General features: G+C 38.7%; 16 protein-coding genes across 32 annotated transcripts in view; 9 read left to right on the forward strand and 7 right to left on the reverse strand.

The window, feature by feature from the left end:
• Positions 1-7,663: 7,663 nt before the first annotated feature.
• Positions 7,664-10,542, reverse strand: Urm1 (Ubiquitin-related modifier 1). Its single transcript, XM_066736426.1, has 5 exons — positions 10,366-10,542; positions 10,211-10,275; positions 10,071-10,152; positions 9,393-9,441; positions 7,664-8,033 (listed from the first exon to the last, which is right to left on the reverse strand). The coding sequence occupies exons 1-5, from the start codon at positions 10,407-10,409 to the stop codon at positions 7,965-7,967; spliced, it is 309 nt and encodes a 102-aa protein (XP_066592523.1). The 5' UTR covers positions 10,410-10,542; the 3' UTR covers positions 7,664-7,964.
• A 53-nt stretch (positions 10,543-10,595) lies between these two features.
• LOC136779092 (repetitive organellar protein-like) lies at positions 10,596-15,707 on the forward strand. Its single transcript, XM_066736425.1, has 6 exons — positions 10,596-10,735; positions 11,464-11,844; positions 11,989-12,444; positions 12,536-15,042; positions 15,127-15,338; positions 15,404-15,707. Exons 1-6 carry the CDS (start codon positions 10,732-10,734, stop codon positions 15,534-15,536), a joined length of 3,693 nt encoding a protein of 1,230 aa, XP_066592522.1. The 5' UTR covers positions 10,596-10,731; the 3' UTR covers positions 15,537-15,707.
• A 168-nt stretch (positions 15,708-15,875) lies between these two features.
• Positions 15,876-23,025, reverse strand: LOC136779157 (myosin-11-like). The gene is made up of 21 exons (XM_066736557.1): positions 23,020-23,025; positions 22,457-22,870; positions 22,304-22,374; positions 21,696-21,794; positions 21,544-21,620; positions 21,321-21,469; positions 20,670-20,858; positions 20,459-20,595; positions 20,206-20,382; positions 19,531-19,856; positions 19,415-19,450; positions 19,135-19,340; positions 18,816-19,049; positions 17,916-17,963; positions 17,602-17,833; positions 17,389-17,537; positions 17,224-17,325; positions 16,919-17,128; positions 16,432-16,614; positions 16,197-16,346; positions 15,876-16,127 (listed from the first exon to the last, which is right to left on the reverse strand). The coding sequence occupies exons 1-21, from the start codon at positions 23,023-23,025 to the stop codon at positions 15,930-15,932; spliced, it is 3,393 nt and encodes a 1,130-aa protein (XP_066592654.1). The 3' UTR covers positions 15,876-15,929.
• Positions 23,026-24,709: 1,684 nt separating this feature from the next.
• Positions 24,710-26,868, forward strand: LOC136779094 (E3 ubiquitin-protein ligase rfwd3.S-like). 2 transcript variants are annotated; one of them, XM_066736427.1, is made up of 3 exons: positions 24,710-24,941; positions 25,021-25,200; positions 25,291-26,868. In XM_066736427.1, the coding sequence occupies exons 1-3, from the start codon at positions 24,923-24,925 to the stop codon at positions 26,757-26,759; spliced, it is 1,668 nt and encodes a 555-aa protein (XP_066592524.1). In that variant the 5' UTR covers positions 24,710-24,922; the 3' UTR covers positions 26,760-26,868. The 2 variants fall into 2 exon arrangements, with proteins under 2 accessions (XP_066592524.1, XP_066592526.1); XM_066736429.1 differs by having other exon boundaries at positions 25,294-26,868.
• Positions 26,869-27,010: 142 nt separating this feature from the next.
• Positions 27,011-31,190, reverse strand: Ubc4 (ubiquitin conjugating enzyme 4). The gene is made up of 5 exons (XM_066736443.1): positions 31,052-31,190; positions 29,785-29,937; positions 29,530-29,612; positions 29,279-29,442; positions 27,011-29,195 (listed from the first exon to the last, which is right to left on the reverse strand). Exons 1-5 carry the CDS (start codon positions 31,112-31,114, stop codon positions 29,059-29,061), a joined length of 600 nt encoding a protein of 199 aa, XP_066592540.1. The 5' UTR covers positions 31,115-31,190; the 3' UTR covers positions 27,011-29,058.
• Positions 30,380-37,948, forward strand: Prps (phosphoribosyl pyrophosphate synthetase). Of its 6 annotated transcripts, none has more exons than XM_066736436.1 (8): positions 30,380-30,451; positions 32,389-32,596; positions 33,159-33,342; positions 34,106-34,180; positions 35,255-35,278; positions 36,713-36,936; positions 37,016-37,349; positions 37,429-37,948. In XM_066736436.1, the coding sequence occupies exons 1-8, from the start codon at positions 30,409-30,411 to the stop codon at positions 37,519-37,521; spliced, it is 1,185 nt and encodes a 394-aa protein (XP_066592533.1). In that variant the 5' UTR covers positions 30,380-30,408; the 3' UTR covers positions 37,522-37,948. The 6 variants fall into 6 exon arrangements, with proteins under 6 accessions (XP_066592533.1, XP_066592529.1, XP_066592530.1 ...); XM_066736432.1 differs by lacking the exon at positions 30,380-30,451 and adding an exon at positions 31,410-31,564; XM_066736437.1 differs by lacking the exon at positions 30,380-30,451 and adding an exon at positions 31,684-31,841.
• A 387-nt stretch (positions 37,949-38,335) lies between these two features.
• LOC136779097 (metallophosphoesterase MPPED2) lies at positions 38,336-41,415 on the reverse strand. 4 transcript variants are annotated; one of them, XM_066736440.1, is made up of 6 exons: positions 41,097-41,415; positions 40,601-40,781; positions 40,315-40,459; positions 39,973-40,249; positions 39,659-39,885; positions 38,336-39,579 (listed from the first exon to the last, which is right to left on the reverse strand). In XM_066736440.1, exons 2-6 carry the CDS (start codon positions 40,721-40,723, stop codon positions 39,452-39,454), a joined length of 900 nt encoding a protein of 299 aa, XP_066592537.1. In that variant the 5' UTR covers positions 40,724-40,781; positions 41,097-41,415; the 3' UTR covers positions 38,336-39,451. The 4 variants fall into 4 exon arrangements, with proteins under 4 accessions (XP_066592537.1, XP_066592536.1, XP_066592538.1 ...); XM_066736439.1 differs by having other exon boundaries at positions 41,181-41,414; XM_066736441.1 differs by having other exon boundaries at positions 41,261-41,403.
• Positions 41,416-41,664: 249 nt separating this feature from the next.
• On the forward strand, positions 41,665-44,412 carry Mcad (Medium-chain acyl-CoA dehydrogenase). 2 transcript variants are annotated; one of them, XM_066736431.1, is made up of 10 exons: positions 41,680-41,847; positions 42,015-42,093; positions 42,378-42,545; positions 42,624-42,724; positions 42,815-42,895; positions 42,963-43,093; positions 43,185-43,293; positions 43,375-43,515; positions 43,619-43,894; positions 43,965-44,412. In XM_066736431.1, the coding sequence occupies exons 1-10, from the start codon at positions 41,833-41,835 to the stop codon at positions 44,115-44,117; spliced, it is 1,254 nt and encodes a 417-aa protein (XP_066592528.1). In that variant the 5' UTR covers positions 41,680-41,832; the 3' UTR covers positions 44,118-44,412. The 2 variants fall into 2 exon arrangements, with proteins under 2 accessions (XP_066592527.1, XP_066592528.1); XM_066736430.1 differs by having other exon boundaries at positions 41,665-41,847; positions 42,378-42,724.
• Positions 44,413-44,651: 239 nt separating this feature from the next.
• Positions 44,652-52,762, forward strand: LOC136779231 (uncharacterized). The gene is made up of 2 exons (XM_066736706.1): positions 44,652-46,635; positions 52,647-52,762. The coding sequence occupies exons 1-2, from the start codon at positions 46,296-46,298 to the stop codon at positions 52,712-52,714; spliced, it is 408 nt and encodes a 135-aa protein (XP_066592803.1). The 5' UTR covers positions 44,652-46,295; the 3' UTR covers positions 52,715-52,762.
• Positions 52,763-91,163: 38,401 nt separating this feature from the next.
• On the forward strand, positions 91,164-111,032 carry ftz-f1 (ftz transcription factor 1). Its single transcript, XM_066736703.1, has 5 exons — positions 91,164-94,141; positions 107,420-108,153; positions 109,161-109,419; positions 109,514-109,614; positions 109,736-111,032. Exons 1-5 carry the CDS (start codon positions 92,980-92,982, stop codon positions 109,880-109,882), a joined length of 2,403 nt encoding a protein of 800 aa, XP_066592800.1. The 5' UTR covers positions 91,164-92,979; the 3' UTR covers positions 109,883-111,032.
• A 1,979-nt stretch (positions 111,033-113,011) lies between these two features.
• ppl (pumpless) lies at positions 113,012-115,228 on the reverse strand. Of its 2 annotated transcripts, XR_010823531.1 has the most exons (4): positions 114,369-115,228; positions 114,040-114,183; positions 113,407-113,931; positions 113,012-113,292 (listed from the first exon to the last, which is right to left on the reverse strand). XR_010823531.1 is itself a non-coding variant. In XM_066736705.1 (3 exons), the coding sequence occupies exons 1-3, from the start codon at positions 114,511-114,513 to the stop codon at positions 113,702-113,704; spliced, it is 519 nt and encodes a 172-aa protein (XP_066592802.1). In that variant the 5' UTR covers positions 114,514-115,228; the 3' UTR covers positions 113,351-113,701. The 2 variants fall into 2 exon arrangements, 1 of the variants encoding a protein (XP_066592802.1); XM_066736705.1 differs by lacking the exon at positions 113,012-113,292 and having other exon boundaries at positions 113,351-113,931.
• A 137-nt stretch (positions 115,229-115,365) lies between these two features.
• Positions 115,366-118,612, reverse strand: csul (protein arginine N-methyltransferase 5). The gene is made up of 11 exons (XM_066736704.1): positions 118,468-118,612; positions 117,976-118,210; positions 117,684-117,907; positions 117,426-117,605; positions 117,153-117,362; positions 116,861-117,069; positions 116,647-116,769; positions 116,398-116,573; positions 116,037-116,240; positions 115,782-115,963; positions 115,366-115,711 (listed from the first exon to the last, which is right to left on the reverse strand). Exons 2-11 carry the CDS (start codon positions 118,181-118,183, stop codon positions 115,559-115,561), a joined length of 1,869 nt encoding a protein of 622 aa, XP_066592801.1. The 5' UTR covers positions 118,184-118,210; positions 118,468-118,612; the 3' UTR covers positions 115,366-115,558.
• Positions 118,613-120,702: 2,090 nt separating this feature from the next.
• Positions 120,703-125,123, forward strand: LOC136778984 (uncharacterized). Of its 3 annotated transcripts, XM_066736241.1 has the most exons (7): positions 120,703-120,891; positions 120,965-121,277; positions 122,130-122,421; positions 122,496-122,702; positions 122,790-123,159; positions 123,250-123,447; positions 124,286-125,123. In XM_066736241.1, exons 3-7 carry the CDS (start codon positions 122,330-122,332, stop codon positions 124,292-124,294), a joined length of 876 nt encoding a protein of 291 aa, XP_066592338.1. In that variant the 5' UTR covers positions 120,703-120,891; positions 120,965-121,277; positions 122,130-122,329; the 3' UTR covers positions 124,295-125,123. The 3 variants fall into 3 exon arrangements, with proteins under 3 accessions (XP_066592338.1, XP_066592336.1, XP_066592337.1); XM_066736239.1 differs by having other exon boundaries at positions 123,250-125,123; XM_066736240.1 differs by having other exon boundaries at positions 120,703-121,277; positions 123,250-125,123.
• Positions 125,124-126,820: 1,697 nt separating this feature from the next.
• Positions 126,821-133,003, forward strand: Pep (Protein on ecdysone puffs). Of its 2 annotated transcripts, none has more exons than XM_066736707.1 (10): positions 126,821-126,934; positions 127,262-127,581; positions 127,677-127,820; positions 128,713-128,942; positions 129,496-129,790; positions 130,132-130,290; positions 130,595-130,835; positions 130,914-131,108; positions 131,191-131,375; positions 131,477-133,003. In XM_066736707.1, exons 2-10 carry the CDS (start codon positions 127,267-127,269, stop codon positions 132,116-132,118), a joined length of 2,406 nt encoding a protein of 801 aa, XP_066592804.1. In that variant the 5' UTR covers positions 126,821-126,934; positions 127,262-127,266; the 3' UTR covers positions 132,119-133,003. The 2 variants fall into 2 exon arrangements, with proteins under 2 accessions (XP_066592804.1, XP_066592805.1); XM_066736708.1 differs by having other exon boundaries at positions 127,262-127,566.
• A 138-nt stretch (positions 133,004-133,141) lies between these two features.
• Positions 133,142-134,953, reverse strand: LOC136779236 (selenoprotein F). Its single transcript, XM_066736714.1, has 4 exons — positions 133,911-134,953; positions 133,712-133,827; positions 133,504-133,625; positions 133,142-133,431 (listed from the first exon to the last, which is right to left on the reverse strand). Exons 1-4 carry the CDS (start codon positions 133,956-133,958, stop codon positions 133,250-133,252), a joined length of 468 nt encoding a protein of 155 aa, XP_066592811.1. The 5' UTR covers positions 133,959-134,953; the 3' UTR covers positions 133,142-133,249.
• Positions 134,954-135,980: 1,027 nt separating this feature from the next.
• The window catches only part of LOC136779235 (xylosyl- and glucuronyltransferase LARGE1-like), a 6,226-nt gene continuing 3,202 nt past the window's right edge, over positions 135,981-139,004 (forward strand). Inside the window, exons 1-6 of one of the 3 annotated variants that reach the window (XM_066736712.1) lie at positions 135,981-136,366; positions 136,446-136,508; positions 137,002-137,054; positions 137,172-137,329; positions 137,395-137,578; positions 137,648-138,192. In XM_066736712.1, the coding sequence (XP_066592809.1) occupies positions 137,192-137,329; positions 137,395-137,578; positions 137,648-138,192 (867 nt within the window). In that variant the 5' untranslated portion in view covers positions 135,981-136,366; positions 136,446-136,508; positions 137,002-137,054; positions 137,172-137,191. Of the gene's footprint in view, positions 136,367-136,445; positions 136,895-137,001; positions 137,330-137,394; positions 137,579-137,647; positions 138,193-139,004 lie in introns of all 3 variants that reach the window. The other 2 variants (XM_066736711.1, XM_066736710.1) reach the window with 2 other exon arrangements.

Below are 139,004 nucleotides of genomic sequence, written 5' to 3' on the forward strand. Positions count from 1 at the left end.
CCCTCGCGCTGGCAAGAAAATTTCAACAATTTCGTATCTATTAGAGCCCATTAGAATGAAATTTGTTACGCACATATAAAGCGTACCAGTGGAATATACATCTTTGGGCTATAAATTATAATATGTAAATTGCAATGTAACAGCGAAGGAGGCTGACCCTCCAGAGGGGTAGATAGTTGCTGTGGCAATTACAGAGGCTTACTGTACATACAAATTGCTGAGATCTGACTTTCTACCCCCTCGGTATCTCTCTATCTCGTATTCCGTGCTATTTGGGCGAGTTCGATGGAGGGCAAGGGAGAGAGAGACACTGGTAGGAGACCAGACACCAGAGGGGAATTAGCAAATTTTTCTTTCTCTTCATTTTTCCCGTGTAATCGGTGGTCCCCATAACGCAAGGTATGTCCTTGGCAAGCGTCTAGTCCCATTCTCGATTTGGTACAGGAGCTGCCAACGCCATTTCGCTCTGGAACATCGCGTCAGCCATTCGAAACTACCATTTCTTACGCAATCTCTCTCTCTCTCTCTCTCTCTCTCCCTACGAGCGAGAGCCGTTTATTTATCTCGGTTACAACCTCGAAATACACCCTTTTACCTCGACCTTTTACGATTCCTCCGCCGCTTCGTCCGCACGAAATCGACTGTCGCTCCCGCGCACCCCGACAATAAGATTCTTCCCTGAAACCCCTGCGAAGTACTTTTTCCAACTCTCCCTTATACCCCGTCGCCCTATGCGCCTGTGTACATTCTGCGCGCACCCATTCCACTCCTCTCTTCTCCACCACCGAGCAATGATCGAAATTTAAATTTCCTTTTTCTATCCAGTTCACCTCGCAGCCCTTTGACAAACTTCAAATTTACCATTTGCCATTGAACGGAAAGCAATAATGTTTTCCACAGTGACGAATCAGCCACGACGCCAGATAGTAAATGCATTCGTATAAACTGGACGAGTGACATTCTTCGGAATTAATTTACGATAATTGGATTATAATTATAGAATGCGATTGAGCGATTTGCTTTGCTCGATATATCGATCAGCGCTGTCAAAGTGTAGAATTCAACGGTCCTTTTCGACGAGTTTATTCAGCCACGTGTATACTCGAGAGTGGGTGACGCTTCGAATAAAATCAAGGTACTTTGTTGTCAAGCTCCTGAAAAATAAACTATTTATATAAAATGTTAGATTTTCCCATATATATATATATATATATAAGCGATTGGTTAAACAAGTAGGAAGTTTACGAGTGAAAAGATGAGTAATGCGATTGCAGAGTATAATCGGGTTTCCAGTATATATATATATATATATAGTAGGGGGGGGGTATACAGGAAGGGTCCGAATTCGGCTAACTAGGATAGACATAGACACCTAGTTGAAATTCGGGTCAGCAGCACTGAGTTGTCGTGACCTCGACTAGAGGAGAGAAAATGGGGGGAGGGGGTATGCGGAGGCGGACAAATTATCTGGATTCCTCGTCCCCCCGACGGACATCCCGCGGGAGTCTTCCTTGAAGAAGCCGCCGCGCGTCCTAATAGCTGCCTACAGGGACGAGACGAGACTCTCGATGGAGTGGACGAAATCTCGTGCATTGTTCGGCTTTCACCCCATTCCTCTTCTTCGAGAATCGTTCCCCTCGTGTCCCAGCGCGGCTACTCGCACGCAGGCAGAACTTCCAATTTGCCGAAGTTGTGCATTGGACGCGAGGACAAACCGAGGGATGTCGAGGGAGGAATTTTTTGCCCCGCGTTATTCCGGCCCCTAACAACGTCACACGTCTGTCCCTTTAGCCCTGTCGTCACAGGTGAACCGGCGTGTGTCTACTGGGACGCACGATCCCCCCCTACTTCTCGGGGTAGTCGGCATTACCCGGGGCGATTCCTTCATTGATCGAATTAGGCCTTCAATCACGTACTCACCACCGAATAACAAGGTGCTTTATTCCGTGTCTAGAATTTCTATCTGTCCTCGCTCTCTTAACGAAATACTCTCGCGATTCTTCTTCTTGCTGCATGAATAACCAGTTTTTCGCTGGATTTCTTCAGCCAACCGTATCTCGACACTTTTGGCGGAGAAACGAGAAAATTGTTGACCTAGTGCACCGTGAATGGAAGAATAAAGGAGAAATTAGAGAACGCACGCGTGTGCTGGAGAAATGGCATTTCTCGTTTATAGTTGGAATTAGTGTGGTTTTACGTGCAACGCGTCGGAGATCCCTGTTTACGACTCGGTGACTCACGCGTACATGCCTTCCAATGATTTTGCGCGATAATTCTAAACGCACGCGTGACTCTGCATAATCCAGTGTAGCATTCGTTATTCTATATATATATATATATATATATATATATAATTTCTCTTAAACTTTTGGCGTCTCAGACTTTCCCATGTATATATAGCGCAAGTTATAAACTTTTGTACTTTTTATTTACGGAAAATTCAGATGATAAACCGTGGAAAAGCGAGGAGAAGAAAAGTGCGCAATTCTGGCTGATGAAGCCCAGAATCGCAAACTGATATCATTTTCGTCTCACTGCTGCTCGACTGAACAATCAAAACGATTTTCTGGACTTTTCGCTCGAGCGGATCACAAAAGGATTTGAAGAGATAAAAAAAACAGAGAGAGAAGGAAGAAATGGAGAGCAACAATGTCGAAATTTTGGTCGGAGTCTTCGTCAAGCTGACATGAGAGTACAATGTTGGTAGGGGTGATTTAAGGCTGGGGAGAATCTACAAGAAGTAGCCCTGCCTCTTTTTCCTTAAATCCCTTGGCCTTCCCCTTCTGGCCGTCCTGGTTCGAGCATTTGAGGAAGATGTAACGCGAAACCGTCTACTCGCTACGGCTCATAAAACCGCACGTTTTATGCTGATGGTACTCTACTCGAAGACATTGTCACGGAGACTGCAGAGAAGAAGGATAAAAAAAGAAAAAAGAGGGAAAGGAGTGGGAGGTGGGGGAGGGGTGGAAACCGGGGAATATACTATAATGTATAGTATACTAAGTGTACTGTACATAGTATATAGTATATGATCCGTGGAAGGCTGGAGGCGTCCAGTGGAAAAAGGACAAAGAGATCGGACTGGAATAGACGAGGCGCTCGCTCGCGTCCCTCTCGGGATGATTTTGGCATCGGAGCCAAATGCAGACGGCAGGTGTTATCCGTCCTGAGATTATTCCTTCTCAGGAACGAATCTCGCGCTGGTCCTACGTGCCATTGGATAACGCCGCCGCGCCGTTTGCCAGCCGGCGAGCTTGCAATTTTAAAGTGGCTAACCCCCAACTACACCAGCTTCTCCCCCCCCCCCTCTCTCTCTCTCTCTCTCTCTCTCTCGGATTTTCTTGCCTACGCCGTACCTAAATCGAAGCCTATACCTGCTCGTGCCTCCTACACAGTGTAATCCCCCCCTCCCTCCACCCGCTCTTTCTCTCCACTTCTATAATCGAGAACAGTTTATCCCGCCAATAATATAGGTTCGCTGCGTCGGCTAGAAAAATCTCAGCGACGAATAGCCATAAATTTGTGTAAGCCTGAAAAATATATAGAAGCCGAAAGAGTGCCATAAAAGAGTGGGAAGAGGAGCAGTGGGATGGGTAAACAGCTTCATTGTACAAGGTATTTAAGGTGTAACGGTTGAACGTGCTACGTCACTGCAGTTAGGTAAAATTTAACCGTTAAAGCCGAGCTTGTTTGTTCAACGAGATAAAGTGGGAACGTATTATACTATAGTATACTATACAGCATATACATAGGCGTAGAACGTATGCTTGTAATGCGAGCAGAAGGTGGAGGAGCACGAATGGAGCTGAAAGAAATTAAGAGGATTAGCGCTTTAGCGGACCAAATGTAATTATACGAGCAAACGCTAATGTAAGTAATTACAGCGCATGTGTGGAGGAGAAGGAAGGATAAATTGCGATAGGAACTGAGAGTATACGTATGGAATAGATATATATGGATAAGAACTAAATTTTCGAATCTTCCGCCCGTCTACACTATATATATATGCGATATAAAAACATTACTTGGAACTTGGTGGTATAATATCTAGAGGACAGGGGGTGTGGAAAAGGGGGGGGGAGGAAGCGGGTGGGATGAATATGAAGAAAAGAGGGCAAGCCGTTTAAAGTTCGGGACACGTTAGTGCGCAAAACTGTTCGTTATAATAGCGAAAGTTCTCGCGGCTTGGCCCGGCCGGCTCCGTTTCAGCCTTTATTATTTTATATTTCGTGCCTCGTGGCAAACCCCGGCTGTTAGAGATAACAGAAATTATAACCACCTTTCGAAATGAAACAAGCGTTAGCGGAGACGCCAAAGTTTCGTTCATCTCCGAGGAAAACCGATCCGGAGACCTCTGCATCCTGCGTCCACCCCCCCCCCCCTCTTTCTTCGCTACCATTCTTGCAACCTTTAACCCTTCTAATTTCCTCCCAAACTTCTCGAGCTTTCGCGATAAATCCTCGCTCCCCCCCCCCCCCCCCTCCTCCCGCAACGATCACTGTTTTTACCGATCCTGCGCCGATGCCAATAAATCCATTCCCGGTACTTTTCATAGATCCTCGCGATTGATCCAAACAGCGCATCGATTCTGTCGCGCAGCGTTCATTGTTTCTTCGACGTTATCGGAGCGGAGCTCCTACTGATAACGCAGACTTCGTTAAAGTTCCGCCGATGCTCCACGGGATTGCATTTGCTGCTCGTGAAACTTCGCAATGCCGAATTTCGTCCAAGTCCTAACGAATCCCGACAAAATCGATGCGGGACCCACTATATAGCGGTTTATACGTGACTGAAATACGTCAACGGACAACAACAAAACGAAAAATTCAACTCGATTGGAAAATTCCCGATGAAAACCGTCCCATATCATTTGGATAATCGCGCGAATGCGTTAATTGCAAGGGACTTGGTCTGCAGATTTGTTCATTCGATTATATGCTTTCGGGAGGATTATATTTTTTGAAATTTCTGTGTGGAGAAGTGAATAGGAGGGGGGGGGGGGGGGGGGAGAACGGAAGCAATTGGAAAAATTCATCGGTTAGGAAGAAGCATATATATATATATATATATATATATATATAAAGTAAGATAGGAGCAACTAGGACACGCTTCGCTATAGCACGTTTTCCTCTTCCGGATGGTTTACTGCAGGCAAATATATATATATATATATGTATATACGGAGCACACATTCTCAGCTATCCGACAAACCCACGCAATTTGTACGTGTACACGCACATACGTTTCTCTATATATAATATACTGGAGGTATATGTAATCACGCCTGATACGATTAATCACTGGACCATCCTGACCTACCAGGCCATTAGCGATTGGGACATACTCCGGCTCTCATTCGCAGGATTGCTCTTCATGACCAAAGAAGGGACTGGTATACGTGTATATGTATATATGCATATGTATATATAGTGCATAATTATATCAATGCCAATAGGGACCTCTGTCTCCACACGCTCTTCTCCCTCTCACGCGTCACCTCGTGCGTACGCAGCCATCTCCCTCACCTGGTCACGTGTTCGTTACTTACATAGCATATATACAGTGACAGGATTAAGCTAGTCGTGTCACACTAGGTATATATCGTAATAGTCTGACATTCTTTAAAAAGAAAATAAACAAAATCCTGCTATGTAGTTTGATAAATAATGCTGAAATACCAAATATTAGTTTAAACAGAATGTAAATCAAATTCTTTCAATTTTATATTTCCATTGCATGTCATTTTATTACCTGGAGTTGTAATGTTTTCTTGTTAAATTTTCTACAGGAGATTTTGATTTTGTATTCAATTTTATTTTCTCACGGAGTCATTTCAACTGTTAAAATGACTATTCCAAGAATCAAATCTAATGAAAAATAAAGACTTCTATAGAAAAATTCAAAAATACGTGTAACAAATTATATAGTGTTTGCTTCGAGTATATCATTGGATATTGTAGAATTAATTATTCAATTATAAAAAAGAATTTTATTTGCAATCAATTTTTAAGACATATCTAACTAGTACAGTGGATATCCAGCGCAACAACTACCTTAAATAGCTATACAGGAGTAGTACGCTGCCAGTTTTAGTCTTCAAATTCGTTAAAATAGTTTGCATACAAAAGCTTGCAGTGAATTTCGCTTAATCAGATTGTATCTCCCTTTTTCGTTCGATCGATTGATTTAATTTAATTAATTGTCCCTGCTACGTTATCGATCGAATGTTGTTTAGGTAGAGCTAGGACAGAGATTTTGTGCAAAAAACCATTTGGAGGGGGAGGGGGAAGGGGGGTAGAGCATCAAGCCACGAACAAGCGAAACGCATTTCTCTGTACGGTCAACAGAAAAACTCTCAGCGGCTATAGTTGACACGGCAAAGGTAATTGGTTCAAGATGATACAAGTTTAATAAAGTTTACGATATCTCGAGTGACTTATTAAGAACTCATCACGAGGCTGCAAGAGGGAGTAGGGGGGAGGGGGATGGTGGTGATGGGGACGTACTCTCCTGATGTAACCGAACCGATACCAAGCAAGAACTTGGCCCGTAATTAATTACGAATCGGCGATCCATTAGCGAGAGGAAAGTTTGCGAAAGTTCTTTAAAAAGATTTGAGGCCGGTGACTGGCCCAGGGCGTTATGCGGACATCGAGGGATCGAACAATCGCAAACGAGTTTCAGCACATCAAACGACCACGAATCTTATTGGACCAAGAATGACGAAGAGTATATATATATATATATATAATAAAAGATAAGCTAGCCAATCAAGATGTAAAATAAGATAGAGCTGCATTGTCCTCTATCCTAACTTGGTTCCCTTCAGCTTGAGGCGTACACGCACACACACACACATATAGCAATAGGTATAACTGGAATAATTAACGGGACAAGTTTCGAGCAATAAAGTGCAGCAAGGTTTTTTCTCCCTTGGAATAAACGTGTAGGCAGCTGTGTCTGGTGCAGTTGCACTGGATGGCTGGTGTGGTGGGAAAGTACGAAACTCTCTGGTGATGTTAATTGTAACGTAATGTATGCAAAGCTGCGCACGAACCTGAGGAGTACAGTCGTAAGAAGTAAGTAAGTAAGGTGAGGCAAGGCGAGGCAAGGTAAAGTAAGGTAAGAGAAGCAGCCGTGCAAGAGGAACGAGTAGGAAAATGGTGTGGCAGCAGGGCAGGAGGTATGGTATGGGTACGAGGTATACGTATATAACTGGTTGGTATGAGGGAAATAGCCAGGCAGGCAGCGAGCGAGCGAGCGACTACTCGACTAGTAGCATAGCATGCAATGTGCAAGGTGGCATGGTGGCAAGCTGAGCGAGTCGAGCCGAGCAAGATGCGGGCCAATAATATGGCAAAGGGGATGCTTGGAAACTCGCCAAAATGTCACCCGTTATATTATAGCCATTACGCGAAGCTTATATCAGTTATATCAAGCGTACGTCCTGCGAATGAACATTTTATTCTCTCATAGAGGCCACCAAATACTATAAACGCTGTACGTAACACGCGAACCTATACACATCCAGTCGATGCCTCTTTCTTCAACTAATGATGCCAGGCGAGAAAATAAAAGCTCCATCGATCAAAGAAATCGGGACTTTGGGCAAGGCCTCGGATAAATCACAAACAATACAAGCATTGCGCACATCGCCCAAAAGATTTTATCTCAAAATAGAAAGCTTTATTATTTTCTTTATAGTATACCCTACAAAAGCAATATATCTTTCTTTATAATCGAGCTAACCTAACGTTTCCAAGTACAAATTCAATTGTGTGTATTCCTTCCATCTCTGCACAAATATTACGCATCGAGATCAATTTGCGCAAGGGTCAATGTACACGGAATCGCTGTTTCAGCCTTGAGATCGAGGATTCGCTTTTGTGGACATGTTGCATTTTAAGCAGGTGCTCCGTTGCAAGCGCGTCATCCCTGCTGCAGTCCGACCAATGCTCGTTCCTTTAGCCACCGTGCAAAGTAGAAATGAAGAGTATCGTGTCTCCGGCTTGCAACGCGTACTCACCTTCACCCTGCAACCAAATATGTTTATAGCATTAATTTCTTTATTCCACTAATGGCGAATCTTTTCGCATAATTAATTTTGTACTATATATATATATATGGAATTTATAAGAAAGGTTTCTCCATAATTCACCGATAATGTAATTGGGTTGAACGGTATCCCGAGCACAAGGGAAAATTTGTCGAATCATGGTTGAGGGCAAACGAGATAGACACAGAAATGTAGAGCCGGTCCAGTATAATACGTTACACTCCCCCTTTTAATTTACGAGCTGGCAATGAAACGAAAGAACTAAAAGCGTTGAACGAAGGAAGGATGAGTGGTGGAAGAAGATAGCAGCACGTACATCACGTGGCGTGTGGAGAGAGCAGTAGGAACAATAAAAAAAAGGGTGTAGAGAGAGGGGAGAAGAGGAAGACGAAAGATGTGGGAGTTGAAACATGCGAGAAAAGCTTGGCGAAACGTTGATATTATCATAATAATGGGTGAAGCCATCATCTTTTCCCTGTCTGCTTTCTCCGTCTGTTCTCCTCCACTCCCCCCCCCCCCCTCCTGCACCGCTCTTCCGTCACTATTTCTCCTCTCGCGTCGCTTGTTCGGTTTCTTTCCTCAGGAGGGTGCTGCTGGCTGACTTGGAAAGCACGTCCTAATAGCGCACAGCGTCTCGTACATTTACAAATTTAAAATGATAATTTTCCCGTGGGTGTGGCAAACCAAGGTCATTTGCGTCCTTTCACCATGTCCCAAGTTATTCCTTGATATTTTTCATACACAGAGCTGCTCAGTAGCAACTATAAGCACTAACTGATTATAAACCCTTTAAAACTAGTAATTTAGCCATTTCCTCGCGGCAGCTTTACTCACTGCGCATAACAGTATAAACTCTTTTATTGTTATACTTTAACTGGCAAACTATGTTTATCCTCGTTCGTCCGTCCTTTCAACTTTTTCGTGTCATTGCATAAATTAACTGCTTTGCGATAACGCTCCTCTATCAATGGAGGCCTCGTTTATATCTGCGAGATCATTTAGTTATCTCATTTGTTTTTTCTTTTTAGGTTACACGCAAAGCGGGCTATTAATATGTCCAATTTTATTACGAAAAAATTTGTAACTGTTTTTTGTATATACGTTGTTGTTTTTACGTTTCTCCATTAGGCGCGGTAGTAACTAAAACGGGTGCAGACGTTGCGTTTCTAAATCTAACATTTTTTTCTATTTTTGTTTATACCGTTATCGAGTTACACATTAAAACGTTTATGTTTTTACGTAACATCAAAGTAGATGTTGTGTTTTATATTTTTATATTCACCGTTAGAATCGATTTATGAGGAAAGTTGAATTAAAACAAATTATATATGCTTACCATTAATTCCCAATCAGCTTCGTTTACTAATACTAATATACCAGGCCGTCTGTAATATAAAATATTATTTTATAAATGTCATTATATTGGATAAATAAAGGAATGAATTAATATTTTATTTTAATTTTGAAGAGCAATGATCAATTTTTTTAAGAAAAAAATAGTGATCAGAAAAGCGTTTTTAAATTCGATCACGTTGCGACATCTATTATTGACTAGCGGAACTATTCTTAGCACTATTTTGTTTCGGCGACACGAGCTGGCGCCATCTGCGCTGTCGCCCATCGGCACCTATACCACGGTTGCAGATCCCGCCTCTGTCACGACTCGACTCAACTCAAGCCGTATTGGTGTTTGTAGTTTTTACATCAGTTTGCTATTCTAATACCGTACTATAGCATAGTTCATATAACCACTTATACTGGTAAGTAGTGGTAAGGTGCAAAAGCAAGTTTATTAAAATTGTGAAATATTGGAATAATGGAATTAGTTGAATGTCTGTGCATTCATATACTTTATTTAGCAAATTGACGGTCTGCTCAATCTCTATGCATTAAATTCGCACGGTTGCATTTATTTTGTCGATAATACTGATTTTCACATATGCATACATTAATCTACCCTACAAAAGAAAATAAATAGAGACAACGATTAAAAAGGTAAATAAATCAAACTTACACGGTGTCGTTTTGCAAAAAGAGTTCTGGCCGTTCGGTCAACAAATTATCTCTAAGCCAAAACAGTAGTTGTTTTACAGTCCCTATGAAACCAAAGATTTTTATTTATCCTTTTTTAGAGTCTTGTACACTGTAACTTACATTTACTACCATTCAATGTCACTTCGTGCCGTTTCTTCTTACCAAACAATAATTCAGCACCACCTCTAAAATTGTTAAAAATTTGTACCAATCATTGGTTTATTGTTTAAAACAAAAAAAAAACAAAGTTAGGTTATCTTAAAGCTAATGTTTACCCGAATTCAATTATTATGGGCAAGACAGGGCTATCAGTAGACATGATTCAAATTGAAGTAAATTATTTTGCACTTATTTTATTTAAAATAGATAAAATATTAAGACTTTTTTTAATAATAATTTTTCTTATACAAATTATAAAATGAGTCCAAAGCGCCGAATCGAACGAATAGGACTATTCCACCGTATTCCACGTTCCTTGTTCCATAACATAGGCGCGTTACGGAGAGAAATAAAGAATATGTGCATTCAATACCCTTCAATCTGAGAATAATAACAGTGTGATAGAAATCAATATTTTTTAACAAATAACGAAAACGTTTTGCTTCCTTGTTCTTAATAATCCATCTTCAAAAAGTATTCTAATGCGTAAGTCTGTGTACTCAAGATCTTTTTTACTGAAACGACCGGTATCTTAGCATTTTCACTAATAATGCTCGCGTTATTAAAAATACTATAAAGCGAAGGTACACGGAGAAGCATAATTATCTTTCTATTCAAAATCAGATTTCTCTTAGACAGTAAAAAGTAATTTAATTTTCGTATCACAGGTACGCGTATATGCATATCACTAAAAAGAAAGGAGATACAATTTTGGCCAATATAATTAAGATTTTATAAATTATTAACAATAAAAGAATCCCAATTCTAATTCGATACATAAATTAAAGGATGAAGTTGATCGTATAATGATTTCAATTGAACTTCCAAACGGTTCGATACGCTCCTGCGTGCGCGGGTCATTAGTCTCACACAGCATTTCTGTACTATAGCTAGTGATGAAAGAGAGAACGATTGTTATTCTGACTAATCAGAAATTGCTGTCAAAATCAATTTAATAGTAAACAAATTTATAAAAAATCCGAATGACGTCCTGCATCAAAACGATATAAACAGTTTATTTTTGAGATTGTTATTGTATGTGGAATGTAATTAATTTACCATAATGGCGGATGGCGTATTATTCACATTACCACGCGTTCCTTGAACTCATTCCGGTACTTTCTTTAACGCCACGTTTATTTACTTGTGATACTTAAAGTGCTTCTTACTAAAACTAAAGACAAAGTACTATATGTCAGATTTTCGAATTTAAGACATGTCGGAGACAACGGAAAGTGCATCAGGTGAAACAAGAGCAGAAGACAGTTCAATACAGCATGATGAACAGCATCAGCTTGAGTTTAGAGAAAAGAGCAATTTTTCACAGCCAGAGTCAAGTATGTTGGAAGATGAGGAAATGCCTACTTACATAAGTGTATCAAGTATCTCTAAGCAAGAAGATGTGGATGCTGAAGAGACACGTACTGAAAAGGAGCCACCTGATTCACCGGAGGATCAAAGTACTCGCAGCCCATATCGCAGTGATGATCAAGGAGGAGGTGGAAGTGTGTATGTAGTTTCTTCTTCAGGGGAGGAAGAAAATGAACAGCAGCTTGATATGGTTGATGAAGAAGAAGAGTACGAAGAGAGCGAAGGTAACAATTGCTTGTTAAAAGATAACAATAGTTTGCAAAATTCATCTGGTAGTATTTATGCTGTACAGTTTTATAGTTTGTCAAGTTTAATTTGAAAATTCTGTATATTTAGTATAGATTATACAAATTGTGAAAATGTTGCAGGAATGTCAGATGAAGAAGAAGAGGATGATGAAGATGAAGAAAGCCCAATAAATATGCACCATAATAATGATGAAGATGCAGAAACAGATGTAGATTTTGAACCAGATCGATATGAAAGAGCTTCCGACGATTTTATTCTCAGATATAGCAGAAAGCTTAAATGTAATAAAAAAGAAAAGAGTCTTTCCATGGAAGATTTAACAAGCTATAGAAATCGTAATGCTTTGCAAGATCGTGCAAAGAGGCTTAGTCTTGATGCAACACAGCAAGGATTTGGTATTTATCAGCGTAGGGCTGCGGCATTTGCAAGGCCGTCGATATCTTCACAGTATAAAAATGTTAAAAGTAAAGTTAAGCAATATATTAAAGATATAAAAGAACAAAATCGTCGTTCTAGGGAAAGATATTTAGAAGTGGAAGAATATGAAATAAAGAGAAATCATGCTATCAATAAAGGTAATAATTTTTTTTTGCAAACTTTTAATAGCTCAAATATTTAAAACAATAATTTAATTAAGCTTAGAGAAAACATTCTTTTCTTTTGCAGATTCGATGAGTGATGAAGAAGTTCTGCATGATAATAAAAATATAAGACAATTTCCAGAAACATTGCATAAAATTTCTGACTATGAAAGTATTGAAGTTGAAGTCAACCATAAGAAACCTAATGCAATTCTAAATGGTAAATCCATAGGAGCTACCAAAACAAGGCCTGATTGGCAGAAAAATCATAAGGAGACTCCGATGGAAGTCGAGAATGAACCGATACCAGAAAAATTGAAAGTATTATTTATTGAGGAACAAAAACACAGAAACGGTGATATGGCGATTAAAGATACAAATCTATATGAAGAACAATATAATCTGCCAAATAACAAAAAATCTGAAAATGAGCAGGAAGCTTGTTATGAAATTTTATCCAATGAACATGGAAAAGCACGAAATATTGTTAATGCTCGCACTTTGACATATGAACAGTATATGAAAGGCAATACTAACTCTAGTCATAATCTAGACTCGAAAGACATGCATATGGAACAAGCTAATAGCCCAGAAAAATGTGATGATGTAGATATTATTAATATCCAAGAAGTACATAGTATTAATATAAATAACCCTATGAATATGGAAAGTGTAAAATCTATTCAAGTTTTAAATAATGGTATGGTACATGATACAAAGTATGCAAACAGTGCTTTTGAGCATGAAGAAATGAATAAAGTTCAAGAAGAAATCAATGAGGTCCATTTTCTTAGAATGCAACTGACTGAAATGGCTAATCGATATGGTATTTTACAAGAAACTTATCAAAAAACGTTAGGTGAAAAAATAAAAATGAAGCAAGAGATAGATGATTTAAAGAAGACAGTGAATAAATATGAGAAAGAGAGGACGCGTGAGGTAAAAGTAGCAGCCACTCAAACCGATCCTATCGCGGAGACTGATAACATTCCTAAATCAAATGTAAAAGAGCATTGTAATAATAAAGTTTCAATTGGCAGTTTAGATAGCGCAAGTTCTAATGGGCATTGGACGGAAAGTGCGTGCAGCGTAGCAATATCAGTTAAATCACCTGACATAACGCAAATATCGACCTCGGATAGTAGTTTTGTTGGTTCAAATAGTACTAATACAAACACGGCTCCACCGTTTTCTCGCACATTTGTAACGTCATCTCGTATTCTACAAACTCTATCAAATATGACTCAAGGAAAGGCGAAATTTAATAACCTCATGCCTCCTCCTATATCCAGCAGGATGCTCAATAAGAAGCAAAAAGAACAGCAGAATTCAGATTCCATCCAACAGCCATCTAGCTCTAAAAAACGAAAAGCAACGGAAATGCTCAAAGCATCTCCAGGGATTTCGCAACCTTCAAAAATACTTAATACTTCTGGAGATATGAGAAGAAGATTGAATAATTCTGAGATTAATGATTCATTTACAACGATAGCTAATTTAATTGATCCAAGTTTAAGAGCTCGAATTTTAACCGATAGTATAACTTCCATGAATAATACAGACTCTTTAAAAGTTCAAACGGATAAAACAGAAGATGATGATAATGATAATATAAAATGTTACGTATATCAAGAGGATGAAAATAATAAAAATCGTAGTTTCCTTATTCAGGCTGAAGAGTATAAAAATTGCAATGAGGTCGTTGATAAAAATCGAATTCGAGAATGTGGTCCATATTTATTAGGGAACATTGAAGTTAGTATGTCCGAAGTAAACGGAATTATCAATATTTGGGGTACTGAAGTAAATAAAGAACCTGTAGCTGACGACGGACTCGAAGCTTCTTGTATTGAAGAAAAAGCTGAAGACCCTCATTGCGATCCGAGAAACGTTCGATATAAAAGCAGCCCGATGGTATGTTCGACTCATAAAAAGCAGAGAATGTTCTCGAAGGCCGATGAATTGAGAGCTCATGATTGTCCAAGTATTTCCGTATTGAGCGAAATAAGACCGCATCCATCCAGATGCGAAAGTTTAGAAAAAAACTCAACGGACAAAACTTTCAACCACAGCATTTTTGGTAAACTAATCGAAAATGGCAGACAAGATAACAGTGCCTCAATTTGCAAAGATAACGCAAGCTCTTGCTGTTACACGCACCAGATTGAATTTACGAATTCAGGTTTGTGTGGTACGAGTCAGCAATGTAACAAGCACGGCTGTCCTTCATCCTACTCTAGAGAAAAGTTGAATCCAAAACGAAAGTTTTCGCTGAGAAATAAATTAATGTCCTTAAAAAACACACATAAAAGCAACGTATGCCACGGTGAAGATATAAGTGAAAATGTTCCTAGAACCCATGCATGTCGTTGTATTCCAAACGAGATAGATGAAGATGACCAACCCGGTTCCACGTATTGTTTACTTAGAAATAATTCATCGCACAGCTGTAAATCATCTCCTTCCCATTCAAATCCACATAACTCAAGCAAACATTTATTAACTAATGATTGTGAATGTAGCTGCAATTCGCCTAATAGAAATGAAGATGACCCTCTCATCTCTTTGCAACATCTCCATGAGTCACCTGAAGTAAGATCACATTTGTGTGACATAACTCTCTTACTATGTATGGACAAAAATGTATATAAATTTTTCCCCTTTCCTTATTTATAGATTAGGCAACGAAGATTAAGCGGGAGAAAAATCAGAGGCCTATTAATGGATTTACTGAGAGGATGCGGTGAATGTCATAACTCTAGTATAGCGAGTGATCATGAAAATGGCTGTTGCAGTTCGTTAACTAGAAAAATTGATCATATGAAAGAAAAAGAAGCGTTCCATAGTTCCATGCATCAACATAGTAATTCCGCAGAATCCAATGACAGGTATAAGATTCTTTTACTTGATCGTATTATCTTCAGAGGTAGTTAGATGATCTCTTTATATTTAGGTGCTGTCATGCCTATGCGAAACGCATCGAATCTCAGTTGGAAGATTTTCGAAGAGAAATGGAACGAGTCCTGACTCGTTCCGATGCAATACTTGATATGCTCCAAATGTTAAATACAGCTGACATGAACTGAACATCATAATACAGTGCTACGTTAAACATTAATTTCATGCTTTTCATTATACATAAATAATTTTCACGGTTTTTTTTAAAATCATGTTTTCCATTATTACTACAATTTATTATTTTCTTCCTCTTATACATATATACATAAAGAATTTTATGGAATAAAATACGTGTATGGATACAAAATTAAGCAGGATGGTATCTTTTTACATAGTGTAAAATGTAAAAGAACGAAAAAGTATAATAGAAGTTCACAAAACATTTACTATTTTTTTTCGTTCTATTTTAATTATTTTTCTATATTTTCTAATATTTTTTCAGCTCGCTGGAATTTTGGCTCGGTTTGTTTGATCGATGAATATCACAGACTGACTTTTTGAGGGACGATTATTACAATCTGTTAATAATTGCAGTCACAAGAGTCGTATCCTACTCCAGCTTCAGTGGGAATAGCACCAACTTCCCCTTGACCCTTAAAAATGTTACTGTAAGAGGTCTTGAGATAATTAACGTGACCTTGTAAAGATTTAATTCGTCCCTGAGCTTGATCAAATGCATCGTTGAGATTATTTATCTGTCCCTGCATCTTTTCACGAATCTGTTTCAAAAAGTTTTTGTGATTAAAAGTAAGATCGATCATCATGTATGTACGTATAAACTAATTTACTTCATCTCTATCCTTTTGAGCAGCCTTGGCAGTTGCTCTGCAAGCCGCCAACTGACGTTCCATTTCTGTAATTTGGTTTTGCATCGACCTTCTTATAGTGTCACTGCGCTCTTTAGTTCTTGCCACTTGTCTCGCAGAATCCTCCCGCACCTTTCAAGTGAACACCATTTTTTACTTTCTCATGTTTGGCGAGGGCATAAAATAGTAATCAATTTTCTATAGTATAATATAATACTTGTTCCAGCATTGCATTAAGTTGTGTGACTTCGTGCATCTTCTCATCCATGCGCTTCTGCAATTGAGACTCGTGCTCTTCGAATCTCGCCAATGTTACCCTCATACGCTCATTCTCTCGGCGCAGCTCGCCATTCTTCAATTCCAACTCATCAATTCGTGCCGAACCAGATCCTTTATCACTCTGCACAGATTCAAGAGATAGATTATATAAAAATTCCTATCGACTTATTTAAAAGATAAACGTAAAATTTAGCAACTTCAATGTACTATGCGAAACAGTGAATGTTTACCATACAAATACACTTATTGAAACATATTGTTAAACTATCAGTGAACGAACAAAACTATCGTTGTTTTCATTATTCCATATAAATAATTAAATCGATTGTAATACGTTTAAAGAAAGAGAAAACAAAAGTATTGTGTAAAAAAAGAAGCCTAAGAAAGTGATGGAATATGGGAAGCATTCACTGTTTCGCTTATACAAGAAAATTTACCATTTCAGCCTGTAAGGCCTCCATCTGGTTTTGCAAAGTTTGTATTTTATCTTTGCATCCAAGTAATTCCCTAGCTAATTCTTCGCACTGACGTTCGGCCACCATACGCATTTGCTGCGCCTCTTGCAACTTCATTTGAGACTGTTTAAGAATATCTGGAAGCGGGGCTAGTTCTGCTAATTTCTCTTGGAACTGACACTACATATACAAAAGAAGGAAAGGATCATTAACCACGTTTAAGATTTTCTACGATTAAAAATTCGACGAAATATATTCATAAGATTAGGAAAAACCTTGACTCGTCCAATCTCTAAAGTTACATTCTCGTTCATACGCGCATTGTCCATTTCCATTAAATCCAGTTGACGACGTTGCTCTTCTACCATTTCTTGCGCCTATTACAGTTGAAACTATGGTTGTAGGAAAGTTATTTTTTGAGCATGAAGAGGAAACATTACCTGTAGGTATTTGTTACGGTAATCTTCCAGTTGAGCAGCTTGTTCTTGGACCAAGGAACGTAATTCTTCAAGCTCGTCTTGAGCCTCGTTGAAACGCTGTTTTGCAACTATCAGTGCTTGCTCCTGCTCCATAAGTTGCTCCTTATTTCCTAGAGTATCATACAAATGATGAAACCGTAACATATCTACAGAAAAAGATGAAACAACAATCACCATCGAATTTGGCTTGTTCGCTTTCAAAAACTTTCAAGCGTTCTCTTGCATCTACTAGCTGAATTTCTAGAGTCTCCTTGTCCTCCCTCGCTTCTCGATTTTCCATCTTCAGCTTTTCTGCATCTGCTCGTAAGCACGACACTTCTAGAAGCTTGTTCTTATAATCGTCTTGCAAACGAGCGTATTGCTCCCGCAGATCGCGTAATTGAATTTGGGGGCAGGTGCTAGTTCCCTTTTGTATATGCGAAGGAATGTAATCGAAGCAAACGATAAAAATTTACTTCTTTCTCGAAAATTGATGCTATTAGTCTTACCATAGGTGCGTTTAAACAGGGTCCACTGCACGTTGGTGCACCTTGTTGCTGCTGCGCCATCTACGTTTACGAAATTATTTAATTTTTTTATCGCTTACGTCTTCTTAAGAAAAAAAAAAAGTTTATTTAAAAATAAAAAAACTAAGTATGAAATCTCGGTATAACCGAGTCAATTTTTTGTTATTTAGGCATGGTTAAATCGTTACCAAACTCCACATTACGTTATGTTAATTATATAATTTCTTTTTAGTAAATAAAATCCATTTTTATCCGACACGCTTCTTGCCCACTAAATTGTACATTAGTAACCACATACTTTCCAACTCTATTGTTTCATCAAAAATAGCCAGGATGTGTCCACTATGCTGTACATAATTTGCAAAAAGGCCATCGCGAATCGCCCATCGTATCACAGGGACCCAGATGAAATAATCATATTTTAAGCAATAAGATTACGTACAGGATAATTTCACATCGAACGTGATAAAAGATGGACAAAATAAAGGAAAAGATTTTGATATTCTTAAAATATGTTTATTTCATACAAGAATATTGCAGTGACATTTTACGTATAGGTATTTTAATGTTCCTGCTACAAACGTTAAAATGAACCGATAAAGTAGTCGTGTACAATATGAAGGTGTAATAATTAAACCTTATCACCTCATCGAGTTAATAAGAGCATGAAGGTTAACGCGTGAAACGTACCAAAGGTCGCAAAAATTTCACCATGCTTTGTACGACGGTATCGGGGAGAAATTAAGAAATATTGTAACAATTTAATAAAAAAGTTGTAAAAAATTTACAGATATGCAAGTATTATCGCAAATGCTACTGGTACGAGAACAGATTGGAACCATATTGCCTGCAGTAACGGTCAAGATCGTAGAACGTTGGTACCTTAGGAAGAGGGATGGAAAGACTCGGTGGAGCTGGAGGTTGAGAGACCATAGGTGAGCCTGGCATGAATCCGCCGGAAGTTGGCGAAGGAGGGCTGCAAGCGCAAGGGGCGCAAGGACCCGTGCACTTTAATAATTTTCGTTGCTGTTCCAACTGTTGACGCTCTCGCTGAACACTCGCTAGCTCCAGTTGCATGTTCCGTACTTCGCTCTCCATATTGCCCAATTGGTGTTCCTATAAAAATAGAAGGGATTGCTGTTGCTTCTCTAAAGAGAAAAAACTTGGAAATAATCGCAACATCGTCGAGAGGTTTCATTACCAGTTGTTTGGTACTGGTGTGATAAGTAGCTAATTTGTTCTCCAGCTCAGCGGGACACGTCCCTCGTGGAGTCGGTGGTGAACATGTCGGAGCACATGGAGGGCTCGCTGGATTTCGGCCCAACATGTCGCTTCTGTGCGAGTACTCTTCGGCTGAATGATTGTTGAAACTTCTATCAGACGCTCCTCCGGCTAACCTCGGCGAATCTACAAACGACGTATCGACAAATTGTGATTAAATGTAAAAATAATGAAGAAAAAATTATCCGAGGGACAATTACCGTTTCCCAAACCAGCATAGAATTCTTCCGGACTCACTGAGGTGATTTAAAAAAAATTGATGAGTATAAAGGATGTGTTAAGGTATTAGGGCGAGGTAAGTAAAATAGAAAATTACCGCATATGGTCCTTTTAGCCGTGGTATCTCCTAATCCAGCAGTTGCGCCTGAAGTGCAGTGTTCGCAAACACAGCAATTATAATCTTCTTGCAAGGTGGGGGAGGTAGAGTAATCCTGCAATGGACTGGAAGATTGAACAACACCTGGGGGAGGAGAACTGCAACCAGATGGACCGGAAATCCGTTGACTCAAACAAGCCAATTGACGCGATAATTCAGTGTTCTCCTGTACGACTATTCGCATTTCAGCCTGAAGCCCGCATACCTTCCTCTGAAGGCTCTCCACAGCCGAGTCTTTCTCCAAAAGTGCCTCCTCCAATTTGTACCTATTCAATTTACCGATTGAATCTTGCGATTACAGTTTCCGATGAGATTGCATTCAGAAACTATGACAGTGCGTCTTTTAAGCACATTTAATTTCACTAACAATAATAAAATCACTTGCAATAATAAAAAGATTTAAAAAAAAAACTGTCATGACAAACTGAACTTTCCCAACTCCATACTGTTTATTCGATGCTTTTCTGTTTTCTTCTTTCGCGACGTGCAACCATATTCAACTCGCACACTATAATGGCATCGATTTGAGGTCGAAACGCATATACTATATGCATGTATGCGGCTTATACAGGGTGTAATATAATTATAGTGTATGCAGATTTTGAGAATACGTACTTTCCTCCTTCCAGATGAGCATTTTCGCGTAAAAGTCTTTCTTGTGCTTTCAATGACTCGGATAATTTTCCTGTGATAGCTTGCAAACATTTCTTCTTACCCCTACGCGAACTGTCCGGTACAACAATTTTGGGAATATTATCTTCTGTATCACCGCAAACGATTACTCGCGGTAATCTACGAAAATTGACGAGAAAATTTCAAAAGCTTCTGTATGCATATTTTAATTACCGATCCATCTGCCTGAACCTACTGATCTTCCGGGTATTCTGTTTGTGGCAAATCGAAACGGAACTTTTCCGAAACTTCTTTCCATTTTTTTAAGCTTCTTTGTACTTGAGCATCGTAATCATCGTCGATCTCATCGCACGGTACATTGTCATCCATTGTCTGAACGAGATGCAAGATTAATCTACGCAACGGAATAAACGCCATTTAAGACGTACGTAATATTAATAACGTACCGTTAGATTATTTTCGTGCGGGTACGTCAGCATTCCAAACATCTTAGCGAAAGTATAGCTCGATGGATCGGACAAACCTAAAAGTCTTTGCAATTTTCTCGTAATGGCTTCGAACTCTCCTAATTTAGTCATAACATCCTCCTGCTTCTCTTGAATCGCGATCGTATCCTCTTGCGTTAAATCTTCCTTCTACGGGGTTTTATTCATTTAAGAACTCTCCTTTTAATTATAGAAACCACATGGAGAGCACAGCTTTTAATAATCAATATATTAAACATGGATTGCTCAAATAATTCCAAGCTAAATAGTCTAGTACAATGTTTTCCTCGTGCATCATTTTTGAATTATTTCATTTCTTAATTCAGCTAATAAAAAAGCTGCTTCAGTGGTAATATCAACAAAAAGAACAACGGGATTAAATGGAGAAGGCAAATATACCTCTCCTCTCTTTTCCTTCTTGTAATCGAAGCAGCGTTTTATTTGCTAAACCAGGAAATGACGTAATTCAAAAATGGTACAAAATTGAAAAAACTGGAATTAAAATGTTTTGTCTGGAATTATTCGACGAGCTTTTGTTTAAAATATTGATGATCGAAAGATGTACGCGTCCCGTATCTGCGTATATTATATTAAAATATACGAATGTTGTACTTCTGTAAGCTCGGCCAATTCACGTTTCAATTGGGCAATTTCTTTCGCTATTATTGTACATCTGTCATCAGCAGCTTTCATTTCTTTTATCACCGCCGTATCCGTGAGTGGCGATGCACTTATGATCCCATTTTCGAAGCCTCCGTTACCTAAGTTCGAATGGCAATTATATAAATAGAGGAATTTCAATTAAAATTGTAAAATGTAACGTCTATACTTTTACCTTCTAATATGTCAGCTTTATATCCGGCAGCTATTTCTTCTTCATTCTCGAAATCCTCATCCACATTAAGTTTAGCTCTATCGACAAAAATTTATATTACGCGTTGACTATATATAGATCCCTATAATGAATTCCAAATGATAAATTATTACTTCGACTCTTGTTCTTCCATTTGATCTTGCGCCTCCATTTCGCCTTCAATTTCTGCTTCTGAGCCAATATCACCTTCCTCCTTTAATTCCGCCATTTTTCTAAAAAATTTATTTACGTGTTTATTTTAGCAAAACCAAATATAAAAGATGAATCTATAAAGGATTGAATAAAGGTAGATATAGCAATGAAGTAGTAGAGTTGCCATCGGTAGTATTAAAAAAAATAGTTCAATGTACTGCTGACAGTTGTAAACCAGCGAAAAATCGGGCTTTTCGTGACCCGCGAAGGAAAATTCCGTACTACTTTTCATATCAGTTTTACGAGATAAAAATAGTGTTTTGTTGAGTAATGAAAAGTCAAAGTAAATCATTTTCATCCGACAAAAGACTCGTGAAAAATTGTACTTGCCCCTCATTTATTATGCAAAAGTAGTTTATTGATCATGGGAAGAAACAAGTTTTCTGACTTTGTACCTCGTCAGCAATTGCTTATTTCTTCCCCTGATCAACACTAACTGTACAAGTATTTTCAAAATGATTTTTAACATTGACGTATTTTTTCACTGATTATATAGAAAAAGGAAAGGCTTAATTTATCAAGCTCTTACGTTATATTTTTAATCCGTCTTTCGCTTTTTAATTCCACCAAAGTTTCGACTTGTTCAAATACACTCGCGCTCTAAATTGAAAAGATAAATAGAAATATTTTAAAGAGAGAGAATAAGCAATTAATAATCGTACTTTTGGAGGAATGGACGAACCTTCTCAAGGGTCGATGGTTTAAAATTAAATTTTGGCGATCTATGCGAGGAATATAAAGTATGCACGAAGCTTTTGGGGCTTCTGGGGGTATGAGCTTCTAATTTTTTTATAAAATCGGTGCTGATTTGGCACTCTGAATCGACAAAGATCGCATCGGGGAAGAAGATTGGTGTTTTCACATCGAACAAAGATTCCAACGAGCTGAAAACATTTTTTTCTATGATTGCTTCATCTCCATGATCTCCAACCGGTGGGAGAGGCTTGTTAGCAGCTCCACGTTGACAGTGATGACTCTTAAATTCTGCAGAATTTCTCGCTTTCGAAGGAAAGCTTTCAGAGTTACTAAGGTTAGGCGACCTTGGCAAATTCCTTTTTGATGAACGTTTTTTGATTGATTTACACAGCCGTCGCTTCTGAAAAAAATTATATCCACGATCGAATACAATTTAGGTGTTTTTTTTTATTTCAAAAAATACATTCTACGTTTCTGATTTGCATGTTTGCAATAAAAATTCTGCTTTCTTTATTTTCAAATTATTTAAAAAAAAAAACAAGGTTTTACCTTCATTCTTTTTACCTTCGAAACAACACGTACGGTTCTTTACTCAATTTCTCAGCGTTAAGAAATATATGTATAGTTTTTCACAAGAGTGGCTTTCAAGCTTCAGAGAACCTGTGTTGATGTCAAATTGCGTCGGGCAATTTGCTATTAGTTTATAATTATGTAGTCCGAATTCTAAAACGGTATCAAAAAGAATTATTTTTTTAGAAAAATTAACCTCTTAAACACCAAATTTCTTACTTACTTACAAAACTTTATGTTTTGTTATGAGATATTAATTTCATTTGGTTGTCTTTTGTTTTTAATTGTATAAATTAATTAGTGTAATGCCTATGTTCATATGTTTTTAAAGCATTTTGTTGTCTTGCAATTAAATCTGTTTATCTTAGCAGAAAGTCAAAAGTCATAATAACCGCGTTTTAAACTTCGTATTTTATGCACTTTTGATAATGTCAACTTATGGAACGGATGAAGACAGAAATACAAAAATATACGTAGAAGGTATAAGTTTACCTAAAACGAGCAAACCTAATAAGTTATTCATTGTAATCGTCTCTCCCTGTGATTTTACAGGCAGCTTCGCAGAAAAAATCGTTTCAAATAAAAGTTTTGTTTCGGAGGGAGACATAATAAGGGTGAAAGAGATTCGCATTCAACCTTGGAAAACCATTTGAAATTCACGTAAAGTTCGTTTCAGTTATTTTAAATAACATCTCCTATTTTTTTATTCTATATTCTTGTAACTGCAAAATTTCGAACCTAAATGCTTTACGATAGATGCATATTTTTAAAATTGTCTATATCATATAAGGTGCGTGTATTCATTTTGAAGTAATACATATACGCATTGAACTGCGTTACTTTCACAACTTCACACATATAGAAAATCTTCAATTTCAATATCTTCTAAAAATGTTGGGTTAATGGAAATCCGTATACCCAGAAAAACTATTTCGCATGCAGCGTCCTCATTTGTTAACGGATTGTAATGTTATAACATGTTTTTGGAAATGCCAGAAGATTATCTACTGAAGTACGTTGGGCGATTTTGCAATTTATTTGTTGTCTCAATAATGTTAATATATTTATTTAAACGAATTTTTTCTTTCATTTTTTGTTAATTTGCCCAATGTACTTCAGTAGATAATCTTCTGGCATTTCCAAAAACATGGTATAACATTACAATCCGTCAACAAATGAGGACACTGCATGCGAAATACTTTTTGCCTTGTAATGTCGATATACGGATTCCCGTTACGAAAGCTCTTGTGAGATTCAGACGTACGAAAATTCAATTAAAAATATATTGTTATATATAAATGATACCGTATCATGAGGGTTTCTCCAATTTATAAAATTTTTATTTATAACAGTTTTCCCTATTCTATCGAGACTCGAAAAGTTAAAATTAAATTAGAATCGATTTAGCTATCGCTAGTGTAACTAGTGTGGTCTGAGTGGTCTAACAGCAAACGTTGTTCAAGGGACAGCATGTTCATCATGTCCATTGGACATGTGGATATCTTAAAGCGCTTAAGCTATTTCTATTTCTATTTACGATTAGCATGTAAACTAGTGTAAATCGTGTAACTACACACTGAAAATGACGGAATAGAGTGTATACTGTTTTTTTATTCAGCTATTGACAGCGACCTGTTTTAAGTTGGTACTAGACGATATTGACTAATCAGCACTCTTGGATTCAATTATTCCGAGTGCTACAGTCAACTAGCACGAATCTTCTATTGTTTCGCTGTCAGAAAAGCAATGTTTATGTATGTACACATCTAGAAACTGTACAATATTTAAAAGGAAAGGATTAAAACTTGTTTAAATCAAATAAACTTTAAAGATCCATTACAGTATTTTAAATATTTATCACTTATATTATCCTGAAAACAGAATGGAAGAAATGGAATACGGTGAGTTTGGTTAGAATATATTTCTTATATTTTTAACATTCATTATTTTATGTTTTACTTAAAACATTGTATCATGTAGATGATGCAGGGATTGAAGATGAAGACCAAAGTGAACAAGAAAATCCTGCAGCATTAGGTGAAAACAATGATGCTATTGCAATAATTAATGAGAATGTTGACATTGTTGAGACAGCTGATACAAATACTACCAATCAAAATACTGCTGCAATAGACATTCAAAAGGATATATTACAAATTGGTAACACTCTCCTTTTTATATCTTACATTTGCTTAGTTTTAGTGATTATCGGCAAGACTACTAAGATAGATCTATGAAAACATTTTACAGCAGAAAACCAAACAGAATATATTGCAAATAATTCAGATAGTGAAAATGATGAAAGCTGTCCAATTTGCATGGATGAATTTACCAATTCTGGGGAACATCGTATATGTTGTTTACGCTGTGGCCACCTTTTTGGTCATAGTTGCATTTTAAGATGGCTACAAACATCATGCACCAGTGCAACACGCAGGTGTCCTCAGTGTAACAAGAAGGCTGCAGTTAGAGATATTAGGATGTTATATGCTAAAAGATTAAAACCAGTTGATACTACTGAAGTGGATAAATTAAAAAAGCAATTAAGTACTGTAATTGTTGAAAAAAATATGTTAGAAATAGAAATAATGAGGTTAAACACAAAACAAAAACTATATGATCAACAATTGGCTAGTATGAAAGAGCGCATCAAAGTTCTAGAGAGTCAAACTGCAAACCAGAGCTTTAGATTGTTAAGTCACAATGCAACAATGTCTGGAAATAAAAAATTCCACCTAGAAAGATCCATTGAAATTTGCAAGGATGATGGGTGCCGTGTTTTGGATTATAATCCTTCATTTAGAATACTTGTAGCATCACAAAAATCAACCAATAATTTATTTCCAGGATATGGTATCAAAATAATCGATGCAGAATCTTTTCAACTGCGCCAATTCATTTGTCTACATTCAAAAGCTATTAGGGACATATCGTTTCATCCCACACAAGAGTCAACACTGTTGAGCGTTGGGTTCGACAAAAATGCAAAAATATTGAACATTCAAAATAATAAGGAGTTGCACTCATATCAGACAGATTTCCCATTATGGAGTTGCTGCTGGTCAGGCGAGAATCCTAATACTTTTCTTGCTGGAGCTCAAAATGGGTCTATTATGCAGTTTGACATTCGACAAACCTCAGGTGCCGTTGATGTAATGGAAAATTCAGGGGATAAATCGCCAGTGGTTTCATTAGCGAAGGTCCCACCAAGCGTAGACAGTGGAATTTGTAGAGGAGGATTTATAGCATGTCGATTAAATTCTTGTTGTGCATATGAACAAAGGGACGGCAAATTTGTGTCTAAACAGATATTTGGTGAAGGACCTTTTTTCTCTGTTTGTTACGACGCGGAAAATAATCATGCGCTCATATCATGTCGACCTAACAAAAGGCAACCCAACGCAAGGCACATAGTCTGCACAATTGATAAAGGAAGCGAAGAAACAATTCTATGCAATGTTGTACATACTTTTAACGCTGGCAATTCCCAGCACCTACTATCACGGCCGTGTTACATATATATAGAAAATGATACATGCGTAGCAGCACATCAGGAATCTAGTAACAGCATCCCCGTATGGAGTTTATCAACTGGCAAACAAATTTACAATATATCAGTCTCAGACCCAATTGTAGACTTATGTCCTTTTAAAGCACATAATACCTTATTTTTAGCAACTCTTTCGACGAAGAAGTTAAGACTTTACAATTATGCTTAATCTCTATAATTATTTTTAATGTCATAAGTTGTAAGAGTGATTGACTGACTTTTTTACACAAATATACATAAATCAAGAATTATCTATGGTTTACTTTAATTGCTTACTACTTTTTTGGACAGAATTATTAGGTATGAATGGTATTTCATTAGAATGTAAGATTTTTTTATGGAAAAAGAGTAGTTTATTAATATTTGTTAGATATTAAATTACATCAAACAAATCTTTTAAAGATGCACTGTATCTAATTTTTCGCCACAAATTTATCTTTCACTCGTATTCTGGAGCAAGTTCAATCTTTCATTCAAAAGAAGCGTGTCAAGCTTTCGTTGTCGTCTACCATTGACACGCCTCTGACACAGCCTCCATGTAAATAACTAAGAATGCAAAACAAACAATTTACATACAGATAAGGTTTCACGCATTAATGTCATAAATAAATCAATTTCAATATGTATATTACAAAAAAACAAATTTATTTGTTACTTTGTTATTCTTCACAATTCACTTAATAACAAAATAAAATTAAACCAATCCTTGTATCAAGGGGTTCGGCAGTTTTGCACTAAACACAAATAATACTTAGAAATTTCAATCAAAAATTAAGTTCTTCCTTATTCTAGGCATAATAGATATAATAGTCATAATATAGGTAACGCTAAGAAACCTTCTCTATACTGTTTTGTAGTATCATATTTCCAAGACATAAAACAACCAGGTCCATTTCAGGTAACAGAATTGATAAAATGAAATAAATGCAATTTGTTTCCTGAGCCTGGAAAGTAGCTCTAAGATTCCATATACAAAAAATGGATTTATAAATGTATATATGTATATATGACGATGATCAGATCTTTGACATATGCCCGACACCAAAAATGTACAAACTTTAAATATTAACAATATTGAAAAGTACGATCTTTTTACAGATACACAGTAACACTAAGAACTTTTATCTATTTCAATAATGTACAAGTCCAATCTATGACGAATGAGGCTTGAATCTTGTTCACAAAAATTAAAAGATACATAGTAATAATTGCTCCCGCAGTTTCTAAACAAATAAATCATTTATATTCTAGTTAAAATTTGAATAAAACCGATCATATTAAGAACTTGCATACAAAGCATGAAAACTAAATTAATTGAAATAAAATGGAGTAATATGTTTTTTGATTTTAAGGGGTAAGACCACTGTAGCAATTGAGAATGAAAAGCGTACTTTGATATTTCTTTTTATGGAAGGAAATAAAATAAGAAAATTCTAATTACATATGCTGTTAAACATATTTAAGTATGGAACAAATAATTTTCATTGACAAATATTGCAAAACAGCAGCGCCGGAGCTATTCTTCCAAGTATTAACTTTTCCGCGATGTGCAGCATAACTCCAAAAATTGTCAATATTTTTCGAAAATTTAATCACACATTTAAAACTATATTTTCAAGAGAAACACGTTGGAGATTTTGATAATACTGACTCTTTTATGATTGACTTTTATTTGTAGTGAACCTTCAATTTTCAACTGAAACGAATGGTAATTATTTGTTTATAGAAAACCTTTGAATTAATTTATCGAAAACTTCGTACATGTTTTCCTTCAAAATGTTGTTTTAAATGTGGTTAAAGCTTAAAACGTAAATATTGAAAATTGGTCGAGGTATGCTGCGTGCCGTGAAGCGCCTCAGTACTTTAGGAGAATATCTCCAATGACGCGATTTTTCAATTTCTATTAATGAACATTTTTTGCCTTATACTTTAATATATGCCTAATAATATACGTAATTTGAATTTCCTTATTTCCTTTACTTCTATTTAAAATAATGTCGAAGAACGCTATATTTTTTTTCAATTGCTATAGTGCTCTTACCCTTTAAGAATATTAATACATAAATCTTATTATAAATTAACTTTTTTGCTTAGGACTTTTCGGTTAAAATACAGATGAAGTAGCTTCTACTTAATTATTTAACATTATGAAGTGTAAGCAACAATATAGTTACAGAAAATTATATGTAACACTTTTTATAAAAACATCTGCAGATCATAGCTATTGGAACAGTCTTAACTGATTTTATTAATTATTTTCTTCTCATGCCTATATTACAGGTTAAATAAACGTTTACATATTGGGAATATGAAATTGGCTTTTTCAGTAATTTTTTCAGTAGCATACTGTTATAATACAGTGCTGAATCTCAATTAAAATTGCTATGCGACTAATATTTGCATGTGTTACAGAATTTCTTTAGTGACAAAATGAATGGAGTTTTAAGAGTATAGCTGTAAAGTTATCACTAACTGAAAAGTTGTTCAGTTGCTAATTCCAAATCCCAATTGTATGAAGATAAAGCCACTCTGGCATTATGCTCTTCAATCCCCATATCTGTTAATCGTCTAATTTTGTCATCTAAATCTGGCATTCTGGCTGGTCCTGTAATTAAAACTCTTATTTTTAACTATTTTTAGGAAATAAGTATTATAGCAAAATAATGCAAAAGATGATTTACAACATACCACCCGCATATACAGATGTCCAATGTTTCGCTGTTTGACGGAACATTTCTGGCTGTTCTTTATATTGTTTTGCTACTACTGCATCTTGAGGATCATCTGGTTCAGCTGCCGAAAGTAAAGCTTGTAATGATAGTAATACCGTACGGAGGGTCATTGCTGCAGCCCTTTAGTTTAAGAAAAACATTTGCCATTAAATTAAATTGTTACAGATTTTAACTTTTCAGATGCTAGTTATTTGAATTACTGCATACCATTGATCTTTTAAAATATCCAAACAAATAGCTCCTGTTACCGAAGATATGTTTGGATGCCATATTTTGGTTATAAAGCGTACCTAAAATTTAAGCAGTAATTATAATGTATATTCCTTATATGCATTTTTTTTAAACCACTAACTAATAACATTGTACTGTAGAAGAAATGTTTACAGACTATTTTAGTATTTTCATAAAATTATTGCAGCTTAGAATGACTTGCTCAAAAGTATTGACTTACAAAGTGCTTACTTTAGGAGGATTGAAGGGATACGTCTCAGGCACCTTAATCTCAAGTACAAAATTACCTCCTTCGTATGGCGTATCTGGTGGACCAGCTATCTCACCTTTCAACTCTGTGAAACTATCGTTCACTAATTCAACTTTAATTGCACACTTGGCCACCTATAAATAAATTTATTTTCATAAAAATTAAGAAGCTTAAAGATTATACTGTATGGTATCAATACTATATTCTGTAGAAAGCAAATGACTCATAAATTAAAGCTAAATTGCATTTGGCTAACATTTTGTCAAGTACTTTTATATTTCATAGATGCATAATGTATGTATATATATATATATAACAACATTTTAAGAATGAGTAATCAGTAACTATGATACTTATTAAATAATTTCTGGTCATATGAGAAAATTATTTCAGAATTTACATTACATTTCTATATGTGAAAATATGGAACTCAATATTATTATCTTTTAGAAATTAAGGTATAATCAACATAACCTTTGACATCTTTTAGATGATAACAAAAAGTAACATTTTATAAAGATAATTTGCATAATATGATTCTGTAATTTGTAACGAGCTATGATTTTGAAGCATTGTATCCAATCAAGTGTTAAAGTGTGAACGGAATGGACACGAAAACCTTTTGTTTACAGGAACCAGATCAGCATGGTATTGTATAAAAAATTAATAAGAAAATCATAAAAATTAACATATTAAAATATTTATAAGAAGAGTTTGTCACACACTATTATAAAAGTCTAACAATATCATTGTAACGGTACCAAGACCTTGTCTAACAACACATTGAAAAATGTCTCTTGTACATTGAAATAATTTATTAACAATTTCTGCATCCCATTAAAGGCAGCTCAGGTTGGAGTGTTAAATATCTGGATAAAATGGAATTGATTGGCATTCCGAAATAAACTGTACAAGTACATGTAAAATCACAAAGGTCAAACCATTCTGTTAAAGGTTATTGAGAAAATTTAAACGAAATCTTTGAGAAGAGCAGAGGATGGATGAAAATCGGGAGGATGAAATCATTCAAAGATTGACGATTAAAAGTTTTGTTGCACCCGATGAAAAATAAGTATTAAAGATTGCGTAACCAAAAAACGTGTTGATGAAAGACAGAGAAGCAGAGTGTATGTTGTGAGAGTAAGACAGAGAGAGGGAAAGAAGAGTATGAGAGAAGAGTTTGGAAGTATTCTGACAAGGAAGCTGTGTGGAAATTTTCGAGGAGTAGCAGGACGGCTGATAACTTACCTCTTCGCTCTTTATAACCTCTTTAAATTCTCGTCTGATTCGCTGTGCCGCGATGTTGGCCATGGCTCCGAAATCGACTGAGCGGTCAGCACACTGTCATCGTCATTCGAATACAATAACGAAGTTTTATGCAAGCGTCAGCCGGCGCGAATCATCCGACGTTGAAAAGACAAATTTGCTATTTTGACTATAAAGATACACGTTGCTCTCGATATACGCGTTCCCTATGAAAATCAACTCTAGCAAACATCCAATTTATCAATCAGTCACCGCCGGCGCCACATTGATGAGAAAAGTTGACTGTCACCCACTCGTGTTCATCCCTTTAAATTTTGTCTAAAATCACGTCGCGACTTCCAATGGCGCCAAATTGCAAACCGTTAAAAGACCGGGTCATTAGCTACAGAACAGATATCTTCCTGCTAAGAAAAGAACCAAAAAGAAAGATTGAGAGGGATAGCGTGTATCAACTGGATAACGTGCCGTGTATTATATACTACATACGACGTAAAGGTACACAAGCGACTTTTTATCCACATGAATCTTGTTTAAGATAATCAAATTAAAGACGTATAGCTTGCATATAGTTAATACACAAGATTATAGTAGGCCTAGCGGTTCGTAACTTGTACTACATATTTGTATGGTCACACAACACGGTTATAGTATATGTGTAATAAATACACAAGCAGAGCCAATTTCGATTAGATTCAGTAACAGAAAATTTTCTTACTAACCGATTCGGATTTCCCAAACAGTTCAAGTCAAAATCATGGTAAACTGATCAGAAGTGAGTAGTGGATGGTTATTTTGGGATCTAATTTCTAATTAAGAAATCTCGGTGAGGGAGCCCTACAGTTTGCCTTATTAGTGTTCTGAGCCATGTGTATATAGGCTAAATGGCCAAACTGATGAATTTAACGAAACATGTGAGAGAAAGAAAGAAAGAAAGAGAGAGAGAGTGAGAGAGTGAGAGAGAGAGAGAGAGAGAGAGAGAATTGTTTGGGGCACTTACATATATAGTAATAAATAGGTTCTTGCGCATATCAGTGTGTATTATGAAATGTCTTGTTGATTCTCGCGTTTACGGGCTTGGAAAGGTCATGTGACGTTCGCCAACACAGTTAGGGGATAATGTCGCAACTACTGATATGTCAGAAAATATGCTTGTTGGTCGAAATCTATTATTTTCTTCAAGTGGGAGAGAAAAAAAGAAGAAATTGTGATAAGAAGCGCGTTTACGCGATTCTTAGTAGGCGGGACTTGTTGGGGGAACGTCACATCCGGCCTGAAAGCTAACCAGTGATTGGTCGCTCAGCTGGTAATTTCGGTTTTAGTGATGCCCGTCTCGCAGCCAGTGCGTGCCAAGAGTTTGTTACGCGCAAATTTAGAGAATTCTCGCGGGCTACCTTTGCAAAGCAGGATGCCGAACATCAAAGTGTTCAGTGGTACTTCTCATCCAGATCTAGCACAGCGGATTGTCGACAGGCTTGGTATCGACATCGGCAAAGTTGTCACGAAGAAATTCAGCAACCTCGAAACATGGTAATGGTCGCATTTTACTACAGAAGCCTTACTATAAGTTTCTTATATTAGACTCGAGACCACGTGTCGCTATGAGTTTTGCATTTATTTCGCTTCCTGTTCTTGTTATATTTTCTAAAAATGATTTGTATGTCGTGTTTTCTTCTTTCATCAATTTTCCTACACATGACAACCCTTCTCTCACACCCTTACTACCCCAATGTGATATGTGAGTACCGCTCACCCGCGATATTTAATTTCAAGGTCAAACTCTCATAATCTATAGTCAAAACCAATATCGATGTAACAACGAAGAAAATTATGTAGTATTTATGGCACTTCAAGGTTGTTAAGTCTTAAATTTCTGACTATATGTCTATGTATGTAAGCTTATACATAATATTTCAATCACTAATTATTCAACACTTTTTAATATATCATATTAGAAAGAACATTCTCAATTAAAATCATAGAGGACAAAAATTACAAATTCTAGTAATCTAAATGTAAAATTTATTAGAAATACTGTCAGAATGTGAAATATTGCAATGCATATTGAACTTATAATTTCATTTTTTAATAGTGTGGAGATTGGAGAATCTGTTCGAGGAGAAGATGTATATATTGTACAAAGTGGAAGTGGAGAAGTAAATGATAATTTGATGGAGCTTCTCATTATGATTAATGCATGCAAAATTGCATCAGCATCTCGTGTAACAGCCGTTATCCCCTGTTTCCCATATGCAAGACAGGACAAAAAGGATAAGGTAAGAATTCTTTAATAAAATATATTTTCTTTTATAGAATTGCATTCCATGTCATTATACAAACTAGACACATACTTTTTATGTAAATTCAGTTTATTACTAATGTTACTCTTATGACCCACAGACTAGACCTATGTCTCCTTTATATATTTATTATTAGTTTTTACAATATAACATTTATAAATATTAATATATCTTTATTCATACACTTATATCTGCGAGCAAGTAATTCAATTTTAGGCATGATGAAGTTTTATATACTTGAAGAAATATTTTGTCAAGCTTAGAATAGCAGCTATTTTTTGTGTAAATAAGTAATACTGGCTCTAAGTAAATGATAAAATTTATTTGAGAAAGATAGTAACTTGAAAATAATTATACTGCCAGCTTTATTTATTGTCCTATATAAAAAATCAATTTTTTTAAGCAACTCAATAAATTAAGTTTGTTTCTAGTATTCACATTAATTAATAAATATATTAAAATTAATTAAAAATATCTGTTCTTCTTTGTTTACTGATAATAATGAATAAAGTGTTAGCTAACAGTTGCTTATTGTTAAAGTAAGTATATAGTGAATGTGCCCAAAATAAAGTAGAGAATGGGGAGATTTGAATAAGAAAGTAATAAAAATATATATAATATTCTTACTTAATAATTTATTATTATCAATTAATATCAGCTGTCCAAAACAGACATTGAAAGTGTAAGATTATTCTTTTTTTTTTAAATGTTAAATTTTTTTTATGTGATAATTTCACAGGGAGGTGATGGTGGGGACAAGTCAGAATCCACTAAGAATCATATTGTCATGAAGTCGAACGAGTGGAAATTCAGGGTAACTTGAGGCGGTCCTTTTTTGTTTCACTATTTCTTATAGCTTTGCAACAAAAGAAAGGAGTCATATCACATACAAAGCAAAATTCAATAATTCATCATGGTTATGTAAAGTGAGCTTGTATATTTCTAGCTTGACATTATTGGGCTGCACCAGATGGTATATTTATACCATTAACATTAGTGGAGTCTCATCATTCTATTGATAATAGATTTATTCATTAAGGTGTTCATACCTTTGTATGTGTGGGGGGGAGAGAATCTCATTTTAATTTTTGCAGTTATTCATTTTAACTAATATGAAAGCTAATAATGTGACAAATTTAAGGTAAAAAAAATCTAAGTTTAGTGGGGAGAACAACAAAGTACACAGTTAATAAAACATACAAAAATAAACAGAAATTCAAATAAAACATTCTAAAATGCATGCTGAATGAATGATCCGTTGCATTATCTAATAAATTGTATATCACAGCAATTAAAAGTATATATTTTTGTAAAAAAGCAGTAATGCTATTAGGTAAACATATTATCATGCAAACTTAAATGAAATTGCAGTATTATGAAAATTTCTGATAGAAATGATCTCAAACATATTTTGTATCTGTGTTTCGTAATTCAATTCAATTTAAAGTTTGTTTAAGCAGAATATATTTAGTATAGTATAATATATCACATATAAAGCATAGCATTGACAATAACCAAAGGTTATCTGTCAATAGATAACCCATTTATCACTTGTAGAATTGATGTTCAATTTCATCAAGGGGGGTCTCTTGCACATCACTGAATTAGAAATAACTAGCAATATTGCATGGTATTTTATAGATACATAAAAACACAACGCGTAAGGACTACAAGACTAAAGATTTATTGTTGCATGAAAAAATTTATGTCTTTACTACTTGGATATAATATAAATACTGATAATTTTGTTGAAATATGTAATATATATGCAATTAAATGTTATAATGATTGATAGAAAATTAGTAAACATATAAACAAAATATGAGTGGCAGCCATATTTGCCCAAATAGTAATTTTGATATTCTTCTGAGTAGTTGGGTATTTTCAGGATTTTGTGCCAGACCTGTCTACAGTGAGTATAAAGAGCAGCAAGATTGTCGAGTGAAACGTTTGTAATTATAACTCGATGACCGACCATTCGATTTGTAATTTCACTTTCTAATTCATTCAACAATTTTCTCTGTAGGACTAACAAAACTTGTATTCGTGGCTACATAGCAAACTGGCACCCTCTAGAATGAATGATTAAATTATTCAATGAGAACCTAATGATATCTGAATGAGAGGGCAAAATATTAATACTAAAACTCAAAACTTAAGCTATTATTTTCTTACCATTAGTAGTATTACTCTTATGATTTTTTATTATTATAAAGTATTATAATTTATATAATGGCTATCATGATTATTACTACTACAATTCTTATCGCTTTACAATCGGTTTTTTGGGATACACTTGTCTGACTGGGTACTAATTGTATATGGCTTCAAACACTGTTGCTGTCAAATTATACTAATCTTTGGAAGTTGCTTGATTATGTAACATAGTAGCTTAAATCAATAAATTTTGAATGCCTTGTTAATTTAATATAGCTTTTTAAATTTCTAAAGTATTTTTAAACAATAAAGTCCACTAATCAAAAATAGTAACACGAATCATTATTTATAAGGATCATGCTCATATAATTTGATTTAAATTAGAGTTTTCCTGCACAATGCATTTCATATATATTTGTGTACTTTACTGAGTAAATCCCAATCGTAATGCTTTGTGCGGCTGTTCTACGTATAAAGATTATTGAAATCTGTGTATATAATAAAACAAATATTAATTTTAATTTAAAAATAAAACTATCTACTTCACTCTAATAAATTTTACTCAGATAATTTTAACCCCTAAAGGTTCGTATATTTGCCCTCTTGTTCAATCCGTTTAAATCTTTTGCTGCTGAGGCAGCAAGAGATTGAGATGCATTGTGTTTGATTTTACACACTTAACATTGAATTAAATATTTTGCTTTTTTCTTTTTTCTTGTCTCTCTGTTGAGTCTAACTGGGGTGCATTTGCAACATGTCTTTCTCCTATTAAATCATATTTTTCTGATAAATTTATTATCATTAAATATATTTGACTATTGTATTTATATTTTGTCCCTCTGATTTGGAATTATTTCTCATAGGAGCGTGTGTAAGCTAACGTGACATAAAAAAATTTATATGATTCAGTTACACACTTACTTTTTATATTTTTCTCCAAATGCACAGAAAAATAACTTGGACCTTTATTTAACTATAAATTCAAATTGTCTAAAAATCAATCGTAAATAGATTATATGTCATCGATTGAATTTTATTTTATTATTCATTTTTAGAGCTACGTGTATCGGGCATGATCTGACAAAATTTTAATTAGGTCTTTCTAAATTACAGGACTATTCCAGTTGCAAATGGACTTGAGTGACTCGTGTGCTTTAATCAAATCTAAATATTTTTAATGTAATTACAGAGTCGAGCACCCATATCAGCTAAATTGGTGGCAAACATGCTGTCGGTAGCTGGTGCTGATCACATTATCACAATGGACCTTCATGCTAGCCAAATACAAGGATTTTTTGACATTCCAGTTGATAACTTGTTCGCCGAACCAGCTGTTCTCAAATGGATTAAAGAAAATATTGTTGAATGGCGAAATAGCATAATTGTATCACCAGATGCTGGCGGTGCTAAAAGGTAGCTTCATTAATTTCAGCTGTGTTTTTATTTAAAATTTGTATTAAATAAGTTTTAAATTATATTTTTATTTCTCCAGGGTGACATCTATTGCTGACAGGTTAAATGTAGAGTTTGCTTTAATTCATAAAGAACGAAAGAAAGCAAATGAAGTTGCCAGTATGGTATTGGTTGGTGATGTAAAAGATAGAGTAGCCATATTGGTAGATGATATGGCTGATACATGTGGAACTATTTGTCATGCAGCAGAAAGACTTTTAGAAGCTGGTGCTACAAAAGTGTATGCAATCCTTACACATGGTATTTTCAGTGGACCAGCTATTAGCAGGATTAATAACGCCTGTTTTGAAGCAGTGGTAGTGACAAATACTATTCCACAAGATATGCATATGAAAGATTGCCCCAAAATTCAGGTTACTATTGATTTAGAATTTAAAGTAAATCAATTAATAAAAACAGACTTAATAATAAATGAATATTTACATATTTTAGTGCATTGATGTTTCAATGATGTTTGCTGAAGCTGTGAGGAGGACCCACAATGGTGAATCTGTTTCGTACCTGTTTTCCAATGTACCATATTAAAAGCTAATCTGGTTAAAAGTACCTAATCTTTGTAAGAAATATCATATTCTTTTTACGTTTTTTGTTTATTATTAATAGATAAGTTGATGCAAACTTATTCATAATGGCATGTCCTATTAAACGAGCACAGGAATTGCAAACAAATACAAAAAGGTCTCGAATTTGACTGTAAATCTTACAATGACCTTTACAGATCTGCCTTTCAGCTATCACTAGTAATAACATTTTAATAGACTATTTATCCTCGCCTGCTAGAAGTTTCTCAACGATCAGTTGATAGATACCACCTTCCTGGTTTGAATTATAGCACGATCTGGTGGCAGTAAATTCATGTTTAGCGGTTGATATTATTGCTACTTTACCAAATGCAATATTTCAAATTGTAATAACTACTCAAAACAATTAAAAAATAATTTAATATGTTTTATTAATCGTTTATACCTCGATACCTCGGTCGACGTCAGCTTTCGTATCATTGGATTAGCCTATATCTAGAGCAATCATTGTACTAATTAAATGTATAGTACAAGTGGAATCAATTCTCTATAGCTCTAGTTTAGTATCTCTACTCTTAAGCGGAGTAAGTATTTAGTGTAATCATAAATTAATTAAAAGTATAGCAATCCAATAACAAATAAAAGATCTGTCTTTACCTAATAAATTTTATTATTGTGTACAGTTTCGTACTACTTCAAGTGGAAAGTACTAGTATAAATTGTATGAATGCAGCCATAAATGATTCCATTTAAACATACATAATCAAGTAAACTCATCTTTATAATTTATACCGAGATATACTTTATACTGTCAAAATTTTTTGGTAAAGCCAAATAACAGAAATTTATATCATATTAAATAAATTTGTTTCCATTTGAAAAAGGTCTACTTTAAATTATAGCCCATGCTTCTATATTGTAACCGTTGACATATTGTAGTGGCGTTTCATTAAAACAAAACATACTAGCAATACACAGATATTTTAATAGTAAAAAATGAGTGATTTATTCAATGCTTTTTATGTGTTAAGCTGAAATCAGACGGTGCTTTTTCTCGTGCTGGATTGCTTGCTGAATTGAAATATTGTTTGCTGATTGGTTATAATAATGCAAATATCCAATCAGCAATCATCATTCTAATTTCAGCAAGCAATCCAGCACGAAAAAAAGCATCGTCTGACTTCGGCTTTATCTACAATTATATGAAATATACGAGATTATACATGCTATAGCTTTGCTATAATTTTTATATCATAACAAAATGTGATGAAAATAATAATAAGTTGGCCCTTACACAATTTATAAAGTTTTTAAGATACATTATTTTATTATATAGCTCAATATTAGAATATTATTACAGTCTTTCCAAAGGATAGTTTGTAGTATCTACATGACTAGGTTTCAAACTAATTTTTAATTTAATTATATAAAATTTATCACTTCTTTTATACAAGAAACTTCTATATTGTATAAAGGTTACTACACATTAAACAAAATTAAAAATTAAATATTTGATAAAAAAATAGGAACATATTATGGAACTGGTTAATCCCACCTTAAATTAAAGCCAATGATAAAATAGCTAAATTTGTTACACAAACCAGCATTTTTTAAATTTAATCATTAGAGTTTAATTATGTCGTTTAATATTTACGTTGATAAAAGGTCCGCGACTTAAAATGCCCCAAAAGATGTATAAAAAGGACTGTTTATTTCTGTAACTAATAGAGATATTAAATTTTTGCATAATACCTATCTGGATGCATATTATTTATACATAATCACGAAAATAAGGTATTGCTGTATTTGCGCACTGGGGCGTTTTTAGTGGAGAACCCGTGTATACTACCTATTACTGATTGGTACGTGTTTTAAGATACACACTAGAATAATGTCAAATACACTGTTGTATACTACACCACCAATTTCTTTATTCATGTTTTAGATTCACCAGGTGGTAATTTTATATCAAATACTATTGGGGGATTGCTCGGTAAATAGTTGAGATCACATGTAGAAGCGTTTATGTATATGATTTGGCTATCAGTTGAAATTCCATATCCTAAAGAAAAAGTATTTGTTTAATAAAATTTCATTAAACCTTGTAAAAATATGCTTTTTCTAAAGCAGATATGATGGACCTTCATGTATATGACCAAAAACATGGTATTTTGGCTTGACACGAGTTTGCACTGTGCTTAGTAATTCTACACATCCAGCTCGTACGCCGCTACAACATAAATCCCCATGGCCTACTGGGGGTGTATGAGTTACCAAAATATCTGTATCTGGAGGGATCATGTCCCACTTTGATAGACATGCTTCTCCTCGAGGTACATTGAAAGCCCAATTACAAAATTCTGGCTGCCTACAGTTTAAAAATATTTTCATTCTTCTTGTATTGTAATTTATTAATTGTGTTATTGTTGCGATAATAACAACCATATCTACTTACCAAGGAGTACCATATATTTTTATTCCATTTAAAATTATTTCAGAATCTTCTAAGTAAGTGCACTTTGTCAAGTGCTCCTTTACATTAGCAGTTTTAATTGCTTCAGCAAGTGTATCCCTTGACATTCCTAAAGTAGGTATTTTGTTTAAAATACTAGTTCCAGTATGTTTGTGTCGGTCACCCCTTGTGCTCATCATAAATGGATGTGTAAATGTTGGATCAAAACTTAACTCATGATTGCCTGCTATAACTATTTTGTGCTTATGAGGTAGATTACCTGAGCAAAATGAAACTTTCATTATATGACTATATTATTTATTAGTTAAAAACAAATAAATTTACCAATCCAATTATTAAATTCTATAACTTCCTGCAAACTACCACATTTTGTAAAATCTCCAGCATGTATAAATATATCACCAAATGGAATATCAAATTTAATAAAAGGAGTAAGAGAATGAGTATCACTCATACATACAACACGAAGCTGTAACCAGAGAGAATACCATAACATTAACACTTTTATAAAAATAAATAATTTAAATCTTTTTTAAATACAAGAAACTCTTTAATGTGTGAAAAAAAAATGTAATGCTTAATTTTATAATTGGAATTATTTGTTAGATACCTTATCATTCGTAACTTCGGTAGTTGGTGGTTTTGCATTAATTTTGATAACAGTTTGCTTTTGTGATAACTCCTTCCATGCAGCTGTGGGATTATTTGTCAAAGGATGAATTGCAAGTTTCATGTTGATCAATCTAATGCTAGATCATTAAGCAACCAAAATACTTTATTTTATAACTAACCTAGATCAAAGAAAAAAATATTTGTCAATTTTTACTATTACTGTTATTATTATCATACATAGCTTGTAAAGCAAGAATTATTTATTAATTATAGGGTAAGAAATATACATTTATCATTTTTTTCAGTTTGACAGAAAACAAATACTATAATCTACTTTCAAATTTGTAATCTTATCATTTATCAAACTTGAAAATATGTCGTACAGAAAATCACTCTAAGCACAATTGATTAAGAGTGAGACTGTTAGTTTTAGTGCTACTTAAATTTAATTGTTCAATATATCGAAGTTACAAAATTATATGAATATAAAATACCGTAAATCATCAAACATCATGTAACATTTATTAATCAACCCTTAGACCCCTATAGCGCTATATGGCCGATGGCGTCATGCTTACACATGTATATATGTATATATCCATCGTTATTTGACGGTGGGTAAACATTTTTAGAAGTCATTATTATTGGTACTACTAACTTCTATTCATTTTTAATAACCCAGTTGTCTAGGGTTAATAGATGAGCTGAGATTAGCTCTAATCAATCTAAGCACCACTCTAGCAGAAAGCTATAATACAAGCAACTTCGTTAGCAATACACACTGCTGTCATCTCTTTACACACCACTACATTCACGTAGTCAGAGCGTAGTGCAGCGTCAGTCTCGTACACTATCACATTCACAATACCACTTTGCTGGTTAAGTGCAGACCATATACAGACTGGACAGCAAAGCGACTACTACTACTAGTAAACCTGCAGCAAATACCAGTAAATAATATTTTTTTTGCTCTTCACGACTTGTATGTGTGTAAGATGTTGTACTTTAAACTTTCTATACAACCACATCGACAGCCGATTTGCTTGTATAAGGTCTGAGAGCTGATTTGAACATTTTAACGGCATATGCGTGAAGAAAAAGAAGCACTAAATCGAGTTGAAAACTGTTGAGAAAACGTCGAACACTAGTGCTTGCAACTTACAGTACTTATAGAGACATTTACCAAATTTCTTCAAGTCCTATCATCTGTTGGAATCTTAAATTAAAACAATGTTGCTGAAACAGGTAAAGCCAACAATCATTTTATTTTGCAAACTCATCCAAAAATGAATGATAACTGTTAAATAAAATAACTTATTTTACGCAACAATTTGACTTCTTGTAGCTAAGACTTTCTATAATAAGATATTATATTTCGTAAATGGAGTTTATTTTTTAATTAAAATGTTTAGGTTATAAATACTGGGTCCTGTCAAAAGATTCTTCGAGCATTTTCAGTAACAGCAGGAAGAGCATCAGGATATAATTTTGGTTTGTATACTTTGTGTTTATCCAATTTTGAGAACAAAACAGTTCCTGTTATTTGTACTCTCTCAGCAATTAACATACATTTACATTTATTTTGTTCACATGCTACATTAGACTATGGATAACTTAAAGGTAGACTAAAAATAATGGTGCAAAATTAATTTTAAATAGCTGCAGCTTTTATCCAAAGCATTTTTTTTACATGAATTAAAAATATACTATCAAATGAAAAGCATGAATTATTCAATTTCTCGTAGAAATTTTTTAGTTGAAACATTATTTTTTAGAATTGACTGATACCCAAAAGGAAATACAGGATTTAGCAAGAAAATTTGTTAAAGAAGAAATTATTCCAGTAGCAGCAAAATATGATAAGACAGGAGAATACCCTTGGGATATTTTGAAAAAAGCTTGGTCATTGGGATTAATGAATTCTAGTATTCCCCAAGATATTGGTTTGTATCTGATAACAATATCTTATCTCAGTTATTTCTTTTTGAATTGTAATGTTGTATTCAAATTTTCTATAATAGGTGGAATGGAAGGGAGCATATTTGATCTCTGTCTAGTCGCCGAGGAGATGGCTTATGGATGTTCAGGTATCTCAACTGCTATTGAAACTACTTCTCTTGGTGTAAGTATAACACATTTATAATTAATCAAAGTTATAAATTGTTTTCAAAATATTGTATTTTTAGATAAAATTAAAATTTCTTTTTATTAGCAAATACCTGTAATAATTGCTGGTACAGCTGAACAAAAGAAGAAATATCTTGGAAGGCTTTTGGAAGAGCCCCTTGTTGCTGTAAGGAAATGAATTTTACTAAGAGAATAATAAGAAAAAAAAATATTTTTTATTTTTATTTTAATAGGCATACTGCGTGACTGAACCTGGAGCAGGATCAGACGTAGCTGGTATTAAAACTAAAGCTGAGAAAAAAGGGAAAGAATGGATTCTAAATGGTTCCAAAATGTGGATAACCAATGGTGGAGTTGCTAATTGGTAATTTATTGTACTAACTTATATTTCATTTTATTCAATTATTTAATATGAGTAAGAATTAATAACCCATATTGTAATCATTTATTAAAAGGTATTTTGTACTAGCGAGAACAAATCCCGATCCTAAAACACCGATCGGTAAAGCATGTACAGCCTTCATAGTTGAACGAGCTTTTGACGGTGTAGTTCCCGGACGCAAGGTACTTATGGAACTGTTGGAACCCGGTTACTTATAAAATTAGACAATTAAAAATTTTACTGAGCATTTTTAATTATGAAAGGAAATAAATATGGGGCAAAGAGCTTCCGACACCCGAGGAATTACATTTGAAGATGTTCGTATTCCGGAAGAAAACGTATTAGGCAAGGAAGGAGAAGGATTTAAAATCGCGATGAAAACATTCGATAAGACCAGACCAATGGTAAATTAATTTTGTTTTTATCTGTATCTAAAATACACATACATTTATATAGTATTAAAACTTACTTAACTTATATATATATGTTTATTTAAATAAATGAAAGGTGGCTGCATGTGCCGTTGGGTTAGCACAAAGAGCTCTTGATGAAGCGACAAAATATTCATTGCAACGAAAAACGTTCAATAAATTAATTGCTGAGCACCAAGCTGTGGCTTTTATGCTCGCTGATATGGAGATCGGCGTTGAGACAGCCAGATTAGCGTGGAATAAAGCAGCTTGGGCCGTTGACAATCAACATCCAAAAGCTACTCATTATGCTAGTATTGCAAAGGCTTACGCCGCTGACGTAGCTAATAAGTGTGCCACTGATGCTGTACAGGTAAAATTATTCTTTCATCATAAAATCTCAAAATACATTGTGTGGATGTTTTTTACACTCATGTTTGTAGGTATTTGGTGGAGCTGGTTTCAACACCGAATATCCTGCCGAAAAGCTAATGAGAGATGCAAAGATATATCAAATTTACGAAGGTACCGCCCAAATTCAGAGATTAATTATTTCACGTACTTTAATTGCTCAGGCTCAAGAGAGAAGCGACTAAATGAAAATTAATTTCTTATACTTAGAAAAGGGTCAAAAGATGTATAAAGAATTATTTTTATATTATCTATATTATTATTCAGATACTTCAGAGTGGAAATTTTTTAAACCTGTAAAGTATGAAGTAGAATGTGCCATGACAATTCTCTTTTTTTACACCGGAATTTTAAAAGCTCTCAATTGTTATATATATGTGTAGTAAAAACATGGTTTTATTTGTATGTATCATAAATATCTGTATGTCATATTATAATTTGTATATATTTAACAATAAAGTTCTTGTACGTTTTTTCAAAGATAAATGAATTTGTATACTTCTGGTAAGAGTCGAAACGACTCAGTTAAGTATAGCTTTAGTTACGTAAGCAATACAACACAGAATCACTTAACTGGAGTTTTTGACAAAAGGAAAATCTGCATTGTTTCCAGTGCCAGTTTAATAGAGACAGAAGGTGTTCAAAATTGGCGCGTTATTAATATTAGATGGCGTTACCAGCGCCGTCTAATGCGTTAGTCAAGTGCAGTGTACAATGTAAACAGTTTATATTGCATTATGTTCACTGTACTATAGTTTTTACGGGGTTATATTTGGTGAAGTCGTGCGTGACGAGTTATGCAACATTCGGTGTAAAAACGTTCCATAATAGGAGGACCAGATATTGTGACACCTGACCTACTTAAGCAAAGCCACGGACAGAGATCGTATCTAACGCAGCGGCACATCGATGAGCCAAAAATTAGGAAAAGGAGACCGATCGACAGAATAATCACTCGTTTTATCAAAGCTCGCATGGAAAATTAGCTTTTTGGAAATTGCGTCTTTCCGCAACATATTGTCGAAGCTCAGTGCCGTCGCTAGTAATCTTATGTGCCTAGACGAGACTGTATCAATTGTATGTTACGCGATTCCAATTCTGATTGCTTCCCTCTCTTCAATTATCCGTCGTAGAAAAAATTCTCAACAGGCTAAATGATAGGAGAGTGAGTGGAGCTCTTTCCATGCGTAGTTGATAAAAGGAAGTCAACAGTTTATACACGTGTCGGTGCCTCAAATGACATTAGAGTCGTGTGGTAGTTTACTTTACGATTTCCCTTTCGTTCCCCACTACCGTATCAAGTGAGACTAGGAATTCTCCCCGTGCCTCCACAGAGATACAACTCGAGGAATGTCATTAGCCGCTTTCATAATGAAATTAATGAAGAAGTAAATTCCGTTTACATATTAAAAGTGACAGAGTCTATCCATTATTAAATGAAATAAATTATTACAAAAAAAAAAAAAAAAATAGCGTAATCTTTCGAAGACTGTTTGAAAAAATGTTGAAATGACGTATATGACTCGAAGGGTGGAAAATGTGAGATAACTGAGATAGAATCCAGGAAGGTGATAAGGTCAGAGCTAAGAGTTGATCGGACTCGAAGGAGTTTGGTGGGTACGTTCCTGGTGGTGGTACTGTCAGACGTGCGACGGACGACGGTGCGCCGGATGCTCGCTTGACTAAGGGAGTGCCCGTCCCGATGCAAAGTGTAAGTGAAGTGGCCTACAGACCTACATTTCTCTAACGTTGGATTTTTTTCGAGCCGCCGGCGACAGGAGGTTAACAATCGGGAGGGATTTTTTTTCGCGGCCGTGTGTGATGTCGCCGTTATGCGATATAGCGATGTTTGCTTGAACGGCGCTTGAGTTTCGGAACGCTCTCGCTCGGTCTGGGACGGTGACGGTGACGGGGACGGGGACGAGGACGGTGGTGGCCGGCGCGCGGGCGCGGGGTCGCGGGGGTAGCCTAGTGGCAAAAGGCTAAAAAGAGACAGACCGTACCGACCGGGGCCGGAGTGCGAGCGAGACTGCCGCAAGACTGTAGCGAGAGAGAGAGAGAGAGAGAGAGGAGAGGATCACGGCCAAAATCAAGAGGGATAAGGAGAGTAGAGTAGGTAGAAGGGAGAGGAGAGGAGAGGAAGGGCTGTAGGAGAGCGTGTGCGTGAGAGTGTAGGTGGTGTCGCGAGCAAGCGCGCGCGCACGCACACAAACGCGTGTACACATATATACGAATAGCGAGCAGCAGCAGCAGCGGCAGCAGCGGCCGAGAGAGAAGAGACAAGAAGAAGAAGAAGAAGAAGTGCGTGCGCCTGCTGGAGACGAGATAACGTGCAGGAGAGGAGGGATCCGTCTGCTGGTGGAATGCACGAGGTTCGAATGGCTACGGGGACGGGAGAGGGAGAAGGTCCCGCGGTCCTTGAAGGAAACGCAACGGGCGTCCTTACGGAAACCACCTCATCATCCTCGTCATCGTCGTCCTCCTCCTCTTCGACGTCGCAGCTGCACTCGCAGCCGCTTTTGCAACATCAGCCAACGGAGACTACCGCTACCACGACGATTTTGACGGAGAGCTCGACGATCGACCTGCTTCAGGCAGCTCAATCTGCTCATCATCAGGTGCAGCAGCCACAACAACAGCAGCAGCAAGAAGCACGGCCGCGAATTAACCTGGTGACCGACGTAGCAGCCAATGATGTTTCAGGTAACCTCAACATCAACTCTCTCGAGTCTCATCCATGTATGCCCAAGAAGCCTTTGTTGTCGCAGTGTGCCGCTTGCCAAGCCCCTTCTTTCCCTTTCTATCCCCATATCCGTCTTCCACTCTCGCTCTCTTTTTCCATCAGTCTCATTCTCCCACACACACACACACACACACACAGAAACGCCCGACACGCGCACACATCCGTCTCTCTACCTCTTTCTTCCTTCCTCTCTTCCCCACCCATAAAACGTCTGACATTCGCTCTCTCGCTTTCTCTCCCTGCCTACAGCTCCCTCTCACTCTCACTCATGCACACCCAAACTACACGATTCCCCTCTCCTCCTCCTTCTATTCACTTCCGATGCTATACAGGTACACTCGTTATAGTCATAGTGCATGCATACAATATTACCAATTGAAAAAGATATTCCAATTCAAAAAAGTAGTGAAAGCAAAGCTTAGGCAAGTATTCTTAATCTAACAAAAATAAAACTACTAAAAACAGAATTATTATACCTTATTATATCAAGAGTCACGGTTGTGTCTCGACGGCAAGTACATATAAAAGTAGATAATGACATGTCTATTATATAAATCTTTCAGAAAAAAAATCCTCCGATACATTTACCATTTTCCGTCTCGCAAAGAAGGAACTAATATTTTCATAAAACTGCTCAAATTAAGCTGCCACATTATTCACGATTTATTTAGGATTATTTCATTTAGCTATTCGGTACAGTTGGTCACCTTCTGCTGTCTATGCACTTTGATACTACTACATACACTATAGTCAATGAAATATGATTTTCACAATTTATTCCTACGATGCAAATGTTTTTCTTTTGCATTAATGCATAAGGAAAAGCGGTAAACACTCGATCCATGCATGTTTTCACGTATGTATACACCTATTAAGACTAATATGTGTCATTTTCAAATTTGCTTATTATGTATTATTACAAGAGACCTTTGCGAGTTATCCCTTTATCTATTTCAGCGATGTGTGGAATATAGAGGGTTAATTGAAAGCTGGTAGGCTTATGGCGTTCATTAGCTTAATGATTAGCAGTAAGCCACTCGTATAGGCCCAAGAACAATCACCCCTTTATCCTACTGCGAGGTTTGTTTCTCAACTCTCGGCTTCTCCCGAGAAGCACGTATCGGTTTGAGCGGAATATGGTGAGATGGCGAAACTCGCAAGAGACTCTTGTTCGATAGGTGCCAGAAGCTGGCACGATCCACCAACTGAAATTTGGCAGAGACAAATTATTTGATCGGGGTGTGGTGCAGTCGGTTTGTCATCAATGTAGCACTGCGTTACGAGCGACCGATAGAAGACAATATTATTCATTCGTCGAGTAGAGAGTTGCAGATAGAGTTACAGCGCCGTCCAACAGTTGTTTGTAAACATTGAATCGCGAGCCTCGGTCCTCGGTTATTCTTATATACATAAAACATATTCGTAGAAAGCTTTTATAACGCATTACAAAGCAACACGGTCCATTCTCGGAGAAAACTCTGCCAAAGACTCGATCGCTTAACGAACGTCAATTTGAAAAGTGTCGTTAGCGTTTAGCAATGCACGCTTCGACGTTTAGTGATTTATAGCGAATAAGAGCAGGATGGCATAAATTAATTACAAGCTGAACGATTTTCTTTATTTGCCTCGTCCCGCATATTCAACGAGACGAAGCGATATTCTCCAAGTGATTTTATTTCTGATGCTGCGACGACGCACATCACGAAGCATTGCGAGACGTTCTTTTCTCTCCAACACCATCTCTCTCGAGTCGTGTCACGAATCTTCTCTCTACGACCTTTACTCCTGTACCATGCATACAGCACAGCAAAAACCTATCACTCACCAATGTATTAATTACGCTCGGTATAATAGTTTTGGCAAATGCTTGTTTTATATACATATAACAACAGAGATGCGAGATCAAACATAGAACGTTGTATCGTTCGTTTCCAAGAAGCTATTTACCTTCGATAAATATGCAGCAGCATCAGCAGCAGCGGTGGCAGCATCGACTAGATTGCCGCGTCTGTGTGACGTAGCAGAAGAGGCACAATATGAATCTATGTAGGCTTCATTTTCGATACGCAATTATTAGCGTGTGAGTAGCAACGTCAGCCGACTACACGTGACAGATGCAAGCAAGACAATGTACTCAAGCGTCAAGGACAGCAGCGCGACTCGCTACTTTACGAGTTCTCTCTCTCTCGGCTCTCCTCGCCACTCCTCGCCTCGCCTCGTCTCTGGTCTAGCGGCACTAAACTCCCACCCCTCACCTACCATTAATCTTCTAAACTTTAATATACTTACCAACAATCGGTGCTCTCTCGCTGCCAGCCATGTGCCATCGTAAACAGAACGAAATCTCTCTGACTGTCCAGATAGTCTATATAGCCTAATGAACGTATAATTAAAATTAAATAATAATCGCCCCTCGATAAAATAGCGCGTTCTGTCCACATATATTCCGGAAGATATTGTAGGAAATGACAATATAGAGCTTATCAGCCGGAAATATCATCCTAATGGAATTCCGTTAATTGATAAGAAATTGATAAACGTAACACCCTGGTTGAACGGTTTTTATCGTTACGTTAAAACATAATTAGGTTGAGATAATTGGTGGTAGATGAGGATCAAGCGTGTGTAGGATTGGTGTTTAAAGTTTAACGCGCTGTTTACATGACTGTGATATTTTAGAGGAATTACTATATATTCATATATAGGTGAATTGGTTATAGTTTAGTTTACTTTTGAGACTATAGCTGTACACAGTTTGCATTGGGTAAGGTCGGTAAACACAGAGGAGCCCTATAGAAGGTATCGTTTCCGGACTTTGAAGAAATAAGCGTGGTGACGCGTGGCGTGAACGAATTTCCTTTGAAAAGTCCAGCAAAGAGAGATTTCCGATGTTTATGCTAGAGAGTGCGCTTTGGGTACAATAGGTCAATAGGCGTGTGAAGATCTACCTGCTGCGCCAAGCGGCGCACTTGTTGCATTTCCCTCGGGCTCTTCTTTTGCCCCTCTGCTCTCTGCCGATCCTTCTGTGTCTCCTTCATTCCTCCTCCCTTCCTGCACACGCAATACTATAACTATATATATGTACTTTTCTTTTCCAAAATGTAAACAGAAGGAGCGTGCTTAGGCGCGCGCGCGCGCGCGCACTAAATAAATCACGATTATTTCGGACAAAGCAATAAGGGATGGGGGATACTCGAATAGGTCGATTTGAGTCCCGAAACGAACCAACTCGACTCGAATTGCGAGCCCTTAGCCGAAGAAGGACGCAATTCGGTTGGTTCCATACTTTCACTTGTTGAAAAGCTGATTGCGGCGCATTTATACCAAGGCAATAAAACTCTAACGATTTACTTTTTCAATTGAGTGAATCAAGCGTTAAATTTTATTCTCATATCAAGGGACACGGTAGTGTCTCGACGGCAAGTACATATAAAAGTAGATAATGACATGTCTATATATATATATATATATTTGAAAAGAGAGAAGGACGATGATGTCGCATGGAAGAAAAGTTTCTAACGATTCGTATGTGTAGGAATAAGAACGAGTGTGGTGAAAAGAGCGAGAGCGGAAGTGTGCTTTTTTGATTTTGGAATTAATTAGGGCCGCCTGTGTTTGCCATAGAGGCAGAAAGTGCCTCGCCTCGTCTCTACGTGCCTTAGAAACTATATAAGGAGACAATGATTTATGGTAGTTGGTTGCTTTCCCTTTTCGGAAATTGCTTGACGAAATCGGAAGTGATGGCGAAAATGGGCATGGGCATGCCACGCGACCCTTTAGCCCCTAATCCTCTCCTACTTTTACATTCCTGCTTTCTCTGCAATTCGTTCGTGCCTTTTCGCTCTTCATTTTCACCAGAACGAGCCTCTAATCGTTTTACTACAATGGTATCCCTGTGTTATCTCTCTCTCTCTCTCTCTCTTTGTCGGCTTCTTCTTGACGCAGCCAGCACCCTCACAACTATATATACAATATATTTACCACCCTGCTCGCTCTTTGCCTGCTCACTGTACTCACTCACCGGACCGAACCCCGACACAATGCAAAATATGCTCCGGCCCATCGTCGCGTCCCTACTCTTTCCTTATACCCGCTTAGTCGTCTCATTGTGCAACACTCCTGTGTGACACTGTTGTCCCAACTCTCAGCGGGAGTAAGTAAGAGAAGTTTATTACGAGAAACAGAGTTTGGAGTTTACCTACTGGTTTACGAGCTGCAGCCGTGCGACACGTACCTATAGGGTCCTCGCCATGCAATCGTCCCAAATCACATTGGACACGCGATGCTCCGTGAAAACCTCATAAAAATCAGCGGGATCGCTGCAGCTTTTTGGTAAACACGAGAGATGGCGCGGAAGCGGCGCCTAAAATTAATGCACGACACGTCGATATACATGTGTTTTATTGCGGTATCTGACTCCCACGCGATGCTAAGATGGTGGGTCGTTTCTCCTCCGTGGTGGTCGCTATTCAATCGCTTGACCCACTTTGATAAACTCGCATTGGAATAACTCAATAACACTGAGCCGAGCCAAGCCAACAACAATAATTATCATTGAAGAATCTCGCGATGCGCCACGCTTCGTATTCATGCCACTCGCTTTTAATCTGACCTTATTATATGCAGCCTGCCCTCCAAATTTTCACCTGTAGCTCATCTTTATTCGGCATGATATTCGTAGCGAGACCGAGCGAGCTTGTAATATTCAAACGGAAACGTTTGCTTTCATCTCGACTGAAGAGGGGGGAGGGGCTCGCCCTGCCAAATAGCTCGGGAGCGACCTCACCAGCTACACGCTTTCTCACATATTTGCCTCGCTCTTTAATATACCGCGATAAAAAAGCTTCTTTTCCAAGACAATGGACTTATTACGTATCGAAAACGCCCTTCGACTTAAATGCCACTGTCGCCGCCGCACCGTGACAACTTTTTTTACCGTAGAAATCGCCTCATCATTTCCATCTCGAACGTTTCTTGAGAATCTCACATCGGCGATACTATGTATATATGTATAGCGTTATTATAATAAGAGCAAGCCGTAATTTCAAATCGTTAGAGTATTGAATAACTGCCAGAAGCTATAGGTTTTAATGTAGTCCGTAGGTTGGCGTATACTAGATCAAGCGACGCAGTGGTAAATGTGGCACATCAACTTATTAACCTCAATACACGTGGCATTTAATTAAATAATGGATGATGCCAAGAGAGATATAAAAGGGATTTTCATGGCGTGGAGGAAGAGCGGCGCGCAAGGCTGCAAGAAAAGCGAGATTTTTATTAGAAAAATTATATGATCCATCGCGTGGCGCCCCCGCCAACGGTGAATCGAAAGAGCGAACACACTGGGAAGACCGCATTAGGGGGGACGCCGTCTGTTTTACCGCGTTCCGCAGCAGCGCCGACGAGAAACACATTACGAGATACGTTGACGGGCGACGATCGACGAATTCGCCGGGAACAGCTCACGAGAGAGAATCCGGGCCCTATATAAGAACGAGGGAAGAAACTACTAGCGGCGCGAAAGCGTATTAGGGAGAGAGAGACGGAAAGAAAAAAAGGTTTCATCACACACAGAGACGCTCGATCTCTCGAGCCATGCGCGTTACGTTACGCAAACTTCTCGCCACAGCTCAACCGACACGACGCTTAGCGTCACTTAACGTCCCGCCATTCTCAAATTAATTCAATGCCCAGCATAAGCTCCCCGACCTAAAATTCGCCCCCTACTTCGACGCTATTCTTACCTAACCAAGCCCATCCACGCCATAACCTATTTTTCAACTTTTCTTTCTTAGTCATCGACCAAATCCAATTTCCAATGTCTCCTCTTTCACACTCTTGGAAATCTTTACCCAGCAGCAACTAATGTACATTCGCACGCCTCACACTCTTATTTACCTCTCCCACCGAGAAATTTATATCTAACCCGCGATACGAATATAGGCCAGGATTGACCGTTTCTTTTTTTCAGCGAGAACAGAAAATGGATTTACATCGTCGAAGCCACAAGTCTATCGAGGTTGCCGTGACAATCTCTAAATAGATGACGGAAAAATTAATCCATCGTCGCTCGCGAGCCACTGTTTTTTATTCTTCCTCAATACTTCCAGATGCTAACTACTACGATTAATGTCCACAATTACCGCACGATGGTTATCTCTAACGAATGCTATTTATACAGAATTAACACCTACTTCCGTCACTGTCAACCCCAATATCGTCCAAAATTAGAGACATTCCTCATCGTTCGACAAGACAGTCGATATATGATAATATTTCCTCGCCACTGGTTAAAATTTGAAAAATGAATAAATTACTGTTATACTATCGTTGCTTCGATCCATTGCAGCATGTGCATAAGATTGAAAATGGCGGAGAAGCGAAGTGGAAAAAAAAAAGGAGGGAAAGATTTCGAAGCACATAAGTTTTGCGCGGGTAACGCAGAGGGTTCGTGGGATTACCGTGGCATGGCGCTCGAGTCTCCGATTCACGAAATTCGTGGTCGCGCGGTTTCGATGCGACGAGACGCGGCGACACGCGTAGAGCGCCGCAGCGCCAAAGTGCCTATTCTCTGAGTCGCTGGCGTCGTTGGCGAGCGAGAGCCAAAGGCTGAAGGTTTAGGCCACGATGCTTGTGCTACATTGTGGCGGTCCGGTGTTGGTATTGTTGGTATTGCTATTGGTAGAGGCGCCCTAAACCGGGCTTGAGCTTCTCCGCATGCGTTTCTCGTGCCAGTTATGATGAATTCGATTGAGTAACGCACGGCGAGCACCGTTGAGCCACGAGCTGTGTGACGCCACGGGACACGGTCTGTGGTTTTTAATACGCGTCCTACTTTCCGCTATCTTTCTGTCGAGTGCACGGACAAGCGCGCTTGCCTTGCACGATGGGAGAGAAAGAGAGAGATAGAGAGTGACAGAGGGCAACCGAGCACAGGCAGGCAAGCAGTGAGGGGGGGGAGTTGGCGCACATAAAGCCATCGCTGTGCACGTTTCTTCTCTTCCAACTTCACTCTCTGTGTTTTGCTTCTACATCGCTCCATACACAGGTCCACCGTACAACTCATCTTTTTCTCTCTCACTGTTTCTCCCTTTCAACATATACATATAGTAGTTGATACTTGACTGTCGACAAACGAAGAATGACGCGATTGGCGCGTGTCGCCTTCCCCCTACTCGTGTTACTATATATACGTCACGTCACGATGCCCTCGAGAGAGGAACGAGAAGGGGAGAGGAGAGGAGAGGAGAGCGAGAGCGAGATAACGACGCGCGGTAACACACGTTTGTGTGTATTTGTGCGCTCTCTCTCTCTCTCTCTCCACACGCACACACCCGAGAGCTGCTAGAAGGACTGAAATTGAAAGTGGTCGTCCTACTGGCCCACTGACCTGATTACCCACTGACAATGACACGAATCCTTGCTTGCTTTCCACCACGCCGCACCACCATCCCTCTCCCCCCACCTCCCCACTCGCTCATCCAATCCTATGCGCACCCAGCCCAACCTCCTGTCCTCTCCTCGCTAGCGCAAGCGTCGTCGTCGTCCATCGCGACGCCCGGTACCGTTTTTATCTCGATATTTTCTATTATGTACAAGGTGCTCCTTACAGATTCTACGGAATTCCTTCGGCTGAAGGTCACGCCACCTATTTATCCCACGCCCCTACCGTTTTTTTTCCTTTACTCGTCTTTCTACTCTTCTCAATTATTTAATGATTTTTTCTTAAATCACTATTTAATCTCTCTAAAAATATCTATAGATTTTATTATTTTTTATTCCGGCAACACGACGGTTTTTTCTCTCTTGTTGCTAAGATGACTATTGGTTTCTCGTACACAGCGAGGGTTGCTACGAGGAGCAGTGTACGAAATGTGCCTAGGAGGAGAGATTTTGGGATTAATAGGATTTTTCGTGAGACAGGTCGATACTATCCACTAGATATTTATCAGTGAGAGCAATTCTTCGAGCGATCGATCCGAGCTATTGGGAAATGGGTCAGGGGCGACGGTGGAAGTACGCGCGCGGGACAGACCAGAGGGAGAGAGAAATTCGTAATATTGCAGAAATTGCTGCAACCTTCTGCAATTTGTCATCCGACGCGATGACTATCGTAAACTTGACCCAAAACTAGTATACCAGTATATCGTTTACTTTATTTATATTATACTATAATCTTTCGAACAACTTGCGCTTTTCGTCGCTGCATTTTGATACGTAAGGACCGGGCGTAATAATCGGTATATATATAGACAAGTTTTTTCTCTCGTCTCTCGCCGTCTTTGACAATGTACCTACTCGAAATGGTAAAATGGATCGAGCGATCTTCCGATAGCCGCTTTCACAAAATCCGACGACGCAAATCCAAATTACGTAACGCGAAAAGATCCAGTCCGGGTCTCACTAATTTTTCTCCTCATCGACGGTATCCCATGTGCCACGACGAATAGTCTTTTTGCTTTTAGCCACGAGAAACGCGGCAAAAAGTAGTCCGATTTTGTCCCCAATACGAAAAAACTATAAACTTTTTTCAATTGCTGATATAAATATAGTAGTATATCGCAGCTATAAATATGTATAAACGATTGCATATTTATAAGAAGATTAATCTTTACAACCGCACTGACGTACCACGTTTGTATATCAAATTAACAATCTCCACGTTGATAATAAAATATATATTTTTCTTCAGGGCTTAAACGTTCAAGATTACTTTTATTCAATGGTAAATAGGCCAGTCGTTTAACGCGCTATTCGGTACCAGTAGAAGATTTGCGAAGGCATTAAAGGCCCCTAACACACAGGAGGCATTTATTTCGAAAGTGATGGAGTCCAGCACGAGCCTGCACAGCAGCGTTCTCTCTCCCAATACATAATATAATATTGATTGATTCTTCTGCGAAAGCCCTGCTTCCACTCTACCCATAGAGCACCAAATGACTTAAAGACATTTTTTAGGTGTCTTTTAGTCAATTGGATAACTAAAATATGTCTATAGGATAACTTTTAGTCAAGTGTGCTGTATGGGTGTGTTTACATCGATGCGCGCCCGCAAGTTTTTCTCGCGTTAAACGTAAACACGGGGGGATCGAGTGAGTAGGAATAAGTTATTGCATTTTTGTTTTGGTTATAGCAGAGAGAGACTCTTTGTCTCGGACGCTGATTCTCGGTAAATCTTAGGCTCGAGTTTTGGTAAAAATTCTGAGCTTGGTTTCGTATATACGGCACTCTCGCTTTCGGCAGGCTTTCGCAATATTTTCCCAACCGAGCTCGCGGCTCGACCGACTCGAAACGTACACGCGCTTTCACGTAGCTCTCGATACGTGTATTCCCTCTCCCATGCTAACGCACGCACACATGGAAAGAGTGGTTCTCCATTACCAAGTGACTCTCCTCTCCTGTCTGTCTGCCTGCCTGCTTGCCTGTTCGCCCGCCTACTTTCGCTAGTTTGCGTAAGAAATATATACGTATTCAGTTAGCTAACGCGTCATCCTACAGCCGCACACGAGACCATTCGATATTTAGGGATACTCCCTTTCTCTCCTCTGCCTGTAATACTCACCGCTCCTTAAATCATCAGTCAACCGTGTCCTTTGTCTCGAAAAACTTTCATTAGCCGACACCACTAGCTTCACTCTCCTCTCTCTCTCTCTCTCTCTCTCTCTCTGCCTAATTATCCGAAAATATAACAATTTTCTCTTTAGGGAAATTCAAAGAAACGTCAAAAGACGTTAAATGTTAATTACGCAAATAATTATATTCTACTCCAGGAATTTTTTATAATTATATATATATATATATATAGTACTCTTTGATTATTATACACAGCAGGTGGGCGTTTAATTATTGCCAGCCCGGAAAATAATGATTCTGAAAAAGGTAAAAATAAACTCTCCTACAATTTTTTTTATCCGACCAAATCTTAATTGAGAAAAATTAATTAAAAATTCTAATTCCATGTTTTCCATTAACCTGTAAAAAAAATGTTTCGATTCCTATGATTAAGGACTATATTTGAAAATAACAATTAAAAACGTTGATCCTCCAGTTAGCTGTATCAAATCCTTTCCGTAATTTCTCATCGATCGACGGTGGAGCAAGAAAACGTCTACGGGGTTTTATTTTTGGATGAGTTTGAAAAAAGAATTTTAGGCGAAATGGTTTACGCAATTTGGTTGAAACGGGGCTATATAGCTATTGGTTATAGAGCTGCAGGTGTGTAATATATATATGCTTGAGAGACTTTAGCGCGCGCGCGCAGCGATGACACAATCTTCAGGTTGGTCGTGTCACATCTCTTCGGGGTTCTAAATGGCGAAACTGCCGAAACTTTCTCGGGCCGAAAAGGGGCCCGAGACAGCGGCCTGGAGGAGGATGGCAGTCGCGCAATTTTTAACCGGCGCGGCGGCGTCGAAAGTGAAATTGAATGCCCACTACGTTCGTTCGTAGGTGGGAATTTCAGTGTGGGCCTACCTCTCCTCTTAAACTCTGCGCCACGGCTAACCATATTATATACTCTTTGCAATCTCTGTGTCACCGCTTTCATTTTTAACCTGCTTTTATAACGTATAAATTCCAAAATAAATACCCCCCCCCCCTAACTCTGATTTTCTCATCCTAGCATCTAATATTTTTCTAATGCGACAAAAAATTATTTATTTACGATCTTCTATAGAGAGGGTAAACTCTGCAAAATATATCCCGAGAAAATATTAATTTTATTCAGCAATTTCGCGTAGCTTTTTCTATAAAAATAGCATTGGAAATCCAAAAATAATGCGTCTGAAGCAGGAGACAATTTTTTTTGTCAATAAGTAGTTTTCCGGATGAATAAGAGAACCTCCTACGTGAAAAATAGTGATCTGTAAAATTTGCAGTATGATGCGACGTTTTGTCTAAATGGCGCATGCACAGGATTCGTTAACGTATTTGTTTTGTACGAGTTATGAAGAAGCGATAATTTTCAGCTGAGAAGTAAAATTTCGCTAGAGAGTGGCCCTTAAAGTCCATCGAGCGACGAGTTCAAGTGGGTCCCCGAACAAAGAACCAGTAGTAAAGCTTAAAAAATCTCCAACTTCCTCCCGCGCACTCTCACTTTTTCTCACTGATAGACGATTGCTTCAGAAGAAATTAGTCAAATAGAAATCTCGTGAAAAAATCTCATAACTTTCACTCTTAGATGTTATAATGCTCGAAAGAAATATTTCCACTGGCTTATCTTCGCTGTTATACAATGCTTCGGCTCGAGTGTATTACAAAATGTGCCGCTGTATTTGAAAAAAGGGAAAAATGTAACGAAACAGTTTTGCGCGGGCTAGATTAGAAAGAGAAAGAAGAGAAAAAATGTATAATCAAAGATGTACATGGTGGATATTGCGTTTAGCGGGCAGGACGTGCTTATGTCTGAATTACAAAATGTGCAGCTGTATTTGAAAAAGGGGAGAAACGTAACGAAACTGTCTTGCGCGGGATCAATTAATTAGAAAGAGAGAGAAAAGAGAAAAATATATATATAGTCAAAGAAGTACATTATAATTATTGCGCTTGGCAGACAGAGGTGCTTATGTGTCTGAATTGCAAAATGTGCAGCTATATTTGAAAAAGGGGAAAAACGTAACGAAACTGTCTTGCGCGGGATCAATTAATTAGAAAGAGAGAGAAAAGAGAAAGAATATATATATAGTCAAAAATGTACAACATTGCGCTTGACAGACAGAGGTGCTTGTGTCTGCATTACAAACTGTGCAGCTATATTAGAAAAAATGTAACGAAACTGTTTTGCGCAGGCTTAATTGGATAGAGAGAGAAAGAAGAAAAAAATAGATATAACGAATGATGTACGCGGTAGATATTGCGCTTGGCGGGCGGAGGTGTTTGTCTGCATTTCCTGGAAAGCGTGCGCTTGGAGGAAATCTGGTCAGGGCTCAAGCGTGCGCAATTAATGGTCTTCCCGTTTGAAAATCGAAGGACGATCGTGCTCGACCTCGCGTCGAGACGCTTTTTCCAAGGCACGCACATGCACATACATCGTCGCGCGCCATGCTTAAAATACTACACGACGCACTATCAGTCCATCCATTCGATTTCGATGGAGGTTAGCCGGTAGCTTAAGTGGGTCTCGACCACTTGGTTAGTGTGTCATGGCATACCCGTGCCTGAATAAACTTAATCTCAATAGCAAACTTAATAACTCTCCCGTGCATATGTTCCATGCAGCGATATATACACGCTTTTCTGCACATACGTTATACCTATATATATATATTAATTACTAAATGACCTTCGCCCTCCCCCTTCCCTGTCCCCCAACACCACACACTTCCTAGGCGGAAAACTCCGATTTAGTTTTTTCCACCTCCTCCAAATCCCTCCCAACATTTTTCAAAGCCAATCTCTTCGTCTTGCAATTTTCTTTCTCCACGCGAATTATAAGCAGCGCTTTCAAAAGGTTTCGCAAAAACTATTCATGCTCCCCTTATCGCTGTTTATATCCAGATTTCGACGCGTTCCTCGAACCGTTCCTCCTCGGCCAGTCAGCCCCTCTGACCCCATTCAATAATAATTCTTCTCGATACCCTCCAAGCGAATTTATTTTTCAAAAGCATCAAACCGCCGTTGGCCAAAAGCGCGATCTTTGCTGTAAGAATTTTTACGATAAAGGCACATCTATATCGATAAGGTATATACATATATATTATATCGTTATATCTATTTAACTCTCTCCGTCGAAATTGTTTCGCGCCCGATAAAGTCGCGCGACAGTTTCTCTTTCCTCGCGTTAATCACGTTCCCGCGGCTCGGTGTGACAGAAAAAAAAGCGGGTCGTAGGGGGAGGAAGAGACGCCGGGTTTCGTTTCAGGGATTGCGCAAACACACGGTGAAAATCTCTAAATATAATGAGGCTTAAAACTGGCTGGCTGACTGGTGGTAATAACGAAATTGGTAGGTAGGTCGTGGTTGTTGCTGCTTCGCTATTCGCTGCCTGCTTGTTTGGCGAATCGATCGCGAGCGTCTCGTTCTATAGCTATACTTTATGTATATATATACATATAGGTTTAACAACGAAAGGATCGTGACGATATGTTCGAAACGGAGCGAAGATATCGAGCCCAAGGTCGTCGGCTTTAAAGCCCGTCTCGCTCACCGATCGAGAGATATTCGGGGTGTCTCGCGCGAAATCTTCACAATTTTTTTGCCCCGTTCTCTGTAGAGCTGCGGGAGGAGCAACAGGAGCGCCGCGAACCGAGCCTTGAGACGCTCGCTAAAAACCTTCCTCTGCTCTCTCTTTCTCTTGATCTTCCCTTTCAGACTTTGTAACTCCAACTCGCTGTTGGCCCGAAGAGATAATTTTTCGCTTCTTGCCCCGGGTCGTGGTCGGAACATGCTCTATAGCTTTCTATATAGTGCTACAGTGTACCACTACCACGACGTACCATTTAGGCTCGTTGCGCAACCTGAGAGCCAAATCTGCCCACTGCTACTCTCTTACTCTCCACTCGACTCGATTAAATCATCCCAAGTGTGGTAATTCCTTCTTCTTCTTTTTTTATTTCACATAAGATATGGGTGTATACGTCCACTCGCTTCGTTAATGAATTTTTATGCAGATAGAATCGATGTACACTCGATATAGACAATAATTTCATTGCCTAAGCGTTTCGATTGCACTAAATTGTGCAATTTTCCGATACCGTGGATAAGAAATGATATTTTTCCGTGTTATTGTTGTTTTTTTTTTCTTGTATTTTTCGCTAAGAATTTTATCGACTGCTTTTGCCTTGATTCGACTGTAAAATGTTTATTATTGGCTTACCCGTGTTAATAATAAGAAACCGCTCGTCTTCCCCGACTTGAATTTTTCTGAAACGACCGAGAAATCAACCCTGAAAATGTAAAAATCCTAGAAGATATATCGCGGGTAGATTTTTTCGATTATTATCTAGTTTCGTGGAGTTTATTTATAATCGCGTACGATTTGTCAATTATAGTTAAACTTTTTTCTACTCTTTTTAACAAGAATCTGGTGTTTGTCGAATGGGGATTTTTTGTCATCAGCGAAGGTTGAAACATTACAAATATACTATTTATATATATGTGGTCGAAGAAGTTTGGTTTAGGGTGCATGGTAATCGGTGGTTTACGAGAGAGAAAAAGAATCAATAGCGTTGGCTGCTTGGCAATGAATGCACACGATGGAAAATGCGAATTTGCAATGACCTACTTAGGGAGTTTTGATAAATAAACTTGTGCAGCGAGAGAGAGAGAGAGAGAGAGAGAGAGAGAGAGAGAGAGAGATGGAGCAGCTTGTTTTTTCTCCGTCGAGGCAGAGAGGCAACAAGCGCTATTTATCGCGATCAATTTCGATCTGTTTCTGCATTATTGTGGCAAGGTTGTGGTGTCGCACGATGTTGCTGCGCTTGGAGAGCTGCTCTGTTGAGGGAAACGCGCGCTTAGGAGTGCTGGGAGTTAGGCATGGCAGAAGCAAAGTCGCCGAGAGAACGGTCAGGGAGAGACGGATTACTACTGGATAAGAATGTGTGTCTAGTTTAGTGGGCAAGTAGGTCGCGAGGGAAACCGACGAGTATTACGCAACGCAGTTCCAGTGTTATACAACTATATTGACTCACCGGATTAACAAGTAGGCTGGGTGAAAACGAAAGTTGAGTGCCTAGGTCTCCCCCCCCCCCTCCCCCTTCCCCCTCTTTCTTTCCTGCTCGCCCGTTGGCTCGCTCGCTCTCTTGCTTTCTCCCCTCTCCAGCAACAGCGCACAGTTTCAGATACACTGTCAACAAAACTCAATTGGGCTCTTACTCGCGATTACTATACCTACCTATGCCATTCTGTGTGACAGAGAGATTATAAAACCCACTGAAAATGATTGCCAGCTTATCTCCTATCTCGCTTTGCACTTTATATTTCATCTAATTCGATGATTGGGAAAATAAGAGAAGCGTGCGATGTATTGTTAATAATCGTTGGTTTCCCCTGAATTTTTCGCACTCGCTGTTTTTCTCATTTGATCTGTGTGTACGATATTTATTTATCGTACACTAGCAAGTTTATCCTATGCATCGAGCCATCCGCGAAGGATGTTTCGTGGAATTGGTGCCATATGCGAGGTCCACCCCGATGGATACAGATTTTCAGAGGATCGAATGTTATGGGAAAAAATGAGGAAAACGAGAGCTGGTCAGAGGGAAAAATAAGAAAAGATAAGAAAAGAAAAGAATTAGGTCAGTACGCGACAGCATGATTTTCTTTCGCAAAGCACGCAAACGAAGCGAGGTATGTAAATTGCGGCATAGAAATTACCGCTACTGCTCAATTACTCGAACGTTTGACTCAAGATTCTGATCTAAAAATAACGTGCAACACTGACGGCGCTGTTTTATTTCACCGACTTCTCATTACTATACCCGTACAGCGTCTTTATGCCTTCTCTCTCTCTCTCTCTCTCTCTCTTTATTTATCTAAGATTGAACAGCGAGTATAAATAAATCTAACTATAATGCGTGCAATTATACGCATATAATTCTATTGGTCGAAAAAGGACATTGCGTTATTGTTATTTAAATTTTCCCGCGTTGATACGTAAATAAATACACAAATAGAAGAATTTCCTTTCGATACAGTGGCGAGAAATCGTTGCGTGAATTTTTCAGCGTTCTGCTTGACGCGTTGATACAGTTTTCTGTTTTGAAAGAAAAAGAGGAGGGAGCAGGGGGGACTCTGTGTATGTACAGAAGGATTTCGTCGAGAACGCGATGAATAGCGAATGGCTGTTTTGTTGTCTCATCGAACGGATAGATCGGAGGCAATAATACAGATGTCGCGCGCCTTCTGAAATAATATATATATATATATATGTATGTATAAAATACCTATTCTATAGTGTAGATACACGCTCTCGCGTTTGAGTCGCGGCGTATAGTGTACAACCGCAATCCCCAGACTCGCTTTTATCGACATTGCCGACCTGCATCAAACGCAAAATAATCTCGGCGTGATCTTCAATTTTTCGCAGCCACCATAACCACTCGTCCCACCTTGAAGTTGTCTAGCAGAGCAGCTCTACCATTCCCATCCAGAGTATCGCGTGCACGTGCTATGGCCATTCGATTCTTCTTCATTACCGTTCAAAGTATAAAATTCAATTATTAATTCTATACTGCTGAATTGCTCGTTAAGCTCAGGCATAATTATCGTAACGCAACTGATTTCCAGGAATTTTCCTCCCGATCGTTGCAATTAATTGGAAAAGCGATTGTTCCTTTTTTGCGTTGTTTTCTTGCCGGTGGACAGGCGAGAGCTAAAGTAAGAGAATCGAAGAAAAAAGTGGTTGGTAAAGAGTAATAAGCCGAGTTGCAACAGCTTGGTTCGCAGGACTATAGTATGGCTGTGGCGATATTTAGCAACGCAGGAGAGGTTATAGGTGAATAGGAGATCAATAATGGTGACATACTTACCGAGTAAACCTGGCCCAGTTTCGACACGACCTCATTCTCCCACCCTCTTATTTCACTTTTCTTCCACTTTACTCGCTTACCTATCGCGCCTCCCCCCCTCCTCCCCCTCCCCCTTCACCCTTCCCACCACAACACATTAATTCTACTCTTCTTACTTTCATTCGCTCGTTTCGTTTCATTTACTGGAATGCTTCGAGGTTCCGAAAGAAAAATATTCTCTGAAAAATGTTGCCGTGCTGAGAGGCGAGCCGGTGTACGTGGATAAAAGGATATTGAGTTATTTATTACACATACATATATATATAGTATACACTGTGTATATGCAGGGGCAGACGGAGACGAGATAATACAATCCGAGGTGGCACTCGGGGTAAATTGTGGTTTCTGTGGTTTCTAGACCGTCTGGCCGAGGAGATGAAATTTATATTGCGTATGTAGAAATCCTATGGTTTTATAGGCGTTCAGCTTCAGTTTCTCCCGAAGAAGTTTGATGAGCCAAGAGTCAAGCAAAAACTTGCTCAATTTACCACTGGACGAGAAGTCAGCTCCAACAACACACGGGCGAGATCTTCCTTCGAATTCGCGCTAAATCGATCGATATCATAATATATATATATATAGTGTTCTATTTTATTAGATCAAAGTTAGAGCAGCAGCATTGCTGTGACCTTTAAAATCACAGGGCACACGCTTGTTATTATTACCATTCGTAGTAATATAATAAGTGGAAGCTGCACAACTCTGTCTTTCACGCTCTCGCGTTGCAGTTTTCTCGGAAAATGTCTCTCGGAGGAGTCGGGGAAGTTTTCGCCTTTTCATCTGGACGGAGAGGGACACAGTGAAAAAGTAGGAAATTATTCAGACGCGGCAGGAGGCTGCATACATATATATATAATCGTGTCTGTACAGCGACTAGGTCCTTCGATCGCTCATTCATTTACACTCTCACGAGCCGCCACTATCTTTGATCAGCCTAGTGCATATCGCAGGAAACACCAATAATTAATTTTAATTTATGACATTAATGATATTTGCCTGATATTTAGCGGAAACCACCCAGCGAGATAGTCGATAGACAATGACCACGACTGCTTGCCAGTCTCTTGGTCCTCGTACACGTACATAATAGTCAAGTATATATATATATATGTGTGTTGCAAGGAATTTATGTACCTTGAAATTCTCATATTCGTCGATCCCTCGGCGTGCTCGCTTGATCTTTCTAGCGAAATCGAGAAAATGGAAGCAGCGAGCGTTCTTCGTGACTTTCTTTGCGCAATCGGTCCCTGCGCGCGTGCTTGTACAAAAGTATATACATATATATAATAGATTTATGTCCTTTCGCACTTTTCTCTTTTCGGTGCCTCGCGCAGGAAGGATTAAGTTGCGAAAGTCGTGAAAATAATTTGAAATAAATAAGAAAAAAAAGGGGAGGGGGAGGTATTTGACATTATACAAAGCAATTTAAAACATAGGGTTATATATACCTTGCTCGTCCGTCCTCTTTACGAAAGAGTTATGATTTCTCGCTGTTCACGGCCACTCGTCATAACTCCTTTTCACCGCTCCTCATCTCTCTCTCTCTCTCTCTCTCTCTCTCTCTCTCTCTCTCTCTCTCTCTCGAGGAGGAGGAGGAGAGGGAGCAAGCGAACAATTGGCAAGATAATCATCTTTGGCGCCATTTTGCGTCGGCTTTTTGGTAACGCCGCGTGGATCATAATCCTTAATTGCAGTGTGCAGTTGCGTAACGAGTCGAGCTATATTACAAGGGAGTAATATAATTACGCATTCGCGTTAGGAGAGCCCGATCGTAATAAGAAGATCCGCCGTGCACGCTGTGTGCAGGCGCGCGTCCCTTTGGAAAATACGTGGCCATCTGATGTGTCGAAATTGCAGGAATACCAGGGTAATTTGTCCTCGCACTGGTCAGCACATACACACACACATATATATATATATATATAAGGTGGTGTGTATAGAAATTATTATATCGCGCGGGGCCGATGCCTTGGCTCATTAGTTCTCTTCACTCGCTTTGAACGTACCTCCCAACACAATATATATATATATATATATATATAGTACCACCACCGATCATCACCACTCGCAACACGCGTCATACCGTTCGTTCCCCGGTCGCTGGATCTTGCGAAAAAAATGATGCATCTGCGAAATTGACGAAACGATCATCGGTGCTTTCCTCGTCGGAAGAGTCCGCCCCTGGTATAACTCCGTCGCGTCCTACCGTGTTCTACGTGTACGTATGTACCTCGAGAGAAGAGGAAAAAAAAGCAAACTTACTTTGTCCGTTCAGCTCACTGGCCAAACCAGTCTCGTTACCTGCCTCCACCGGTTAACTCTGTTAACCTGCCAATTAAGTGCTCTTACACGCGTCTATTTTATTCGCTCGCTTCTCTCTTATTCTCATATACATATATATATATATATATATATATATATGACAAAGTAATAACAATACATATATACCGGTGCAGAGCTTCAACGAAGATTCCAACGAAAGTAGAATCGGTGCGAGAGAAGAAACTATGCGTTACACGGGCTGACCTTGAATCTATATACTTATTCGCCGATGGGAAAACTGCTCACGAAGCGAGTAGCAGGTATACGCGCGTTGCTCTACCTGTTCTGAATAATTTCTCGCGCGCGCACGAGCAATCCTGCAGGAATACAAAGGCGTTTCTTCATTTTCTCGAATCATGCGCGACTACGTAGAGATCAAGGTACATGTTGTTTTCAGAAGGAGTTTGAGAGAAATGGCTGTAGGAAGATGGTGCTTTTGCAAAATTTTATATGAATTTTTCCAAAAGTTTTCCTACGTGCCTCTTACGTTCCAGAGACGTGGCGCGAACGTGTTTGCTGGATTTTCTCTCTTAGAGTTCAATTTGCATGCACGCGTTGAAACAAAATCGAAACGCATGACCGGTCACTTCCAAGAAACATTGGATGTAAGTCAGTGTGTAGTTTATATATATATGTGTGGCTTTGGACGCCGGTGCCTGAAACTTTTGCATCATTCTTTCGAACGTTCCACTGGGAACAGTCTTGTTACTCCGTACCTGAAGAGACTCTCGCTCTTATTCGTTTTTTCTTATTATTAGCCTAATCGAATTTTTGTCAATCATCACACACACACCTACACACGAATACTCTTTTTCTACTTAGGATAATAACAAATACGATTACTCGACTCTCGTTAAATGTCTATTCATGGTACAAATCAGTATAAAGCATCGCGACGCTTCGGTCGAGTGTATGCGTGTGTATGTGTGTGTTTACACACTTTTCTCTATATATCTCTCTCTCAGACACAGACGCGCGCACGCGGGTAAAACTGTGTCAAGGGCAGAGCTAGCAGAGCACCGGTCCGTGACGAGCCGAAACGGAGCGAACCAAACGCAAGAGACTCGATCACCATTACCCGACTGAATTTCTTTTCTTCCCTCTCTCACCCCCCCCCCCCCCCCTCCACCTTCCCGACCAAAGTATCTCAGAGTTGGACCGATTTCTATACCAATCAGCCAAGGATCCACCCGACTCGTTTAAACAACGTCTCCACGCAATTTTCAAGCAACCCCGCAACCGTTCCGCCCTCTTTCTCTCCTTTCGACAGTCTTCAAGCTCCCCCTCCCTTTCCACTCTTCCTACGCAATTATAAACTCTCTCATTTCGCTCCCCCTTATTCTCGCATGTATCCAAACATCCAGAGATTTCCAATAAATAATGGATTTTTCGCCAACTTGGCCAAAAAAACACTTTGCGCGTTAATCCGCAAGAATATTAAAAGTATTTGCTTCGGCGAAAACTCGAATAAAATATGTAACATTGTTCGATGCTACAGTAGGTTTTCAAATAATAAGGTTAATCCATAAACCGAGGAATTTCTTTAAAAACGATAAGATAATTATGTTGGTTATACGCTATAGCAAGTTGGAGCACGAAATTCCATTGATAATTTTAACACAACCGTTAGAATTGTTTTCACGTTTGCGGATAATAACGCTTTTTTTATAATTAATAATAGGGTAAATAAGTACTTGCATGTATAGGAGGAGGGGGGGGGGGGGAGGCACCCCAGGCGCAAGCATTGAAAAGGTAGCAAAGCGATTGTAACCCAATAGGAGGACATACGCACACATATATATAATTCGCAAGTAGGTTTTGAAAGCAGCAGCCGCTCCACGATTGGCTGGACGGGAGAGGAAAGCTGAGTCGTTAAACGTACCTAGAAATGTTAAAGGTTCCGCGATATGGAGCGAGGGAGTGCTGGCTGTGCCTGCGCCGGTGGCTTGTGGTTTGTCGGAGAGTGTCAACGATATATATATATATATGCGTTAGAGCCGCGTTGGCTTTGTCCACGGAGCTCACGATCAATGCGTATGTATATATATATACATATATATATATAGGTATATTAATATCAGAACAAACCGCCTTGCGTTGCGGTGCAACACCAACCTCCAACCCCGACTCGGAGAAATTTAGACGAAGGAGGCCTCTGCCGATCAAGCGTGACGAACCGTGTACAAAGCTTGCGAATGTTGGGAACGTTCGACCCAAACCGAAGGATCCCCCTCCCCTATTTCGCCAAGCAAACTCGCTTCATCTACTCGGAGACCGGGCAGACCCGATCCGACCCCGAAACGCATTGCGGAAAAGAGCCAATTAAATTTTTCATGAAAATCGTTAGGCCACGATAACTAACGAGTAAAACACGCCGATAAAATGCGCCGATAATACCGAATCTCCATCGATTTATCGAGATTCCTTGGAGAGATAATATCGCGAGGGCGGCTACGAAAGACACGCTGGAAAATTACTCTTTGGCCAGTAATATTATCGTTCAGTTCCTGCTCACTTTCATTTCTCGCAAACTAAATAGTACGCGGTATCCGCGTGCTCCGATTTCCTTGCTCGAGAGAGATACGGAACTGACTAGCCGCTGGTCCTCGCGCGGAACGAATGTTTTCGGTAGGAAAATCGCGGAGTTGAGAGAGTTGGATATATACATACAATAATAGGGCCTGATGAGGATTACCGTCGTATATACCGGTCTATAATCCGTTAAGCTCGTGAATTACGTTGCTTGTGTTATGGGTCAGTTGAGATAGGTGAGCTATACTTTTTTTTTCCCTGTGGTAATTCTAAATAGGGGGAGGGGGGGGGGGGGGGTCAGTCATTGCTACGGGCTCTCCTTTACCCCATAAGTCACGCGACAACGTGACAAGTATAAATATTTAACATTCTTATGTGCCAGTGGTATTACTCTGGCGAGTCGACTGATTGGGACAATGAAAATAACGCGTTATTCAATTTAGACGTTATTAGTCTTCCGATTTGTCAGGCGATTATAATTTTAATTTAGCGAGGAAGAGGGGGGGTGGGGTGATTCTCGGTGGGATTGAAAAATGGTACGCTCCTCGACCATGATTGGTTCGCGACTGATAACGGACAGGGGCGATCGAAAAATAATTAAGCAAATGGATTGAGAAGGTTGGGAGGAACTGGTGGTACGAGGTTGTCGCTTTTAACTCGCTAATATCCTGTATGGTACCACCGTGTACTACCTCGGAGGGTTGGGGGTGGGAAACAAAGTGCGACCGCAAATACTCTGGCCAATCGAGCCCTCGTATAAATGGAAACAGAGTGATACAATACCGCGACGGAATTAGGACAGTGTGGCTGAACAATTTAGCACTGGGAGGCTTATTGTATTGTTTATCCTTTTTTCTTGCTACAGTATTCGTGTCACGAACGAGAAGGATAGCTTGGAGGGGGAGGGTGGGGATAGAGAGAAAAAGACAGAAAGAAACAAGACAATGCTTCGACTGTGTATGCAACCAAGCGGAACTCGCTCTCTCACTCTTCCTTTCCACTGTTATTCCAAACGCCGCGACAAAAAGCAAACACAAAAAAAACACCTTTTTTCCAACAATAAAATCGTTTTCCTCCTATTCAGACCTATTCGTACACTTTCGATGATTATGTTATTACGCTTTATGATCCATTCGCTTAAACACGATTCCCACAAATAGTACTCTCTTTCAAATTCATTTTACTGCAGTTTCAAAGAGTACAGATTTGACCGATAAAGTACCTACTTCTCCAGCTATATACCACACTTTCCGAGTAAAATTACTTTTGCACGTGACGCAATTTTACTGTCCACGCACATCTATAATCATTACTCCAGAGAGAAATATATATATATTGCAGAAAATGTTTAAAGACAATATATCGTGCGCGTGTATTTCAGTCTGGGTGAAAGCTCGAGTAGTGGGAGAGATAAGGTGGAACGGGGCTATCGCGATAATTGGCAAATTTTTCCTGGGAAATAATTACAGGGATATTTCCATATTACGCGAGTGTTGAACGGTCTGACGCGTTGTTTGGTCAATTCTAACGTGGTTCCGGTGCTTTTATCAAGGTTGCAGTTGGCGGAGTAGGATTAAATTCGGTATATGTATCAGGGTAAGTATATATATAGACAACAGTGGAAGAACGTAAAATATTAGGGTACAAAGCGTAGATAGAGCGCAGGTTTGCTCGTAAGGCAACGTGGATCGTGGATCGTGGGCACGGACCGGCCGCAATGGGTTTTGTCTCTCGAGTTTGCCAGTTTTTTACTCGGCCAGCGTATATTGGTCTCCGTGGAGGTAGTGGATGTAGGCACCAGAGCGGAACGCGTTGTCTCAACACAAGACCGGGTCGACCGGGCGGGCCCCGGCGCGGCCACTGTGCGTGCACGGCACTCGCACACACAGGCGCAGCCTAAGAAAAGCCCGCTATTTTTCTCACATCTTTCGCAACGACAACACTCCAGCAGCAGCCTCCCCTTACAAACTACGTTTAAATGCGCGCCTCTTCAACAATGCTCTTTCTTCCGTTCTCTTTGTTCACTCGAGTACCTACCAGAAAAACTCGTCTACCAATTTCCCCGAAATCCGATAAAAAGCGACGGTAGTCCACAGTCGTGAAATCTCGCGAGAGTGTCGAGGAGCAGTCAACACTGGTGAGACTCGCTCGAGCCTCGCGAGACTTCGCAGGAAAAAACTCCAAACATAAACAATGCTCCGAAAGCATCGCTGTATAGGCATCGAGACGCGCTTCGATCTGAAATTCTAATAATCCCTTCTCTCGAGTACTCGGAACGCGATATTGAAAACTCTGCTGCTTCAATGTTATGCTTTATTTGTCAACAAAAGTCCACCTAATACTGCTCTTGTTTTCTCAGTACATCGTCGATCATTCGTCGCTCCAAAAACTCGCTTACGTAACGTGGTTTTGGCTTTTAACATTTAAGAAGGGAATGCAAAAAATTATAATAGGGGCGGAGGTAAGGAAGGTGCTTTATATATACATTTTTTGTACAAGAGTGAGAGAGCAAGAGCGGATGATCCAATTGGGACGGATGGAAATAGTTGATTGGTCCGCGCGAAGGAGTCGAAGCGTTCGCTTTGAAAGATATTGAAAATGGTGGAAAGCGGTCGGATCGCTTGGGGGAGGGGGGGGGGGGGATATTTCGACCATTGCGCGCCCTTCCCCCTTGCCTTCCTTATCCTCCCTCGACACCCACGCACCAGTAGTCCGACCGGCGGCGTTTAAGGCTACCTGTTATGCCGCGCGCCGCCGTGTCAGCCTATTTATATCGGCCTAGATTCCGCTTTTACGCCGCGAGCGAGCCACAGGTACGCGCGCGCACTCGCCAGAGGAACACCGCGATTCTCACGATAAGCACAAACACACACACATGCACGATCAATTTATGGACGCGATCGCGGTTCGCGATGAATTTTTACGAAACCTCACACCGCCGAGCAATACTATCTAATATGTATATATATATATATAGGTACACCCTGTGCAATGCCCGCCAAATGCATCTCGACTAAATCAATCTCTGCCCGTGCACTATTATACTTTTATTACTTGACTGAATATCGCGTCGGTGCTCTATTACACATGGTATATATATATATAGTCACGCTTTTATCTAGATGCTGCGGCTGCTACCGTTCTCCCTGCAACCGTATCAACCTTATCAGCACTGGCTATCTCTCGTGGCTTCTCGATTGTATTTTGTACCAACACCCCCCCCCCCCCCCCCTTAAGAAGAATTTTCTCAATAATCCTCGACGATTTTCATGAATATTAGGCCAATTGTACTGGTCTCGTATGATTATATATGTAACTCAAGGCGAGATTGGCGCATAAACAGAAAAGATGGATTTTGAAAGCGAAGCGTGCGACTATATTAGGTATACGCATGAGAAATGTGGTATATCCTCTAAGGTAATCTATCGCTAATTTCAATTAAAGCAACACTCCCTCGCTTTGCCATTACAGGAACGTATCGCGGATCTCATTCCATATCATTGGCATAATATCTCGAGAGCCAACTGTGATCCATTTTATTAATCTCTGTACTGATGTATATGTGTGCGTTACGCACTTTTGTGGACGTCACGTAAATGATCGAAATCACGAAAAACAGATGAGATCCTGATATGAAATACGTGCATCTGATACTTTAGAGGCAGTTTAACAAGCCAAAGAGTCTGATATTATTGTTGTATATTCGGTGGTAGAACAAGCTAAAGCTCTCAAATATGCCAGGCTTTTGGCACGCTTCTCAGTCTCTTGTTCTATTTTGCTTCTTCTATGCTAAACTCGCTCTCTCTCTCTCTCTCTCTCTCTCTCTCTCTCTCTATATCCGTTAAATTCCACAAGACGTGATCTTCGCTTTGCATTTTTCCCCGGCTAATGTCAATGTTTTCTTTCGTACAACCCTCTTCCATTCCGTCATCGTTCCGCGTCGATTCGAAGACTCGAGCATAGGGATGATTCCTTAGTGAAAAAACTTGGTTGCTTTCTGTATATTTTCTATTATTCAGGGTGCGTCGATTGATTCACTCCTTAGGATGGACAAACAATTATTTCTTCCTAATTATAATAAAAATCACATTTTTGTATCTAAATAGAAATTATCTTTCTAAAGGTTTATTTTTGAAAAATATTGAAATCCTTCGCGTTAGTTAATATGACAAAATTTCACTTTCTATAGCGAATTACTCGACATACTACATATATCTCCGGGTGTAATCTTATTGAAGGAACTGTGCTACTGTTGTGCTGTAGCAGTCGATATCCGGTATTACAGTTTTTGTCACGTCTCGATTGCTCGCTCTCGGTTGCATGGCCTACTTGGCTCCGCGTAAATCGCGTAAAAAGGGCCCGGCTCTAAATTCGGAGTAAGTTTACATTGCGGCCATATCTGGGCTCCCCACTTATTTGGTTTATCGACCACCCGCAGCAATAACGACGCGGTGGCTGCTGTCCGTTTTACACGTTTTCACGTTTTACACGTTCCACAACACGACTCGTGTGTATATATATACGAAAAGTCCATTGGATCTACTCGGAGCCTCGAAACCACCCCAAACACTATATATATAGGTACATATATCAGAGTGTGTATTGTGTACAAGTAGCTACACACCAACGCACCGCTCGTGCATATACACAAGGAATATCTTTGACAGCTGTGCTACGGATTACATGTGCGCCAATTCGTCATAGACCTATTGAGTTTCTGCCCACGCTCTTTCGCCAATACATATATATGTATATATATATATACATGTAGCAAGCAACCCGTTCTGCCATATCTGCAACACACATTTCCGATATCGACATTCGAGTCATACGAAAATATTTTTATATCGTCTACTCTATATACATATATATACTGGCCACAGTTAATCTCTCCCACGATCCAACTTTATCTCACAGAAAACTATCAGCCATTTATCAATGAAGCTCCGTTATCTCGGCCGATCTTATCAAACTCGTCGATTTCTTCCATTTCAAAATTCTAGATATCTCGCCTCTATGCTGTATATACATGTCATAACAATAACGACTATTACATATATATATATATAGATGTTAGCGGATTGCTCGAGTTGTCGAGGATTAAAGCGCGAAGGGGGGTTGACAAGCATGGGAGTGTTTGTCGATATAACGCCAAGATCGATGGAGCATTTGAATCGTGGGAGCGAATTAATCCGCGTGCTGCTGTACAGTGGATAATGAGGGAGGGGGGAGGGATTGATCGATGTATCGGATGAAACGCGGATTAGAAAGATTTTCTGTTTTTTATTTTTTTTGAATTTCTCAAGTTCCGAGCGTGCGATGTTCGAGGAGTTCTTAAGAGTTGTCGGAGTTGTGGGAGACGTTGAGGGGGAGAGGGGGGCGAAGGGCAGCACGGCGTGCAGCCAGGCGTGCGCGGGGGCTCTCGTGCGTGGAATAGGCTCAAGGCTGTGCAGCCTGCATCGCGGTGCAACACCGACCGACTGCTTACTTGCTTCTTATACGTTCTTACGTTCTTACCGCTGATCTATGCTCGCGGACAAACTCCATATCAACAAACCGTTCCCTGGAAACTCCGATCGAAGGCTGAAAAATGGTAGAATCCTCATTGAACGCTATCGCAAACCCTTAATCGTTTTGTTATTATCCGTCTAGCCGCGATAAGGAGGAAGAGGAGCTTGCGAAAAAGAGAGGATAAAGCCGATTGTCCTAGAAAGCTTCCAGTGAAATCGTCAAGATTTTCTTGCTAATAATCATTTTTATGGTAGGTTTTTTCGCGAGATAACGTGCCCCTCCCCCCTCCCTTAATCGCGGATAAGGAAGATCGTATCGCGCTTGCAATATAGCGAAGGCTATCGGTTTCTTATCCCGATCGATATCGATGAAGGGAAACGATCGATCGATCGGACGACTGGCGGGTCAACCTTTGCCGCCAGTGGCCACTGAGACGCTGTATTTTCGCCTGGTTCGCATCGGAACACGCCTAACGACGACGACGACGACGACGACGACGACGACGATGAAGATGAAGACGAAGACGAAACTCGTGGCAATAATGACTCATCGCGACACAAGCAGATCTTCCTTGCTGCTCGCTCGTTCCACGCTCTCGATCGACGCAACAAGTAAACACACCGCACGCACACGCGTTCCTTGCTCAATGTTGTTCGACCTTGCCATTCCCTTACTCTCTCGTCCTTATACTATAATCTTTGACTCTTTTTTTGGTCAGCAACGCTTCTCTATACATATATCGCTTTGTAAACATCGATGCGTGGAGTATATAGTTTTTATATACCGACACTTTTTTCCTATTGAGATTTCGAGTTTACGCTCCTGAGTAAAGAGGGTTGGGTTTTGTAATTTTATTAAGGAAATGTAGTATAAGGGTTGATTTTTTGTGCATTGTGGTAAATTTTTAGTTAATTACTTAATATTCTTTTATTATTTTTTAAATATCGGTGAGTATAATAAAGTTTAAAAGAAAATTGTTCCATTGAGCTTGCAGGTTTGTATACTTGAGAAAATAAAGCTGGGTTTGTCAGTCGTACAGGGGAAAATAAGGGTTGATTCTTTCTATCGTGAAGCCGAAGAGCGAGGAGGGCAAGTGCGTAGCGCACTTGTTTGGAGGGAGGGGGGAGGGAGGCGTAAGGTGCATTAATTGGACGGAGGGCGAAACGGACCGTTCCCTCGCACGAACGGAATTCCAGTCTAGTAAGCAAACGATCGTCGGACGGTGGGTTTTAAAATTTGTTCCCATACGCAGGATCCAAGAGAGATCGTTCCGACGCGACCTTTGTCGATAAAAAAATATGATTTTACAGCCATCGCGCTCGCACACTTCACACTACTCATTCCGATTGCATAAATTCTCTATTCCGACTGTATCCTAAGCTCAAACATTGCTCTTCTAATTAGGCCTCTCTAGTAAATAGCCTCGTTCGCACAGACGCGAATCACGGGGATTGCAAAAACCTACAATTACAATGTTTGAAATATGGAAAAGGGCATGGCTCGAACTGCTAGTCTTCTCCTTGTGAAATTTCCAACGTTCTTGCATATGTACAATAAAGATTAATATAACTCTTCAGGATCCGAAGAGACTAGAAATTAAAGAGACAAAAATTTGCACTTGAGCTATATTTTGCAAAAAAATAAGCAAATAAAAATCAAAGTTAAAGATAATAGAAAGAAAAAAAGGGGATGCGAAATCTCGAGTAGAATTCATCTAAATGGAAGGCGTGGAGCAGCGGCTGATGGGGAGAAAGCTTTGATAAAAGCGAGATAAGTAAGAAATATAGAATGGGGGGGGGGGAAGGATGATGGTGTTTTAGGGTTCCAGAATGAAATGAAATCTGAGGGGGTAAGGTGTGAGAGGGGCGGAGAGGAACCATGCGTATGGAAGCGTGACGAGTGTATATGCGAAGGAGGGTATATAGAATGTGGTGCAAAAGAGGGAGAGCGTCGTAGACCGTAGCGACTCGTCGCGGAATAAAACGGGAGGGGGCAGAGGGTGGATCGGTGGGGAGCACGGAGTGCGGTCAAGTGTACTGGGTAACTGGGTCAATGAGAGAACTCGGAGTGAGACTTATTGTACGAGCGCAAGCGTAAAACACATCTCCTCCTCCTCCTCCTCCTCCTTCTCCCCCCTCTCATCCTTCCCTCATCTTCTTTTCTTCCTTTAATCTCACGTTCGTGCAAGTTTCATCAATGTCAAGCTTATAAACTCGTCCTTCGCTCGTGCTTTACCTCCCCAAGAGGATTTTCATTTATTCCTCTATATATATATACACATAGCAGAATACTCTCGCGTTGCCATTATATCCCACCGTACAGCGCGTAATGAATTTTCGCGAGGTCCGGTAATCCACGGGGAGAGAGAAAGTTTGAATAATTGGCCAGTGGCGCGTGTGTGGCCGGAGCTTTTATAAAATTTAGCCGTCATATAAATTCGTCCTGTGCAGGGGAGCCCCGAGGCACGTTATAAACAACATCCACACACCGACAGCGGTGAATTGGCGCTCTCCGCCGGCGTACGGAGAGAGAGAGAGAGAGAGAGAGAATATCGCTCGGAGGAGCCGTGTGCACTCGTGTGCAGTTCAAATTGCGAGCGCGATAAACGTTAGGAATAATCACCAGTGGCCTAGTTTTTTCCGCGCTTGTTCGGATCGCAGCTTCGACGACGTCCGATCCGATCCACCCAAGGCCGCCTTTCTAACCTTATTGTTATTATTATCGGCATCACAATGTTGCCACCGTTGTTAACGCTCGGGCAAAATAAACAAGAGAGAAATAATTTAGTCCACGCGGGAGGGAGGTATCATGCCAATTGGCGTGCGCATCCCCTTATCGTTTCAATTACGACACTCTTTTACGAGGATCTTGATCCACTCTCTGCCATGTTCGCTTATGCTCGCGCGATGCCATCCCTCGTTGGCCTACACAGGTAGCGTTACCTTTAAATATACCCGACGCTCGATCGATCAGCGGCGAAAAAAGCCACAAAGTTTTTCCGTCGATTTATCCCCAATACGATCGGGCTCTTCAGCATTGACGCGTCCAGTGACGTCATTTCTGCAAGAATACGATAAACGATCGATCATCGCAGAATTGGAGCTGCACGCACACTAGAGTAATTAAGAGTGTAGGAGCGGGGTAATTCCGAGGGAGCTGTAATGATGCTTTTGGATGGTTCTTGTGTATGTATGTAAGGTGAGATGCTTTAGAGAGAGAGAGAGAGAGAGATACGACGCTGGTTGGCCGTTGCCGATGATTGGTTCGGTGAGGTGGAGGAAGCGAAGAGGCTATTAAGAGAGGCGAGGATTGGCGCAAGCGCTTTCAAGCTAATAAGTGTGCAGCCAGCGATGCAGGGGCGCGGGCGGAGCGGCGCTATAGTGCAAGGTGGCCCAAGTGCATCGGGTAAATGGGTCAAGCGAATTAATTCATGCCGGTAGGCCACGCCGAAGCGTCTCTTCGTCGAGCCACCGCTAGGTACCCATGCAACTTCTTCTTCTTCTTCGTCTTCTTCACTCGTGCAATGTCTCTGAACAAAACCTAAAACTACCCTCCTCCCCCCCCCCCCTCTATTTCTTAACCCCAATGAACTTTTAGAATAATCCTGAAAAATTGTACATTTAATTATAGAAACGGAAAATGTAGATCGCTCGGTACATTGTTTATGCCGAGGTCTGATTGAGAACTCGCGTCAATCTCGTATCCCCCCTCCTATATATACATATACATTGTAAGATGAAGAAGAGTGGATCGCCACTCCGAGGCATCTTCCAGCACTTTTGTACGATTGCACCGCAGGAGCAATTAGCATTTTATTAGCATTAATCTGATTTAGCTCGCACCGGCGGCACACAGAGAGTGCAAACTTTAAAGTTTTCCCGTCTCCGATGTGGTAGCACCGCGCCGCGGCCAGTCGCGTCACGCCGCGCCACGCCGCTTACCTGACCTCGTTTCTTTTTGCCCGATCACCCTCCGTATACTCCGCACAACATTATTATTTTACGGTATATATGCACCGCATGCAAAGTCTTTTTCCGAACATCGCTCAATTATTCTCCAATTACCCGAGGATGCCTTCGATTCGAGGAATTAGACAGAGCGCGGATTTGTCTATCGAAACATCTGGTCTCTGACGCAATTTCCGCAATGACCGACAAAAACTTGCCGTTGCTCTGCTTATGAAAAGCTTATCAAGTTTCTCGCTCTCTGCGTTTATGTCCGTTATCATCAATAGCTTCGTTGTGTCTTTTCGAAAAGGTCTCCCGGGAAGGAAGCCGTCTCTCCGATTGTCTTATCAAAATAAGCATGTATATATATATATAACGTAGAATAATCAGCTTTGGATATTTAAATAGGAAAAAATTGCACCGAGATTCGCCAGGCTAAAACCATATTGCAATCTTTAATACTCTGACTTTTTCTCTTCCGAAATATTATAATTCTCTTCAGCCCTATATACATGTATATAAACCATCAAGTACCACCACCGATAAGGGATAGGCGTGTTCAAGAAGGCTCCATCTGAAAAACGAAATAATTCTCTGCCAGCTGTGCATACAAAATATTCCGTTGTCCTAGTAGCCGAGTGCCCGGTAGCTTTCCAGCGCTGATCAACCATCGGAAATCCATATTTGGAAATCTTGCGGAACCTCTTTGTCCACTGAAACAAATGGTCATCTTCTTGGAGAGTGATGTATATATAGCAATCGATGAAGGGTTTGTTCGTGCTATTTATTATATATATAGCGTAATTGGCTATCGATGGGTGAACTTGACGGGATTCAAGATGAAGAGGTTTGCGTTAGCGGTATCACACGCACACTGGTCTGGTGCTTATTTACAAACATGTAACACGAGAGTCTCTCTGTCCCTCTTTGAGCGGATGTACACCTCATCCATTGTTTTCCTTTGTTTTTCCTCCCTTCGCTCTTTGTACGCGTCAAGAAGGTGAAAGTTTTAATTTGGACGAATTGGAGAATGTTGGCGTTGGAAGGGGGGGGGGGGATATGTATACGTGCGCAATTGTGCTTTGTGAGGGAGAAGTAGACACATATATGTATATATATATATATATATATATATATTGAGTTCTGTGAGTAGCACTGGCGGCGGCAGCACGCATGCGGATCTGCGAGCATGGTAACCAGCCCTGGAATCAGGTCACTCGTATCAAACTGACCTACATACCGTTATCGCGGCTGTTATCACCTCTGATAAAACGTTTATTAAGCGTACGATTATACTGCCACAAGATTTTACTCCCCTCTTATTAAGCTACCCGCGCACCGTGTTCTCCCCCCCCCCCCCTCCACCCCTGTTACTATCAACCTCTCTATAGAACGCATAGACCGACTCTTCTTCTTCTTCGTCATCTTCCTCCTCTCTCGCGCACCTATATACACGAATATTTTCGTTTTTACTACCCATCAAAGCATTATCCTGCCATTCCTCCTCCCCCCTCCCCCTTTCGTCTTCGTAAAAGCACCTTGTACCATTTTTATGCAACCTCGACCCACTTTTAGCTCTTCGTAAACTATTTAACCCCCTGCATGATTTTTCTAGCCATTTCACTGCAACGAACGGACCTTCCAGCTTGATATATCGCGCGTAGTATTTTAAATCGTCTGGAATTATTCTTCGCCGATGTAAAAGAGTATATATATGTAGTGTGAATCTCAGTGTTGCCGGATAGGAATTGTTCGTTGATTTTGTACGACCGAACCTTGCAGGAGAGGCGGAGAGAGAGAGAGAGAGAGAGAGAGAGAGAGGATGGAAATTTGAGGGAACCACGCGAAAGACGACGTAATAAACTTTCTGCATGGTCGTGTATGCGTTCTTCTTTTTTTCTCCCCCCCCCCCCCCCTCCCTTCCATTCTTCTCTCAATGCTTCACCGCTCGATCTCTTACCAGAGATTTGGTTTTTTCTCTCATTTTCCTACGTCCTTCGGAGATCCTTTTTCCTCTCGAACGAAGCGGAGGATCGTGCAAGGAACCTCTTGCTCGGTGGTTCCGATCCGATCGCCAAATAAGTGCAAGCCTTCTTCTCGCTGATTCAACGCATTTTGACTTATCCTTCGGCTGCAGGAGGCCGCACAGTTCGAGTAAGAGTATATTAATAATATTCCTGCGTGAAATAAGAAGAAGAAGACAACGAAGAAAAGGCAGCAATGACGTGCCAAAAATAACGAGCAAGAACGTTCCTGACCTCGTCCTGGCTGGCTGCTGCTGCTTGGCGCTGGCCACCTTCCTTCCTCGAAACTTCGAACTCTTCAACTTGACCCGGATCCACCCACCCCCACCCCCTCCCTCACCTTCTTCTCATCAGTTTCTTCACGCTTCCTCCTATACGAATACGTGCTACGCCTTTGCAAAAACCGCCATCTATCAATTTTTCCAATTACATTTAGCTTTACCCCGATACAATATATTTTCTCTCCTAAGAAAAAGAACCACCCCCGCCAGGTAGTTGAAAGTATATATACTGGAAGGAGAGATACAGAGTTATCTTGTAAAAAAGAAATAAACTCTTTATTTGGATCGTTATAACGTTGGATGGAACTTTTACTTTTATACCTTGTGCTATACGAATTTTTAAGCTTTTGTGAGCATTAATTAGATGTTCAAAGATCTAGATGATATCGAAAAGCGATTTATACATGACGGAATAAGAGGGTGTGTGTGCTTTCCGAGACACGGACTCGAGAGTCATTTTTCAGACTTGTTGGACGATTAGCATTAACAATTACGTACTCGCTAAAATAATCGTTTTAAATAAGAAACAAACTTTCGATTTGTTTCGTTATAACGTTGGATGAAATTTTTATTTTTTTTATTTCTATATCTAGTGCTATGTATAAGAATGTTTGAGCTTTCGCGAGTACCAGTGAGGTATTCAAAGATCTAGACGATATCGAAACGAGTCCTATATAGAAGAGAGTAAGAGGGTGTGTGTGCTTTTCGAGACAGACTGGAGAGCCATTTTTCAGGCTTGTTGGACGATTAGCATTAACCATTACGTATTCGCTACGCGACCGATAAACCTATCTTTATCTACCCTGTAAATTATGATTTTTTTATGCGCAACGAGCCGTCAGCGTGTTACAGCACTCGAGCCATTTTAATGGACAATGATGTAACGCGCTTAGCGCAAATTCCAAAATTGCGTTGAACGTGCGAAATAAGCGATACGAAAAGACACAAGCTCGAGGGTTTTAGAAAAAGCTATAATAAACTATGCGAGCATTTCTATAAATTTCTCCTTTTTTATTACCCTCTTTCAAGAATCATCATCCAACTTTTCTTCCACCGCGACTTTCATGCGTTCATGATTTTTCGATGATCAACGATTCAGGTCGTTCGTATCTCACCTACGTGATTCATATTTCATAATCGCGGTACCTTTCTATTATATATATATATATATATATATATATATATATATATATATATATAGCGTTAGATAACGGCATCGAAAGTATGTAAAATGACTAAGAAGCCTTAATAGCAGCGAGGCTCTCGTGCGTCTTCTCACGTGTTGCTGAAGAAATTTTGAGATACAAAAGGAGGAGTCTCTCTCCTATACTATACAATTGTTGTATATATGTACAGGACGCGAGGGATAACGCTTTTACTCTACAAGTAACATATATATATATATATATATATATATATATATAATACAAAGGAGAAACACGCACCGTGACAAAAACCTATTTCACGCCATAAACATGACAATTTATTTCGAGACAAATACTTCATATATATATATAGCATATATGGAAGGGATGGAGCACAGAGAAGAGAAAGCGTATATGAGAAATAGATACACAGCGATAGGAAAGGTGTCGGGGACTACAAAGCAACGAATTTTTAAAGAAAGTATTAGACACATACGCACGAACACACGCTTGAAAGATAACGAGCCGAAAGAAAAAGAAGAAATTCGGAAGAGAAGCGAGGAGATCGTGCAATGTTTAAACGGTGGCGGAAGAGAGTGAAAGCGAACAGCGAGAGATAATAGAGGCATTTATCTCCTAATTGGAAAGTATGAAAAATGGGAGAAGGTACCAGAGACGTGGCTTATGTGTACCAAAAGCCCTCCGGACAAACATTCGAGGCGTCTAACTCTGAAATCACTCGATATAGAAATATTAACATTCGTAAAAAGTAGATTGGTTTTTGTCGAAGAAAAAATATATATATAGCTAGAAGATGACTGATTGGTCAATGGCAGAAAAAAAGGAAGAGGACAGGTTGGACCATTAGAGAGTTCCTCTCAATAACCAGAAGAGAGAGAGAGAGAGATTGGATTACTTTGCTCTCACGAATCGAGCAACGCTTATATAGCACAGTACAATATACATAATAATCCTCTCGTAACCGCTTAACGTAACAGGCGTAACTAGTACCATTGCCAACGAAAGCGGCTGGCGCGGCGTGTCGGCGGAAAGTAAAAGCGGATGAGCCAGTTTTCGCGCGCGCGAGCCTTCCTCGAAAGAGAGAGCGCATACACACCGTGGCGGCCACGATCCAAAGAGAAGAACGAGAGGGAAAGTCTTTCACTCTCGTTTGTCCTACAAACCAATCGTTCCCTTTCTACTTTACTCTAATACTACTATGTATATGTATATATATAGATTTCTCTTACATCAGAATTACAAACTAATTTCTTACGTAATAATAAAGTCTCTTTCGAAAATGTTCTTTCAGATTTTTGTACTTTCAATTGAATTAACTCGAAAAATCGTGTTGTATATATATTGGTATTGGTAGCACGTTTTTATGGTATTATATATATGTGTGTCAGTGTACACAGAGTTATCACGATGCTATTTTCCCTAGCGAATCGATTGATAAAAGGGAATACGTAAGAGGCGAGTCGAAGCGAGTTTTCTTAAGGGTAGACTCTCCGCATGTACGTAAGTATACCATTAGCGAAGGAAATTCTAGTCTCGTGCGAGGCTGATAATAATAGAGCGAGTTTCATGGTGAAAAAAAAAGGTCTTTCAGCTATTCACCGGCTGATTCTATAATTAGGTTGGCGTGGCTTCATTGGGTTAACCGCACAGTAGCCAAGCGCGAGGCTGCGCCAGTAGCAAGCACACCTGATGCACTCTGTCTGCAACGGAATTGGCACGTGCAAATTGCCTTTGCTAGAGTGCTCAATGCACTCGCGCGTAATTCGCAAGAGCTTTGCGCGGTGGAAAGCTCGACAAAGGATATAAATGACTTTTGTACGCGTATACACACACACACACGCACAAGCATTTGCAAGTATCAACGCACAGAGTAGTAAGTAGTAAATTCGGACGCGAGGCGCCAAGTCGTACGAGCGTAATTTCACGCCACGTGAGATAAAGCCTCGAGTCGCGTCGTCACTGTGACGTAGCCAATTTCGTACGCGTCCTCTTTGTCGTCGTTGATCACGTGTCCTCAGGCCCGTTTTTAGATCTCCAATCAACTGTCTCGTGTACAACGTGAAAAATGAAATTTTTTCATTGTAATTTGTAACTGCTAGATCTTTGGATTCTTTTCTTCTTGTATTGTTCATCTTGGGACACTTGATCTCAGATCGTACAATGGGTCTTAAGGCCCTTTTAACTGCAAATTTCACATACAATAACAAAAAATTTCAGTTGACAGTTTTTTTTGCAAATTTTGCTGGTTATCTTGTACACAAAACACCTGATACGAGATCGTAAAACGGGCCTTATTACCGCATAGTTATACCGTACAGTATACACATATCACAGAGCCATCCTCCAGCATACAGCATATAATATACATAGCGGTAAGATATTTCCGGAGGAAAGCATAATTAAAACTGAACATGTCGCTCACGTTCGCGTTGCGTCACGTCATCTGTCCAACTTTACTATTCGTATCATGCGATCTCGGTGTATACCTATATGAAAAGAGCAAAGTATCGTGTGATCGGTGCTTATCGCCGCGCGATTGAGACACACTGCCCATGGATGCTTGGCTAATTATCATTCAGTCGGAATTCATTGTATTGCGAGTCGACGATATAAATTACGCGCGCACTCTTTCTTTCCAATCCACTGTTTTTCTCGAGACGATTTCACAGAGTGAAGAATTTCATCTCGCACTTGGATTAATCCTGACGACCTACCTCAACAACTCGTAACGCTTTAACGCTCTGCCTAATATGTGTGTATACATATTATCAGTAAAACCCTTTGAACCTTGAACACCGCAGAGTGCTTGCTCTTTCCCCTACAAAGTTGCACAGTGTTTTATAATAATAGGTTCTCTTTCTCACGTATGGTATATATATATGTATGTACTGGAAGATATTACAGACTGATCAGTCTCTCTCGTCCCTCTGTTCCTCCCTCTCGCGGAGAGTCCAGTTTACCTCGACGCAGTTGGACGAGTCTTCCATGGTCGGAATATGATTTCTGTTGGAAGGAAATTACCGGTGATTACGGTCAGTGATCATTATTATCGACGGGTTTTTACACTTTTCCAAGGCACCAGCACCACCACCATGCGAGCGCCCGATTCTCTCTCGGTCCATCAGCCTTGAAAATCATCATCCCAACCGAATAACTCGGGGCTCCCTGCTCGGACCTGCAGGCTAATTACCTTATCAGAGCCGCAATGATAAAAATGGATAAAAACGCTATCCTTCGAAAGTTTCTCCGAGCGATATAAAAAGCGTCGAGCCACAACTCATTAACGATCTCCTTGTACCTGCTTTCCATTCCATTATATATTATTACACGTAGAGATATATACTATATATCTTCTCCTCGGTAGCTTTTGAAAAAAATCGAATCTCCTCTAACCGTGTCGTAGGAAAAAACTGCTGCTGCTGTTGCTCGCTTATGTATATACACTATGTATATATATATATATATATATATATATATGTATATTTATTCTAGAAGCGAGCTCTGTGTCTAATTTGACGAAAGAGCTTGGCGCAAATAAGTGTGTATGTGCATGGTTTTCCATTTAAGTGGCTCGAATAGGCAAAGAGAATAGGAGATCGTAGGCAAGATGGCGATTAGTGGCGTAGCACACTTTGTCTGAAAGATACTAATTATTAATGCGGAATCGATATATCCTCGCTTCGCGACTTGAACTACTTCGAGTTGCAAACAATGTTTCTAGGTTAGAACTTACATACATACACGTTTCTGTCGTCGTCGTCGTCGTCGTCGTCGTAGTCGTATATAGCTATAACGCTACAAATTGTCATCGCATTCTATACGTGTATCTTGCTGTTTGGCAGTGTACTATTCAGACTCGTGCCGATTAATTATTGCCATTTCAACTATTTATAATACTCATGTACCTAGCTGCTATCCGCTCGAGTAGCTTCGCGCAAAGTAACGACGTTTTAGAAATCAATGTTAAATTACGCGTCCTGTAGAGGGGACGTTTCAGGAAAAAGGAAAACTTTGGCGAAATTGCAGAATTTTAAAGAGGACAAAGGTTACGAGGCAAGGCACGGAAACTCTGATTCTGGTCAGTCTCGAACGCTTTACGAGGGTTCTTTTTACTGTCTATGGTAGAGGGGGGGGGGGAGGGGGAGAAAAGGCCCCTGAAAGTCCATGGTTGGCATCGACGACGCACCAGGGGCACTGGGTCACTGGAAACTCCAACTTCTCTCGCCAATTGCACGCAATAATTCGGGGACCCGTTTTCAAAATATTTACACCGGGTCCTAATTTATGGATGGTCAGTCCTGCTCGCTCCCTCGTGCCGGAGAGGCTTGCGCACCGCGCGTCGCCGTTCTGCCGGCACGCGATAAAGCCCACTTACAGCTGTAAACCTTTCCACCCCTCTTTCTTCAAACATTCTGCTCTTTCACGTACGCGCTCTCTACGTCCATTCTCCCAATTATTCCCACCATATTTCCGACCGACGACGACGACGACGAAGACGGTATATACCGAGAGTTCTCGCTACTGCTCACGGTATACGTTACCCTTGTAATCCAATGTTTCGCTTCACGCTTCTATTCTTCACGCGCATAAACGCACGCCTTTTTAACAAAGCGTCCATTCTTTGCCTCCCCCCTCAATCTTGTCGATCTCTTCGACTGATTTTATGGAAACTCGACTCGATATAGAATAACTAAACATTAACAACTATTCAGCTATATAGAACAATATATACGATACAAATTAATATCTATATATGATCCTTTTTCTCTCGTACGATATATAGTACTGACAGGAGTCCCTCGAGATTCTCCCTTTATTTTTATCGCAGATTTCTGCCTCATGTTCTATATATATATATATGTATGGTACTTGGCGGTAGTGTTGGTGGTTCTTTGCTCCATAGCTTTGTCGAGAGAGCTATTTCTTCGAATGGGATAAGGGCGAGAGAGGCCTTTTATAGTATGAGTATGTAAGAGAGAGAGAGAGAGAGAGAGAGAGAGAGAGAGGGAGAAACGCGTCCCAGTTGCAGAGCAATAAAAACCAAAGGCACGAAATAAAAGCAGAGGCGATGCCGCCCCCGCTATAGCATCGCTCTCGCTCTCGACTCTCTCGTCTGGTATAATAAAACTTGCGAAGTTGAAGCTGGCGCAAGCGCGCGCGTCCCTCTTCGAATCTCCCGCTCTGTCGCGCTCATAGTTTGTTACTCGAACGCGCATGCGCGTGCATCATTCTCTGTTGCACCTGGTACTGCTGCTGCGCACGCTAGAGAGAGAGAGAGGGAGAGAGAGAGAATAGCGAGAGGAGAGACAGACAGATCGCACTCTCACACAAACACACGTACTCTCGCATAAAGAGCTAGAATGGGAGCGTATATCTCATGTGGGTAACTGTGTCAAGGACGTGCGAACTGGGCTGCGAAACGGCGATTCGCGTTTCGCAGATGAAATGGTCTCTCTCGACTCGCTTGGACAAAGAGCGAAAGATTTACGAAATATTCAACAAGTTGCGAGATGCTGCAGTCTATTCCGAAATCCTCTCCGTCGTCGTCATCGTCGTCGTGCCTCGTCTCGCTTTCCAGGATTCTCATCCTTGCTCCTTGATAATATATATATGTATACTTGTAGAGATAATCGAATTGCGGAACGCTCGCTTCATCCACAATTTTTATGTTTCTTGAGATTCTAACGATGTATAGTCAACACTTTTTTTTTCTTTCTACTAATTTTCTTCCTAGGTTTTCTTTGTTTTATTTTTAACAAATCGCGATTGTTCCATACAGTGTTTCGTTGGATATTTCGAGAAAACGAGACCAAATTTCCTCGTCCAACGCGCATATTAACAATTATACAACAGAGATAAAAATTGTGAGCGTTATTCTATTGCGTAATGCGAAACATGGAGATAATCGCTCCAAGTACTATTTTTTTTCGTTTCAATGGATTTTTAAAGGAGGAAAATTAAGTTTTTCTTTTTGAAGCGGGAAACCGAACGCGTTTCTAGGATAACAAAAATATACATTACGGCTCCATGTAACAGCACAATGAGTTAGATTTTACTTTTAGTTTCGAAAATGGGATTGTAGAGTGGGGCGGGCCTTGGCACACTTCGCACACCAAGGCACGTTGCTCAGACACCGGGAGAGCGAGTAAATGAGAGAGGAAGAGAAAGACTGAGTGAGAAAGAGTGACGAGGAGGGGGGGGGGGGTAGACACAATTATATATATATATATATATATAAAGTATATACATACGTTTTTTATATGTAAATTGTCAACCCATTTAGGCGATAACAATGGTTTCTGCGACAAATGCAACATTCAATTAATACCGCGCAAAGGAATCGTAATAAAAGCAAACTCTGAAAATAAATAATCTTCTAGAATAGCTCGTATTAATCGTGCACAGACTAATTTTATATGTCGTTGCGCAATAGGAATTAGCTCGTGATTTTTTCAGTGACGAAAGACACATCGGCTCGAGGGGCTTACAATTTTAGTGTAGTTTCTACATATGAAAAGATTTTCGAAAGTTTCTTTAGAGCTCTTACAAAAGATGACTTAATATGCCGTACTATTCCAGAGGGATAGGAAGGAAGGAATTAGAAGTTTGTGGCCGAGTAGAACGATGATGAGATTTTGCTGGAGGAGAAATTTGATATAGTGGCTTCCGCAACCGGATGATATCGGAATGAAATAGAGCGAGAGACGTATCGATGGATAAATAGATTTGTTATAGAGATTAGGAAGTGTGTGTGGGGGGGGGGGGGGGGTGGATGAGTGGTATATAGAGGAGACAAGAATCTAAACGGGGCTGGGAGAATTTTCACGTGTGTGCATGCATGCGCCTACGTCGATCGGGCCACGAGTGCCTCGCTCCGAGCCTCCGAGGATCGACGCGATGCTAATTGACCCAGAAATAGCGTAATGCCGATAATGGCCGCATAATTTCAAGCCTATACGGGTAAAGGACTAACACTTTTACAACCTTGTAGATCGCGCGACGTTATCGACTCGCTACTACATGTCAATCGCATTAATAGCGATTCTTCGTCGCCAACAGCCAGACATGATTTTTCATTCGAAGAAAACAAGGGATTATCGATCGATGGATCATCGCATTTGCTAGATCTATAATGTTCTGGTTGGAGAAGAAATTTACTCGAGGTGTACCTATAGCTATTCCAGGCTAAATCCACTTGTAATTTTATATAGATATAGCTAAATGCTCCCTTCCGCTCCCTACTATAAATACCAAAGCTCCGATAAAATAATAGTTGAGAAAAATTATTCCACCCGAGAACACTCTGTATTTCTGCAGTATACAGTTATCATACGACTCTTGTTTCCGCGAGCTCCGTAATATCATCGTTGTAACTGGCTAGCGTGGGCCGCGCAAATTAGCTCCAACAATTCCAATTAATTGTTTAATACTTTACGTTGGCAAGTGACTAAAATTGCAATTATTCGCCGCTACTTTTAATTTCTGCAGATTGTCGGGGGTGGGAGAGGATGGACGAAGGATCCAGGGTTTTAATCTTCCTTAAGGTTTATAGTCGTTCGTAGCGAGGCTGCTTGTAACGCGTAAATAAGTTACACGGGGAATTGGGAGTTTTATAGATTTTTAACGACTTTTCCCGGTACACTATATATATTATACCCTTTGAAACTCGACTACGTAGCCCGAGAGCAACGTTACTGCTCTTAGCATTGGCATTCCGAACGAGACTACACCGACGATGCTTTTGGTTTTCTGGGTCAGGGCTTTCACTTTCCTTCGCTCGTACTTCCGTCCTTTCAGACTCTTCGTCGACAGGCCCTTTCCCTTTCGACCAGCGGTGCACCGATTTGTATCGGTCGACCGATATCCCCCCCCCTTCCCCCCCCCTCTCTCTCTCTCTCTCTCTCTCTGCACTTTACACACCAACGTCGCAATATTAACCTCGGTCACCTCCTCGAAACCAGCAGCAGCCAACAGGTACTCCTTTTCGATTCATCCAGATACCACCACAACCACCCTATTCCACAACAATAGACCCTTACTCAATCCCAAAATTACAGCGATGCGTAACTGCAGCGCATTGCGCAAATCAGACGCATTGCGCAACGCGTGATTTCTTTCGGATAAAATCTCAAATAAATCATCCATCTCGATGAATCGGAGGATCATTTTCGTGTGGAGGATTATCCGTGGATAAAATTCAGGGTTCGTGCAGCGTTGCGCGAGTTATTTAAAGAGCATTTTTTTCTGATTTCTCTAACCTGGTAAAATGTATAATATTCTTGTACGTTTGCACTATTGTATGGCTGTGTGTGTTTGCATTCTTTCCCCTTTCTATATATACCCAATTAAACTTCCAACTATTTCCATTTTCTTACTCACTCCTTATTTCCTTTTCCTGTCGGTTCTTTACACATACTTTGGCATTTTAAATTCACCATATCATTTACTTATGTATGTACATAAATCAAATTGTTTAGCCAATAAGTTTGTAGGTACTAGAATTCTCTTTTTCGAATAAAATATATATATATATATATATATATATATAGGGGGAAGGAAATAAGAAGCAAGAGGAACTTTTTATATACAGCGCAAAGCTCGTGGCTGGAAATAAATCTGGCACGAAAATTTGGAGGATTGAAATTTTTCTCTCTAGAGCCTCTTACTTAATGGAGCGAAGCTGCTGTTGCTGCTGCTGTTACATGAATTTAAGAAAGAAAAAACGTGGGTGAGACACGCGTGTCGCAGAAATATTGCGCGGGAATATTCGGTGGAAGGCACACGGTGATCGGGCAATTCCCCAAAGCAGAACGGGATAAAATAAGATTCTCTCTTCTCCGCTCGTATGAATAAAGAAGAAATGATATTTGAGCGTGGAAAAGTCAAAGGAAGAAGGATAGAGAAAGGTTTGTTAAAGCGAGAAGAGAGAGGGAGAGTAGATGCTGGAAGGGAGTTTGGTATCGAGCAGGTCTAAAAGCGAGAGAGAGACGGAGAGTGAAACCGAGAGTGAGAGTGAGAAATGAGCAAGGTAGAGCGAGAGTGGATAGAGTGACTGGTTGTGGGAGGGGGGTGGGGGAGCCGAAGAATGGATAGAGAGAGAGGGAGAGGAAAGGTAGGTAGCTGAGGCATGTGTGTGGATAGGAGAGAGAGAGAGAGAGAGGGGGAAGGCGCGCGAGAACGAGCGAGAAGGCTCGAAGCGTGGTCGAGGGGGAAGGCGGGGCGTCGGCGTTCGTGGAAGAGAAGGAGATACGGGGGGAGGGGGGAGGTGGCAGAGGTATAATGAGAAGGAGCGAGTCGCCGCGGCTGCGTCATGTTCTCAACGAACTGGGTCAGTGGGTCTCCCCACCAGGTCGCGCGCTTCGCACATTTACCAACAGCCGGAGACGCACACCAACATCACCGCTGGCACCGTCAGGGAGTGCCAACGGCGTTACTGTTGACCCAGCCACGGCTACGTCCACCGTCCCTTCCCCCCTACCCGTGCCCTTCTCGTCTCGTACTCTCCGTAACACCACTTACACCACCGTTGGCCACAACCCGATCATGCCTGCCGCCTCCCTCTCGAAATTGTTCTTTCGAACCAACAGCGATTTCGCGCTGTTTCCGTGCCACCCCCCCCCCCCCTCTATACTCGACCAATTATTAGCCAGATTTTCCACGAGCAAAGAACAAACGTAGCATATTTTATGAAAATTCTATCGTCAACTTGGGTTCGTTTCGGCGCGATAAGAACGGAGGAAAAATTGACGAAGAGAAAAGAAAGAGTTTCGGGAGAGCAAAGATTGGAAGGAAGAACGGAGGAAAGAAAGCTGCGGATTGTTAGCAAAAGAGGGAATAGAAATAGAGTGAGAGGGAGGAACGGACAAGACTTTTGCAGCCGACATAGACCTGGTTCCGTAAGTAGGTCATCCCCGGCGGATCTTACTGGTGGTGGCCCCTTCCCCGTCGGTGCTGGGCGTCCCTCGGCAGCCCTGCCTTCCCCCCACCCCCCCCCCTCTCTCTCTCTCTCTCTCTCTCTCTCTCTCTGGTGTGTATGGCAGAGGGAGGATGGGGAGGGGGTAGGCAGAGGGAGCAGCTTGGCGTCCGAAGCGCGAACACGCTCGGAGGCGGCTCCCCCCACCCCAGGAGGCTCGCGCCGCCGCCACCGCCGCCGCCGCCGTCGCCGAGGCACCTCTCCTACGGTGGTGTCGGGCACCTGGCCCGCCTGGCCGCCTCTAGCCAGCAGGCCAGCACTGGCATGCGCTGCTGCCGCTCAATCACTTTCACTTATGCCGCGCGCTCCGTTGGTCGCTCGACGCTGCTGCCGCCGACGACGCCGCCGCCGCCGCCGCCGCCGCGCTGCCGCCTCCTCTTCCTCCTCCTCCTCCTCCTCCACCACTACCACTACTACTACTACTACTACTACTACTACCACCGCTGTTACCACCATCGCATCCTCCTCCTCTCCCCCTCTCCCTCCCTCCTCCCCATCTTCGTCGCCTCTACGAATCGCACGAGGAAACACGCTTACCCGCCGCCGAGTCAACGCCGAATCATCCCGATCTCTTCGCGACTCCTCGTCCTCGTCGCTGGTGTTGTTGTCTCTCGCGAAAAAACAGTGCAGACGTGAAAAAGCTTGAGCCACTGCCGTGACCGACCGAAAGCTGCTCGCGATAGCAGCCTCTCAGTGGTGGTGGTGGTTACAGTTGTGGTGGTGGTAGTTTCAGAAGGGGAAGGAAAAGAAAACGGTGAGAGATAGAGAGACCGGTAGTAAATGGTGCAGCGCTGAATCGCTGATACGACGCTCGGGAGAGGATCGTGCGTGTGCGTGCGCGCGCGAGTGTGTGTGTGTGTGTGTGTCGTCGGGGGGTTGCGCGCGAACGTCCGTTTTGGGGCAAGGTAGTTTGGTGACTGGAGCATCTCCTGCGGCCTCCTGAACAAGTGTCGACGGTAGGGCCGGGGTGGGGGAGGGCCCTTCGGGAAAGCCGACAACGGACGAGTCGCACTAGTCGCACGCCGATCGCTGAGCTGTCAAGTCGAACAAACCAGTGCGTATGATCATCGCGTGCGCGCGCGCGCCCTCGCCCTCGCGCACCAACATCATCGTCATCGTCATCCTCATCCACCACCACTACCACTCCGCTACTCTCTTTCCTCGGAAACGCGCGCGCGCGCTCTCCTATTATTATACCACTACTGCTAAAACCATTTAGCATTGTGTGCGTGGACGTTCGCCCGTCTACAACACGTACAACCGCGCTCTTGTGTGTCCGTCGCCTCTATATTCAAACACATCCGCTCTCGCCTTTTGAGCAACCGCGTGTGCGCGCGCCTTTACTACCTCTCGCGCATTCTTATCCGCAGTTTACCATTATTAACAACGACCACGCTATAATATAATACTACGTTCGACAGTGTTCTTGTGTTTCACCGTGCTTCTCTTCTTCTGCTTCTTCTTGGATTACAGTGAGGACCAATGATTTATTTCTCGGGAAGACCTAGATTCGTACATTGACACACGGTTTTGCGGAGAGTTGGATAGATAGGGATAGACAGCTAGAGGGATAGAGAGCAGTAGGGCGAGGGATTCTGTGTGATTGGTGTCGAAAACGTGTGCAGTGACAGTTTTCACGTGGGTATGACAACAAGAATGGTGCGGACGTGTAGAGTCTAGCTCGAAAAGCAAAGCTTCCCACTGGCGATTGATCCTAAAACTGCGGTATAGTGGTTCGTTCGGTGTAGTCTAAGCAGCAGTAGGATAGTAGCGTGGCTCTGGTGTGATCGATACCCTCCCTCCGGTGTGCCTAAGGTGGCCCCCAGTGTGCTTCTTTCGGGCCTCCCTTTTAGCCCAGTGCGCTACTTCCTCCTCGTAGAGTCGTCGTCGTCGTCGTCGTCGCATAATCGAAGGAAAGGTGGAGAAGAGGCGGTTTCGGCCAGGTTTACACGCTGAAAAGGGCCAATTGGCGGGAAAGATAAAGCGCATATATGCGCCGATACGCGAGCACGCTACTCCGTGCGTTGCTTGCGCAAGGGTGATATGTTATTGGAGATGGAGCAGCATTCGGGCCTGATATCTCTGCACATGTCGCCGTTCCATCTGAGTCCTCAGGGCAGCCCGCAGGGCACGCCTTCCTCTGCCCAACAGCAGCAGCAGCAGCAGCAGCAGCATCAGCAACAACAGCAGCAACAGCAACAGCAATACGCTTCCTCCCCTTACGCGAATTGCGCCCAAAGCCCACCGTCGAGCTTGTGCCACCAGCAACAGAGCCAATCCCAAATGTCCCAACACAATCACCAGACTCAGTCCCAAGGTGGCATGTCCGGCTTCGACACCGGTTTCTTCGACGCTTCCTCCTTGGAGGAGCGTTGTCCCATGTGCGGTGACAAAATGTCCGGTTATCAGTACGGTCTCCTCACCTGCGAGTCCTGCAAGGGTTTCTTCAAAAGAAACAGTTCGCCCTGCAGCAATAAAAAAGTATACACTTGCCTATTCTCACCGACCGGGGTCGGTGGTGGTCCGGGCGGGGGCTGCGGTGCTCCCGGTACCGGGGGTGCCGCCTCCATGGACAATTCTTGCGGGGGAAAGAAGGTCTACACGTGTCTATTCTCGTCAACAGGAAACGGAAGCTCCAGCGGCACCAACGGACCCGGATGCGGCACCTCCTCCAGTTTGGAGGGTGGTGGCGGTGGTGGAGGCGGTGGAGGCGGTGGCGGCGGTGGCGGCGGCGGAGCTGCCGGCCAATACGCCGCTACCGGCAACGGGAATAACGCTGGCAATCCGGCTGGTAATGGTGCTTCCAACTCCGCTGGCGGAAGCGGACCCATTTCCGGTAACCCGTCGAGCAATGCCAATGGCACCGGGAACGTCTCGATGCCGGCTGCTACCCTCTGCCACCCTGGTCTCGCTCAGGTTGGCGTCGGGGTCGTCACCGGCTCGATACCCTGTCCATCCGATTTCCCGGACACCAAGGACATCGTCATCGAAGAGCTCTGTCCGGTTTGCGGGGACAAAGTTTCCGGCTATCACTATGGCCTGCTCACCTGCGAGTCCTGCAAGGGATTCTTCAAGCGCACCGTCCAGAATAAAAAGGTTTACACCTGCGTCGCCGAGAGGTCCTGCCACATCGACAAGACCCAGAGGAAGAGGTGTCCCTACTGTCGCTTTCAAAAGTGCCTAGAGGTCGGCATGAAACTCGAGGGTGAGTTCATCTCTTTTTTATTTTTCTCCCAAGCTTGCACCAAAATTTCTGCCTCGGCCTCTTTTTTATCTCGATAAACACACACGTGCGCGCGTGCGCGAGTACACACGTACACACACCGTTTGACCAAGCACGCAACTCGTCGTGTTTCAACCGCCTCTCTGCCCCTTCCCCCTCCTCCTCACTACCGACTATCACCGCGTGGATACCAATTGAAAAATAAATATGCACTTTTGCGTATTATTCAACTCGCCGAGTTTTATTAGCGTGAGAGTTTGTTTTCGTGTTTTGCGCCACTCCTGCGCGTCTCTCTCTCTCTCTCTCTCTCTCTCTCTCTATTTCTGACTAGCGTACACGTGCTCGTAGCTATATAGATACCTATCTAATATCTATCTTGCTCCGCAACTCTCCTTTCGCGTTAGTGCTACACTGAGAATTTCTAACGATTGCACACGAGCTTCTTACAGCTTTTTCTCTCTCTCTCTCTCTCTCTCTCTCTCTCTCTCTCTATCGTTTATCCAAATAGCACTCGTCGTATACTTAAAATCAAGTGATATAATAATAAGCGCAGTGACGTTTTAAATGTTTAAAATGCTTTTGCCGGTTCGAGACTTATGCAAGTTTTTTCGCGGTGCTAATCGCCGTTACATGTGCGTTGACATTTTCTGTTGGAAGGCATAAATTACGCTTATATTGCTGTGCGTTAAAGAGACAAAGTAAAGAAACGAAAAAAAGAGAGAAGGAGAGGAGAAAAGATTGTCCGGAGTGTGCGCGAGGCATTATCGCGAGTTGTGACGAGCAACGGTATAGCAATAAACGACGGTTATAGTTACGATGCGAACGAGTTTTCGTTATTTTGCTTATCCGAATAAATAAACGGTAATTGGACGTGTGTACACTAAAAGGGTGGAAAGGGGGGGGGGGAAGGAGGAGGGGAATGCGTCAAAAAATACGCTACAAGCACCTAGGAAAATTAATATTATTCAAGGAGCGTATCGGCGAGGAAAGACGCACGGCAGAGTGAACGAAAAGTTACGCAATTTACCTATCCCATTGAGAGACGATAGTGTACAGTCGATACATCTCGCGCTATAATAAAACTCAACTCGCCGTCGAACTTTTATTATTAATCGGCGCGGTGCGTTCTTAATTCAGTGAATATTCGATATGTTAGGCGCGCCACCAAGTGGGTATTTTGTTTAAAAGACTCGTCGATATCGGCTTACCTATAGCAGCGCGTGTATATAGCATTTATATAGATAGACAGTTGGGATATATAGGTCGAGCTGAATAAAGAGTATAGTCGGCACTATACACGGAGAGTACCGAATACATATACAGTTGAGAGAATTTTACGAAGCCGAGAGCTGTCGATAGGTACGGAGAGTGGAGCGAGTGCCTCCCGTTAACAGTACATTAATGCCGCGCGGTATTATTATCAACTTTTACGTTATCTCTTATTTAACATCTCCATAGTTGCGCGACCGACGACAACGATACGTCAAAGGCGTTTTCGCGTGGACGCGTGTGCCCGAGCTCGGCAGCTTTCGACAAAGCGCGTTAAACTTCGTCGGCGCTCGGCTCCACTCGTCGATCTCCGTCAGCGCTAACCGCACGTACGAACTTAACCTTATTACGTTAGACACACGACAGAAATGCGGCGCTCCACTCCTGCCCTGCCCTGCCCTACCCTGCCCCTTCCCCCTCCCTCCCCCCCCCCCTTCCTCCCCCCTACCGACGTGACACTTGCACGATTCGACGCACAAATACTCGATCGCGCTCGCGCGCGACGGTACCGCTTCTCTCTATATCCACACAAATCTTTCACCTACACGCGCTATATATGTATAACATTCGGTTTTCCCAATTAATTAGAGACGCTTTTCATTATTTCGTCACTGCACACAACTATCTTCTCCGGTTTACCGTATAGGCGCTCTCCGACCCGCGACCCTTCGTAATATCTGTATTGTGTAAGAGCGTTGTTTATTGTAGCGCGCGCAGTGTACATATATTATAGTGGACGATGCTTCGACAGATCTCTCTCTCTCTCTCTCTCCAGACTTTCAACGATTCGTTTTTCCATTCTTATACTCGTTAAAATGCCATTCCGCCAATCGATTCTTTTCTTTCCGCGCTCTTACGCGATTCTATCGGAGCCGTGTAGAATTGGCCTCGTTTCGACAATTTCACTCTCTTGAGCTATCGAGCGCCGGTCTCCCTCCCCTCCTCCCCCCCCCCCCTTCCTCGCATCTCTCGCTCGCTCACCGCGAACCCCTTTGCTTATGTTTACGTTTCTTTCCTCGTGTACAGCTTTTTACAAAAGACTCGCGCGCTACCCTATGTTTTCAAATGCAATAAGCTATAGAAACACGCGTTTCTGAGTAGTCGAAGTACGGAGTGCAATCCGAGTAAACTGGGTCTAGGCCCCAAGGCCCGGCGATTAAGCGAATCTCGAAACAGAGACTGTCGCAATTGCCGCCTTTGCACGCCGTTTTCCACGGAGTTCTTACAACGGCAACCTCTTATTGCTTAACGCGGAAAGTTTCCAGAGTGCTTGCGAGTCTTTACGAAAGGAACACGAGAGCTCTTTAATCTTTATCCGCGCGTCATTCCAACTTTACCCCTTGCTCGTCGACGAGGAAACAACAACAACCGAGAGAGTGGCAAAATGTAGTACCGCAGGTACTCGAGCCTATAGAAAATCCTATCTTATATATATATATATATATTATATAGGATATGCTAATGAATTTATACAAGCGGTTTGATGATAATAATAGCCGAAGGGACTCCCGTGTATGTGTATGTACGTGTGCGTGGTATGCCAAAGACGTTACACTACTACGCCACCGACGAAGTTCGAGCCGAGATTTCCTTTTCCACTTCTTTCACAATTCTCCCCGAACGCAACGATAATACGGCAGCATATTCTTTTGGTAAAGCAAAGCAGCAAAAGGCAATAGAGCGGTAACTCTCCAACTTTCAGTTTCACAGGTGTGAATAATGTGGCTGAGCGTTCAGCAATTGGTTTGAATTATTGTACTGGGCCGATCTCGATTAACCCAACACGTTCGTCAAATCAATATTGCAGCTTTTCGTCGAAATCCTACGCGCTCACGGGAGTTTAACGAGCTTCTACCCTGACGTAATTAAAAATTCCCAATTAACAAAATTATCTCTACCGACGCTGCATGCACTCTCCTGTTTTTCCGAACCAGTGGTAAATTCTACTTTGCGCGATCCATCCTAGCACATATATTCGCCATTATTATAAAATCAAGTTTCGCACGAAACGAACATTCTCTTTATCTCCAATGTCCACGATAAAAGTTCTCCGCGCTGTTGAAAAACTGTAAAAATTACCGCGCGCACGACTGTGGCGCATATTTTATATCGCGTTACATATTTATTTTCGGTGATATACGTAGCATAGAAGCGATGATTTTCGTTTAAAAAAAAAATGGCGGGAAAACGCCAGAGTGCTCGCGTCAACGAAAAGACGCCGTTGGAGATTTTTCGAGCCACAGCGGCAGCCAAGGACTGCTCATTGCGTTCCACTTTCCCACAATTATCGTTTACCGAGGTGGTTTAATTTCACGATTATTCAATGTAGTTTTTGCAAGAAAAACGCTGCTAAATTTTTCCTCGATGAAAACGACCGATAAGCGTAGCTTTGAACATTTCTCGTGGTTTGCGCGGTGGTCGCGAAAGGGCGCTTCTGCTTGGTTAGGTTAGGTTCGCGGCGTACATGAGAATCACTGGCTGCTCTTCGGCAGGCTGCGCGGGCACTCTGGAGGGGGGAGGGGGGAGGGTCGACGAATCTCCCGCATGAGCACACTCGCTTACGAATCCCCAGACGTTCTTTGTTTACGTTTGGTCGTCGCGTGCAACAAAACGTACACGTGCACTGCGAGGAAATTCGTGTGCATAACACAGAGGCTTCTCGTCGGATTCTCATTAACATTCGAGAGAAGAAAAAACTTGTGAAAGAACGTTGTTACGGGAAAGACATTTGCAAAGGAGTAAAAATAATAATTCGCTGTTCGCTCCTGTACGCACTTCGCGGTGTAAGAATAACTGTCTAATGTATATATATATATATATATATATAGAAAAAGCTTTTGGGCGTTCCCGCGCGTTCCCTATACGCAGAGTTTCGCGCGTTTCACCGGTAGAGAGCGCGTACTCGCATATCGGGCCTCGATTGCTCGCTTGCGCAAGCGCGTCTCTAGAAATTTTGAGGTAGGACCCACCCAACGCCTCTTTCTCTACCACGTAATCCTCCTGGCGCACCGGTGAAAGCCTTTTTACCTCTCTTTTTTCCATTAACACTCCATTTCCATTCGACTCGCCGCTCGGAAGCAAAGCTATGGCGAAATTTCTCTTCATCTCCCAAACTCTTTATTCCGTCCCGTCGATTCTTCTACCGATAGTCCTACACACCCACATACACACACATATATAAGGTGCACAGTACACAGTGCAAAAATATTCATCTTCCCATTTCTCTGTCGCTTCTTTCGTTCGTTCGGCGAAATTTCCTCCAAAAATCTGGAGGTTTTCCGAGAGATAGCCGAAGACTGGAGAAACGATTGCTAAATTTCAGATAAATTAAAAGTGAATGCACGCTGAATTCGCGCGTTAACTGCAAATGTATTCTAAAGTATTCTGGTTAAATTATCACTTGTGGAAATAAGGTCAGTTGGCGTGCGCGCATACTTTTTTCATTGGCTGCAGCCGCATGAATGCTGCGCCAAATCGGGCTTTCAAGCCCGTCATGTGAAAACGAGTTCCGCCACTGTCATTCATTTCGCGCCCCGCGCGCCAGTTCCTTTGCTGTGGCAGCTACTTATAGATTCTACGGAATTATCATATTTCTTTTTTGCCCTCTTCTTATCCCAAGGTTACGTCAGTCACGTTCAACTTCAGGATGATACCGTCCTACGCGTTTATTATATATACATGCAGTGCAGTTTACCAGCATTACGAATTCGTTGACCGAGCTTTAGAGAGTTTTCCCGAGTCGAGCGGAAAATCTCGAGCGGTCTGGCGGCATTAGGAAAAGAGCTGCGCGACCTTCGATGTTATTATTTCTCTTCTTACCTACGTATATATATGTATATATATATATATAGACATATTGTGGTCGAAACCAAGCGTGTGCCATTTGCGTGCAGCGGAGAAATAAAAAACGAAAGAGAGAAAGAGAAAAAATACTAGGCAGCGTGATTCATATAGAGTTGTCATTATATCTATTGACTAATTAAGTCCGAGCGAGCGATGCAAAAGAAACGCACGAGCAGCACCCTTCGGTTACGGTTTCACACCGGTAAACGCTGCGCCGAACGAGAACGAGATAATTACCCTAACGTTATAACACACACATACATTGCATATATATATATATATAGGATCCGTTTAATCAATTAAAATTGGCTCCAGCTCGTTTTCTCACGTACTGCACCGAATGAGCGTTTTCGCAAGAAGAAGAAATCGTCGATCGCGCTCCGGGAAAAATTTCAAAGTTCTCTCCGCAGAATGCGCGCGCGCGTGTGCACGCCTCTGACCTTACGTTACTTAAGAATGGGGGATTAATGGGTGGCTGCCGCGGTAATATTCGCGTCGAGTCGTGTCTATCGGCCGACCAAACCGAATCGTCCTGCTTTTCGACGAGCTGATTTAGTCGACTGTCGCGCGTTCTATCCCGAGTCTCTTCGATTTTGCAAGCTCCCCCCCCCCAACCCTCTCCTTCCAGTCCTGCACAGCTCACGACGGGCAAAGCCAATCGACCACTTCTCACTTTCATTAATCAAACGCGAGACACGATCGATCTCGTTTGCTCCGTGCAAACTACCGACTCACGAGGATCCATCGACTGTTGTTCTATATATATATATATATATATATGTATGTATGTATGTATGTGTATTGTATGTCTCGCGAATTTCAGGCGACACCACACGAGAGACAATCGCGCGTCGTGTCGCTCCGATTAATATCGCACTCGGCTCTTTCCCACTTTTCCAAACTTTCCCGAGAAAATGACTCACGTGGCTCGGGAAAACTCGCTCTCGAACAATTTTCCAAGATAAGTTCCAAGCGGCGGATACGTGTCGGCAGACCGTAAACGCGAGAGGCCAATAATGCCCGGAGTGCGTGCCATTTAGTCTCAGCAAGAAAGCAAGAGGAAAGGGGGGGGGGGCGGAGGGGGACGGCACGTTCTATATTTGCATCTGTCCGCCATGTGTTTATTCCCTCCTCCCTTTTATTATTACTCTCACGAAGACTTTTCGTGCCTCGCGTCGTAAAATTCCGGACAATCGACGAATTTCCTAATGATCTTTTCGTCTGGCAAAAATTAGCCAGCTCAACGTGAGAGTAGTCTCGATTCTGCAGTTTTTTTAGCTGCAGAGTCGGCGGGCGAATAGGGGGAGGGGGAAGGTTGAAAAAATTGCGTAATTCCAGTTTTCGATTTGTAGAATTCAATAAAACCGTAAATTTCTTGCCGCTTCGCACCCTCGACGCGAGCGGAATTCGTTGAGAAAAAGAGCGAGCTTCGTTGTGTGCACGAAGGTGCAGAATTGCTCCGGGACCGGGACCAGGGCGATCCCCCTAATCTTTTATCACCTCCTCCCCCTCCTCCTCGGCACTACGAGACAAATATTTGACACACGCCGCGTAATAGCCTTATCGGACGGAATTAGTTAATTATCCATCTCCCCGCGTTCCGATAAGAATCTTGACAAGAATTTCCACTTGCGCCCCCCCCCCCCCCCTAAAACCCGCTGCTGAGATTCTGCAGAAAGAGAGGAACGAAAGTGTATGTGTGTGTATGCGTGTTTTTTTATACTTTCGTTCTAGCGTCAGGAAGAATGCGCCTTTGGAAATCATTAATTGTGGAGTCACGATAATAAATGACGCTTTTCACGCCGGCTATATCTTTTTCTTCAAGGGGAATTCTGCGAAGGATCCGATCCTCTTTCTTTCTTTCCTTCCCTCCCGCGTCTTCTTCTTTTTCGCAGCCGTCTCTCTCTCTCTCTCTCTCCTTATTTCTTTCTGTTTTTGCGCGAGCGAACGCGCGCGCAGTTTCGCAAGGCGCGCGTCCCTGCTTCGGATGACTTCACACTGGCCGTGGCCGCTCTGCCATTGGTCCATGCGTGGGCGACTCCGGTCACGTGGTCTCCTGTTCGCGACCGAACACGCTTCCCTCGAGAATGGGGTGCTGGCTGCGGTGAAGGAGGGGGGGGGGGGGTGGGGAGAAGGGCGCGTACCCTGACGTCATCGGGACAATGCGCGCCGGTGATACGCGTGCGTCCTCCACCGGATTCCGTACGTACCAACCAAACAGCACACACGGTGTCCTCTTTCTTCCTTCCTCCTTTTTTCCACTTTTTATACGGATAACGCGACACTTATGGTATATCGATAAATCCCCAAATTATCTTTTCGATCGCAACCCTCTCTTGTTTGCCTGGTTATAAATTTAAATGATTCAAAGTGATATCGAGTAATCGATTTGTCTATGGGAAAATAATTCGTAAAACTCGTCCAGTAATTATATTGAAATTATAACTGTGTCTCTGGCTTCTGTTTTCATCGTTCTTCTTTTTCTACAGAGCCTTGACAAATTGCCGAATAATCTTTTGGATTGCCACCGTCTCTTTTTGGATTCGTTATAAATTTAAATGATTCAAAGCTATATCGAGTAATCGATTTGTCTATGGGAAAATAATGCTTAATGCTCAACCAGTAATTATATAGAACTTATAACTGGTCTCTTGTTTCTTTCGTATTTCTCCTTTTTCTATAGAGATAAGAGAAGAACGCTTAATTTTGTCTTGATAAATCGCCGAATAATCTTTTGGATCACACCCCTCTTTGTTTAGTCTCATTATAAATTTAAATCATTGAAGAAAATAGCAAGTAATCGATTCCTCTATAAGAAGAGAATTTATATATGTGTGTGTGTGTGTATGTGTGTAAGACACATGCAGCAAATACACTGAGAGAACACGACTTTCGCAACCGGCTATATCTCCCGAAGTGATTACCTCTCCTAAGGTTTTAGGAACTCGAAAAATTTCACTCGTCGCGCGGTAAAAGGCGCGAGGGGAAAGTACTGATTTGCTTAACAATAAAAATATGTTAAGCGAATGACTAAAGAGCTATGCGAAGTGGCACAGAGAAGCTGACGTTTAACTCTTTCCCTCCCTCCAGTTGATTCTTTCCAATCCTCTAACGTATATATATATACATATATAGCTTCACCGGCGAGTTTAATGTTTCAAGAGGGAATGTAATTTGTTTTGTCGTTGACTGGTTGAAAACGCGCACCGTTCGCATCGTACTTTTTTTTCCAGTGGCCTATACAGAAGAGAAGAAAAGACGATTACTCTTCAGCTACCGGTAATTCCGCGCGAAAATGAAACTCTTCCGGTAGGCGTGTGTCTCGCTCGCGTAATCATCGAGCGAGCATTATTCTGCTCTCGATCGGAAACTCCCGCAGGACGCGTTGGTAAACGAGTTACACGGACGAAGCCAACTGAAACCTTTTCAACGTGGTCAAACTCTTTCGGCAAAAATCGCCAGGCCGATTCCAGTCGCCATTTGCACTATCGTAGAACGTAACTCGAAACGCGACTCGCAAACCTAAGAGGGAGAGATTTTTTAACGATCTATTTTAGTCCGCCAAAATTCAATTTTTTTCTTTTCGTCACTATGAAAAATTCTCTTCCACTGCGCTGCACTCGCATGTAAAAGAGGAACGAGCGATCGTTGAGAGTGAAGTCTATCGGTGATAATTTTCTTTTCCGAAGATGAGGATCTAATAGAGACATACTTTATTATTTGACATTTGACACGTTTATACTGGGTGTCCCACGAACGATGGCCATGTGAATACAATCGGACAGGGGACAAAAATCTAAGTAAAAAAGTCCTAAAAACTTTTTCGCTAGCACCTTTAGTTAAAAAGTTATTTGATATTAAAGATTATCGATTATAGTAGTCCTTCTTTAAGAGGAAGATTGTTTTGGTCGGATTAAAAGCCAAAAATGCTAAGATTCTGTGAATAAAAATACTAAGAAAAATACAAAGCCAAACATCCACTTGAGCCTATTGAAGTGGTTGAAGGCCGATCGACAGTTTCGAGTGCGAGCGCTATAAAAACAATCAAAACATAAACACTTTGGAGAAAAGCTATAAGCTAAGATTTAAACTTTTGCAATTTTTGTTTAACAAATTAATTATTTATATTTTTGTATTGTGTGCATTTTTACGATGAAAATGAGTCCAAACGCAACATAATTACGTGAATTATAGAGTTAATTAATTAATAGCATCGCTAAAAATAGTCGTAATTATGTCACGTTTGGACTCATTTTCATCGTAAAAATACGTACAATTTAAAAATATAAATAATTCATTTGTTAAACGAAAGTTGCAAAAGTTTAAAACTTAGCTCATAGATTTTCTCCAAAGTGTTTATGTTTTGATTGTTTTTATAGCGCTCATACTGAAAACTCGGTCGCTCGTTTTTCAATAGGCTCAATTGGATGTTTGGCCTTGTTTTTCTTACTATTCTAATTCACAGAATCTTAGCATTTTTGCCTTTTAATGTGACCAAACAATCTTCCTCTTTAAGAACGGCTATTATAACCGAGAATCTTTAATTGCAAATAACTTTTTAACCAAGAGTGCTAGCCAAACAGTTTTTAGAACTTTTTTCCTTAGAATTTCATACCCTACCCGATGGTATTGGCATGGTCATCGTTCGTGGGACACCCACACGTGTATCAATGAAGAAACGGTTTGCATAGCGGAAAACAACTGGTTTGCCGCGTGCCTTCAGGGATAAACGCCGAGCCCCGACTTCCGGTTAATAGGACGATCGAGGATCGACCGCTGTCGCTTCGTCAGAAATTCCTATAGATCAGCGTCATGCCGAAGAAACACTTTATACGTCTCCGGAGAGATTTACGGTCTTCGCCTCGCAATATTTTCATCTCATTCACTTTTTATTATATTATTATAATAACGCGGACGCAGGACGAAGCAAAGTAACGAGAATAAAATTTCATAATGGACGTTAAAAAATACATCCGATGTAAACGGTTCTTCAGGGTCCTCGTTTAACGAGAACGAGGAAACGCAGGAGCGTATGGGAGTACGGTCCCACTTGTCGCGTATTCCTGCGTGGGAAGAGCAATGGACCATTGTTGATGAAAAGGATCAACGCCCATGAAGAGGGAAAGCAATCTCCTCTTGTTCCACTCGAAGCTTTAAAATGCTAAACCTCTTGTACCTCGCAATGGATTTACTCTTCTTCTGTCGGCCGCAAACACGTGCTGGCACGAAACACAATGGTTCTTCATACTCGTTCGTTCTTCAGGATCGTAGCCCAAGAATCCATTCGGACGTTCGACCGATTCCACCGAGAGTCGAGAAGCGGATTGTTCGAATGATATTTCGAAATCCATCTGGCAGGCAACGGTGCTGCGCGAGCCGTCCCTTTTAGCCTCCTTTCCCGAACCACGAAATCACCTGAAAATAATAAGCCCGTGGGTTCGCGTATAATCGTACAAGTTTATCTATTTACGTATTGGAATTTCGTAAGGCGAGCTCTCCGCGCGCGCAATCGATAGTACGATCGAGAGTCGAGTCGGTGCGCGCGCGGCTTCGAGAGGCAAAGCCGGCTCTTCCGAAAGAAGCCAGCGAACCAACAAGCTTTCTTCATTTGCCGGAACGCGATCCTAATCGGTGGCGTAAGAAAAGAATCGAGGCAACGAGGTCTTTTGCTGTAAAAAAAAAACAATAACAACAACAATGGCGAAGAGGAGAGAGAGAAAAAAATACAAACTTCAATCTCTCTCTCTCCCTCTCTCTCTCCACAAGCACTAAATTATTGATATACGCATTCGTTGAGAGAGGTATGTGGCGGTGGCAAAGTTATGGTATGTATTGGGTCGAAGGTGCATATAACGGGGGCTAGGCGTTCCTTTTGGTAAAGTGCTGGCGCTGGATGGGTGGTGGAGGGGGGGGGGGGAGCGAGAGAAGCAACCAAACCGAGTCGAACCGAGCCGAACCGAGCAGTCGCGATCGAGCTAGACGGGATTTAAGGGGGAATAGCGGGGGCGGTTGATCGGCGCTGAAGGAAACGAGACCCAAGAGGAGGGGGGAGAACGGCGGCGGTGGCGCACCCACGAGATTCGTTAAATCGCGGCCTCAAGCACCAAGGGAGCAGGAGGCCACACGCGCGCGACATGGTATAGGTCGCTCGCTCCAATATGAACGACACGGAGAGGCAGCAACAATGTGAAAAAGCAAGGAGGATCGGCTCTTATACGGTACAGACGATTGGGAAAGATCAAGTGCGGGACGGCATTAAGCGAGTCAAGTTTAACCCGAGGCTTTGCCTCCTCGACTCTCCACGCTTTGTCGAACCTCGAAAAAACTCAACGATTACTCCGCGATCCTTATTGTGTGATTCTCCTCCCAATCTCTCCTGAGACGCTCTTCGAGGAGAGGAACACTCCGATCGTCGCGCGTCTCGATGAGACTCGGTAGAACAGAGTCGAATCGGGTACAGAGTGGAATGCCAGGCACGCGTGCGAGAGAGAAACCAGCCGTGTGAAAAGGCATAAGCACGGAAAAGTAGAGGTAACAAGGCGAAGCGGTATAATTAAGTGGGTATAATGGCGGGACTCGGACTTGGCCGGTGATAATGATGATGATGATGACGAAGGTGATAACGAGGATGGTGGTGGGTTGATCTGCTTAGTGGCGGTGCGGCGCGCGTTGATAGCGGTTCTGCAGGGAGGCACGGGCGAGAGATATTCGAGCTGGTATAGTGGCAATGTGGAGCGGCTAGGAGAGTGGGGGGAAGGGGGGGGGGACAACACAAGCAGGCAGGCAGAAGTGGACGGGGAGCAAGCGATTCAACCTCCTTTCACTTTCAACGAGCGCGCACCGACGCGACGCTGCAGTTTCAGCGACAACGAATAGCGAGAACGCGCCAACCGCCACCAGCGTTCTTCTACTCCTTTTGAAAATAGGCAACGTCGCTACTCGGCTACTCACGCCCTACTAACGCGCTACTTTAACCACTTCACCCCTATCTTCTCAATATCCCGATCATCCGTGTACGCGCAAACTTTCTTGCCACTCGATTCCATTGGCTCGTACATACATACGATACTCGAGGTACACGGTGGAGGATCCATTCGATTCCAGCAGTAGTGGGGGAACGAACAGAGTCCAAACAGAAGAATAGGTCCGAGAATCGCGCGTAAACAGAGATACAGTTCTCTGCTAAATTATGTAAACAAAATAGGGATGGACTGCGCGTTTTTACTGGCGTTTCTCCTTGTTGACATTATTGCGCCTCCGTGTACCAATGATTGGGAGCACGTGTGCGTGCAAATAATAAGAAAAATAACGAAAGAAGAAAAACGAGTATAGAATGTGGAGCAAATCAATATTGGAATAAAGGCAGAGAGGCTTAAAATATTCACGTGTATAAGCGGCAGCGATGCGACGGCTTAAAATCGAAAGAATGGTAGAGAGCGGGCGGCGATTTAGTTACGGGTGATTATGCGAGAAGTTTTAGACTGAATATATCGTAGGTAAGGCTGCTTTGGGTCAAGTTAGGTCGATTTTACGAGCTTCGGTTAGTCGGAGATTTGGCGAATGAATCGGTTGATGCGCGAGCGAGTTGGACGAGCGTTGCAGAGGAGCGGAACACTCGCGGTCGATCGAACGGTTCACTGTGTGTGTGTGTGTGTGTGTGTGTGTACGTTGCGGTCGAGAAGATGCTTCGAAGGGAGGACGCGTGTTGCGATCATTGCTCGTTTGCTTTACGGTATGCGTTGCGTTGCTTCGCGACAAAACTATGTATATATATGTATACGTGCGAAAATGCTAACGGAACACAAGAAGCGAGTAGCAAAGTTGCCAAGCGGGATAAACCTGCCTCGGCAAGGGAGCCTTTGTCCTACTTGGATGCAATTAGCTCACCGAGCAAGAAAGACGGAGAACTTCCGGTTTGCTCGCTCGACATCGCCGCCCGCGTCGCACCCCCCTCCCTCCAAGGCTAGCCGAGATCGGAAGGTCTTTTCTCTCGTGTATATAGTCTTGTGCGTTGTAGGCTATGTGTACTATATATATATATATATATATATATATATATATAGATATAGGAAGAAGTATGCAAAAGCACGAGGAGAAAGATACGGATACTCTTGATTTTAATTAGCGCGTGGATCGTTTGTTCGACAGCTGTACGAGCGGATCGGATGAGAGGAGGAAGGAACAAGTTCGGACCGATGTACAAGAGAGACCGAGCGCGGAAGCTGCAGATGATGAGGCAGAGGCAGCTGGCGCTGCAGACGATTCGCGGGACCTTGGGCGACCCGTCGAATTATCCATCGGCGGTCACGCCGTTTCTTCACATCAAACAAGAGATCCAAATACCTCAGGTTTCGAGTCTGACGTCATCGCCGGACTCGAGCCCATCCCCGGCTGCGGTGGCCGCTGGTTTGGTCACGACTCAGGCCGGCAACGGGGGCAGCGGTGGTAACGGCGGAGGTGTCACCGGTGGAGGCGGTGCTGGACAACACCAGCTGATCGCACCCTCCTCCCAGCCCAACATCTCCGGCGGTAATCACCTGCACAACCTCAACTCCAGCCTTGACAGCAAACTCTGGGCTGCCAACTCCACCACTCCGAGCCCCAAGGCCTTCAGCTTCGGCGAACAATCCGCCCAACCCCATGGACCCCCGGGCTCCGCACCAGGCTCCACCGCCACTCTCAAAACTAGTCCCATGATTAGAGACTTCGTGCAAACGGTCGACGACCGCGAGTGGCAGGCATCCCTTTTTGGACTTTTGCAAAATCAAACGTACAATCAGTGTGAAGTGGACTTGTTCGAACTTATGTGCAAAGTGCTCGACCAAAATCTCTTCTCGCAGGTCGACTGGGCGAGGAATTCCATTTTCTTCAAAGATCTCAAGGTAAGTTTCTCGCGCGTCTTCTCTCTCTCTCTCTCTCTCTCTCTCTCTCTCTCTCTCTGTAGCTTTCTCCCTTCCTCACTCACTTTCTTTCGACCCACCTTTCTCTCTTTCTTCTTATGTAACAATTGTCACGAAACTCCAACTCTTTCCAGCCATCGCTTTGACGACACCAGCGAAATTCAATTGAAAGATAAATCATTTTCACCCAAAGAAGCCCTCTCTCTCTCTCTCTCTCTCTCTCTCTCTCTCTCTTTCCATAAATATATTATATATATATAATGTTTTTAATTATAAAGAATCTCTTTAAAGACTTGTTAGCTCTTACCGATAAATAACTCGTTGCTGGTCTGTTGGTGGCACGAGCGGGGATGTGAGGTAACCAACAGCGTTGCACAATCACTGAATGATTTCAAGCATCGCCTCATATCTAGGTCATAACAAGATACGTTTCTGGGTTATGGCGGTTGCCCCAAACCAGACCTGTGTTAATTATAAATTGCTCACTTTATACCAACAACATTTTAATATTGAAAATTTCATTACAACTATGCCCTAAATATCTACTATACGTATATATATATATATATATATATATACTTGTAAAATATTATATATTCTAAAAAATGAACAATGACACCTCATTGCTTTGAACTTTTGCTTACATTACGTTGCGTAACGCTTCGAAGAGAAAGACTTTAAATAATGCGACGCGAAATGATTATTTTGCCCTTTTCGATTATTTCTATATTCATAATTATATTATTATCGTTGATTGCACAATGTTCGTGCGTCTTTTAATGAGGTTATTTATAAATGATAGTAAAGATAACTCGAATGATGAAAGTGCGGAAAAAAAGAACAGAAAAGACAAGAAAAAGAAAAAGAAAAAAAAAACGAAAATACGAGCGAGAAAGAATTGAGATCTCTGATCTTGATACAGATATGCAAATGTTATTGCGAAATAATAGCCAATGTATGATAATTTTTTTTTCTTCTTTTTAATATAGGTCGACGACCAAATGAAGCTGCTGCAGCATTCTTGGTCAGATATGTTGGTGCTTGATCATCTTCATCAAAGGTTACACAATAATCTCCCTGACGAGACCACACTTCCCAATGGCCAAAAGTTTGATCTCCTTTGCCTCGGCCTACTTGGAGTTCCTTCATTGGCAGATCTTTTCAACGATTTGTCAACCAAACTGCAAGACCTCAAATTCGATCTTTCCGATTACATCTGTATGAAATTCCTAATGCTGCTCAATCATGGTAAGAACAATCGTCATTTTTACAACAATCTCTATTTTTCATCGATCGTCAGCCAAATGAGAATCACACTCTATTTTTTCCTTTTTTTTTTCAGATGTTCGCGGATTAGTTAATAAAAAGCACGTTCAGGAAGGTCATGAACAAGTACAACAAGCTCTTCTAGATTACACGTTAACGTGCTATCCCTCGATACCGGTACGTATCCCTTATTCTGTCTCTTCCTAAAATACAAGTTATCCTGCTCAAACTCTTCTGGTTTATAAACGTGTATATATGTGCTTGATTATTAATGGTGAAAATGTAATTTTTGCATTAGGAGAAATTTAACAAGCTGCTAGCAGTATTACCGGAAATTCATGTGGTAGCGAGCAGGGGGGAGGATCACCTTTACCAGAAACATTGCAATGGAGGAGCACCGACGCAAACACTTCTCATGGAGATGCTTCACGCCAAAAGGAAATAATAAGAATAGTTTATGTATAAGTGTGAATGTATGAGATAGAGTCAAATTATAAAGAGGAGAAGAAAAGATGAGAGGAGGAACGAAGGAAGAAGAGTAAGAGTGTGGAAAGAGGGATGGATTTGACCGGATTAATTTGCCCGATCGATTAGGATGTATCGGTATCTCGAAAGTCCTGTTAGGGGCCCTATAATCGTCAGAGCGGACAGTGTTGACCTCAAGTACCTATTAAGAGCTGCTGCTACTAAAAGGTATTGGACCAAGTTGAGGGGCCCTGGTTCAAAAAATACCTATTGCAAACAAATCAAGTATAGGCGTACATACTTTACATATATACATAGTATATGTATTATAAAGTGTATCTAAATATATAAACATAATGACATATATTTTCTATATTTGATGTTCAAGTTTTAGAGATGTATCCATGATGAATTACCCACGAATTGGGTATAAGCGCAGGGAAACAGTAAGCAAGATGCCTTGAAAACAGTACAAAGGGTGATTAAATAAAATATTGGTCAAAGGGCAGGCAAATTTTTTGTCTAAATAAGTAAAGCTATTTTTCTAATACCTAGAGGCGATTATTTTTAAGCATACCACTGAAGCCTTGCTCTCACTTGAAACAACAAAATATATCTTCTAATGCGAAAACAAATATCAGACTCTCCAGTCGGATTTGTGAGGGATTCAATGGGCATACTTGAGTGACAGTAAAAATTGTATGTGATATATTTTACTTTATATCTCTACATGTATCATGTTTGTCGCACGGCCACCTGGGCATCCTTAGAACTTCCTATACGAGAAATAAAAAAAAATCTGCATTTTGTCATATTTGCACACAGCAGGGCTACTATTACTGTAAATACTAGTTAACACATTCCAATTATGTTGTATAGTATAAATCATGTTAAATATGTAATTATAATATTTTGTGTATAGTTTAATGAAATAAATATATTTCTGTTGCTTAATGAGAAAAATCATTAGCTACTTAATGTCTTCACTAATTTTAGAATTTTATTCATATAATCATGTTTCTCTTTATTATTTTTTCAAATAGGTGGCGGAAAAAGAATAACCACAAATTGCGATATTTTATTATTGTATATTGTATCATAATAAAGATTCTGTTTAAGTAATAAAAGAATCACTGGAGCAAGGTTTATGTGGTCCTATATTGTCTAGCGATTAATACTAAATGATATATATATATTATATTATAGTATATATATATATATATATATATTTGTAAGATTATTAATATCGTCTTATGGCAGTTGTTAAATAGAGAGATATCTACTAAATGTTAAGATAGCGATCGAATATAGTTGGAATATTTTTCACTAATAGATTATTATTTTTTAGTCAATAGTCAGAAATTTTTCAGTGCTGTGAAGGTTGTCTTTTTGACGCCTGTGGTATCTAAGCCATTGGGTAAAACACACGTTTTAGATTCAAAGACCGAATGCGAACACCACGCTCGAGCAAGAATCTTTGCTTGCATTGATGAATGTTGAGGATGATACATTTGCAATTATATATAAATACAAACATACGTGAACGGATATACATATACTTTATCTCTGTTATTCCTGCTGTTTTTATTCACTTACCTAACAAGTACCTGGGAATGATGCTATTTTACTACTACTTTAAATCTTTTTCACGTACTCTTGCAAATATAAAACACTATATAGATAAATAATAATTTATTACGTATACAATGTGATCAATCTTTGGATACCACATTAGAGAGTAAGATTGTGTGCCGAATCTAATCAGCAGGAATTCCAGTTGATTTTCTAAGCTACATATATTATCATCAAAGAAATGAACTATTTTATCAAGAAACATACAATACTTATTTATCATAAAGGCAAAGATTCCTGTCTCTATCTCTCTCTCTCTCTCTCTCTCTCTCTCTCTCTCTCTCTCTCTCTCTGTTCACGTTTGGCTTTGAGTAAACATATACATATACGATTATATGCTAACAAGTTTCCAAATTTTCAAATCGTCTGGTTCATTGTTATACGATCAGGTACACACAAAAGTATTTTTGCTTGAATAGAATTATCATCCTCTCTTTAAAGTAGCTTGGTTGTATTTCACTCAAACACGAATGACTACCTCTTCATAAGAGCTGTATTAATTGTATTTTTATATCTTTAATCTTTTTAGCAACCACATACCTCAGAATAGACACCCAGATAGCAATTCTTTCTTAATAAAATTTTAACGTTATTTTACATTAATCATTAATTTTAACCCCCTCTATCATGTCAGCTTATCAAATAACAATTTTTCAAGAGAAACATAATGTTTGTGTGAACGTTTGCTGCTTCCCTCTTATTACTATAGTGTTTAATGTATTGCAGTCTAGCTGTGGGAATCGGAAGTGCGGTAAATTTTTAATTATTTTATTAGTAATTTTTTGTTGTAAACCCGCGCAGTGTTGCAATGATTGCTCTTTGGGTAAAACGGGTAAAACGACGATCTAAAAATAGCGTTTTATCTGTTGCATTTTCTTCTCTACTTAGTAATAATCTAAATTATTGTTGAACACGTCGGTCTGACAATTTTGGAACAACTTGTATCAATCCCAATTACCATTTTTGCATAAAACCAATATCTTGCTCTACGTGTCGCTTCAAGTTTATTGTCTTTGTACATGTCCATTACTTAATCGTCCAATTGATTCTATTACAAACACGTTTATTAATGATTGTAATTAGATAATACAACAATAATTGCGGTGTTTTATACATTGTGTTACATATTGATGTACAGTTATCAATTATAATTGGCGAAATTTTTAATTTAATATAATAAATGTGATTCTCTGATCCAATATTTCATTGGAATTAACTTTAAAAATATACTATTATGCGTTGTTAACACTGCCATTAGGAGCTGGCAATTGTAAATTATGTAGACAAATTCAGTGATTGTAAATATATCTTTATTATTAACAAATTATTGTTCCCTTTTAGAATCATCTATCGATAAAAATCATTTGACGGAAATATGCAGCTGTCCCTCTGAAATTCCCGAAATACTAAAAACACGATGATTACAGTAGTATATATGTATCCTCGTATCAAACTTCAAGTGGCTCAATGCTATAGAAAAAATGGTCTCTAAAATTATATTTGCTGCACGCAACGTATGTATTTAATCATGGTAGGCATGATTTTCGAAACTCGAGTTAGTACCTTTTTCTTCTATAAAATTTCATTCTTAAATCCTATCTTTACAAAAGGTGTCACATTGACTTAATTAAACTTATATAAAATGACAATCTGTCACAGAAGTGTTACCATTAGTATAAGCATATTATATTATAATATATCCGAAGTGCATTAGTAGTATATTCATTCATTTATAAATGACACGACAAATCAAATTATCTGCAAATTAACGAAACAAATAATTATTTATGCAAATTATTAAATTTACTACATTAAATGTATAATAAAGCTATAATTTTTATTACAACATATAAAAATGAATTTATGACTTACAGTTTAGTGTCTTTAACATTTTCCATTTAAAGAAAGTAGAACATTTAAAAGTTTTTGTAGATTTTTTTTAATAATTTATATATATATATCCAATAACAAAAAAAAAATACAAATCATTGCATCCTCTCCAGCTTTCTACTTTTAATGAACACTTTGGTATGGAGCAGATTTAATAAATATTGTCCCTCTTAGTGGAAAACTTGTAACAAGGAGCAATGATAAAAGTACACAATAATATTGCCATAAATGATTGATAACAATTCATTTGGGATGCACTACTTTCATAAAAAGTTCATTAATGTTGCTCAGACTTTAAAAATAAATTATATGCTTCTTCATTCATTAGAGAATTTATTTCACTTAGGTCGAGCAATTTTACTTTAAATAGCCATCCCTCGTTATAGCACGATGTATTGATAAGACCTGGTTTATTCTCAACTGCTTCATTTTTTTCTATGACTGTCCCACTTACTGGACTCATGATCTCCGATGCAGCCTTTACTGATTCCAAAGCACCACACTCCTCTGAAAAATTAATACTGGTTTAATCTAACTCTTTTACCTTTGCACAGATACATTAAGTTCAATATAATCTAAGAATAGCTGTCTGAAACGGATGTAGCATTCCCTTACCTCCCTTCTTAATTACAGAGTCTACATCGGGAAGCTGTGCATAAACCACATCACCCAGTGCATCTTGCGCATAATCTGATATACCTACTGTGCCAATTTGGTCAGTAACCGTGATCCACTCATGTTTATCAGTGTACAACCTACCTACAAATATAAAGTTGGTCAATAAGGCTTGTTAAAAAAGCATATCAAAATTAATACCTCATGTGAGATCGGAATTTACATTAAACATTGAACGTTCATAAAAGTCCCGTTTTCTTCATAAGAGTGCAACTTTTCGTTGAACAATCATATACTTTATTCATCAACACGCTGCAAATTAAACTTACCCGCTCCGAGATTGTGCGTTGTGGTTATGGAACGTAATGAGCAAATCTGAATTTTCGACAAAGGCACATTTTTATGATTAGTCGATGTAACAGGAGTGATTGATCTTCGGCTATATCTTATGATCTGTGTCATCAATCTTGCCATTTTTTATTTAACTAATTTATTATAAAACTTATAAGCTAAACTAAAGAATAAATTACTCTCGCGTCGTCTGCTAAAACTTGTCCTTAACCAGTTCGACTGTATGGCTCTTAAATCTTCCGTTGCGCAGCAATATACGAATGAAACGGCGGGACAAGAATGAACGGCTAAAAACTTGTGATAAAAGGAAATGTTGTTCAATTCTGTCGTCATCGGTCACGCTTATCCGACCAGAAATCTTCTGGCTTAGAGTACAAACGCTTAATATATTTTATCATCATCATTGAACTCTATGACTTTTTCGACCTCTTCTTTCCTCACACGTGCAACTACACATTTAAATCCATTTACAGCTCAATTGTTTTCTCTTTTCTATTAATTATTATCCATTTTAGTATGTAATAAATTAACATTTGATTAATACGAACAATTATGATATGAAAACTAATCTAAGGAACACAGTTTTAACAATTAACTCATGTTTTCAATATTTTCCAATTTCTGTTAGAACTGAATCCATTTTCTTTAGAATATTGATATAATCTTATGTTTCGTTAAATGAGACTAAACAATTTTTCATGAAATTAAAATAATTGAGTCACCCCTGAAATTTGTTTAAACCTATAAGGCGACAATTAATCTTATGATACATACAACATTTAATATTTCGCTTAGTAAAAGTATATACTACTAGAAGATCACGTGAGGTTAAAAGATCAGGATTGGTCAGGTCAGGAGAAACGTACTTTAAAGATAACCCGTAATTTATGCTATCAATGATGGTACAATATCGGTGAACTGAGGATGGATATGAGGGAGATTCGCTAATAAAAGAGTAAATAAAAAATATTTAAATTATAGTGATTCTGTAATATATTCATGGAAAAGATTTCTTTGCTTGTAAATTATTCTTCTAAAATAATAAAAGAAAGAGAAAAACAATTTTTATTTCGGAAAGTATACCTTTGCTTTAAAAATATCATGGCAATTTATTTTCACGCCAATTCTTGTAACAGTTGTTTGTATAAAGATTTAAAAAAAAACTAAGTTATAAGCCAATGGTGAACGATCGTCCGTTTATGTTATGAATGGGGAGCGCACTAGGTTTGCTAATGCACCACTCATACCAAACATTTTTTGGTGTACATCTACGCCAAAAGTGGACAACAATTTGATCACCTTCTTTTAGCTGCACAGGCTCCTAAAAATTTGGTCTGTATATGAGCAATATTGACAACTTAATAATATAAGAATATTGAGCACATACTAACCCTAATTGGGAAAAATATTGGAAACCAACTGAACATATTTGGACTGTGCGTACTTGGCTCTATGCTTAATGTAACCTTATCATATAACACTGCGTGAAAATATCCTGAAAATCCATGTAAAATAGAATCTTGCTTTACTTCAAATGTTTTAGTTTCAAATCTTGAATTGTCAATGACATCATCTGAAAAGACAGTAGTTTTAATAAAAATTGTAATTACTATTTATGGAAAATAAATACAAATAAGTTTAGCAACCTTTATTAGGATGAACAAATGTAAAAAGAGGCTGGGGCTTTGCTATGTCATATTTACTTTGAAGATGGACTACATATGATGTTTCTAAGTGTGATAGAGGATTCTTATCTTTATCCTTCCAGGATTTAACTTCATTAAATACTTTTGAACACTGTATAGGATTAATATACGATGTGTATGAAGATGGTATGCTGACACCATCATCTGTAAGTATTATTATTTATGAGTATTATAGCAATTTTTGCAAAATGCAAATAAATTGGGATTGTTAGCAATCGGATATAAATATTTCTGCCAAAACTCTTATGTTATAGAAAATGCTAAAATTAAATTATACATGTTAATAATTAGTATTATATACCTGATAGGAATTTTTGAACACCATCCAAGCATTCAGGAGACAATTCATTATCTCCAAATGAGCCAAGTAGTTCCGAAACAAGTATGTCAGCTTTTTCAGGAGCCTCCCATTGTCTCATGTCACTAGACACTACTGTTACTTTATCATTCCACGTATCTTTGGCTAAAGCTTGTAAACTAAATTCATGAGACATCATTAAAAACTATATTAGGAAAATTAGGTTTACTAATATAATTACTTAATACTCACGTTATCACAGCATTAGGGTTTTTTTCTACAGCATAACATCTCACTTCCTTATTTGCCAAATTTGCAGCACTTAATGCTGCACGTACTATTGGTCCCCTGCCAGCACCTACCACCATTATGACGCTACAACAGGATCAATATATTTTCAATGTTATAAATTGAACAATCATTATATCTTATGATGTAACATAGTACAACATTTTCTTATACAAACATTTCTTTATATTTATAATTAGGTTTAGCACTAAGATGTAAAATAGCAAGGTGAATAGCCTCTTCATATTGTGCATATTTCACATTATCTTTTTCAAAAATTTCATAAGTTTGGGACTCTAGATTATCCATTAAAGGCTGCAACGGACATTGTAAAAAGTCCTCAAAGCCTCTTGCAAACTGCTCCAAAGGACTGCTAACTTGACAGCTCTATTAATAATGTAAAATATTTTTAATATAACAATTGCATCAATTGTTTTGTTGAGCTGAATAATCTAATAACATTTACTCACCTTCCACAAATAATCCAAATAATGGTAATAATATCCTATGTTTTGATATCTATTAGCACCAGTCAATAAAAATTGCCTGTCAGAAGCATAAAATTTCCTTATTACTGTTTGATGTGCTTTGCTTAATACTGGATATCCTTTTTTGTTTGTTATAAATAGAGTAGTCGGTAGAACTAAACATTTGACCTGTTCACCTAGCCATCTATCAATCTGAACAAATTTATTTATTTATAGCTTTATATATATAATTTATTAAATAGAATAAATACTTACTTCTTCCATATCAGGCAAATCATGGCTAACTATAAGTGCAACCCCAAGTTTTTTATCGTAATCACAAAGTGCTCTGAATGAATTCCACCATTCCCATGGGTTTTCAATTGAAGACGTCTCTACATTTCTATAAGAATAAGACTGCTTGGCAGGATTCGCCATTGGAACTTGAACCCACATCTTTAAAAAGATATAGATTATTAAGTTTTCAGAAGATTATATGTTTTATTGAAACAAATATAAAACTCTATTGCTAACTTGATAGCAGTATGGAGTAGCTAATTTTTCATATATTATCCTAGAAAGATTAACATTTTTATTTCTTCCTCTTGTTAATTTAAATGTTATTCCTTGCAAGCCTAGGTGACTTGCTAATGATAGCTCCTGTTTCAGAGTCTCCTCACTATTTTTTCGAACCTCTGGTATATTAGAGTCAACATCGATGTAAGGTGAAAGTTTGCCAATAATTAAATTACTCCAGTCTATAACAAAAAATAATTATAATTTTATATTAAGTCTCAGTCCAGAAGATTCTTTTAAATATACCTACCAGAACTGCACAATATTAAATCAGTTCTAGTAAATGGACCTGGACGGTTTTTAGCTGAGCCAGATATAAACTCCCTTTTAAATTGAGGATGAACAAGTGGAGTACTTATAAATTCATATCTAGATGAATGCGCATTGACCAAGCATGATGCCAAATCAGGAGTAGTAGAAAAATCTAAACCACAGGAAACTGACCTTTGATTTGTCATTTTGACATGTCATTAAATTAAAGAAATCTAAAAAAAAAAAGAACTTTGAAGTTAAAAACTCAGCATATTTGTTATAAATTTACACAAGTGAAACATTTAAATAAGCAAGTCTTCACATATAATACTTAATAACAGTACTAAATAGACAATGAATTTTCTTTTAACCGGCTTCTTTTAGAAAATCCGGACAATTAAGTTGAAAATGAAACCTTAAATATTTTAATATATATATATATATATATATATACACATACATATATGCTGCAATATTTGAAAATGCGTACGTTTACCGATTGAATATTACTAATTTTTACGAAAATCTTCAATATCTTCAATCTGACTCAAATCCGCGCGATTTGCAGCGATCTGTACCAACTAAAAACCCACTGGGTCTGGATTGTCTGGAAGTACTGGAACCAGCATGGAACATGATCAACATGGAAGACGAAAGATGTTGAAAGGTTTTTATGCTAACGATTAAAGATTTGTACTCATTTCTTAATCACTTATGATTTAAAAAAAGATCAGAGAATTTTTTCTAATTTCTTCAGTTTAGCAAATAATAGAAGAAACATTTATAATTCAGAAAAAATAGAATGTAATAATAATTTGTAAAATATCTAAATCTTTACTTTCCGGTAGAAATGCTAGAAACTAGCCAATAGAATGTTTGAGCAGTAAACACTGGTAAACACCATTGGATATCATCATTAGGCATCGTGGTTACTGGTTGATCGTGGACAATTTTTAAATTCGTTAAATCGTAATTAAATTTAAGGAAAGAATAAACCTTTACTCTTTTTTCTTTAATCCTAGGTAAATTTTCAAAATTTGTACAATTAACTTATCAGTTAAACCGCAGAGATTTTAATAAATTTTATTACCTATACTTTATGAATTCGACTTGTAACATACAGGTTAGTCCGGTTAGTCCGGACTTACCCTTAAGTCGTCGATACTGGTCGACACCGGACACTGCCGGACACCACCGGACGGTACGGCGACAATTTGCCGAACGGTCTAGTAATTTTTGTGCTAAGAGGTTGGCAACAAACATGATATCACGAAAAATTCATAGATTGGAAACTAGAAGCTGAAGGTGCCATATTGTTTTATGTATGTATTAGTAATATGTGTAAATGAAGTGGGTTATGAGAGTGAACATAAATTTTTGGAGTAAAATGATTCATTGCAAATCACAACAATTATAGATAAACAAAAATGGATCAGATAAGTTATTTTATGTTACAGTTTATGTATCTATTATCATATAAATTGTAAGATTTAGGGCAAAATTCTTTGTTAAAATATTTATGAATTTTATAGGTACTCTGGTTGAGGATCATATAAAATAATTCTTCAGCTTAAAGGAACGATATATAAGCCTATAAAATTAAATTCTGTATTAATTTTTTAGGTGAGTAGACAGATATTATCCTTTTAGTGCTCCTTTTGAATGTATATCATTATTGCATGATAATTTGCTTTCTTCTTCATATTTTCAGATAATTGGGCATTGCAAAAAAGAATTTGATGCTTGATGAAACAATATAGTGTCCTCAATAGAAAGAACAAGAATAAAATAATTAAATATATGAAAGTATTAAGAGGTCTAGTTGAAAAATATTAGGACATTTTTAATATAAAAGTCCTAATTTTCTCATAAAAGAGTTATTTTAAATAACACATTCTGTCTAGTATGCAGCGGTGCACTCAGTACCTACAAAGAATATGGAAATTTTTTATGTCGAGATATCAATTGAATATCCTAAGTATTTATAGGTATTTTTTTGTGTATAAAGTTTATGCCTTTACAATTTTTGTGTTTAACACATACTATATTTTGCAATACTTTTATTATAATTTCTTTATCAAAATAGACATGTGTTTCCTCAATCTTCTCTGAATTATCTATGGGCCACGCAAGAGTTTTCAATTGATGAAAGGATATTACTTCATATATATGAAATTAAAGCCAGTCTACGAAAAGGTAAATAAAACAGTGTCAAAAGGTAAAGCTTACGCATGCCCCATTTCAAACCAAAAGTTATATAACATTCAAACTATATTAATAGGTATACAGATTCTGAAAAGCAACTGTGCAGTGTAATTCAACAGATTTATGGATTTGTAAGTATATATTAAAAATAACAAACCAATTTATTTATTTCATTATTTTTTATCTGTTTTTACTATTTTCAGCTCAGTGATGTGCCAGAATATGAAAGCAAAACATGAAATATAGAAAGGCGATGGGATAAAAAGAAGTAATTTATTTGCTAGAGGAATAATGAATTTTTATTATAAATGATAATGAGACATACCAAAGCAAAAACACGTTTTTGGAAGCAAATATGATTCACTGCAAATCAATGGCAACTACCTTTATAAGTGATAGTACCAAAAACATATTAGATAAGTTATTTTCTATTACTATATTAATGTGTCAATTATTAGTAAGATTGTTAAAATGTAGAACGAATATCTTTGTTCAAAATACTCCTATATTTCACAGATTGTCTGAAGAAGTTGAATTTGTGCAATTTCAGAAGTTTAAAATAAATCATAACATACGATTTACAAAAATAAAGCAACAGATGGAATAGAAATAGAAGGCATGAAATAAAATGGAGAATAATTGATGCTTTACATAAAATTAAAATAATTATTATCTTTAGTGAAACTGGATATTGGAGAAATACTGAGGGGTAATAAATAATAATTAGTAATTTAAAGTGTTTGAAGAAATACTGTTTATTCGTTTGAAATGTTAATTTATAGGTATTGCAATTCATTTTGGATAAAGTGGTTCATAAATAAAACTGAATAACAGGAACGTATGAGTATATGCAAACTTAACAATATAAAATAAATGCAACTGATGTGGCTTCAAAAGTTGCATGTAGAAGGAAAAGAGAATGTTAAAAATACAATTGGTTATCAAATTAAGTGAGATAGCAAAATATACGGTAAAAGAATACTAATATATGCTTCCACAGTAATATATATTTTTTATATTGTATCACTTTAGAAACTTATTTATTTATTTTTCTTCTATTGTTTTTTACGAAATGGCAAGAAGTTTCTGAATGAGGTAATTAAAGTTTCTATAATTAATTTTTTTATTTTTAGAACTTGCTTTCATTAGCTCTTGGCCTATTATATTATATATAAGTACAGGTTATATCACCAAAGCCGCACCAGAGATGAAACAAAAATTCATTTATCTTCGTAAATAATATAAGAGACATTAAATTGTTATACATGATGTTTTTGAAGCTCCTTTGTATTTGCAATCAAAAAGGGCTTATAACAAAAATTAAAAATTTGTATAGGTACAGAAATAAATGAATTTTAAAGTTTCCCTGTGGTGCATCTTCGGTGATTCACCCTGTATATACATATATTATTCATGACTGTATTTGTTAGAATTTAATTGAATAATTTGCTTTAAAAAAAGTTAGCTATGCAAATGAATTGTCTAACTGTATCAAAACAAGTTTCTGAAAAAAGTCACATTAGAAATTAAACGTTTGATTATCAGATAGAATTGTATTTTCTTATAATTAAAATTTTTGCTTTCAAAGGGTGTTAATTAAAAAAAGAATTTAAAACTATTACAACTGAAAATGTGGAAAATATTCATGTGCATTATTAATTTATTTCATAATTATGAAATAATATTTACATTTACATATAATATAGTAAAAAAGTAAAATTAAAAGACAGAAAAATCAACCTTTCGAAAATAAAAGGAAAATAATATTTAGATATTAATTTAAATAAACCGCGGTTATTATACAGGGTGTACTGCTTAAAACAAAACCAGATGTAATGTTTATCTTCCAATTGTAAGAGTTATCATTTTATTCAGTAAACCTCTTTGAAATTCTTCTTTTATTACATTTTAGAGCTCTTATCTGGAAAAAATTAATATTTGTTATAGTTACAGAGATAAATAAATACACGGCTTGTTTACATCCAGTGCATCATTTGAATTGGTACACCGTGATTATCAATGTTCACACACACACAAAGTAGTATATAACTATTATTTTTCACCTCTACTCTTCTTTAAAAGCATACATACATTGATTACATATTCATTTGAAATTTTTTATTAATATATTTAATAATTGTAAAAAGATGGATCATTCGAAGAAAAAGATATGTGAAAGAAAATTATGGTTATTTAATGGATATCGATATCACATAACCAAGACGAAAAATGGAAGAAGGTAAAGTTTTATTATTCTTCAACAAAATCAAAGTTTATAAGTATATTAAATAGAAATTTATTTTTCACCTTAAGATATCTAAGGTGCATAAAATATGCACAACTAGGTTGCAGAGCTCATGGTATATATTATAATAATGAGTTTAGAAGTTCAAAAGAACAACATAATCATGAGCCAGAAAGAGAGAAAAATGAAAAATTATCATTTTATAAAAATATGTTAACAATTGCAAAAACAAGAGGAACAAAACCGAAAGATATATACAATGCAGCAATAATGAAGTAATAATATATGTTATTTGTATAACTGGTATTTATGTAGTCGAGTTAAGTTTTATAATTAATATTCCTTTTCTTTATATTCAACAGTCAGCCAGAAATTCAAAATATTATTAGTTTTCCCTCCAGTCGACGAACGATTCAACGATACGTGAAACAATCACAAAATATACATAATATTAAACTAAAAGATAAGACATTGAAGGAACTAGCAGAGAGTTTAATTAAAAATAAGGAAATATTACAGTATACGAATAATAATAAAAATTATGAAATAAGCGTTAAAATTATTGAAAAATTAAATAATTACAGTCTGATTTTTTATGATAAAAATTTCATAAATAATATGAATGGTGATATCTTGTTCGTTGATGGAACGTTTAAATGCGTTCCTCAACTAAAAGATAAAAACATGCAGTTAATAACTGTGTTGCTAAAGGTTGACAATGATTCTGATAAAGTTCGTACATAATTTACTTATATATATATACACTATGACATTATTTCTTATATATATATATATATATATAAATTTTTAATAATTTTACAGGCTTTACCATGTATTTGGGTACTCATGAATAACAAACTACAGGAAAATTATATAGAAATTTTTCAGTTTGTCAAATCCACGTTTCCAAATTTGAAGCCAAAAGTGGCAATGACTGACTTCGAGATAGGTTTCAGGAATGCCTTGAAAACAGTATTTCCACATATAATAACTACACATTGTTTCTTCCATTTCGCTCAGGTTCGCAATGTTTTAAGTAATATTTCAATTTTATGGTTCCTTCACCACACAATTAACACTGTCATTATATATTTAGAATGTATTTATATAATTTTGTAATTTTAATTATATTTAAATTCTTATGTTTTATAGGCTTTAGTGAAAAAAGCGCAAGCATTAAATATAGTTAATCGACAAAAAAATAAGTTAACTTATCCAGAGTATTATATTGTTTTAAAAAAATTAATATATTTAGCTTTATTACCAGCTAACCAAATAGTTAATGTTTTCAATTCATTAAGAGCTGAGGTTAATAGAGAGTTTGGGGGTTTTTTTAATTTATATTTTCAATATATTGAAAAATTTTGGTTGAAGAAGATAGGACCAGAAAATTTTTCAGTCTATAAATTAAGAAATAGGACTAACAACAAATGCGAAAATTACCATAGCAAATTAAGCAAAAATTTAGGGAAATCTCCTCATCCTACCCTCTTCCTAAGTATACATTCATTTCTTCAGATTTTTAATAATATTTAAAATACAAGAAATTTGCATGCTTATACTTACTATAGGTGGTATCAATGAACAGTACTGAAGCTGAATACTATATCTTAACTAAGTTCAATGGCTTAGCTCACTTTAACTTCTAATACAATGTTCAACTTGATATTCGATGTAAATAGTTGCTAAGTTGAAATTCGAATTTAGTTTTGTTTGTAGATTCCAGCCTATAACTCGATGACTTCTTGCATGTACTTATGTATATAGTTTCAGGCCTTCTTGCTATTAAGTAGAATATATGTATTCAGTGGATTATATTTCCTTTAAATAATATCGTTCCTTTTTTCACACTTTACAGACCAATTAAAATTATTACTAAAAGAAAATAGAATTATCACAGATTCTATACAAAATAAAACATATAAAAGCAGAGAGACGAACAAAAAAACAAAAGTAAGAGACGAAGAAATTATAAAATTTTATAAAGAATTAGAAAATATTTTAGAGGATACTAATAAAATTCCCAAAGAAAAATATATTATTCAAATATTTGAACAAATGAATGAAATAAAATATTTGAAGGAGATTGAAGAAAATAAAGTAAGACAAGCTATATTAAATATAAATGCCACAAATATTGTTAATACAGAAGCAATTGAAAAAGCAAATCATACAATACCGTATATTACAATAAATACAGTTAGTGAAACAGATATTTTAAACGAACTTATTTCACTAAAAAACAGATATTTAAATTATAGCAATGAATTAACATTTCTAGTCATTAATAATAATCAATAAAATATAATTGAGCATCCAAAAACGTATTTACTAAAGAGATTAAAAATTGTTTATGTATAAAATAAAAAGCTAAATTATACCATATTTTAATCGAAATTCCATTTTAGTTTATTGACCCATTCCTCTAACTGTATCTTTCAATATCTTATTTATGTATTTTTGTGCGACTACTGCTTCATTATAACACTATTGTCATCTCTTTCTCTGTCCAATTATATTACAATTTAAAGAAAGGGAAGTAGCCAGACCACTATTTCCTTATTTTCCTTAGTAACATTTTAATAGTCAGATTTCCTCTCTTCCATGTTAGAACTGGAATTATTTTGAATTATCCTCAGACAATCTGTGAAATATAGGAGTATTTTGAACAAAGACATTCGTTCTACATTTTAACAATCTTACTAATAATTGACACATTAATATAGTAATAGAAAATAACTTATCTAATATGTTTTTGGTACTATCACTTATAAAGGTAGTTGCCATTGATTTGCAGTGAATCATATTTGCTTCCAAAAACGTGTTTTTGCTTTGGTATGTCTCATTATCATTTATAATAAAAATTCATTATTCCTCTAGCAAATAAATTACTTCTTTTTATCCCATCGCCTTTCTATATTTCATGTTTTGCTTTCATATTCTGGCACATCACTGAGCTGAAAATAGTAAAAACAGATAAAAAATAATGAAATAAATAAATTGGTTTGTTATTTTTAATATATACTTACAAATCCATAAATCTGTTGAATTACACTGCACAGTTGCTTTTCAGAATCTGTATACCTATTAATATAGTTTGAATGTTATATAACTTTTGGTTTGAAATGGGGCATGCGTAAGCTTTACCTTTTGACACTGTTTTATTTACCTTTTCGTAGACTGGCTTTAATTTCATATATATGAAGTAATATCCTTTCATCAATTGAAAACTCTTGCGTGGCCCATAGATAATTCAGAGAAGATTGAGGAAACACATGTCTATTTTGATAAAGAAATTATAATAAAAGTATTGCAAAATATAGTATGTGTTAAACACAAAAATTGTAAAGGCATAAACTTTATACACAAAAAAATACCTATAAATACTTAGGATATTCAATTGATATCTCGACATAAAAAATTTCCATATTCTTTGTAGGTACTGAGTGCACCGCTGCATACTAGACAGAATGTGTTATTTAAAATAACTCTTTTATGAGAAAATTAGGACTTTTATATTAAAAATGTCCTAATATTTTTCAACTAGACCTCTTAATACTTTCATATATTTAATTATTTTATTCTTGTTCTTTCTATTGAGGACACTATATTGTTTCATCAAGCATCAAATTCTTTTTTGCAATGCCCAATTATCTGAAAATATGAAGAAGAAAGCAAATTATCATGCAATAATGATATACATTCAAAAGGAGCACTAAAAGGATAATATCTGTCTACTCACCTAAAAAATTAATACAGAATTTAATTTTATAGGCTTATATATCGTTCCTTTAAGCTGAAGAATTATTTTATATGATCCTCAACCAGAGTACCTATAAAATTCATAAATATTTTAACAAAGAATTTTGCCCTAAATCTTACAATTTATATGATAATAGATACATAAACTGTAACATAAAATAACTTATCTGATCCATTTTTGTTTATCTATAATTGTTGTGATTTGCAATGAATCATTTTACTCCAAAAATTTATGTTCACTCTCATAACCCACTTCATTTACACATATTACTAATACATACATAAAACAATATGGCACCTTCAGCTTCTAGTTTCCAATCTATGAATTTTTCGTGATATCATGTTTGTTGCCAACCTCTTAGCACAAAAATTACTAGACCGTTCGGCAAATTGTCGCCGTACCCACCGGACGGGACACCGTCGTCACAACTCACAGCCAGTCACAGCAATCACAGCATTCGGTGAGTGCATGGATATGGAAGTTTTTCTTACCTCACGTCGTTTCATCACGTCATTCGTATTTGGCGGCACTTGGGTTTGCTCGTGAATTCGGTGAACCGTGGATTTGCTACATTTGTGGCTGCGGAGTGTGGACTGGTAAGGTAACTGACTGGTTGGTATACGGGTGGAGGGGACAGATAGACGCTTGCTCCATCGACTCCATCAGACTCCATTTTAATTGCAGTTGCATTTCAGTAAAATATTTCTTTTTTAGTCTCAATTTAATCGCTTTTTACATTATCTGGTAAACATAATTATCTATTTTTTCTTTCGTTTAGAATATCTTAATGTAATACAATTTATTTGTTAAAGAGTATTCATTTTTCTGCGAGGAATAAGCATATAAGTGTACAGCACGCTCTTTTAAGGTCTTCCTAGTGACGCTTTATTTTGCTCATTGTTCTTGATCAATTTTGATCAACCTATTTCTATTTTACCTTATTTTTTATCAATCTGAATAAGAATTAATGTTTTTTAGTTTAAAGCTTACATCTTTTTTGGTTAAGATTCGATTGGGTGTATGATGATCGTGGGCGATAAATAAAACATTATATTTATTGTATTTTTACAGAAACTATGTCCTTCAATAGAGGAATAAAAAGGGATTCCTTCGGGAATCGGAACTTTAACAATCGTGGACCTAATAGTGGTTCTGGTGGACGCAGTGGAGGTGGAATGGGTGGAGGTGGTATGGGTGGAGGCAATAGTAGCAATAGTGGTGGAATGAACCCTTGGGAAGGTGGAATGATGCCTGGTCGAGGAATTTTACCTACTCCAAATAGCAATCTGAATTTGGCTTCACCTCAAGCTCAGTTAGCTATTGCCAGCAACCTACTAACCAACCTACTTAGAAGCCAGCAGGATGTTCAGCCGCAGGTAAATAAGTTTAAGGTATCAGTTTATTTTTTTTCTTTTTTTTATTAAGTTCATTTGATTGTACCATAATGATGTAAATATTACAACGTTTTAATAATTTTACAATATAGGTACCATCTCTTCTCAGCCTTGGAAATAATTATGGAGGACCCGGACCAAATTATTCTGGTCAACAAAACTATTCATCTGGTCGTTTTAATGATCGTGCTCCTAGACATCCAATGAAGAATCAACGTCCACAGCCCTATAACAAGGTGAGGTTTTAAAAACTTTTCGTGCATTAGGAATATTTTAAATATTTCCTAGCTTGAAGAGTGGAAAGTATGAAAGTTAGTTTTCTTGCTTTTGCGTCTTCACTTTTTAAGGTATTTTGATTCTTTAGAAAGTTCCAAATTCATCTTATGTTCATTTTGAATATTTAATTAAGCTCTTGCTCAGTTTAATTATGAACAATATTTGCCTGGCAGTAACATTAAATTAATGATTGTATATGCTGGTCTAATACTGCCTTATGAGTTTGTGAGAATACAAAAAAATTTTATCTGTGCGCAATTTCATTATAGAAGACTGATGAAAAATGGTGTTATTTTCAAAACACTGTTTATTTTATTGTCCATGGATGTTAATTTTGGGTCATTGGGAAAGGTTCCAATAAAAATAATCGTATATACTCCCCTTTCAAGATTAGTTTAAAGACCTCGCAAGTCTTCTATCCATCATTGTCACAGAAATCATTGGTAGAACATGGTGTTCACATTACTATTCACAAGCTGTTCTATCAGAGATTTATTTCCTTCCACAAACACATATTATTATTTCACTGAAAATGATGAATGATTTATTATATTTGCATCTGAGATATAATCAAGTACCATATTTTATGGTGACTTTGATCATTATCTATTTAAATCTACATGTGTTATATATTTTACATCTTCAAAAATATTTTTGTATGCTCCTTTCCCTTCCACTTTTAAGTGGAAACAATGAATATCTGTATTTCATTGACTACGTCCTGCTTTGTATGGAAAGTTTTTCTCCCTAAACTCCCACTGGTTCCTAGAAACATTCTCAATTTTGAGAAGAATCGATATTTTTGTCGAATACTTCTCATCATGGCTTGGTCATTTGACCCAACTTGATTAGATGGGCAATCGAGCCCGAGATGGCCCTGCTGGGCGACGTGGTCAATCTGCACAACAATCTCGTGCACCTCAGTCTGGCAACCAACGTATGAATGGGAACCAAATTCAACATCGCAACGATAAATCTTCTAAACCAACTCCTGCTTCTAAACAAAATCAGACTGCCAAAAAGGAACAGCAGGACGTTAAACCTTCAGATAACGAAAAAGCTGAAGCACCTGTCGTGAAAAGGTAAGCTCCTGGTGATTGTGAATAGCTTCTTCATATTAAGTCTCATTCTGTGATATCTGCCTATGTTTATACATCACTTGGTATAATTTTTTCAAATACGATTGATCGTATCTTTTCAAATTACACCATCCGATCTTTCGTGTCCTTATAAGAATTTGGAGAAACCATTTATGGTTTTAAATGAAAATTATCAATGCAATTGCAATGAAGTTCAATATTTTCAAGCAATGGTTTTCTTCTCGCAATTTTCTACAACTTCGATAATTATATAGATATATTTACACACATGTCATCTACAATAATAAACTGCCAATGTGTTCATTTATAGAAATCAACCAAGACATTCATTTTTTTTCATTGCAAAGAAGTGCCAGTCATTTTCTCTCGACTGTTAAATTATCTTTCAATTAGAGCAGCTGTAAAGAGTACTTTATATACATATGTGTGTGTATATATATAAAGTTCACCGCAAATGCGCAAAACTTATAAATTTGCTAAGTAATTATAATTCAAAAAATTTAATCAATTAGTATTGGTATTTTTGTTAAATCAGCGAAGAGTCTGAAGACCCTGAGAAAAAACGAGATTGGCAAAACGAGAAAACACAGGTAGATTCTGAAGCTGCTCCTACAGAAGCTAAAGAGGACGAAATTAAAGAAACCATTGAGGAGGGAAATGACAAAGCTGGAATAGATGATACAGGAAAAGAAGCAAATGCTGCAAGTGACAAGGACACAAAAACCACAGGAAAGAAGTCAGAAGCAAGACATGCGGAAAGTCGTTATGCCGAAGTTCCTATGAATCATATGTTCTGTCATATTTGTAACAAGCGTATGTGGGATGGATATGTAAGTATCATTGTTAAAATTAAATATATGAAATTATACTGTTGTTCTAAAGAAAGGAGGTGCAGCGTCCAGTTTTCATATTGTTCGTTTTAATTGATCCTTTTGACTCTTTATATTATTATTTAATAATTTACAGAGATAAAAACTCGTAAATGCATTTCTCCTATTCTATAGTAAAGCTTTCAAAAATATAGTAAATCCAGTTTTCGATAATTACTAATAAGGTGAAATACAATATTTGAAATGCTCCAATTTATGGAAATATCGTTTCTTTTCTGAGGTTGACAGTATAGCCTTTAGGCGTTTATGTATTTTTCTATATATCTGTACTTTATTTATAGTCATTTGAAAATCATTTACGTGGACGTTCCCATCAATTGATGATGGAGAAACTCGACGAATCTTATAAACTAAAAGTAGATCTGATGAGACATAATTTGAGAGTGTCGGAAGAGCAGCGCGAGATCAGTTTGGCTAACTTAAAACGTAGAGGAAAGAAGGTAATTTTTATCTTTGATACTATCATATAATACAGGGTTTTGCGCTTCAAACGCTTCAGAGCATAGATAGGAAAAGCTGTGTATATCCATAAGTATTAGAGATATTTAAAATTTGCACAAGATCTTTCTGAATGCAAATAGTAAAACTTCGGAAAGGTATTGGTCAGAATTAAATGTTTTATAATTACGAAGATACACGTCTTTTTTTAGCTATGCTCTAAAGTTTTTTAAGTTACAGACCTTTTATATGCATACATATATAAAAGAAAAATGTTATTTTATCCAAAAACATGGAATCTTTTAGGTTCCAGTCGACTTCAATGTCAGGGATTATTGCACAATGTGTGATTTGCATTTTTATGGTACTTTATCTACTCATCGTAAGAGTGAAAAGCATCAACAGCTAAAGACATTTTTGCATCCTCGTTGCTTCCCTTGTGGTAAAGAATTCCCATCACGTATTGAATATGACGAACATTGTTTAACGCCAGGCCATATGAAGAATGCCGTACAATGCGAAGAGCAAAGGAAAAATAAAAAGAAAGGTATATATACGAGGAAATACATTGTTTTATTTACAATGTAGTTCGAAATATATCGTTAATCAACGTATTCTATCACAGAGAAACTAGCAAAAGGTGAATCTGAAGTGCGTACAACAGAAGATGAAGAAAAGGATGTTGGACCCGATACAACAACGGAGAAAGAAGAAGACTCTGGAGAACAAGAATACATTACTGATATCGTAGATAACATAAATGAGAAAAAAATAAAAATACCGTCTTACAAATATTGTCGCCAAAATCAAGTTCATATAGGTAATAATAATATAAATTAAATTATTTTTTGTCGTATAAATAAGTGTCAAATTTATTTTCTAAACATTACAATTCTTTTCAGGAAAATCACTGGTTAAAGAGGTACAAGGCTTTTATTGTGAAAAGTGTCGAAGATTTATGCTTTTGGCAGACGATATGAATGCTCATTTACGATCTATAACTCATTATAAGAACTTTGTACAGGAAGTAAAATTATTGACTTCGAGTTCGGAGCAAAGTGAAGCCAAATCATCAGAAGATGCCGGGGTATTTACATATTGATTATTAATATTTTATACTGAATTATACTACACAATTAATTAAATCTAGGTTATTTTCGGTATAAACAAACATCTTTTTTTTCATAGGCTAATGAGAAAACTGTTGCTCAAGAAAATGAGGAAGAATACGAGGGAGAATGGAAAAGACGTAAACTGGATGAAACTGACGAGAAAGAAAAAGATGGAGATGGGGATGGTGGTGAAGCAATGGAAGTAGAGCAAGAGAGTAGCGAAACGCTTAAAAAATCTGACGGAGAACAGAAGTATGATCCGTTAGAAGCTGACGCTGAATCCGAAGAGGAAGAAAATAAAAGTAATGAAAACGCTCAAAGTAATAACGAAACATCTTTACAACCTCAAGAAAGTGAAGTTGAAATATCACTTCTGAGCGAAGGAAGGGATAACAATGATTTAAATGCTTCTTCGCCAAAACTTGAGCAAGCCATTCAGCAACCCAACCAGATAATCAGTCAGCCAGTCAGCCAGCAAGTCAATCAACAAGTTAACCAACAAGCTAACCAACAAGCTAACCAACAAGTCAACCAACAAGCTAACCAACAAGCTAACCAACAAGCTAACCAACAAGCTAACCAACAAGCTAACCAACAAGTTAATCAGCAAGTTAACCAGCAAGTTAACCAACAAGTAAAATTAACTCCATCATCACGTGGCAGAGGCTTCAATCGTGGAGGACGTGGTATGCAACGTGCACGTAGATCTCGTCGATAAAGCGAAAACAATTAAAAAGGAAGTCTAATTTTTCTTACGACTTATTCGTCTCGCAAATCATGTTTGGACAATTTCTTTTTGAGAACTAATACAAAGCTCGCGAGGACAATATACAGACATACATATGTTTTTAAATACTTACAAGCAATTTGTATCATACAAACTGTAAGTATTTTTGTTTCATGATCAAGGGTAACTTATATACGTTTAGTATAATACTTGTGATTGAGCACTTGCAATATCGTTTATGGCACTTATTTATAAAGTACTTTAAATAATTCTGCTTTATAATAGCTATTTTTCAAGAAAATGTATACTTTTATCGTAAAATAATATTAAGTAATCATTTATATTCATTTACTGTAAATTCTATATTAATAAGATTTTGTTTAAACTGTGTTCACATGACAATTCTGTATGTTTGATGACTTGACACATTTCTAACTGGCAGTAAATATTAAACAAACTTATTTTCAGTGTAAATATTTTATTTTAGGTCAGGCTGATACAACTTTTTGCTAAATTATATTTTAAATGAGAACTATACGAGTATCAAAATTATATTGAAATTAGGTAGCTATTTGTCACTCTTAAATGTCGATAGATGATAAGATTCTTCATTCCATTTATATATGTAGGCTTGTCTGTATAATTATCATTATGAAATATATAATAAACAATTTAAAAATGGTTTTCATTTCCTAACTAGAATATTAAATTATATTTTTGGAGGTAGTTTCTTAAATATTTCTTTATCTAGTGTTTCTGGATATATTTTGTGAAGTGGAATAGTTTTTCTATCTAGCAAAATATAGACAAAAGTGGTAAAAAACTGCATTATTGAGTCTAATGCTCCAATATAATATTGTAAGCTGCTAAAATTACATCTAATCATTTTATTGTTCCTCTTTGTGAACAACAAAAGTTGATTACTTAATTAAAGTATGCATTAGATAGTCATTTAGTTTTCCAAGATGAAATGATTATGTTCTTAAACTTTCAAAGAGATTATTGATACAGCAGTGAAGAAATTTGTAAATTTTATTAATACAAGAACATTTATTCACTCACATTTTTGACGTAAAAAGTACATAAAAAGTACATCAAAATATATAATATATATTATCTTAATTATTCTAACAGAAGATGAGTTGATAAAAATTCATCAACTGAATCAGTATCCCACTTGTGTATATCAAGAATATCCTCAACTTTGTTATCAGCATCTAATAATTTAATAATTGGATCTAATCCAGCAACATACTTTATATGTAGATTTTTATACTTTTGTGGTCGATCACTCTTGATAAATGCTGGAAATGTATAATTAAATGTTACAACATTATGTTATTTTAAAAATGGTTATAAAATTGCTTCTGATCTACCTTGAATTTGAGGATATGCACCAAATTTACAAGTGCATACTTCCAAAACAGCTTTTGGATAACGTTTTGCAATTGAAGCATCATAATCATCATCTTTTAAACAACATTCTTTACAGTTAGAGCTGTAAAATATATAAATAAAATTGCTTGTAAAGAATAATCAAAGGTGTAAGAGTTAAAAATTGACTTGGTTTTGTGCAATACTTACTAAACTTCTACTATATTATGTTCAATAAATTTGTCACATGTAGAACATAATAAATTTGCTTTGTTAAAACCTAACAATTTACAATCTTCAGCTGAAAAGTCAGCATTAACTGCATTCTGTAAATACGAGGTTGTTAAAATATGATACTCTAAATAATATGATAAAAAGTGTTTTGCAAAAGTACTTTGTAAACGCTTACCAGTAAAAGAAAATTAATTAATGAAAATATAAAATATCCAATGTTCATAGTGAAAATGTAAACAATACTTGGAATTTTTTAATAAAAATGGATAAATACAATATTATAATTTCTTTTTTTCGAAATATATAATAATTCTATGTAACTCTAGCTGCACAAAATATAGGAGCTTAGAAAAGTTTCTTTAATAATCGTTAAAAAACTTGAAATCAAAGCAATATAGAAATATCACTCATAATTTTAGGTTAGAAGAGTTATTATGGTTATGTCATGGAGGTACAAATTAATACGGAGGAAGGGACGATCACCCATTATCGGAACTTTTTGTCTACAGGGTTGGCAGCACTGAGAGCACAAAGAGTGTTATTCAAGATAGGATCCATTCCACTGTATTTTAAAAGGTTTTTAATTATAAATTGAGATATGTTCAAATTCACAATATAAAAACACCGCGCGCACTATGCACTGACGTTTTTCACGAATTTTTCACTTATTACACCGTATTTTGAGAGATTATTGAGTTAGAAATTCAGAAAACCATGAATATAGATCACAAACACAATGCACGCACTGGACACTAACGATATTTACGATTTTTTTACATATTACACTGTATTTTAAAACATTATTTGATGATAAGTTGATAAAAGTTCGAATTCGGATCACAAACACACTGCGCGTGCACCACGCACTGACGTTTTTTACGAACTTTTAATTTATTTCACTGTATTTTGAAAGATTATTGCCCGTATTCATAGACGTCACTCGAACTCCACTCGAACTCGAAACAGGCTAAAATACTACAGTATATGTAACGTAAACTGTAGCATTAAACTTGAGTTGAGCTCGAGTGACGTCTATGAATACGGCCCTATTATTGATTTAAAAACTAAGAAAAGCAAGAATATAGATTACAAACACTATGCGTGCACTGGGCACTGACGATATTCACAATTTTGTTACTTATTACACTGTATTTTAAGACATTCTTTCATGATAAATTGATAGAAGTTCGAATTCGGAGCACAAACACACCGCGCGCACGAGGCACTGATGTTTTTCACGAATTTTTAACTCTTTTCACTGTATTTTGGGATAATTTTGGACTCTGAATGGAGAGAAGCACGAATCTCGCTGGATTTGTTGAAGAAAAGCGTGGAAGGTGCACCGGGGCGCGCGAAAAGTGAAAAAAGTGAAAAAGGTCCGGTCGGCCCCGGTCGCCGTTAGGAAAATTCGAAAGGCCCGTCGCGGCGGCCGATTCGGCAAACCAAAATAAACATGGCGGAAAGCGGTCGGGTGGTGGTGGGGAGAGGGTAGAACCTGCTCGCTCAAATCCGAAAACTGACCTTTTCGGATTTGAGCGAGGTTTTCGGATTTGAGCGAGCAGGTTCTACCCTCTCCCCACCACCACCCGACCGCTTTCCGCCATGTTTATTTTGGTTTGCCGAATCGGCCGCCGCGACGGGCCTTTCGAATTTTCCTAACGGCGACCGGGGCCGACCGGACCTTTTTCACTTTTCTCACTTTTCGCGCGCCCCGGTGCACCTTCCACGCTTTTCTTCAACAAATCCAGCGAGATTCGTGCTTCTCTCCATTTTTGACTAAATAATCTATCATAATACACTTTAATAAATTCAAAAGGCGTGAATATTGTCAGTGTGTAGTGCGTGTGATTTGTTTGTGATGTGAATTCGTGCTTTCCTCAGTTTATAATTTTAAAATGTCTTAAAATACAGTGGAATAACTTTAAAAATCATAAATATTGTCAGTGCCTAGTGCGTGTGTTGTGTTTATGTTGTGAATTTGAACTTTCTTCAATTTATAATTAGATAATCTCTTAAAATACAGTGGAATGGATCCTATCTTGAAGAACACTCTAGTTCGGGCCGTACTCATAGACGTGACTCGAACTCTCGAGTCGAGTTTTTATACTATAGTTTACGTTACATATACTATATATTTTTGCCTGAGTCGAGTTCGAGTCGAGCTCGAGTCACGTCTGAGTATGTACATACTACCAGGGAAAGAGTTCCTATAATGGGTGGGTGTCGCCATCCTCGATATACTTACAGTATACCACGAAGCGAACGCGATTCTATGTATTTCCCAAGCTTACTTGCAACTTGCAAGTTGCAGTTTGCAGTAATAAAACCGAACACGGCCACGGGCCAGCATCAGTAGCATCACAGCATCACTAGCATCGCATGTCGCGTCCGACTCCGAACCGCGTCGACGCATAACCGCTCTGTGCTGTTAGGGTATTACCGTCTAGTCTACCGTATGATGGCGTTTCGATGCTTTTGTGATATTTTTCTATATATGATTTTATCTATGTTTGAATATTTGTGATTATTTGTTAGGCTGTTAGTAATGCAAGGCATATTGTATGTATATATTTCGCTGTTATCCATTGTTGCGGTCAATTACGGCAATTCACTTCATTTATGACGTCCGCTGTAAGTAAAATGATTACAACGTGGTATACGTAAACGGGATAACTAAATAACATGTACAATTCACTTTATTTTTTTATAGTTAACGAATATATGTTATCCATTATGAAAAAGTTGTTGTGAATGTCAATTCGAATTACCAACGGTACGTACAAATAAGTTTTTAACTTAGTCTTTCATAGATTTAATTTAATACCAATAGTCCTATTATAATATTAGTACATTATGTGGTGCATATTAAAATAATATTACTTAATATGTTTATTTATCCTAGACATTATGATAAGCCTCTTGTTATACTATACTATTATTATCGCAGTTAATTGATCACTTAATCGTCAGAAATATCAGCAGGCAAGGCTTGACAGGCTTGTTCTAAATAATAAATTTGTCATTTGTACTAACATACTTTTTGCGTAACATAAAAGATTAATTTTTAGAAATATATGATACACTTTATATTTAATTTTTTCTCATCTTTCTTACCCTTACTTAACTCTTATAATTTTATACTAATTTACATCGATTGGAGTAAGTACATTAATATACAATATTAAAAGTTTCAATTAAATATATAAATACTTATTTAAATGATACTTGTCACGTGAACTGTTTTTATTGATAATTTTGTTTTTCAGGTTTTCTAATATTTTTGTTAAAATTCATTCAACAAACATCATATCTCGAATCGGTAAATATGTGTGGCGTTTTACAGTGGCTCGACCATGGATAGGATGCCTTGCTGGTATCCTTATACCATCAATAATTTTTTATTTATATTTATTGTTTAATGTTCCGTCTGTCGAAGTCGACATAATCACGAATCCTATGAAAGCAAAGTCTTCGCTTGCAAAAAAAGAGCATATACCGACATTGAATGATTTTCTAGAATTTCGTAAAAAATTAAGGGCTCAGTTTGTAAATAATGATTTCGACAAATTGTCGATGACCCACAATAATACCAAAGTAAGTAATTTAAAGAATCTTTAAAGTGGATAGACCACAAGTGAAAACGTTTATAAAATTTTTAGAAAAAGTGCGAAACTATACACGTTGCAATGGTTTGCGCTGGTTATAATTCAACGTTTACTCTCACTACAGTAATAAAATCCGTGTTGTTTTACCGCACATCGCCAATACAGCTGCATTTATTGGTCGATGAAATAGCAAAAAAGACGTTAACGGTTTTATTTTTAACTTGGGATTTGCCACACTGTGAGTTCTCTTTTTTCCATTAACAATGTAACAGTGGTATCTGGAAACTGTAAATATTTATACTTTTAGTTAATGTAACGTTTTATAAGGCTGATGACTATATGCCAAAGGTATCCTGGATTCCAAATAAGCACTATTCAGGAATTTATGGATTATTGAAGTTAATACTGCCAGATGTAATGAAGGAAGACAAACTGTTAGTACTGGATACAGACGTAACGGTTCTAAATGATATTATTATTATTTGGAGAATGTTTGATGAATTCAGCGGAGAGCAATCGATAGGATTAGTTGAAAACCAAAGTAACTGGTATATTAAATCTTTATCCTATGGTCAAAAACCATGGCCGGCTTTAGATAGGGGATTTAACAGTGGAGTTATGCTGATGAATTTACAAAAATTAAGGAAACAAAAATTTAATGAAAAATGGGAGGCTACCGCTAAACGCGTTTTAAAGTTTATACCAGAAACTAGTTTAGCCGATCAAGATGTGATTAATGCTGTGATCAAGGAATATCCTAGTATAGTTTTTAAAATAAATTGTACATGGAATATTCAGCTTAGTGATCACACAATCAGTGATACCTGCTATCAAGACACCAATAAGATAAATGTAAATAATTCTTTCAACTATATTAATTTGTAATCCAACAATTCAGGGAAATTTGAAGGTCCCGTATACATAAATCATATTGGTCAGACATCCTTTAAATTTAAAATACTTTTTTTCTACAAGTGAATTATTAACACAATGAAACATTCAAAAATACTTAAAAATTAATGAAAAACGGAATGTATCATTAAAATATTAGCCTTCACTTTGATGACCTATATTTTTCTTGCCTTTTTTTTAATTAGTTTTTACCACAAGAAGTTTATATACTTAAATCGTAGAATTAAACCTTATAGAATAAGTGTTTTCAATTAACTTATTAATTTGAAGAACATGAAATAAGGATTCATTTTTTTGTTTTATTAAAGTAATAATTAATTAGGAAAAAACAGATCTTTAAGTACGTTTAAAAGATGAATAATTGTGAGACAGTAAATGCATGCAGTATACTTCTCAAACTAAAGTGACTCTTCAAAATTAAAATTGATTGACAAATATAAGTCCCTTTTGATAAAAAACTGATTGGACAATGAAAACAATAACAGTATACAAGGCATAAAATTTAATCGATTGACAAGATACCTAATATAATCGTTTACTGTCTATTGATTTTTAACTACTTTTTAATACTTCATCGTCATCTTGCAGTCTTTTATTATTTTTTCGTGCTACAATTTTTGTTTATGTCAAATAAGTAGCAGATTGAATTTGAGAACACGTATCAGTCATAAGAACCGTTGGGTATGATAAGAGTGAATTATCCAGAAAGTGATAAAGAAATTTTTCAAATATTTATATTATGTGTCTAAAGT

Source organism: Prorops nasuta, unplaced genomic scaffold, assembly GCF_024137725.1.
Source record: "Prorops nasuta isolate Cenicafe-Biocafe unplaced genomic scaffold, Cenicafe_Pnas_1.2 PNAS00015, whole genome shotgun sequence".
Lineage (NCBI taxonomy): Eukaryota > Metazoa > Arthropoda > Insecta > Hymenoptera > Bethylidae > Prorops > Prorops nasuta.

What these genes read in the sequence shown, in the direction of transcription:
- Urm1 (XM_066736426.1), bottom strand. Translation starts at nt 10,409, where the DNA reads ATGTCTACTGATAGCCCTGTCTTGCCCATAATAATTGAATTCGG. An exon ending in CCCATAATAATTGAATTCGG is followed by an intron (nt 10,276 to 10,365) that starts GTAAACATTAGC and finishes TAACAATTTTAG; the next exon opens with AGGTGGTGCTGAATTATTGT. An exon ending in AAGCTGATTGGGAATTAATG is followed by an intron (nt 8,034 to 9,392) that starts GTAAGCATATAT and finishes ATTTGGTTGCAG; the next exon opens with GGTGAAGGTGAGTACGCGTT.
- LOC136779092 (XM_066736425.1), top strand. An exon ending in AAATCATGCTATCAATAAAG is followed by an intron (nt 12,445 to 12,535) that starts GTAATAATTTTT and finishes TTTCTTTTGCAG; the next exon opens with ATTCGATGAGTGATGAAGAA. An exon ending in ATCTCCATGAGTCACCTGAA is followed by an intron (nt 15,043 to 15,126) that starts GTAAGATCACAT and finishes CCTTATTTATAG; the next exon opens with ATTAGGCAACGAAGATTAAG.
- LOC136779157 (XM_066736557.1), bottom strand. An exon ending in AATTGGCCGAGCTTACAGAA is followed by an intron (nt 20,859 to 21,320) that starts GTACAACATTCG and finishes AAAACCCCGTAG; the next exon opens with AAGGAAGATTTAACGCAAGA. An exon ending in CGAACAAGCCAAATTCGATG is followed by an intron (nt 17,538 to 17,601) that starts GTGATTGTTGTT and finishes ATGATACTCTAG; the next exon opens with GAAATAAGGAGCAACTTATG.
- LOC136779094 (XM_066736427.1), top strand. An exon ending in AAAGGATATATTACAAATTG is followed by an intron (nt 25,201 to 25,290) that starts GTAACACTCTCC and finishes AACATTTTACAG; the next exon opens with CAGAAAACCAAACAGAATAT.
- Ubc4 (XM_066736443.1), bottom strand. Translation starts at nt 31,114, where the DNA reads ATGGCCAACATCGCGGCACAGCGAATCAGACGAGAATTTAAAGAGGTT. An exon ending in GATATTTTAAAAGATCAATG is followed by an intron (nt 29,443 to 29,529) that starts GTATGCAGTAAT and finishes CTTAAACTAAAG; the next exon opens with GGCTGCAGCAATGACCCTCC. An exon ending in GACATCTGTATATGCGGGTG is followed by an intron (nt 29,196 to 29,278) that starts GTATGTTGTAAA and finishes TTTTAATTACAG; the next exon opens with GACCAGCCAGAATGCCAGAT.
- Prps (XM_066736432.1), top strand. Translation starts at nt 31,411, where the DNA reads ATGGCGCCAAATTGCAAACCGTTAAAAGACCGGGTCATTAGCTACAGA. An exon ending in ATACTACATACGACGTAAAG is followed by an intron (nt 31,565 to 32,388) that starts GTACACAAGCGA and finishes TTTCGGTTTTAG; the next exon opens with TGATGCCCGTCTCGCAGCCA. An exon ending in TTGTGCCAGACCTGTCTACA is followed by an intron (nt 35,279 to 36,712) that starts GTGAGTATAAAG and finishes ATGTAATTACAG; the next exon opens with AGTCGAGCACCCATATCAGC.
- LOC136779097 (XM_066736440.1), bottom strand. Translation starts at nt 40,723, where the DNA reads ATGAAACTTGCAATTCATCCTTTGACAAATAATCCCACAGCTGCATGG. An exon ending in CCGAAGTTACGAATGATAAG is followed by an intron (nt 40,460 to 40,600) that starts GTATCTAACAAA and finishes CTCTGGTTACAG; the next exon opens with CTTCGTGTTGTATGTATGAG. An exon ending in AAAATATATGGTACTCCTTG is followed by an intron (nt 39,886 to 39,972) that starts GTAAGTAGATAT and finishes TTTAAACTGTAG; the next exon opens with GCAGCCAGAATTTTGTAATT.
- Mcad (XM_066736430.1), top strand. An exon ending in GTGTAGTTCCCGGACGCAAG is followed by an intron (nt 43,294 to 43,374) that starts GTACTTATGGAA and finishes TAATTATGAAAG; the next exon opens with GAAATAAATATGGGGCAAAG. An exon ending in GTGCCACTGATGCTGTACAG is followed by an intron (nt 43,895 to 43,964) that starts GTAAAATTATTC and finishes TCATGTTTGTAG; the next exon opens with GTATTTGGTGGAGCTGGTTT.
- LOC136779231 (XM_066736706.1), top strand. Translation starts at nt 46,296, where the DNA reads ATGCACGAGGTTCGAATGGCTACGGGGACGGGAGAGGGAGAAGGTCCC. An exon ending in AGCAGCCAATGATGTTTCAG is followed by an intron (nt 46,636 to 52,646) that starts GTAACCTCAACA and finishes TCTTTTTTTCAG; the next exon opens with CGAGAACAGAAAATGGATTT.
- ftz-f1 (XM_066736703.1), top strand. Translation starts at nt 92,980, where the DNA reads ATGTTATTGGAGATGGAGCAGCATTCGGGCCTGATATCTCTGCACATG. An exon ending in GGTCGGCATGAAACTCGAGG is followed by an intron (nt 94,142 to 107,419) that starts GTGAGTTCATCT and finishes TTTGTTCGACAG; the next exon opens with CTGTACGAGCGGATCGGATG. An exon ending in CGTGCTATCCCTCGATACCG is followed by an intron (nt 109,615 to 109,735) that starts GTACGTATCCCT and finishes TTTTTGCATTAG; the next exon opens with GAGAAATTTAACAAGCTGCT.
- ppl (XM_066736705.1), bottom strand. Translation starts at nt 114,513, where the DNA reads ATGGCAAGATTGATGACACAGATCATAAGATATAGCCGAAGATCAATC. An exon ending in AACGCACAATCTCGGAGCGG is followed by an intron (nt 114,184 to 114,368) that starts GTAAGTTTAATT and finishes TTATATTTGTAG; the next exon opens with GTAGGTTGTACACTGATAAA. An exon ending in CTCTGTAATTAAGAAGGGAG is followed by an intron (nt 113,932 to 114,039) that starts GTAAGGGAATGC and finishes TTAATTTTTCAG; the next exon opens with AGGAGTGTGGTGCTTTGGAA.
- csul (XM_066736704.1), bottom strand. Translation starts at nt 118,183, where the DNA reads ATGACAAATCAAAGGTCAGTTTCCTGTGGTTTAGATTTTTCTACTACT. An exon ending in TTTAATATTGTGCAGTTCTG is followed by an intron (nt 117,908 to 117,975) that starts GTAGGTATATTT and finishes TTTTTGTTATAG; the next exon opens with ACTGGAGTAATTTAATTATT. An exon ending in TGTTCAAAAATTCCTATCAG is followed by an intron (nt 116,241 to 116,397) that starts GTATATAATACT and finishes TAATACTTACAG; the next exon opens with ATGATGGTGTCAGCATACCA.
- LOC136778984 (XM_066736240.1), top strand. Translation starts at nt 122,330, where the DNA reads ATGGATCATTCGAAGAAAAAGATATGTGAAAGAAAATTATGGTTATTT. An exon ending in AAGACGAAAAATGGAAGAAG is followed by an intron (nt 122,422 to 122,495) that starts GTAAAGTTTTAT and finishes TTTCACCTTAAG; the next exon opens with ATATCTAAGGTGCATAAAAT. An exon ending in TACAATGCAGCAATAATGAA is followed by an intron (nt 122,703 to 122,789) that starts GTAATAATATAT and finishes TATATTCAACAG; the next exon opens with TCAGCCAGAAATTCAAAATA.
- Pep (XM_066736707.1), top strand. Translation starts at nt 127,267, where the DNA reads ATGTCCTTCAATAGAGGAATAAAAAGGGATTCCTTCGGGAATCGGAAC. An exon ending in CGCAGGTAAATAAGTTTAAG is followed by an intron (nt 127,582 to 127,676) that starts GTATCAGTTTAT and finishes TTTACAATATAG; the next exon opens with GTACCATCTCTTCTCAGCCT. An exon ending in AAGGAAAAATAAAAAGAAAG is followed by an intron (nt 130,836 to 130,913) that starts GTATATATACGA and finishes ATTCTATCACAG; the next exon opens with AGAAACTAGCAAAAGGTGAA.
- LOC136779236 (XM_066736714.1), bottom strand. Translation starts at nt 133,958, where the DNA reads ATGAACATTGGATATTTTATATTTTCATTAATTAATTTTCTTTTACTG. An exon ending in TAATTAATTTTCTTTTACTG is followed by an intron (nt 133,828 to 133,910) that starts GTAAGCGTTTAC and finishes TCGTATTTACAG; the next exon opens with AATGCAGTTAATGCTGACTT. An exon ending in TGCATATCCTCAAATTCAAG is followed by an intron (nt 133,432 to 133,503) that starts GTAGATCAGAAG and finishes ATACATTTCCAG; the next exon opens with CATTTATCAAGAGTGATCGA.